The sequence below is a fragment of the Gymnodraco acuticeps genome, unplaced genomic scaffold (assembly GCF_902827175.1).
Source record: "Gymnodraco acuticeps unplaced genomic scaffold, fGymAcu1.1, whole genome shotgun sequence".
In the NCBI taxonomy this organism is placed as follows: domain Eukaryota; kingdom Metazoa; phylum Chordata; class Actinopteri; order Perciformes; family Bathydraconidae; genus Gymnodraco; species Gymnodraco acuticeps.
This window is the reverse complement of record NW_022991152.1, coordinates 5,001-121,956: the sequence shown is the minus strand read 5'-3', so window position 1 is coordinate 121,956 and position 116,956 is coordinate 5,001. Positions and strand designations below refer to the sequence as shown.

General features: G+C 40.8%; 3 protein-coding genes across 4 annotated transcripts; 2 read left to right on the top strand and 1 right to left on the bottom strand.

Moving 5' to 3' along the window:
* Window positions 1-11,768: 11,768 nt before the first annotated feature.
* Window positions 11,769-27,984, bottom strand: LOC117560445 (zinc transporter 6-like; the record flags this gene model as incomplete). Its single annotated transcript, XM_034237292.1, has 4 exons — window positions 27,700-27,984; window positions 23,421-23,467; window positions 22,008-22,094; window positions 11,769-11,853 (listed from the first exon to the last, which is right to left on the bottom strand). Coding segments are annotated over exons 1-4 (403 nt in total), but the record flags the coding sequence as incomplete, so codon positions are not given.
* Window positions 27,985-36,238: 8,254 nt separating this feature from the next.
* On the top strand, window positions 36,239-65,964 carry sult6b1 (sulfotransferase family, cytosolic, 6b, member 1). 2 transcript variants are annotated; one of them, XM_034237289.1, is made up of 7 exons: window positions 36,242-36,619; window positions 45,116-45,228; window positions 59,752-59,841; window positions 60,382-60,505; window positions 61,902-61,996; window positions 63,876-64,032; window positions 64,626-65,964. In XM_034237289.1, the coding sequence occupies exons 1-7, from the start codon at window positions 36,424-36,426 to the stop codon at window positions 64,751-64,753; spliced, it is 903 nt and encodes a 300-aa protein (XP_034093180.1). In that variant the 5' UTR covers window positions 36,242-36,423; the 3' UTR covers window positions 64,754-65,964. The 2 variants fall into 2 exon arrangements, with proteins under 2 accessions (XP_034093181.1, XP_034093180.1); XM_034237290.1 differs by lacking the exon at window positions 45,116-45,228 and having other exon boundaries at window positions 36,239-36,619.
* A 2,129-nt stretch (window positions 65,965-68,093) lies between these two features.
* znf365 (zinc finger protein 365) lies at window positions 68,094-80,508 on the top strand. The gene is made up of 7 exons (XM_034237291.1): window positions 68,094-68,207; window positions 70,872-71,210; window positions 74,863-75,167; window positions 75,873-76,182; window positions 76,894-77,061; window positions 77,311-77,357; window positions 80,080-80,508. Exons 2-7 carry the CDS (start codon window positions 70,882-70,884, stop codon window positions 80,355-80,357), a joined length of 1,437 nt encoding a protein of 478 aa, XP_034093182.1. The 5' UTR covers window positions 68,094-68,207; window positions 70,872-70,881; the 3' UTR covers window positions 80,358-80,508.
* Window positions 80,509-116,956: the final 36,448 nt, after the last annotated feature.

Sequence of the window (116,956 nt, the reverse complement as noted above, 5' to 3'; positions counted from 1 at the left end):
GGAACACGAGGTCCTGGGGACAACACACACACACACACACACATATATATACACACACAGTCACACACATGTATACACACACACACGGCTCAGATCGCATATGCACATTCAACCATGAGATGAGAAACAAACAAACAAACTAATGGATATGCACACAAACACTGCATCGATGCACAACACAACAACACGTCTCTGTGTTCTTATATACTCACCGATGTACTCACAGTTTGCAATACGTGTGTTTTTATGATGTTTACTGTGATGTTTTCAAGACAAACAAGTTGTGTAGTCCTTGCTGTCCATCGTCTATTCTTATGTCCCAAGAAAAGAGACGTGTGTTTCTATTATTTTGTCCCCTTCATTCAAAGCAGTGAGTGAACACACACATGTCCTGCTCCTACAGCAACACACACATGTCCTGCTCCTACAGCAACACACACATGTCTCTGCTCCTACAACAACACACACATGTCCCTGCTCCTACAGCAACACACACATGTCCTGCTCCTACAGCAACACACACATGTCCTGCTCCTACAGCAACACACACATGTCTCTGCTCCTACAGCAACACACACATGTCTCTGCTCCTACAACAACACACACATGTCCCTGCTCCTACAGCAACACACACGTGTCCCTGCTCCTACAGCAACACACACATGTCCCTGCTCCTACAGCAACACACACATGTCCCTGCTCCTACAGCAACACACACATGTCCCTGCTCCTACAGCAACACACACATGTCTCTGCTCCTACAACAACACACACATGTCTCTGCTCCTACAGCAACACACACATGTCCCTGCTCCTACAGCATCACACACGTGTCCTGCTCCTACAGCAACACACACATGTCCCTGCTCCTACAGCAACACACACATGTCCCTGCTCCTACAGCATCACACACGTGTCCTGCTCCTACAGCAACACACACATGTCCCTGCTCCTACAACAACACACACATGTCTCTGCTCCTACAGCAACACACACATGTCCCTGCTCCTACAGCAACACACACATGTCCCTGCTCCTACAGCAACACACACATGTCCCTGCTCCTACAGCAACACACACATGTCCCTGCTCCTACAGCAACACACACGTGTCCCTGCTCCTACAGCAACACACACATGTCCTGCTCCTACAGCAACACACACGTGTCCCTGCTCCTACAGCAACACACACGTGTCCCTGTTCCTACAGCAACACACACGTGTCCCTGCTCCTACAGCAACACACACGTGTCCCTGCTCCTACAGCAACACACACATGTCCTGCTCCTACAGCAACACACACATGTCTCTGCTCCTACAGCAACACACACATGTCTCTGCTCCTACAGCAACACACACATGTCCCTGCTCCTACAGCAACACACACATGTCCCTGCTCCTACAGCAACACACACATGTCCCTGCTCCTACAGCAACACACACATGTCCCTGCTCCTACAGCAACACACACGTGTCCCTGCTCCTACAGCAACACACACGTGTCCCTGCTCCTACAGCAACACACACGTGTCCCTGCTCCTACAGCAACACACACATGTCCCTGCTCCTACAACAACACACACGTGTCCCTGCTCCTACAACAACACACACGTGTCCCTGCTCCTACAGCAACACACACATGTCCCTGCTCCTACAACAACACACACGTGTCCCTGCTCCTACAGCAACACACACATGTCTCTGCTCCTACAGCAACACACACATGTCCTGCTCCTACAGCAACACACACGTGTCCCTGCTCCTACAGCAACACACACATGTCTCTGCTCCTACAGCAACACACACATGTCACTGCTCCTACAGCAACACACACGTGTCCCTGCTCCTACAGCAACACACACGTGTCCCTGCTCCTACAGCAACACACACATGTCCCTGCTCCTACAGCAACACACACATGTCTCTGCTCCTACAGCAACACACACATGTCACTGCTCCTACAGCAACACACACATGTCACTGCTCCTACAGCAACACACACATGTCACTGCTCCTACAGCAACACACACGTGTCCCTGCTCCTACAGCAACACACACATGTCTCTGCTCCTACAGCAACACACACATGTCACTGCTCCTACAGCAACACACACGTGTCCCTGCTCTACAGCAACACACACGTGTCCCTGCTCCTACAGCAACCACACACATGTCCCTGCTCCTACAGCAACCACACACATGTCCCTGCTCCTACAGCAACACACACATGTCCCTGCTCCTACAGCAACACACACATGTCCCTGCTCCTACAACAACACACACATGTCTCTGCTCCTACAGCAACACACACATGTCCTGCTCCTACAGCAACACACACATGTCCCTGCTCCTACAGCAACACACACATGTCCCTGCTCCTACAACAACACACACATGTCCCTGCTCCTACAGCAACACACACATGTCCCTGCTCCTACAGCAACACACACATGTCCCTGCTCCTACAGCAACACACACATGTCCCTGCTCCTACAACAACACACACATGTCCCTGCTCCTACAGCAACACACACATGTCCCTGCTCCTACAGCAACACACACATGTCCCTGCTCCTACAGCAACACACACATGTCCCTGCTCCTACAGCAACACACACATGTCCCTGCTCCTACAGCAACACACACGTGTCTCTGCTCCTACAGCAACACACACGTGTCCCTGCTCCTACAGCAACACACACTCTTTCTCTTATCAGTGGTTCTATCATATCTGATGAGGAGGAGGAGGAGGAGGAGGAGGAGGAGGAGGAGGAGGAGGAGGAGGAGGAGGAGGAGGAGGAGGAGAGTTTATTCGTCTGTGGAGCAGACACTTGACCTGGTTTCTCAGTGATAACAGCTGGAGACACACACACACACACACACACACACACACACACACACAATCATACATAAACACACATACACAAACAAACAGGCCAATGGATAAGCACATTACACAATCACACATTTATTTTTGATGACGAATTGAAAGTACGTATTGCCTGAGATCTCATGTTGTTTTATTAAATGTGCCAAGTGCTAGGACTGTCTTAGGGAAGAAAGCTTTTAGTTGAGCAGCTCCACTAACATGGAACAGTCTGCAAACATGTTTAAAGCTGAGCACTTTGGTTCCCCTGCATCACTTTGAAACTCAGCTGGGTGACATGCTGTTTGATACTCAGGTACCTGTCTCTGTAAATAGAGTTTGTAAACTGTACCCTGTACATTATGTTGTTTGTCATCCTTATTGTTGTTCTGTTGTTTTTATGTTACATGTGTAACTAATGTCCTGCAGGTCACCCTTGAAAAAGAGATCTTTTGATCTCAAGGGGCTTCACCTGGTTAAATAAAGGCTACACACAAACTATGTTTTTTATTAAAGTAACAAGGATTGTTAAGTAGTGTCTCTTTATGTTTCTCCCGTATTTATTACCAGTCAAAAGCCCACTGTGTAAAAGGACACACACACACACACACACACACACACACACACACACACACACACGGGGCAGAGTCGTTACAACAGATGTGAGGAGTGGAGGCAACAGGAGGGGGGACAGACAGAGGTGAGAGTCAAGAGACTGAGTGAGGTGAGCTGAGGTGAATGACAGAGTGGAGGTGTGTGTGTGTGTGTGTGTGTGTGTGTGTGTGTGTGTGTGTGTGTGTGTGTGTGTGTGTGTGTGTGAAGACAAAGAGGAAGAGATATGTAGAAACAATAGATGCTTAAGTGCTACAGAGCATGTGTGTGTGAACGTGTGTGTGCGCGTGCGTGTGTATGTGTGTGTGTTAGGCCTGGTGAGACAAAAAGCTGATGTCTTTACTTTGTAAAAGGCTGAAAGCTGATCCAGTTGTCCACTGCACAATTTGATACCTTTTTAGGACCTGCACGACTGCAAACACACACAACCACACACTTCAGTGGAATCATCATTAGCTTATGTTTCAGCAAAAGTGCAACAACGACTGCTTCACAACACACACACAACAACACACACACACACACACACACACACACACACACACACACACACACACACACACACACACACACACACACACACACACACACACACACACACACACACACACACACACACACACACACACACACACACACACACACACACACACACACACACACACACACACACACACACACACACACACACACACACACACACACACACACACACACACACACACACACACACACACACACACACACACACACACACACACACACACACACACACACACACACAGTACTCTAGTTGATCAGGATTAATAGGAAAAGTCCACTGATACACGTGAAAGGGCCTGAGACTGTACTGTGTGCCAAAAGAACTCTAAAAGAACATTGGAGAATTCAAAAATGCCTAAAGTATGGAATCAAGATCAAGAACAACTTCACTGGTTTTGAAATAGCGACACCTAACCTAAGAATCGTTACAGTGAGCGCTGTATCGGGAAAAAGGTCCCACCACTGACGGGAGTGAAAGAAAAGGTACGATCTTTGACAATAAATCTAAAAATATTATTGTAAATGTTCAATACAATTATCTTGCATAAACATTGCAGGTCTGAAATCTGCCAACAATTTGTATAATAAAAAGAGAATCTTATAGGTCCACTGTTGATCCTCTTTGTCACTGAACTAATGCGTGGATCTTAGAAAACATGTATAGATACCAAGTTCCTCCACATTCAGTGAGCTGGAAAATCTAAATCCACATTCACACACAATCTGGTGCCATGTTCCACACACACACATCAGGTACAGTGGGTCTGGATCAGCTGCCCTCTGAACTCTTCTTTCTGCAGCTTCGCAGGTCGACTAATGGCTAACCGCCTCACTGCACCAGCATGCATGGAGTCTATACCGCTGTATGTGTGTGTATTTATATGTTTGTTAAGCCGTTAGTCATGAGCCAATGGGGCCAGAGCTGTGTGTGTGTGTGTGTTCTGTCATGCATGTGTTCCTTCCTACGTACATACGAGGCTCTGGAACATGGTATTAGACTTGCGGGGGGGGGTCAGTGGGGAAATGTGTATGTGTGGGAACAACCTTCTATGTAGGTTACGCTTCATTTAGAGTCAAGGCAGAAATGCACTGGAGGCGCTGGATGTACATACAGTCCAACAGATACATACAGAGAGCTGCACTGGGAATATAAGTGTACACACAGCGGGGGGGCCACCCTGTGCAGACGTCAGGGTGAGGCGCTGATGGCTCTCAGTGAATGAGAATAATGAGAGTGGGGTCAATTACAGAGCAGACAAGTCAGACCATCTCAAGAAACATACAGAACACACGGCTGCTGATATGATGGTATTTACGTTGAGACAACAGGGGTCCTAAAGCTGGAAAAAGAGTCTTCCTGCCACTTCCTGTTACCTCGTCTGGAAGTCAATGCGTTTTTGATAGGAGCTTTGGTTTTGGTTTAGGAGCTTGAAATAAGGTATACGGCTGACACAATCTGAAGGGATTGAAAAGGCTGATATCTACATCATAAAACTACGTCAGTAAAGGGTAAATGGATTTCATTTGAGTAGCGCTTTATGCAAGGTGCCCCCTGCTCAAGGAAGTTAACACACCGTTGGCAATCTGGAGCAACTTGGGGTTAAGTATCTTGCCCAAGGACACAGCGACATAGACTCTGTTGGGGATAGGATAGAACCACAGCTTTCTGATTGAAACCCGACCGCACTATCTTACAGCCTCAATCAAACATTTTCTAGGAGTTTTTAGGCTTCCTCTATTACATTCATTTATATTCACTGTTGTAAGTCTTGTTTTTGTAACAAACGAGCTGAAAGTAAAAGGAAACTTGTCCCGACTGTACCCTTCAGGGTGTACAGCAAACACCTGCAATGATTTGAGGGCACTCAAATATAAAATGTAGCTAATATTACCACCACCGCAACGCATGAGTATGAAACCTGTGTGACCATCATAAAATCTGAACTCCATCCATGAATCATCAGGTAAAAGTAATATGGACTGGCGAGTGTGCTGATGCTGTGATTGGAGGAGGCTGTAAACCTGAGCAGGAGTCTGACTGACAGAACTGAGCCGCTGTCTGCTCCTGTAGTTCTCCTCATGGCCGAGTATCGACGGCGGTGTCGCCTTCCCCCCGTTTGTTCGATACCTCTGTCCTCCGCTTCCTGTCTGCACGACACCCGACGCCACCACCGTGTGTATGTGTGTGTGAGTCTTATGCTGCAGTATTTGCAGGCAGAGCTGGGGTAAGGTTGCGTGTTGTTCTTTTCGTGGCAGCATTTTCCTGAGTGATGGAATCCCTGAGAGGATTTAATGTTGGTGGCAGACACGAGCCTCGCTGACCATAAACACTGCGTCTCACTGCCCAATGTCTCACTGTACATCTGTATGCAAACAGTAATGGCGCATTTCCACTGCAGGGCCTCGCTCGGCTTAGTACGGTATAGTTAGGCCTTGGGAGGCCAGGCTCACTTAATGCTGCGTTTCCATTACAGTTTAGGAACTGGGGCAGTTACTATAGTAACGCATTATAGGCAGAGCTGTGACGTCATCTTCAATGCGAACCACAGAAAACCAACATCAGCCGTTAGCTGTTAGCACTCAGAGCTCACGGCTCCTCATATCTGTTTCAGGAACTAGGCAAAAGTTAAACAAGTACAAACCACAGACTGTCTGTGTCATGGCGAATACAGTCGCTGGTGTATTTATGTCTGTAGGCCGTTGTTGTGAGTGTGGACGGTCGGAGCATATACTGCGTTAGCTTAGCCGATCTCCATTCAGAAAACATTTTAAAAGTTTTTTCGCCTGCCGTTTGTCTGCAGACTTGTCAAAGCATTAATTCATGGTTTTTACTAACCGGTATCAGTATGTTGTTACGTCGGCATCATTTTGAAACGTGTTACAATTAAATCACGGTCAAATATGTTCATTTTGTTGTAGTTGTAGCCCCCTTGCCAGCGATTCTCTCACTAGTTTAGCATACTCAGCCTGGTTGTTGGCCCGGAAAGAACCATGTTTTTGGAGAGCCAGAAAACTGTGAAAAAGTACCCGTTAGCCGGAACTACCCCTCGTGGAAACTAGGGATATCGAAAATCGGACAGCCCTGGGGAATAATAATTGATTATTCGACACCCCTTCTCCCCCTGCCGGTTATACCACAAGGTGAGTTCCTTTTTACTTCCTGCTTCTTCACACACATGCTCTCCAGTACAGGTTAGCTCTGAGTGTTAGCGATGCTAATGTAAACACCGACCATATTACGTCCAAAACAGTCGGGCATTGTTTCTGATAGCAACGTTTCTGATTGGGCCGTGGGTCCACATTTCAGATATTACGTCATATCGGACGCAAATCTGGATCAGCTCCGTTGTTCCCCGTTTTTAGAGATTTGGGTACGGAGGAAAAGAGAGAGGGTTTTATTTTCTGACGCTGCGTGAGTTCGACGACACACCGGGGACTAGTGTTGTCACGATACCAACATTTTGGTTTCGATACCGATACCAAGTCAAGAATTGCGATTCCGATTCTTTTTCGATACTTTTCTTAAAAAAAGGGAAACAGTCTTAAATGTAATTATTGTGCTTTATTTCACACCAGAACCATAACACAAACTTTTAAACAATGAGAACAATAAACAAAATAAATGACAAGAATTCGTATTAAATAAAATTAAGCATCATCTCAAACAACTTTTTTGTTTTATAAAATATAATTTTTTTTATATTTTATTAACATGTACAGTAATATAAATAATTATTGACAAAATGTATATTGCAGATGTTAGCCACATTGGTAAGTTAGCTAAAAAGATAGCCATATTAGACCCTCCAGAAAAACGCGATTCTGCGATCACAGAATTTACCGCATAATCAGCAAAATGGCGCAGATTTTTTAAAAGGCCGCATATTTATCAAAAGGCCGCATATTTATCAAAAGGCCGCATAATCCCCGCATTTTTCCACACAAAGTTGAGAAGAAAAAAAAGTTAACTCGTCTTGACGTGAAGTGATGATGATGATGACGGGACGTCATCAGCTCGTGCATCACAGAAGGTAAACAACAGCGTAGAGTGAACGTGTGGAGCTCACACGAGAGAGAAAACACCAAGATGAAAAAATCTAATCCATCTCATTTACCGACGAACATTTCTGCTAAAGACCGGGCAAAGCAGTTCCCCGATGTCTTGCACGAAAGTGGGGGGAAACTATTCTGCACCCCGTGCAACTGTGTGTTGGAGCATAAGAGAACATCGACGGTGACGACCCACTTTGATTCATTCAAACATTCGAACATGCTTTCTGCTGCTGCGGACAAGAAAGCCAAACAACTCACGTTCACCGAGGCATCGACCTCCAAAACCCTTTCGAGGGCTACAAGAAACGAGGTGAGAAGCCTACAAGATTGAAGCTGGTCAGATAACGAACATGAAATGAAATGAAAACAGAATGAGGCGGAGAAGTGTGTGTGTGTGTGTGTGTGCGTGAGAGAGAGAGAAGAGAGAGAGAGAGGAGAGAGAGAGAGAGAGAGAGAGAGAGAGAGAGAGAGAGAGAGAGAGAGAGAGAGTGTGATTAAAATAGCCCAATTGCTTTTACAATAAATAAACATTGAATGTGTTTAATTGTATAGTAAAGGGGTTTAACGTTAGTGGCAGGTTGTGTGTGAGAGAGAATAAATAAATAAGACATCCCAATATTTATTTTTTCCGCATATTTCGCAACTTTCCGCATAATTCACGGCATAAAATCACATAAAACCCCGCATGTTTGATCGCATAATCAAGGATTTTTGCCCGCGTTTTTCTGGAGGGTCTAATTAATTGCCTCGTCAAACTACGAAAACGTTCGTTTGCCACAAAATAAATGATACTTGTTTGACTTAGATGTGAGGGCATGGGCTTGAGCATGATGTAATTATGTTATCTATCACATTCGCTAACCTGTCTGTCTTTAAATTCTTTAAACAGCTCTGGATGCCAGTCGGTGAGGTGCTTAGCCAAGTCTGATGTGTTGGCTCCCTTGGTTTGCAGGGATCTAAAACATTTCTCACAGACAGGCCTCGTGGTGTCCGTAGGCTTGCCCTCACTGTCAGAGATATCGCTCAAATACTTCCAAATTTCGCTTCTGGCGTCTTTTTTGTCAACAAGCCGAGGCGCAGCGGCAGTTGCACTCCCACTTGCAGCCATGCTTCTCGTTTTCTCAAATGCTCTGGCAGGCCAGCTAGTGCGTGGAGTACTTTTCCCCGTCATTCTTAAAGTACCGATACTAATGAAACGGAGGAATCGTACCGTTTTTAACGGCAGGGTATCGCGGTACCTTTCAAGTATCGGTACACCGTGCAACACTACCGGGGACACACATTTATGTATAAAAGACATCAAAACGTGCATTTTGCATGATAGGTCCCTTAAGTAACCTCCATACTTTTACTGTATGAAGTCTGTTGAAGTTAACTCTCTAAACCTCCACCTGGAACACCCTAGCCTCATCCCAATACCCCTCCTCGACTCCTCTCTTCCCCTCCTCCGGGACTTGACCCGGAAATCGATCAAGACACGCCATTTTGAAGGACGTCCCAATAGCTGAAAGGCACACGGAGGAGTGGAGGAGGGGTGAGGGAGGAGGGGTGCGGGAGGAGACGAAAGGGAGGATACACGCGAGCAGACTACGCGGAAGTGTTTTCACTACTCGCGTATAAAAGCCCCGCCCCCACCTTCACAGCTGGTCGATTTCAACAGAGGAAAACGGAGAACTGGAAGATGAGTGGGAAAGCGTTCACAGCTCCGTGAGAATTATTATGTGCAATTAATTTCTAAAAGGCTTTCACATTACTATAATTATATTTTTATTTAAATCTAGGCTACATTTTACACCAAAACGGAACACAAAAGCAGGACCAACCATCATACATTGAATTCCTTGATTAACAAGAGAAAGATTCATTCATTTAAATAAATATTTAACAATGAATGGGCCGGTTCTAAAGGGTTATTCAGTTAAGCCCGATGAGAGGGGATACAGCTGTGCACATGTCATCATTAACAGACGTCGTTTAAAAGTGACGTTTGAGTGAACGAGGACATCCCAATTAATACCTGAGGACTCCTCCGTCCTCGCGTCACCTCCTCGTGTCTCTCGCTCGCATCTTACGGAGGCGGAGCTAAGACGCAAGGAAGGGAAGCGAGTGAGGGAAAGGAGGAGTCGAGGAGGGGTATTGGGATGAGGCTACTGTATTTCTTAATCTAAGACACCATGTGTTCCGCACAATTCCCAAAAAAAACCTGATTCCTGTTTTAACCTTTTGCAGTTCTCACGATGCCGTGCAGACCTATAGTCACTGTTTCCTGAATGCATGTTTAAATATGGATGTGTGTGTGAGTGTGTGTTTTAGCGTCCTAAATATAAGCTTGTCACATTGTCCAGAGTAGCGCTTGTGGACAGCTCAGCTGAAGCAGAGAAATGGTTTTAAGTGCTGCTGCTGCTGCTCACTCAGACCCCCGATAACACAACAAAACCAACACTGATAGTTTCGAGAGTCACTACAAACATTACGTCATGCAATGTAATTACAATATTTAAAAACAAAACTCTCAATGCCTTAATGTTCTAAAACTGTTTCACAGGACACTAAAACTCTCCATCAGCTATAGCACATTAATAGTCAACATGAATGAATGTATATACAGTATGTGTTTATTGACTGTTATATGTATGACGCTTCTCGTTCATGAGTTTTCATTCCTGTCATTTTGCTCTTGGACCGCCTTGATAATATGTACTGTTAATATTTGATCCTTTGCTCCCGTAGGCATGTCTATGGTAAAGACTGTATGTAAGTCGCTTTGGATAAAAGTGTCAGAACAATAATGTAACAATGTAATAACAACACCGTGCACAACAATTCTCAAGTGAGATAAAAAGTGCAAGAAATAAAAAATGATTTAATTAAAAGAGGATTTGAATATAATCTTAAATCCTAATTATGATCATCAGTAATAATAACATTGAACTCACCAAGTTAATATCTTGAATTAAGCGATGAATTTAAGAACAATATTGTTATTACTGATAGAAATAAAGTGCAAAACTTCAAGACTAATATCAGAGTTGTTGATGATCCATCTTTAAATGTTCCAGATGTGGCTGTATATAGTTGGGGAGAGGAAACGAGCCTTTCAATATGACAGATGTGTTCTCTGTTGTAGAGCCAGAGGGTGAAAACAGACGCTGTGAAGGACTCCGTTTCTTCAACATGCCCTTTAAAGTGCCATATTTTGACTGATGTGACCCCCCCTCAAACACACACACACACACACACACACACACCATCAGCAGGATCTGTCTGGACCCCTGTGGTGAGACAACACTGCTAACACACTTCCTAAAGAGTTCAGTGTGCCCAAAGCTCACACACACACACACACACCATCAGCAGCAGGATCCGTGCTGCGATCACACACACACTCGTGCTTCAGTGTGCACGTGTTGAAGTGTGTAACTGTCAATCTGTGATGGCTGTGTGTAGACAGGTATCTCCGCCTGTTAATGTCTGAGTCCGAGACTAAAAGTGTGGTTTTTTTCTGTCTCTGTGTCAGTTTGCATGTGTCTATCTGCATCTCCCTCTGTCACTGTGTTTGGTTATAATGTGTGTGTGTGTGTGTGTGTGTGTGTGTGTGTGTGTGTGTGTGTGTGTGTGTGTGTGTGTGTGTGTGTGTGTGTGTGTGTGTGTGTGTGTGTGTGTGTGTGTGTGTGTGTGTGTGTGTGTTTGCTCACCCATGCTGTTGGTGGAGCTGCACCACATCAGCAGACAGCCAGTACACAGCAGGTTGAGAACCCCGAACAGCAGGATCCTCCACGACTGCAAAACGACAACAAGCAAACAAACAAACACAATGTTAAAAGAGGACAACGAAGAAGAAGAAGAAGAAGAAAAAGAAGACAACAAAAAACAAGATAACAAAGAACAAGAAGATAGTTTGACAAATTGATTGTTTTGGTCATTTTTAAACCAAAAAGTAGTGAAACAATTCTAAAATACTTTGATCCTCCAAGAGGATTTCCTGCTTTTCTTCGTCATACATTATTGTAAACTTTTACTAATAATATTTGTGGGTATCTGTACATACGATAAAACAAAACAGGACATGTGAGGAGGTCACGTTTGGCTCTGTGACGTTCTGATGCCGATAATGAAAATATAATTAATTGCACCACTAGTCCCCAGTATGGGCCAAGCTCCAAAAACACTGGATCCTACACTTCCCATAATGCATCTCAACAGCATCTTTACTTTGACCCGTATTTAAACTGCAGTGTGTAATGCTGTTAAATTTGTCCACCAGTCCAAACATAGCGGGACACACTGGCAGGAGACCAGCCGCCTCTAATCTCAATCTGAATCTAAACCTACAAATAGAGCAGAGCTGCGGAGAGTTTCCTGCCCTGTGGCCGACCTACTGTGCCGAGGGGGGGTGAATACTCTGACTGATGGAGTCACTACAGTCTGAATCAGTTCCTCACAGAAACACCAGCTCAGGGGAAGGTCACCACCAGAGGAGCACAACAGGCTGATCCAGGAACTGAAAACACTGACGAGTAAAGAGCGTACCGTTAAATCCTTCCCATGGTCTTTTGTGCAAATGTATAAGAAGATATAAACAAACATTTCCCATATTGGGATCAATAAAGTACCTATCTAACTAACTAACTATCCATCTATCTATCTATCTATATATATATATATATATATCTCCATCTATCTATCCAGCTATCTAACTAACTATCTCTCTCTCTATCTAACTATCTATCTATCCATCCATCCATCTATCTAACTATCCATCCATCCATCCATCCATCTATCTAACTATCTATCCATCCATCTATCTATCCATCCATCCATCTATCTATCTATCTATCCATCCATCCATCCATCCATCTATCTATCCATCCATCCATCCATCCATCCATCTATCTAACTATCTATCTATCTATACATCTATCCATCTATCCATCCATCCATCTATCTATCTATCCATCCATCCATCTATCTATCCATCCATCCATCCATCCATCTATCTATCCATCCATCCATCCATCCATCCATCTATCTAACTATCTATCTATCTATCTATCTATCTATCCATCCATCCATCCATCCATCCATCTATCTAACTATCTATCTATCTATACATCTATCCATCCATCCATCCATCTATCTATCTATCTATCTATCTATCTATCTATCTATCTATCTATCTATCTATCTATACATCCATCCATCTATCCATCCATCCATCTATCTATCTATTAGGGGTGTAACGGTATACGTACCCGTACCGAAATAATTCGGTACGGGCCCTTTGGTTCGGTACAGGTGTGTACCGAAGTGTACCGAACGAATATAACGTTAAACGTAAAAAATTGAGAACGTGAACAACTTGTTGGAAGTAATCTCAGGTGCTGCGTCGCAGCATTCAGAGTAATTTGCTCACATTGGGTTCAACGCGTCATAGAGCGAGCAAGTCATTTCATTGGATGAGAGGCATACTATGAGAGCTGGTCAGAGGGATGCGTTCAAATGTAGTCAGTAATTTGAGGAACTGTCGAAAATTAATGGCGAACGCAGATAAAGTTGAGCTCGAAAATCCTCCAGCATCATTGAGGTCTCCGGTCTGGGAACATTTTGGTTTCGCAGTTACGTACAAGGATGACGGACAAAGACAGGTGGACCGAACCAAAGCTGTTTGTCGGCATTGTTCAACTAATATTGGTTACGCGGCTGGCAATACATCAAACTTGCACACTCTTGAAAAGGCATCACCCGAACGTGAATATCACCGGTACCAAAAGAAAAAAGACTGAAGTGCAAACCCAACTCCCACTAGCATGTAAGCCTCCACCACTCGCAGAGAGTTCAGACCGAGCCAAAGCTATTACAAACACCAAATATCCTTATGTTGCCATGTTAGCAAAGCGCTACCTGGCTGTACCTGCTACCTCTGTCCCTAGAGAGGGTGTTCTCCACAGCAGGAGACATTGTTAGTGCCAGCAGATCTGCCCTTTCGGCAAGCAATGTGGACAAGTTAATTTTTCTTTAAAAAAACATAAAAATACAATGACAAGCAAGTCCTAATGTCAAACTGGCTGCTTAGGTGCTAGTACAGTACAGTTCAAATACAGATTATTTCAGTTCATCGAAAAGCTGCACCTTAATGTTTATTTTATTTTATTTTGTATTTTTTTGAGTGAAGATTCACAGTTTAATAAAAAATAAAAAACCCAAAACTAATAGTTTATGTTTTGTGAGTACTAGTAGCCTACAGTAAAGTTCAAATACAGATTATTTCAGTTCATCGAAATGCTGCACCTTAATATTTATTTTATTATATTTTGTATTTATTTGAGTGAATACATTATTCACAGTTTAATAATAATTAAAAAAAATATATATATATATGTTTTGTTTTGGGGAAAAAAAATTCTGCTGTACCGAAAACGTACCGAACCGAACCGTGACCAAAAAACCGAGGTACGTACCGAACCGAAATGTTTGTGAACCGTTACACCCCTACTATCTATCCATCTATCTATCTATCTATACATCCATCCATCCATCCATCCATCCATCTATCCATCTATCTATACATCTATCCATCCATCCATCCATCCATCCATCTATCTATCTATCTATCTATCTATCCATCCATCTATCTATCTATGAAGCTTTGACATTTCTAACTATTCCGGCAGCCCTAGTTAAGGTTTGGAGAAGATGCAGCCGTGGTTAAAAGAAACCATCATTGACTGTTGGTAGGAAACAGGAAGTGAACTGTGGTCTCGGTCCACCACAAACACCTTCCTGAGAGGCTTTGTGGAACACTAGATCAAGGTCTCTTTACTTCCTCTATTGCTTCTAAAAGACAGCAGTCCTCACACACAACAACCACACGTTTAAATGTAGGTGTATAAATATAGGTTGTCTGAGAGATTGGACAAAGGACCAATAAGAGACAACCAAAATGACTTTAATTATTCTCCATTCAATCTGTATGTAAGCCCATTCAATGCTGTTCTCACTTCCTCCGCCTGGATGTCAATTCAGCAACATTTTGAATGAACAACATTTAAAAAGACTTGAGTCTAAACTCGCCCTCTGAGCAAAAAGAGTGCGGTTGTGTGTCAGATGGACGACGCGTACCAAGAAATGGAACAAGGGATCGTGTGTGCGTGTGTGTGTGTCCTGGCCTGTCACTTCGTGTTGGAGTCATAAGCCGTGGTGGGGAGCGCCGAGTGCTGTGAAATCTACAATTACTGTGGTGTGCTGTGTTATGACAGCGCTTGGGCGTCTGGTGACAGCACTAGCCAACGACAGGCATGGGAGACCCTGTGTGTGTGTGTGTGTGTGTGTGTGTGTGTGTGTGTGTGTGTGTGTGTGTGTGTGTGTGTGTGTGTGTGTGTGTCCGTGTGTGTGTCCGTGTGTGTGTCCGTGTGTGTGTCCGTGTGTGTGTCCGTGTGTGTGTCCGTGTGTGCAAACAGAGAGACAGCATTGGCCCAAAACATGCCCAACCCCCCCTGCACGTACACAGACACTCGTCGCCTGGAGGGGAGAGTCAGTGTTTTTAAACCCCGGCGCTGTGCTGCCCCCGTCCGTCCGTCTGCGGCGGCGCCCGGCTGTCCCGCGGCAGAACGGCGTGCCAACATGTCAAAGTTACATGTGACATTGGAGTGACAGAGCGGCAGCGCCTCAGTCACCAGGTACTGTACTGTAAATAAGGAGCCAGGCCGGATTACATCATAGTGGAGCGCCGTGCCACGCGGCCGCATCATTTGGCAGCGCCAGAGAAATGTGTGTCACGGTGGTGAGCAGAGGCGTGACTCATGTGAAAAGTGGAGCAAGAAGGAGAGGTCAGTTTTTTCATAACAGGCTGGGGTTGTGTTTAACAGTCTTTGTCTTTTAGGAAGGTTCGTAACGGAGTAAAATAAACCGGAAGTAGTGGGTCAGCCATGATAAGAGCTGTTCGGATCGCTATATGATAAGGAAAGGAGCTGTAATGCTTCCTTTGTTATCACATTTTGCATAGGGTAAACCGGAGCATCCTTCACAAGAAGAAAGGAGATAATTATGTCCCACAATTCCTTGCAGCCGACAAACACAGATCATGTAATTAAGGCTGCCTAATAAATATTGTATCACTTATGCCGTAAGCCGCTGATGTGCTTATATGTTGGGAACAATATGTTAAAGCAAAAAGCGTTAAGCTAATTAGTATAAGATGATCAAATTGTCCCATATATAGCCCACATGAAACAACACGATAAGAGCCACATGGCAAAGTATCTACGGTTTTTAGTAGTTCATCTCGAGAAATGTTCCCACAGCAGACTGACATCAATAACATCCACTGGTGCATCGTAAATAAATGGCCCTGTGTAACTGCAGTCAGGTTCCCATATCCTGATAAATTGTCCTATAAAAACACATAGAAGCTCTAGGTGCAGGGGGGGGGGTTTGCCCAAAGTGAATCCTGCACGTCTCTCTTTTCAGTTCCAAAAAAACACAAAAACACCCTCCTCAGTTTGTAGTCTGTGTCTCCAGGGTGGTGGCGTTGCCTTCTCAAAATAAACCCACTTGCATAATGAATCGGCGGCCTGTTCACGCGGACAGAGGAGTTTTCCGACTGCTGCATCAAGACGAGATGACGCCTCTCACTCACTCTGCCCCGCGGACATGTCTTTCCTCTGCTGCTTCATCAGAACATTTTGTTACTGTGGCCGATGAGCTCAAGCACAAATGCCCACTACTATAAACACGTGCTATGACAGCCATGCTGAATGAAGCACATTGTGATTCTCAGTGCTGTTTTGGAAATGTGTTTTTCCACAGTATCTGACAACCGATTAGAGAGGCCCGATTAGGCTTTTGGGATGTCCCTTTCCTGTAGTGTGTGAAAAATGATTTGTGAATGTAAATACAAAATATCTTTGTTTCCTCCAGAGGGAGTTTCTCTCCCACACACTCCTCGCTTGCTTGAAACACCTCCATTGGACTCCTGTGTTTACATCTGCAACATAATGACATCACTATGTATCAATCGCACTTCTATTGGCTAGCGCTCCAACACATTGTAAGTGTTTGGCTAAGGAGCGGGACATCTCAAAGTGGTTGACCAATCACAACAGAGCCGACCAGCTAACCAATCAGAGCAGACTGGGCTCTTTAAAGTAGAGACACTACATACTGATATACACCTGAACATCAGCAGGAGAGGACTCTTTAAAGTAGAGACACTACACACTGATATACACCTGAACATCAGCAGGAGAGGACTCTTTAAAGTAGAGACACTACATACTGATATACACCTGAACATCAGCAGGAGAGGACTCTTTAAAGTAGAGACACTACATACTGATATACACCTGAACATCAGCAGGAGAGGACTCTTTAAAGTAGAGACACTACACACTGATATACACCTGAACATCAGCAGGAGAGGACTCTTTAAAGTAGAGACACTACATACTGATATACACCTGAACATCAGCAGGAGAGGACTCTTTAAAGTAGAGACACTACATACTGATATACACCTGAACATCAGCAGGAGAGGACTCTTTAAAGTAGAGACACTACATACTGATATACACCTGAACATCAGCAGAAGAGGACTCTTTAAAGTAGAGACACTACATACTGATATACACCTGAACATCAGCAGGAGAGGACTCTTTAAAGTAGAGACACTACATACTGATATACACCTGAACATCAGCAGGAGAGGACTCTTTAAAGTAGAGACACTGCATACTGATATACACCTGAACATCAGCAGGAGAGGACTCTTTAAAGTAGAGACACTACATACTGATATACACCTGAACATCAGCAGGAGAGGACTCTTTAAAGTAGAGACACTACATACTGATATACACCTGAACATCAGCAGGAGAGGACTCTTTAAACTAGAGACACTACATACTGATATACACCTGAACATCAGCAGGAGAGGACTCTTTAAAGTAGAGACACTACATACTGATATACACCTGAACATCAGCAGGAGAGGACTCTTTAAAGTAGAGACAATACATACTGATATACACCTGAACATCAGCAGGAGAGGACTCTTTAAAGTAGAGACACTACATACTGATATACACCTGAACATCAGCAGGAGAGGACTCTTTAAAGTAGAGACACTACATACTGATATACACCTGAACATCAGCAGGAGAGGACTCTTTAAAGTAGAGACACTACATACTGATATACACCTGAACATCAGCAGGAGAGGACTCTTTAAAGTAGAGACACTACATACTGATATACACCTGAACATCAGCAGGAGAGGACTCTTTAAACTAGAGACACTACATACTGATATACACCTGAACATCAGCAGGAGAGGACTCTTTAAAGTAGAGACACTACATACTGATATACACCTGAACATCAGCAGGAGAGGACTCTTTAAACTAGAGACACTACATACTGATATACACCTGAACATCAGCAGGAGAGAACTCTTTAAAGTAGAGACACTACATACTGATATACACCTGCACATCAGCAGGAGAGAACTCTTTAAAGTAGAGACACTACATACTGATATACACCTGAACATCAGCAGGAGAGGACTCTTTAAAGTAGAGACAGTACATACTGATATACACCTGAACATCAGCAGGAGAGGACTCTTTAAAGTAGAGATAGTACATACTGATATACACCTGACAATGAGTTTAAAGACATAAAAAGATCAGCGTTTCTTGGAAAGTTTGAAAAGGAAAATGTTAATCATAAATTCATGCAATGAATTCAAGCTGAGATACATCTTAGCCACTTTAAGGCATGAACAGATTTCTAATAACGTAATTTTGATGAACAGAGGTGAGTGTTAGGGTTTTATCAATGCAAGCAGAGGAACTTTAGACCATCGAAGGAATCAGTATGCCTCAAAATAAATAGGTCATACAATGTGTAGTCAGACCACATTTTAAAAAGTGTTCATTCATGGTGTTGCAAAGCCGGTTCTCACTTCCACATCAGACCAGTGAATACTCTAATTATCAGTTTGTCAGATTTCACTACAATCAACACTTTGTCTGGGGTTTAGTGAGGCCTCTGATATCTCATAATAGTTTAATCTAAGAGAAAACACTGACTACATCTGACATGAAACAGCCAGATTCAAAGATTTCAGCATGAAGTATCATCTATCAGCGACGGTAGTGTTACACTAAGCTGCTGTATCAGCCTGTAAAAACTCCTGTATCAGTCAAATTGTACCTGGTGTGGACAGGACTGTGATTTATTTCCCAACACTAAAGGTAAGAGGAGACGAGGCGCTGAGGAAGCACGTCTCAACTTTTGCCGGTTTGAACTATGTTTGGTACGGAGCAGCCAGCAGGGGGGGGGTCTGCAGGAGAAGTAGGACACGTATGACACCGTGTAATCCAATCCAAGGCTCTAAGGAGAGGCAAGACCCGCATGTGCTCAAAGTGTTGACACACACACACACATTTTTGGCCCGACTTTGTTGTTGTTTCTTGTTTTCATTGCAGTGAGTGTGAGTAGATTATTTAATGTATTTAGAAGTATCTGTATTTGACTGCGGAGAAGAACTTTGAATTGTTCACATTTCCAACTACCGTAAAAAGGAATGCTATTTTGACTTGACTAAATGTTTTAAACATGATTTTAGCCGTTTTCTTTCAGATGAAAGTATCTCTACATAGACAAGAATTACATGGAAACTTTTTAAGATTTAGGAATACAATTTTGTGTGTTGCATTTTCAAGGGAAAACACATTTACTTTACGTTGCTGAGCCACACTTTCTCCATTAAATGAGTCCATGTCGAGCACCCTTTCACCCAAAACTGCTATCAAATCATAAATAAACTCTCTAATTTCACAACAAGATCGGATGTCTGCCGCACTCTAAATAATGACTGACCCAGAAATGATTGTAGTTTTATAAATTGAGAAAAACAAAAATATCAGATGTCAGCAAAACTTTCTATGGAGGTCTTGTGTTCTTTTACCAGTAACTGGAATACAATACATGAACCCAAGAGGAGCAGAGCTGATGTTGGATTAACAAAACTGTCTACATTTGAGAGGAGAATTACGTTAACGCAACATTATGGATCATACGTTTAGAGAAGATGTTTCATGTTTTTTTCATCTGATGTCCTCTGGCTGCTCTGCCTCAACTCTCATTGCATGGGGAGTGTTGGGAACATACTGAATGTTCCTTCTGTATCAGAGTAGCCCATGATAACAGAGGCGTGTGTGCGTAGCCGGATGTATGACTACATGGATGACGCTCATGAGACACTGTGTTGAAGTTATGATAGCTATGTTCCTAAGACTGGCATGATGACACAGCATCTAGAGGGATAGACATATGACTGCCCTAGCTAAACTTAACTAATGTCAGAATACTGCTTTGAACCGGTATTCTTGCATTTTGTTGACTGTAACACCCTCTCTTGTATATAAGCATCTGAAAGACACTGTTCTGGGAACTATTTGTCCCATGCAGCCTCTGTGTGTGATGACTACTTCCATTCTTGCAAGGATCATAAATACATGTATCCTGATATTGAAGATCAAGCCGGTGATGAGTGTGGGGGAAACTTCTGAAGCAATTGGAGTCAGGACTCAAATGCCCCTTTCACACCAACACGTTTTCAGCTCCGGCTCGGAGCTGGAGCTGAAAAGTACCGTTTTTTTCCTGTTCACACCGCAGAGGCGCCGCCTCTTAGCTCCGGAATCCAGTTCACTTCCAGCTCCAAAGAATTGTCGGTCTAGAGGCAAGAGCTTCGGAGCTAAGAGGCGGCGTCGCTTACGTCTCTCTTACGTCGAGGCGGGGGCAGGGGCAGATTCGTCGTTGAAGTAGATGCTGAAGACCACAAAGAAGTCTTGTATTTCGCATGTGATGTTTGTAAAGTTCCAAGTAAAGTCGTCCCTTGTAAAGTCGTCCCTTGTAAAGTCGCCCGATGCCTTCCATTTCGTTTCGTAAGAGGATAACCAAAGCGAACAGCGCTTCAATACAATCGGCCGTTGTTGTTGTTGTCGATGTGAGGGATTTCCGCGCGGTTTGGAATTTATGAAGCAGGCACGTAAACGGTGACGTCATGACGCAGCAGCGGCAGCTCTGGGCGGTGTGAACAGAGCGGGAGCAGAAAAGGGAAACCGGAGCTGAACCAGAAAAGCTCCCGCTCGGAGCTAGAAAGGGAAAAGCGCTGATGTGAAAGCCGCAAAAGAGAGACACGATGGAGAGCTGGAGCTTTGACGGCAAACACTGACGGTTTATTTGGAGCTTCGGCCGGAGAATTCACAAGACATGTCTCGGGCCACGGTTTGACCACACGGTTGAGATGCCACAATCAATTCTGAAGAACTCTACCCCAGACCCGTGTATTTAGCTAGTTCTGAGAGAATAATCAATATTGTGGATAACAAGATAGAATCCTAACACCTCTATCAGCTGACGCCAACAGGCAGGAACAGGGAGACAAAACACTGAGAGCACAGCAGCCCAGGTTACAGGTGTGCTGAGTCAGGACAGCATGAACTGATCAACTGGGTCAAAGTTATGGGCCTTGGAAAATATTTCCCCAACAACGAGTGATATTTTTCTAACAGGGAGTTTACCGATTGACAGGAAGCCTAACTTGTTGCTAAAGTAGCTCAAAGCTAAAATGCAGATTATTCAGAAATAAAGAGTATAGCTCATGGCTGATGGTGTTTTACTGTGAGGGCGTTCACTGGAACCTGGTGACCTGATAGCGAAACAGGATTACAGGAGGTGTTTGGGTCTGACTGTGTGTGTGAGCTTAGAGCACAATGGGATTATAAAGTGCAGACTCTCCAGACGCTCACTACGGCAGAGTGAAATATGAGGGTTTTTTGATAATAATAACCAGGCAGATCTGGTTGGTTACTTATATAAAAAATGTGAATTTAGAATTTCACAATGCATTTAATCACACACACACTTACCCGTCTGTCTGAAGTCACCAGTCTGAATTCTTGCTGGAGTTTTGCACAGATGGATCTGTGCGTCTTCCTGAATGGATGAATGGTGCCCTGCAAATGAAAACAAAATGAGTATGAAATATTTAAACAAACTTTGTATTGTGATTTGATAAAGCTATAGTGTGCAGACAAATAAAAGGTTGGCTAAAATAATTGTACGGTTGTACCATTTAAATGAGTACAATCAAGTTGGTTGAACTGTGAAAGTAAAGCAGAGGAGCTAAAGAGTGAGCTGCACTGCCACCATGTGGTGAGTCACTGTATAAAACTTTTCCACAAATGTTTTATGGAACTTCCAAAGTCACTCAAATGTGGTTTTATATTTCTCACACACAATCAGGGTTTAAAAAGAACTTTATTGTCCGCTACACAAATGTTTTGCGAATATACAATTTTACCCGCCACTCCATTTTGTTATTTTACATAGTTTATTGGATGGTAAATGGTGCTTATTTTGAAGCCTGTGCACAATATTAACATTTGTCAAGATGTGTTATTATCTTGAGTTACAATCACTTTAAAAACAGTGGTGTCAAACTCAAATACACAGTGGGCCAACATTAAAAAAATGGGTACTAGTGGAGGGCAGGACTGGTTCAATGTTTATTGCAAAACTTATTGCACATATTAAACCTGGAACTAACAAAGCTTAAATTATTGCCTATAAAAACAACATTAAACATTAAATAATCAGTTGCATTCATTTCTTATGGCTCTATCTGCAGCTTTTCAGAGTCATTTCTTATGAGTACATTTTTCCACAGGCCAACAACAGCTTCAACAAAACTATTTCCCTCCAAGAACAAACCAAACATGCCCTGTTGTCGTGAGAGAGAAAGTGCAGAAGGAAGCATCCATTAAACTCAGTGTGCTGCTCTGTGATGCTAGCTCAGATACTTGGCATCTCATCTTGGGTGCAAGGTCATCAATGTTTGGGCTCAGGCTCTGAGCGGAGGAGACCCTCAGGATGGAGTGAAGGTGTGCGTGCAATATACCGGCGGGCCAGATCTAATTGTAATAAGAAATTATCCTGCGGGCCGAAATTAAATCCACCAAGGGCCTGATTTGGCCCCCGGGCCTTGAGTTTGACACATGTGGTTTAATACAAATACAACTTTTATATTATTGATAAAAGTACTACGACTAGTTTGAGAAAGTTGTATTTTTTTTTAGAACTGCTCAAACTTGTTTACTAAATGTTAAAGACAATAAAAGACCCAGAATCATGAGGTGTTCCCATGTCGAACACTCGAATACCAACATGTTTAACATTTAACTAAAGCAACCTGGTTACAAAAGCGACACTAAACCTTCATCATAGATTTTGAATCGTATGTGTTTGCATAAGAGGTGAAGATATAAATCAGACACACTCACCAAGACGTATGTGTCGTGTTCGTGCTTCTTCCTGTGCATGTGAACATCTGTGGAAGAAAACAGAAAATACCGTCAACATATTAAACAATCATTATGATTCTCAGATTGTGTTTTTGTTGTCAGACTCTCTGACTATGAACTCATGTTTCTGTGTTTTGGAGCAGACAAATCGCCTTTCCTTACGCAACGTTAGTGTTTCAAGGTAGGGTATGCCATTTTGGAGAAACCAGCTCGAGTGCGCTAGAATTTGAAAGTATTTCAAATTCCTCCTCCAACACACACGAACGAACATGACCAATGAGGGACGAGATAAGTTTGTGCACAGATGGAAGGCTGACAGGCAGGTCGGCCATCCAGTTACTTTAGCCGGCTCAGACGATTGGTCGTGCTTTTTACAGCGCCACGGCTTCCACAGATGACATGTTTTAATGTATTTATTGTCAAAGCATTTAATTTATTCATTGCTATCGGGATGTTAAGAGCATTCCATGGAATATAGCAAGTGTTTCTGGAGTAAATGACATACCCCACCTTTAATACAGTTTGAAAGACAAAATGTTTCTTGTTATTTCTGCACCGAACTGAATAGATAACTTTAGTTACTGTGCAAACTTGGATTATTATTATATCATCTTAAACACTAAAGAGATGAACACATTTATGCATCGAAAATGATAATACAAATATAAAGAATATATTATTCTGAAGTTTTATTTGTGATCCAATCCAACTTTATTTATATAGCACATTTAAAAACGACGAGTTGACCAAAGTGCTGTCCATCAGTAAATATATGAAAAGCAGCATAAATACATTTAGACAAAACCGATAGGTCATCAAAACAAAACACAAGACAATAGAACCATACTTAAAGACACAGACTGAAAACTCTTATACATGATGTAAAAACAATATACAACACCAGAAAATAAAAACCCCAATTTTAAAGCACAGACTAAGTCGTATACGTCGTCTGCAAAAGCACGGGAGAATAAGTGGGTCTTTAAAACAAGATTTTTAGCAGCTACAGCAAAGCAAGGAGGAATCTGTCAGCAGACCTCAGTGACCGTGAGGAGGAGGAGGAGGAGGAGGTATATGGTTGAGTTCTGCCAGGTAAGGGGAGGCCAAACCATTGAAGGCTTTGAAGGCAAACAATACCATTATCAAATCGATTCTAAACTTTATCAGAAGCCAGTGTAGAGATGCGAGTAAAGGTGTAATGTGCTCGTGCTGGCGTGCTCAAGGAGGCGTGCAGCAGCATTGATGGTCATTTGACTTCATTTAGATCAGGGGTCGGCAACCTGCGGCTCTTTAAGCCCTCTGCTCTGGCTCCCTTGAGCTTAGACTAAAATAAGAAGGAAATAAAGTATTTGTAGGACTATTTATATTTTGTTGCACGGTTGAAAATGATTTGTATCTTGTATTTTGAGGTGATACTATGACACATACAAAAAAACGGTTTTAATTAGGTCAACTAAAATATGCGTCACATCCTGCTACGGTCCCGCGCCAGCGCCTTTCCTTGCAGGCGAATAACCTGACCCCCGGATCGATGAGCGAACTATGGATACATCAAAGAAAATAAAAGTATCGGAGGAACACAGAGGGTTTAATTCTGCGTGGGTAGAGTTATATGCTTTCACAGCAAACGATGCTGGCTCACCGCTATGTTTGATATGTGGAGAGAAGTTGTCAAAGGAGCTGCAGCCTTTACGTATCGAGGAAAAACACGGAAGAGGAAGACAGCTGACGATCTGCAGTCATAATTCAATCAGTTAACTCTTTTTAGGGTGCAGCTATATGTTTTATTTATTTCAAAGTGGGCCCATTTTAATTATATTTATTTTCTTCAAATGTGCAGAGGACTCCCCAAGTGCCGTGTTTAATTTATTTTAAAGTAGGCCTGTGTATTGTTTTGTAATTCTCCTCATAAGAGTTCTTTGTTTATTATTAGGTAATAAATAATAAATGCAAAAAAACTGTCGTCTATGATGTAAGAATATATACAACGTTATAGGCTATCAAGCAATCAAATATGTTTTGCGGCTCCAGACAAAAAGCATTGGTGGAAAAGGGGGCAAAGTGGCTCTTTTGGTGAAAAAGGTTCGAGGCTTGTATTTTAACGTTACTTTTCAATGCAAGGCGTTCACTTGTAGCATAATATTGCTTCACTTTGGTAGAACTATTTTTTCTGAAGTCAAAGGTCTGAATGCTTTTTCCACCAGTGAGTAAAACCTGTCGTGAGTGGTAAGGAAGTTAGGTAAGTAAGGAAGATGTGTTGCTTGCTAGTAAAGTACTTTGTTACAAGTAAAAAGCCTGCATTCAAAATAAAAAGTATACAATTATCTGCATCGATAGTACGAAAAGTCAAAGTACTCCTGCACAAAGGCCCATTTCTGAATCGTATAATGATTGTGGAGTAGATGCCAACCATAGATGCCAACACTTTTCTAAAGAAACATTTTTGAATGCATGACTTTTACTTGTAACAGAGTATACCTACACTCTAGAACAGGGGTGCCCAACCAGTCGATCGCGAGATGTGTCTAAAAATAGAACAACAATATTCTGTTTTATCGTTAATGTCCTGTAACATAATCTTCCTGTGCCAGAATAATGCACTTGAACGCATCAAGGCTTTGTGATTGGCCGGCGTGACCCCATGTGTCGGGGCGTGGCTGGTGGGCAGTGGGCACTATTTCGCTGACGTTGTCCGTGTCAACAGGAGTGACAGTCCGCACACACACAAGACCGCAATTATGGCAGAAGCAAAAAAGCCCAGCAACATATATGATTTTCACTCCGAGTGGGAGGATGATTATTTTTGTATTCATTCCAATTCAAAGTCCATCTGTCTCATCTGCAATGCGAGCGTGGCTTTATCGAAGAAGGGTCATTTAGGAGCGGCATTTCAAAACAGTGCACAAACGCTCCGAGACGGAATTCCCTCCTAATTCTGCCCTACGCTCCAAAAGGGGAGGGGCCTGAAAGGACAGCTAAATGCAGCACAGCAGTCCATTTTCACCAGGCCCAACAACAAGAGCAAGGCTGCTACCAGAGCATCTTATCGTGTCAGTCACGTTCTTGAGAAACACATGAAGTCTTTCAAAGACGGCGAAGTTGTGAAAGAAGCTTTCCTGGAGGCTGCCGACGCGTAATAAAAATAACAGAAGCATTTCAACAGGTTTTTGATATAATAAAAACTCAAGTTAGATACCATTATTAATCAGCTGTAAGTTTTGGTTTGTTTGAACTTATTCATTATAATTATTGTACAAAATGGTATAAGAATGCAAACTTAAATTGATTATGGTCTATTATCAATTCAGGTTAAGAAACTAGTGTTGCTTGCATCCTATTTTAAAGGCATTTCTTTTTATAATCTACTAAAATGCAACAAAAAAAGGGTTTGATTCTATTAATTTTGTCTTTTTTATTGCACTTTGGCAGCAGATTCCTGTGTAGCTTCAGATCTGAGTTGTCTTATTAGTAAGCCTCATTTATACTTTTGTAGCAACACTATTTTTATATAATGGCAAAGAAAGGGTTCAGAGTCTTTCCTTTTTTCCTGTGTCATATGTGGCAGCACTGTTCAATGTTTCTTGAAAACATTACCCACTGTAGTGACGTGTGAATAAACTCCAACTCTGTATCAACAACACTGTTGTGTAACTTCAGTTAAATACTTGTATGTGTGTAGATTAGAAAGAGGTAAGATAAAGGATCTGCAGTATTTTATGAAGTATTAATCATACAAAGGTCAGTTTTATACAAGTAGAAGTGTGTATTTACCTGGTAGTAGGCTGTCAGTAATGGCTACGCCTCTCTATTTGGACTGGTAGATCTCGGCAGACTGGCAACTTTAAAAGTAGCTCTCGGTTCAAAAAAGGTTGGGCACCCCTGCTCTAGAACTTCTACTTTAGCTTGAGTACAATATCTGAGTACTTTTTGTAACGCTTCTGTCCATCACTGACTGTCATTCAAACGTTTCAGTAAAATAACCGTTTTAAACGTTAAACCGGTTGACAGTTCCATGCTAGCCGGATTAGCTAACCGTTAACGTCAACAAACAAGAACCACGGGCCCGAAAAGGACATATGGGATACTTAACTGGATCACACTGACCAGTAAAAACACGTTTAATGTATGAAATGTATTTATAACCACCTAAAGAAAGAATAAACTAAAAAACGTTCCCAGCTAAACCCAGAATCAGCTGTTAGCAAAGCTGCCTGTTTGACTACGTGTTGTTAGCCGTTCGCCTGTTAGCATAACAAACCTGAATCCGTGACGTTGATGACATCCACCGACACCATGTCAGGTTTGTCCAGTGGACCCACTTTCCGCTCGGTTACCCCCGACGGAACCACGTCCGGCTTTGGGCCGAACTTTCTAGGGTAATAGTCCCCGGCATTCTGGTAAGAGAGACCCGAGGACGTGGACATCATTCCGTCCATCGCCATTTTGGACTTCCCGTACCCGTCGGCCTGTTCGATTTGGCTGAACCGCGCATGCGTCAGTTCACAGATTTACAAATCACCACCAAGTGAAATTATTAGCAGTGAGCCCATCCATGTGATAGACAGATCTGAGGTTTCTTTTTACTATTCAGATCTAAAGTTCCGGCTATGAAGACCATTTCCGAAAGAAAAAATAAAATAAAATGTTAGGAATGAATTAAATGAATTACAATTATTCAACAAGAGAAAAGGGAAAAATGTCTCCATATATGATTTGTTTTACCAATAAACTGTCAAGTTAACCACAAGTTAATATGTATTTAATCGGATGTATTTAATTTAATTTAAAACGGATTAAATCCGTGTATCTACCGTCCAATTGTTTTTCTTTACTAAACAAGTAAACGGAAGAGCGTCTGAGAGGCGATGTTGCTTTTTGTTTTTTACCTTACTAAATGGTCTAATGGTCATTGGAGCGGGGGGCGGGGCGAAACTCACGGAAGTGATTTCAAAACAAAAGCACTCGTTTTCTTGGAACGGTGATAATATTATAATTATAAACAAGGGGAAACAAGGTGAATTTAGCGATCACAACGAAAACGGGTAAAGACACATATTGAGCCCAGAAAATGAATGTTATTACGGGCTGTAAATATAATAAGCCTGTGTCTAAAATTGACAACTTTTACGGTGTACTTTGTAAATAATCCTCTGTCAGAGTCCCCTCCATGCTACATAATGCATGTTTTCTGCTATCTTTGATGAGTGATAAAAAGACAATTTTACCATTAGTTCTTAATGATATTGATACTGCTGGACTCAGTAGTCTTACACCTACTACCACAATAATGAAGTACTTCTAGTGTGTTGTTTAACAAATCCTCTGTCAATGTCCCCTCCTGAGAACAAAATCAAGCCACTTCTGCTAAGTTTGATGAGGGGAAAAAAGATGTTTGCCATTAGTTCTTCGTGAGATTGACACTGTTGGACTCAGTACTAGTTAAACTACTCCCACAAGTACTATGAAGTACTTTTACTGTGTACTTTTTGAGTAATCCTCTGTCCATGTCCCCTCCTGAGTACAAGAATGCATGTTTCTCTGCTATTTTGAATAGTTAAAAAAACAAAACGTTAAAACACCTTTCTTCATGAGACTGATATTGTTGGACAGAGTATTTTAAGAGGATATGACATATCAGCAATACTTCCAGTCAGTACTCCGGCGGCAGCATTTTTACCCCTTGGAAAGTCTAGACTGGCCTTCAGCAAAGTGACAAACCCTTGTGACTCTTGTTGGCCTCTTATGACAATGCTGTCTTTTAAATAGGACTATTTATCTACTCCTAGTTCATTCCTCGCAGATTCTTCCATCAGTCCCAGTCATTGCATGTCAGTCAATAGAGATTCAAAAAATGTGTCCAATTCAACAACATGTTTTTTTGTGAGTGAAGGCCAGAGCTACATTATAGAGTGTTTGATTGTGTAATTACAAGGTGAGAGAAAACAATTCCACATCCTCATATGAAACGTATTTTATTTCCTTCTCCATGTTATACTTATACTTACTTGTAATAGAACATTTGCATGTTGAACTGCTGGATCACTTCCCCAGCCTCAAGGAAACACAATAAAATAAATGGATTCAACATTATTTTTAAATGATAAAAATTTATAAATTAATAATGTGCAAACATTTCAAATTTAAATATATAATGAAAACAAAGTTTAGTTTCAAATGATTTCTCACAAAAACCTTTCTAAATTATAGTAAATTGTAAAAAAAAGTTTTAGTAAATATATACGTTTTTCTGCCTAAAATAGTTGAAATTCAACGTAAACTATATCAAACACCACATGGCAACTAACCCATTTGGCCCACTATTTAAATTGACTTTGGTTGAAGTTAATAATATTGATATTATATAGATATATAGATATATAGCATATCATTGATGCAGTCTTTCTGAACACTTGTAAAATAAAATACTGCAAATTAAGAATATTTGTAATGTTCTTCACAGATAGTGCCCTAACTTGAATTTGAAAACACGTGGCAACTTTATTAATACAGCAGATGAAAAGATTTGTGGAAGGATACATTCTCCATGGGCTTCAATGGCTCTCTAGATAAAGGGCGTTTTATGGTTGCTTGTATTATCCTCAGATAGTGGTTTGTTTAAATAACTAGAGACATTTCAATAAATATTGAAAAAAAGGGTAGATACACGGATTGTATTTTTACTTTATGTTGCAACTGCTAAAGGTTAAGCTCCTTTTAGAAACTGCTGTGTAGCTTTAGCAAACATATTACATTATATCTTTATCCATTAATGATATGTTTTATAAATAATCTGGACATGCAAAACAACATAATACAAATTGGCAGATAAATGTACTTAACCAAAGATTTAAGTACGATTGTATCCAGTGCCTTATAGGTTCATGTCAGCTAACTTTCCCAAACACAAGCAAGTGTAACTATACAAAAGTAATGCAGGTTCTTACTGGTATATGTGTCCAGTGAGCATTCAGACTGTTCCAACAGAAAGAAGAGAGAAAGAAGAGGAAGCGTGACAGATTCAAGCGTGGAAATGTGTGTTTTATGATTGGGGCCCCAAGGCACTGTGTGTGTTCATGAGAGTTTTGGTCAAAGTTGAGTGTGTGTGTGTGTGTGTGTGTGTGTGTGTGTGTGTGTGTGTGTGTGTGTGTGTGTGTGTGTGTGTGTGTGTGTGTGTGTGTGTGTGTGTGTGTGTGTGTGTGTGTGTGTGTGTGTGCGTGTGTGTGTGTGTGTGTGTGTGTGTGTGTGTGTGTGTGTAGAATGTATAGTTGCTCATTTGTATGAGATTTTTATATTCAGCAGTTTGTCAAAGTGACATCGAGAGGCCCCCGAGCAACCAACACTGAAATGTAAAGAGAAAGGATGAAGGAGATAGGATTAGGGAAAGAGGACAAAGTTACTAAGAGTGCAGAAACAAAGGAAGTAGTGGAGAAATTGATTCTTTATGTTGGTTAACTACAAATAACTGTTGATTTGGAACTTTAGTTATTAAAATACTACAAGTCAAAGTCAGGTAAACTGCAAAGTATTGCATTTAGTAAAAGTATTGATTGTGCAGGAAAAATATAGGTAACAAACAAATGTAAAACTTATTCCTGTTGCAGTAATGTGTTTGTTGCATAACAAATATATACAAATATAGAACTTAATGGAAACGAAATGGAGTCTTAATAAAACGTATTGTCGCCCAAATTCACCAACCATGTAAATGTTTTTATTCCAACCCTCAAAACAAAGATCTAAAACTGTAAACTTTACTATGAAATAGCAAAAGACATACAAAATCAGAGTCGTTTTTTCCCCATCTGGCATGAAGCAGTCAGCAGACACTGGATCTGTTTCCTGCCACATGTGTTAGCCCTCAGATAAATACAGCATTGACATGTAGGCCTACAATAATACTGCACATAATTACTGTCCAGAACAGAGTGCATGAAGAAAAGACGTGCAGCTCTCAAATCCGCCATAACATCTGGCTCCGTCAAGGACTCGCTGTATATAAGTTCAAGTGTCAGATAATAATGATTATAATAATACGTAAAGTGCCGTATTCATAAACAAAGAGGCGCATTGTGGTGTGTCAGTTCATCCCGGCAGAAATGGTTTTCATCAGACTGAGACGGAGGTTTCTGGAAATACTTCCAGTGGCAGAACCACAAGAGCTCATTCACAGAAAGATTAAATTGCATGATGTCTCATTTGCATATTTAAACAGCATTTCACAACCTTGTTATACGATTTAATTTATTTAATGTAAGTAATGAGTTGGGGAAGTTGCATGGAGCTATCTATTATCTACCCTATTCACGTGTACATCGTTTTTCTCCTCCTCTCTCGACAGAAATCTCCACTTCACTATCACTCACACACACCAAGCTTTCCAGTTTAATTCCTTTCTATATTCTGAAGCTTTTACAAAGGGCTTTGTTCACACAGCATTCACAGCCTGATTTATAGAGCATTCAATAACTAGAAACAGGCAGCAGATGCCTATTTCATAGGGCTGTTGACAGGATTTTCTGATTTATGGAGTGAAACAAAAGGATATCTTAAATCACCACAGTTCACCACATTGACTCTGTCACGTCAACACAACGAAACAATAATTCATCCAATGTTCAAATTTCTGTTGTGCAAAACAGTCAGTATTTAATTACATAATGAGTCATTTGAATATTTCACATAACATTTTTTTATCAGTACTATTTTGTCGCCTATATTAATCGTCTGAATTTTACAAAACACATGTACCTCATATTCAATATGTACTTTGACGACAATCAATACTTTTACTATACAGCTACTGATAATAGTGTTTTCTTTTACTTGAATGCAGGACTTTTTCTTTGGTGTTTGTACTTTTACTGCTGCAAACAATCCGGTATCTTCTTCAACCCTTGATGTGTTGAATAAACAAAAAATGACCCCATTTTAGTCATGGGAAATGTAGGATCCAGTGTTTTTGGTGCTTGACCTTTCAGATGTTGTTGGAGCAGAAATTAAAGAGTTTTACAATTTTTTACGCTTTGGTAATTTTTAGGGAAATGTTGTAATATTGCAACGTTGGCCTTAGGTGGGAGCATCATTTCTGTATTTCTACTCACATTGTCTGAATATATTGAACAACTAAGGGTTAATTTGCAGGATTGATTGCTTACTTAGTCCTATATCAGTATATACAGCATGAATAATAATCACACATCAGTCATATATGTTATGAATAGTCATTTATTAAATAGTAATGCAATGGTAGTCCCAAAAACAGTTCCTGTCATCGGAAAAGCACAGACGGACGTCACACTTGCTGCATTGCGTGTTTGTGTGCCTGTAAATGACATCCTCTGTGGTATCTGGACCAGAACAATCAGTATTGGGACTGATCAAATCTTTTTTCAGCCAGCGATACCTGTCACAGGTTTATTTGGTTGGGGCTCTATGTCATAATCACTGACTGGGCGGTCATTGGGTTGTTGGTTTTCTTTGTCCACTTGTCCACAGGCATCTTCATCTGCCTGTTCTTCACTTATAGCAGTGTCACTGTCCTCTGATTCCATCTCAAAATCACTTTCTCCTTTTTGGATGGCATCACATCCTGCACACTGACTCGAGGACCTCTCTTTGCTGGTGGCATTCTGAAATGGAAAAAGTCATTAATAAATATGTATCAATAATACATATGCTTATTGCATTGTAATAGATTACCTAAATGAATAGATAGGGTGGTGGGACAAGTGTTCATTCTGTCTGGCTTAGCCTATTATCATACTAAAAGGAATGCATGCACCACCCCCCCTTCCAGGTGTCCCGATGCAACAAGTACCTGAATCCTATTTACATTCTACACTTGAGTCACACAATACTACCTGGCTTAGCCTATTATCATAATAAAAGGAATACCTACACCCACACATGCAGGTAAACCAATGCAACAAGTCACACAATGCTGTCTGGCTAATGATAACAGGCTAATTATCATACTAAAAGGGATACACCCAAGTGTCCCGAAACATTTCAGAAAGAACTGTTTCTGCCAGAACCAGAGAAGAGTTAAATGTATTTGTGTAACTAATTAACTGATAAGATACAAGTAGAGTTTAAATAATTCAATAATGTATTAATTTATTCAATTCTGGTCTTGATTCTAAATCTTAACAGAGGACACATTTAGAACGTAGTTATAGTGAATTATCAAAGACATTATATTTCTATTAGTGTTTTATATCCATATGTAAATCTCCATGACAGGTGCACGTGCTATTTTAACCACACTGACCCAGTGTCGTAATATTACAACAAAGACATAAGCTGCTCAAAATCAAATGTGATGAATATATTTCACAATAACTGAATATGTACATGTTCTAATCTAGACATTGTAATAATGACAACAAATATATATTTGTGTTTGACTGTACCTGTGTCTGTTTTTCTTTTGAACGACTTATCTCAGCTGCCGGCTACTGGGTACCAGAAAAGACCTCTCTGTCTATGCTGGCCTTACGGCTGCCAAGAAATTGGTTGTTATGAGGTGGAAACAACCCGACAAGCTATCAGTGACCTGCCGGTTACTGACGTTTCTTGACGTAGTCTACATGGAACTGTCCACTGTACCTGTGATTGGAGTTAAGGAGACCAATATCGGTTTATGGGTGTCGCCAGCTGAAAAATGGAATGAGCGGATCTAACAATCTTAACTGATATAGTTGTTTGCAGTCATTGATCCTGAGAGGTCCTGGGATTGGGGGTGGGAGGGTTTATTTTCCTTAGTTTTGTCCTCTTGTCTGATTGTTGGTATTGTTTATATTTTTTGTAATTTGTGTTGTGATTGTACATTGTATTTTTCTAAATGTGTGTGAATAAAAACATTCGATAAAAAAATATATATATATATTTGAGGCATTTTACTTTCTTGAAACTGACATCCAGTCCAATAAAACATGCTCGTTTGAAGATTTGGAAGTTGTGTGAGAGTATGGCCAGAGGGCAGGACCTTTAAACACATTTAATACCCAATAGCATTGTGAGGCTGAACAAAAGGACCCTTTAAATAGGTAAATGTAGTCTTTTTAAAAAAAAAATCATTTACTGACTTTTTTAGGATAGCTTCAAGTAATGTTGTAAAATTACAACCTGTTTCTGGAAGAGCTCAAAAACTAAGATAAAAACCTCATTGAGCGAGGTAAGTGTATTCTCTGAACCTTGTTAGCAAGTAGATAAGAAAGCACTGAAGGAACAAAGATCAACTTTCTCCAGTTAAACACCTCCAAGACTGAAGCCATTCTTATTGGCACTCCACATCAGGTCCGTTCATCCGCCATCACCAGCATCACCTTCTCCGGTCAGAACATTCCACGCTCATCAACTGTTACCCATCTGGGAGTTAAAATGGATCCTCACCTGACCTTTGAGGCCCACATCAAGCAAATATGCAAGACCTCTTTCTACCACCTGAGAAATATTGCGAAACTCCGCCCCACACTCAGTCTGCCAGATGCTGAAAAGCTTGTCCACGCCTTTGTCTCCTCCAGGCTGGACTACTGTAACGCACTTCTCATTGGGATTCCTAGCAAGAACATCCAGAAGCTGCAATACATCCAAAACACCGCTGCTAGGATCCTGATGAGAGTGCGGAAGTACGAACACATCACACCCATCCTCAAATCACTGCACTGGCTCCTGGTCTCACTCAGGATTGACTACAAAATCACCCTCTTCACTCATCAGTGCATATAGGGAAATGCTCCCTCCTACATCAAGGAATTGCTCACTCCACAAACCTCCACGAGGAACCTACGTTCAGTAAAAGCAAACCTCCTCATCCCACCAAGGACAAAACTGAAGACCATGGGAGACCGAGCCTTCTGCTCCGCTGCTCCGAGACTGTCGCCCTCCCAAACCAGCTGAGGACACCACAGACTGTGGAGGCGTTCAAAAAAGGCCTAAAAACGCATCTTTTTAGAATAGCCTTTAACTAGATTTTTAAATCCCCCACATTATGCCATGCCGGCATGAATGTCACAGCTTTTATTATGTTGTTTTAATTGTTTTTAAATTGTTTTTTTTATTGTTTTTGTTGTTTTGATTCACCCTTTTTAATTTTTAATTTTGTAGCACTTTGAGTTTTGTTTACGCAAATGAAAAGTGCGCTTATAAATCAAATATATTATTATTATTATTATCTTTTAGTCACTTGTCTCTGCAACCCCCAACCGTCTGAGGAAGTTGAAGAATTCCTCTCCCGGGGTTTCCTCCTGCTCTTTTTGTGTTATGGGGGGAGGTTATACTTGACTTACCTAGATTTGGGGGTTTTATGGTTGTTCGGGGTCTGGTTGTTGCTGTGCAGTCCAATGAGCTGTGAGTCTGGTTCTGAGCTGCACAAAAAAAGCGATCACAATCTGTGTGTGTGTGTGTGTGTGTGTGTGTGTGTGTGTGTGTGTGTGTGTGTGTGTGTGTGTGTGTGTGTGTGTGTGTGTGTGTCTGTGTGTGTGTGTGTGTGTGTGTGTGTATGTGTGTGTGAGTGTGTGTGTGTCCCTCCCATTACAGGGATCTCTCACCACTTTCACACACGTCAACATAGTTGTGTGTGTGTGTGTGTGTGTGTGTGTGCGTGTGTGTGTGTGTGTGTGTGTGTGTGTGTGTGTGCGTGTGTGTGTGTGTGTGTGTGTGTGTGTGTGTGTGTGTGTGTGTGTGCGTGTCTGTCTAGTAAAAGAAGGTGGTTCCTGGTGCCTCCCCCTCTTACTACACACATATCCACACATCCACACACACACACACACACACACACACACACACACACACACACACACACACACACACACACACCCACACACACACCCTTCCTCACTCTCAGTGTTACTTGCTCACAGGGCAGCTGTAGATGGACGCTGAGCTGCACAGAAATCAGCGTTTCTCCTTTTTCCTGCTTTTTCTTTGTGGGTTATTTTTGAAGTTTAATTGATTATTTTCCACACTGTACTGAATCAGGATGAACACCAACGACTTCAAATCCAACGTGCAGTCCAGTCTGCAGAGGGCAAAGGACGTGAGCGATGAGGAGAAGCTGTACAGATACAAAGGGGTGCTGTACCCGCAGCTTCTCTCCCCCGAGGAGAACCTCAAGGCTCTGGAGAACTTCAAGGCCCGAGAGGAGGATATCATGCTGGTGGCATACCCCAAGTGTGGTGAGTGACTCTACAAGGGAATAGGGGGAACACATTATTAATATATATCGTTAGGAAACTTCCCTAGTTCATTCATTACGTTGAGAGAAATATTTTTTGTATGACAAGTTTTCTGAAATCTTATGTTTAAATATGCAAATGCAGCATTTTGTTGTTAAAATTGTGCTCATTTGATAAAATTCCTGTATAGAAATGTGAACATTGGATAAAGTCGCGTTCAAAGTTCTTGTTTTGTCCACATGACTCCAACCTGTTTACAGTTTTTGGATATGTCTTCATATTACTCTATAAATCAGAATAATTCAGAATATACTGTCATGAGCCATGAAACATGCATTTTCAGCCTGTTTTTAGTCATAGAAATGCTCTATAAATCAGGCTTTGAATGACATGTGAGCAAAGCCCGTTGTTAAAAGCTTCAGAATATAGAGAGGAATTACACTGAAAGTTTGGTGTTTGTAAGTCTTACCGAAGTGGAGACTTCTGCTGAGAGAGGAGGAGAAAACACTTCTTTTTTTTTGTTAAACGGCCTTTAAAGGTATTATTGCAAAGTTCATACATGTTGTACACACTACAGGTGAATAGGGTAACTATACCTGTATATCACCATGGAAACCTCCCCAGTTTGTAACTTACATTAACACAATTATTTTATGTATTATAACCTTTCTGAAATGTTTAGTTTAGATATGCAATGTGTGATCATTTTAGTACAAATTTGAACATTGTATAAAGCCAATTTTTTACATATTAAAGAGGCGATTCCATATTTCTCTTTTACTCCATGACGTCAAAACAATTTTGTAATTCAGGAAAAAATCTGGACTCATTTGGGTGAAGTTCTCTCATTGGCTCATTGATGAATCTCTTACTTCTGCAAAAACAGAAAATCAACATTTTTGAATCTCATGTTTTTATTAACCTGTAAGTATACAATACAAAATAAACTGAGGTTTGCAGCCCTGTAAGACTTTAACATCCACGTATATCCAAGTCAAACCATAGAGTGGTGAGAGTCTTTTTGATTTTGCAAGTACATTATTTAGGTATTTAAATTGTTTAATGAACTGTGCTTTGAAAATGTAATTCAACATTTTTGCTAAATACATTTATTGGATCAGATAGATTTAAACTTCATGTCGGTCAGGATGCAGTTATCATTAAGACTAGCTGGGGGAACCTGGCTCTGCCTAAACTCTCTCTGATGAATGATCCCTTTGTTTAATCTGCAAACAAACAGATCATTAAAATCTGTTTTAGTGGGGGTTGTGTCGGTGTGCGGTTGCCACAATAAAATCCGAGCAGGTTTTTTACTTAAGGAAATAGACTGTTGTGTAATGTCGAGATCAACAGGAAGCTGTGGTTAAAAGGAAAAAAGTCCTGTGTGTCCTCCTTTACACTTGAGTTGATGAGTTGTTACACATACCTACATCTCACCAAGCAAGATGAACAGGACAACCCGTCAGGGCAGTTTTAGTGCAGAGAAAAGTAGTGAAGCTAAGCTATGATCCTTACGGATTTACACCCCATAAATCCCCTTGTACCTCGGAAGCTGCTCGGATTTCCATCCTCATTTTATTGGCGGCAACAAGGACAAATAGGCTGCAACACCCCGAATACATTCTTAAGGAGAAATGCGCTTCAGTGGCGAAGTCAAATAAAAAACACATCAGGAAATCCCCCCTTAAATACTATAAATGAAAAACTGTTCTGCAGAAAGTCAAAAGAAAAACACCTCGGAGAGCGGGAGCGCTTGATTTATGAATCAAAGAAGTAGACTTTCCAAGAGAGTGTTTGTTTTTATAAAGGGAAGTACATTTGGTCTTTTATAAAAGATTTGAGTTGACTGGACATGCAGGGTTTTTGGTTTCTGTATGTCCAGATTTCTTGCTAGAAATCTTTCTGTTTAGTCTTGCACGTTTCTTCACAGCAGTTTCATTCCATAGCTATGCCTGTTTTTGTTTTTATAAATTTGGAGTCTGCAGCACATTTCTCCCAATGGAAATATGTTGCCGTTGTTGGCCACTATATTTGAAATTAAAATCAACTTGTAAATTGAGTTAGCATGGCAGTGGACAGCTGGGACTGTTTTGAAACACTTGTTGGTGCATTCAAGGAGGCAAGGCCATTTTATTTATAGCAGCTTTCAGCACGCGACAATTCAAAGTGCTTTACAAAATAAAAACAAAAGACATTTAAAGGTGGGGCAGGTAATTCTGGAGAAACCAGCTTGAGTGAGCTAGAATTTGAAAATACACAGCCGGAAAAAATCTGCCACTTCCTTACAGAGCCCCTCCTCCAACACACACGAACGCGCACATGACCAATGAGGGCACGAGATAAGTTTGTGCACAGATGGAAGGCTGACAGGCAGGTAGGCCATCCAGTTATTTTAGCCGGGCCGGCTCAGATGATTGGTCGAGCTTTTTACAGTACCACATCTTCCACAGATGACGTTTTTTGTCAAAGCACTTCAGATATTCATTGCTATCGGGATGTTAAGAGCATTCCATGGAATATAACAACAAGTGTATCTCGAGCCGGTTTCTCAAACTTACCTACCCCACCTTTAAGAATAAATACAGCATAAACACATTATTAAATGGCATTTAAAAACAGGCATAAAAAAGCAAAGATAATGAAATAAATAAATAAACACAGCAGGTACAGAATACATGAATAAAAGGCATCCTGCAGTGTGAGTATGAACTCAATTAAAAGCAGCGGCAAATAGATATGTTTTTAGTCTGGATTTGAAAATAGGAAGTGTTTCAGCGGACGTGCACGATTCGGGCAGTTTGTTCCAGATTGTCGGGGCATAATAGCTCACCGCTAAAGGACACACAGACATTTCAGAGATTAGGCTGGAAAAGGTTTTATATACCTGATTTATGATGTCTACAATGAGACAAGGCCTACAGTCAATCTTCTTTATTGTATACTTTTAAAGTCTATCACCATATGTTAAAACATATCATGGTAAAAAGACACCCAGAGCATTTCATTATAGGATTGCAAAGGAGATGATCCAGTTTAGTTTTACAACCCTTTAAAATGTAAAAACGCACTCGTTGCAAAACATGCAAGAACATGAACCCGAAAAAAGTCCAAAAGGTGACGAAAGTTCATTTCCTGTTCCTGTTTCAGCTTTCTGTAAAATCACTGCAGCCTATCAAGAAATAATCGTCCACATTATATCCTGATTAAACAGGAAACATTCAATGTGTCACCAAGAGAAGTAATATACATTTAAAGTAAAATGTCACTACTGTATATCCCAGTTTTCTAGCACTAAAAGATGCTTTTAAATCAGATGTACTTCACACATTTCTCTATGTTTTTTAACTGTAATTCTTATTTCCCGTATATACATTTTTCTTGCAAACTTTTGACTTTTAATTAAAATTAGTTTCTACAGTAGTTTTTATAGTATTTTTATATCTGCTCTAATTCATTTCGTATTCCTCTTACATTACATGTCACTTGTTAGACGCTTTTATCCAAAGCGACTTACATACTCAATACTGTGGACAATCCCCACAGGAGCAATTTGGGTTGAAGTGTCTCAGGGACACAACCACATGCTGACTGCAGTGGGGTTTGAACCTGTGACCCGCTGATCAGAACACCAACGGACAACCCACTGCACCACACACCTCTTACTGTGTTTTATGTATGCACCATGCACCAAAGCAAATTCCTTGTCTGTGCAAACCGACATGGTTTCAAACATTGAATACATTAAATGCTTTGACAATAAATACATACAAAAATGTCATCTGTGGAAGCCGTGGCGCTGTAAAAAGCACGACCAATAATAATAATACTTTTCATTTGCGTAAACAAAACTCAAAGTGCTACACAATTAAAAAGGGTGAAACAAAAACAACAAAAACAATAAAAACAATAAAAAACAATTTAAAAACAATTAAAACAACATAATAAAAGCTGTGACATTCATGCCGGCATGGCATAATGTGGGGGATTTAAAAATCTAGTTAAAGCTAAAAAGACGCGTTTTTAGGCCTTTTTTGAATCATCTGAGCCGGCCCGGCTAAAGTAACTGGATGGCCTACCTGCCTGTCAGCCTGCCATCTAGGCACAAACTTATCTCGTGCCCTCATTGGTCATGTTCGTGTGTGTTGGAGGAGGGGCTGTAAGGAAGTCTGAAGGGGCAGATTTTTTCCAGCTGTGTATTTTAGCACACTCGAGCTGGTTTCTCCATTCTTACCTACCACCTTTAACCTCTAAAAAGCTACTTCATTGTCTCTCTGCAGCAGCTCTGGGTTCTGCGGTGTATCTACAACACCTGAGTGAATGTGCCGATGATGTATTGAGATTTAAAAGCACCTCATCTATCTCCTTCTCCTGAAGTCACAAAGTGCTCACAGAAGAAAAGCGTTGTCACATTCCTGCTGTCGCCGCGCTGCCTTCCAGGAATGTGACGTGATTTCTTTCAGGGATTTGTGTTTACTTTCGAGAGACTTTTTTTTGCACACTAAAACAGATGAGTTAATTGCCGTTTGGGGGAATGTTAGATTGAACACACACTGATCACACATGCATTTATAGGGGCCCATTTGGTCTGGGGCCCGCACGGGGAGAGCGGCTATTCATCGGCTCTTTTTATGTGTCCCCTTTTGATGCTACAGGCATTTAAATTACGCAGCAGATAATGGCTTCCTGATGTCTCGCTGATATACGGCGGCAGATAGAGGAGGATTTACCTCGCCTCCACATGCTCATATTTACGGGCTGCTGTCGTTTATAGGCCTGTTATATTTTTCACTGCTTCTCATTCTGCCCCATGTGGCTCTAAAAAGCGTGTTTTATCCAGCCTGTCCTCCTACAAAAAACGACCATATAGGTCGATTGTTCAGCAGCTAAATACGACCCAGAGTCACGTTTTAAAGTGTAGCACCTCTAGTGGTCGTGTAAGAAACAACATGTTCATGTCGATTGCAAACGCTCCGGAGGGTCGTTTATTCACAAATAACCCTCTCTGGAAAATCCTAAATTGTGGAATAGTTTGGCCATTAAAATGCTTTTTTATTAGATTTATAGCGAGAAGTGTACTGGAGAACGTGTACTGTATATGGGGCAGCTTCCATGTAAAGTTAGCGTGGGTGAAAACAGTATTTCCGGTCTCGAAGTTTTCATAATAAAACCGGAAGTATTCCCCACACTGTCAAATGATTACACAGTGATATTTCCATTACTCATCCACTAAAAAACATCAGTTTATTCTTGTTAATTACACAATATTGATTGGTTTAAATTGTGTACAATGCTTTTGTGTTTTTAACCTTCGATTCGGAGAAACAAATTGTTTTTTCGGAGTTTAGACACTACAGAGTGTCCGAAGACACTACACTACCCAGAATCCCCAGCTATCGTTTGGGACTACAACATCCGCCTTGCTTTACAAACCCCGTGATTAGCCCTCAAGCTCTGTGATTGGATGTTGGAGTGGCAGTGCGACAAGGTTACGCCGAGTGTCAAACAGCTCTTTGAAATGGAATGGAACCACGCCAGACTAGCCAAAACTGGATTTGGACGGGTCCAGCCCAGCCCTCCCCTCCCAGAATTACACATGCTGGCTATTGTATGTTTCGCAACATGTTCTATGCACGTCTCTACTGGGAATTGTAGTTTTAAGTTTTTGTATTTCTCACAATTAGAAGTTGCCAGTATTAAACTGTATACATCCCTGGAGGTTTAGGGGATACGAAACACATTGGTGCTATCAAATTTAAAACATATAATTAATACATGGGTGAAAATAGCTTGTGTCCATAATGGGCAGCATTAATATACCCACATGACAGCTAAGGTCAGAAGAGCTTTATTTAACAGCTGGTCTTATGTCTGTGACCCCTCCTGTTGTTCATTGATAAGCCTGAAACATGCACTTGTCAAGGTTCAGGGGCACATTTAGCAAATATGGCAGTAGCCTTCGATCATCTTAAGATAAGATACTTTATTGATCCCAAGTTGGGAAATGTTTTTGTTACAGCAGCATGTACTACTTTGTTCTACTCCACTACAATTCAGAGGTTAACCTGGTATTTTTACTCCACTACATTTATTTTTGTTACTTTGCAGATTCTGATTAATGATGTGAAATATAAACAACCCTTAAATCAGACTTTAGTTACACCTGAGTCAAATTCAGCCTTATCAGTTTGTCTGTTTTGCACATCCTCCTGTTAATATCTTTGGACGTCCTGCACTAAACTGTTTTATTGTAGAGATCACTACAGTATCTTCTTGATATTTTCTATTCTATATTTTTATCATTGACCCCTATTTTGTATGTAGGTTACTCTTAATATGTAAATGTTTTCATCAAATATAACTTATTCAACAACTAAATTCAATAACGTGCTTTTTTTTAAGGTGCGGTTTAAAAAAACAGTGGTCTAGTTAATAAAACATAATAATATCAAACATAATATGACTATTAACTTAAAATTGAAATTAAAACAGAACGGTAAAGGAAAATACAGTTTCAGTCTCTCGATGTGAAGCTTATGCATTGTACCATGAACTTGTATAGACCTGTAACAGTCAACTGCATGACGAGTTGGAAAGGTAGTTCAGAAAATCAGTAATATCTTTAAAAACTACAAAAAAATCCCTTTCTATCAGCTGTGCACCGTTATGGTGTAAATACAGACTATCTACTAATTGGATCAAATATAAAAGTCAGCCGAATTAGTGTTGATACTGCAAGGAGACGTATTGTGTGAAAAGAAATGGAAGATGTTGTTTAATTGTTGATATGTTATGGTCCACGTCACGTATTCAGTTTTGGCGGCATCTCTTCCAGTTTGTCAAAAGGTCTTCTGATCAGGGCTCTATAAATACATATCTACGGCAGATATGTAATATGTAATGCAGCCGAACCGTGTATTACAATGCCGTTATGTGATGACTTTCAAAGAGAAAAGCAAGAACACTCGGAATAAAGTGTTATTTTATTTTTTTAAAATGTTTTCCGATTTCATATCACATAAACACCATATCCCGACGTGCATTGCGGCGTGATTTTAGCCTATCAAAACCTCTGAAAAAATAAATGTGTCTCTCAGAATCGAAAGAGAAAAACCTATGGGAAAAACACAAAAGCATTGTACACAATTTAAACCAATTAATGTCGTATAATTAACGAGGATAAACTGATGTTTTTTAGTGGATGAGTACTGCAGATATCACTGTTAAATCATTTGATCATTGGTTTTATTATGAAAACGTCGAGACCGGAAATACTGTTTTCAACCCGTAACTTTACATGGAGGCTGCCGCATATACACGTTCTCCTGACGAAACCTCAAATCATCTTCGTAATAGCTATCAAACTATAGATCCTACATATCGACTGGACGTGGATTCTAAAAGTACAATATATATTTCTCGCTAGAAATCTAATCAAAAAGCGTTTTAATGGCCAAACAATCCTACAATTTAGGATTTTACAGAGAGGGTTATTTGTGAATAAACGACCCTCTGTAACGTTTGCATTCAACGGGAGCACTAGAGGCCGACAACTTTAAAACTTAATTATAGGTCGTATTAAGCGCTTGAACAATCGACCCATTTGGTCGTATGAGTTGGAGGACTTGTTGGTTTTATCATCACTTTCTGTCCCTGCCAGATAACAAAGACATGAAATACCTCTACTTTAAACCTTTTTGGACTTTAACTGATTCAGACTACTCAATAAACTTTTTTTTTTTCTAAAAGTCAGCTCTTTGAGCGCCATAATGCAAATTCTTGGGTTGTATTTGTTAGTGTGTGTCAGCAAAGATTACAGAAAAGCTACTGTTCATATTATAATGAAACACGTGGCTGTATGAAATACTTAGATGTGGATGTATTTAAGACACCTTTAAAAATCAATATCCGTTGAAGTGTAAGCTATATGTTTTATCCACCTTTAAACTTTCTTTACTTCAAATTCACAAAAGCAGCAATTTGACCTAGCAGGACGCAGGAGATTCTGGTTTGTTTATTATGTTTTCTACTTATGTAAACAGTGTGTGTGTGTGTGTGTGTGTGTGTGTGTGTGTGTGTGTGTGTGTGTGTGTGTGTGTGTGTGTGTGTGTGTGTTCCTGTGTGTGTGTGTGTGTGTCTGTCTGTGTCTGTGTGTCTGTGTCTGTGTGTGTGTGTGTGGCGTAGCATTACTATACTTGTGGGGACCTAAATCTGTTTACACAGTCACGTGTGGGGACTCGCCTCCCTTATGGGGACAAATTGGAGGTCCCCATGAGGGGAATCACTAATTTTAGGGTGAAGACTTGGTTAAGTTTAGGCATGTGTTGCTTAAGGTTAGGATAAGTCTCCAGGAAATGCATGTAAGTCAATGAAATGTCCCTTGAAGTGATGTATACATGGTGTGTGTGTGTGTGTGTGTGTGTGTGTGTGTGTGTGTGTGTGTGTGTGTGTGTGTGTGTGTGTGTGTGTGTGTGTGTGTGTGTGTGTGTGTGCGTGTAGGTTTTAACTGGATGGTGGGGGTGGTGAGGAAGATTATCGCGGAGGTCACGGGGGTGAAAACGGAAGCCAGGATGCCGCCGCTGATAGAGTTTTTTGGACCAGAAATGTTAAAGGTATGTGTGTGTGTGTGTGTGTGTGTGTGTGTGTGTGTGTGTGTGTGTTTGTATGTGTGTGTTAATTTGATTATTATTTTCTCATGCCAAGTTCTACTTTCACTCCACAACATGTTTCTGACAGCTGCAGTTACTAAACTAATCACGATTTTTGTCAAAGTTTATAAAATGTCAGCTGGAAAATATTAGTTATAATGTTGATGTAATATATACCTGTACTTTAGTCTGGGACATTTTTAACTCCTGATAACACTTTTACTGGAGGAACATTTTCAATGAAGAAGTTTTACTTGCAACAGGGTATATATATATATTATATATGTATAGTGTTAGTACTTTTAATGCAGCAGCAGGAAGATTGTGTTTATGTTTTAGAGTCGTGCAGAGAGAGGAGATAAAGTCTGTCTGTGTTTCTGTGGAGTCTCCACTATCAGATGTTATCTAACAGAGCCCTCGGGCTGCCTCGCTGGCCGTCCGAGGCCGTGGCGCATTTCCATTAGGACCTGGGGTAGCAACTCAGTGTAGGCAGGGCGATCGGCTTTTTGGCGGGCTTTTTGGGTGGAGCGACGCTGGGTAAAACTGCAGTGGCGTCATCTTCAATGCGACACAACTCACAAAACTATCCCTTGCCAAGCTGGCTCTTAAAACCCTTCCCAGCCACTGGACGGCTGACAGCAGAACATGTGGTATACAACAAGAACATTTGCAGCGCACGGGTAGTGGTTGAAAACGCATTTGGTAGACTGAAGGGAAGGTGGCGTTGCCTCATGAAAAGAAATGACTGTGATGTGAAACTTGCGAAATCCATGGTGCTGACATGCTGTGCGAGAGTCATGGAGAGGACTATGATGATGGGTGGAATGCACCAGCAGCAGCAGAGCCTGGGGTAGCAGTGGCTCAAGGTGCAGAGGAGGAGGGCACTGACATCAGAGAGGGTTTGATGCGCTACCTGAATACCTAAATATGCATTGTATTGTATTCATTGTATTGAACATAAATCAATCTTTTTTTTTTCATATACATGTGTTTGTCAAATGTTTCAAACAAATGTTATCTGAATTGAATATTTAGTAAATATTTGAATTTCAAGCACCAGTATGTGCCCCATAATAAGAACATTTGAGGAAATATCAGATCATGAAAAGAAAATCTTTCTAATAAATTAAGCGAATATCAAAGCTAACTATAAACATAAATACTAAAGTGTAAAACACAGCAAAACTATATTCATAAATGCAAGTGTAAAATAGTGTGGACAATTGTAAACATGGATGGAGGCTAAAGTATCCACAACATAAAATAATATATTAAAATATAACCTCAATCTTTCTTCTAGACATGTTAAAAGCTTGCTTGAATGGGTTATAGGTTTCTTTTGTTCTCTCGTCTTTGAAATATATAAGGAATGTGTTGTTTGAATCTAGTAGAACTAGGGTATTACAATTGAGCAATTTCTACATATATTATGTATTTATCATGTATTCTTAATACTATTACAAAATAAACATGTAATAATGTTTTAGAGGAGGACCTCAAGCTAGCAAACTCCATTTCTTGCTTTAAATCTCTTAAAACTAAGGGGCTTTTTCCTAACTGATGGTGTTTGTTATTGCTTTATAAATTCATGTATGTTTATATCTTCTCTAAATCAAGATTATGTGAATCTGATTTTTTTCTGTTGGGTGCAATTCATTATCAACAAGAGATAAGATAAGTAAAATAAGTACTTTATTGATGGCAGTATAAAAATACAAAAAAAATGTTGTATCAAAAAGGCATGCCATTAAACAATACAAATAAAAAAAAATGTAAAACTGTATCGCAGCCAGCATAAATATACATGGCATTGTAAAAATAAATATAAAATGAACATTTGAAAGAAAATAAACAAGTAAGTACAAATGTTGCATTTCAAAATTAACTAGATAAAAAATATATAATATGTACAATAACTATTAAGGTTATTTTAAGTATCACGGAGGAGACGGGCCACGTCGGCTGCCCAGTCCCCCTAGCACCTTGCCAAGAGTGCGCAGGAAGGCTAGGTTGAAGGTCTCTGCTTGAGCGGCCTCCTCCCTTCTCAAGACGGCCTCCTCCCTTTTCAAGGCCGCATCCAACTCCCATCTCCGCTCAGCAGACGCTTTGGCCCAGTCCAAGTGCCGTTCCTGCTGGGCCATGTGCTGTTCATGGTGCCGTTCCTGCTGGGCCCGATCCTCTCCTCCTCGTTTCCTCTTGCCTGGGTGACAATAAGATAATAATTAGCAATAAGGAAAAAACACAGGACAGGTACAGGTCACACAAGGATATAAGAATAACATGTATAAACAGAACAACAGTAAGGTGAACTAAAGAAAGTTCTGGCCCTAGATGTTTACAATGATTGTGAAAGTGAATTACATTATGTCCAGCCTGTTGATAATGAATATATGTATATGTATATGATAGGATGTCACACACAACTGTACTAGCTGCTTACTAGCTAAGACTTTACTTGTAACAGAGCATTTCCACACAGTGGTATAGCTTATTTTAATTACTGACGATGGATGATCCAAGGTTTAAAAAAACAAAACACAATTCCAGTCGTTTTGCCATTTCTATTTCTTACCTAGAACCACACGCTGCGGTGTCGTGATGGCACTCGGCGTTGGTGGTTGAGTTGGTGTCGGTTCTTCGGCTGGTGTCTGTGGTTCGATGACGATGTTGTGGACGGAACACTGCCATCACCCGTTGTTCGGGAATGTTCCTCCTCACGAGTCCCAATGTAATCATCTAGAACAGCAAAATGACTTGTTAATTCCACAAACTACTGCAGCACAATACTAAATAGCAACAACAACTATAGAAAAGAAAAACTGAATGTAAACAATGGAATATATGGTGTTAGCAAACAATAGCTCTAGCTAAGGCTATCTGCCTTAGCTAGCTATGTAGCTCTTCGGGGCTCCATAAAAGCATGGGTTGTCGAACATTAATGTAAGGATAAAATAGACTTCTTTGTTAGAAGTGAGCGTACCTTGCAGGGACTCCAGTAAAGCCGTTGCAGAGTCCAGGCCTCCCTCCCTCCCAACGTTGGCCGGTAAATCTGGTCCAACAAGTCGAACCACTTCCATTGTTTCCTACCCGCACCCAGGGGCGGACTGGCCATTGGGAATACCGGGAGTTCCCCGGTGGGCCGGCGCTGTGTGTGGGCCGGAGGGCCTAAATCCTACAGGGCCACATTTGGAAGTGTTCCGGCCACTCCCTTTTTTTTTTTTTGCTTACCTAAATCCTACCGGCCCACATTTGTAAGTGTTCCGGCCCAGCCCAGCCCAGTGGGGTGTGGCCAGGGTTGGGTTGTAACGGAATACATGTAACGAAATACATGTAACAGCGTTACGTAATCAGAATACAAAAATCAAGTAACTGTATTCAGCTCGCGTTACATTTGAAAAACTAGTAATCTGATTACAGTTACTTTTGTAAACCTGAAGTGAATACATTTTGGATTACTTATTGGAATTATTGGTGGAAAGATTTCCTCACAACATTTACACCCATGGCCAAAATGTCCTTAAAATGAAGTCCGAGTTCGACATTTTAATTAATGTCCTGCCAACACTGGCAGGACAGAAGGCGACACGCCCTTTCTAAGCCATGTCCTCACATCCCAAGCCGCATGTCCGGTGCCTTGCTCAAGGGCACCACGGCAGGGCAGGAGGTGAACTGGGACCTCTCCAAGTAGAAGTCCACACTCCAAATAGGTCTGGTCGGGGACTTGAACCGGCGACCCTACGGCTCACAGTCCAAGCCCCTACTGACTGCCATAGATTTAGTCCCTAATTTTGCTCTCAAAATGGACCAGATTGATTAATTTAACTTCAACATTTAAAAAAAAATCTTCCCGGGGGAGCTTGCCCCCGGACCCCCCTAGAGGAGGTGAGGTCCACCCAAGCGGCAAACTCTGGGGAACAGCCGGGACGCCAATACGGAAGTGCCACATACTGCAGTTCATACATGGGCCGCTAGGGACTGGCTGCAGAAAGGAGCAATTTCCATAGACCCCCATGTTAAAATGCCCAACTTTACAGCAGAAAAAAACATGTTTCTACCCATGGATACAATCAATATTATTATCGATATAGTTAGATTTCACCTTCATGATTATGAATCTGTGAGTGAATTGTTTTCTAACACGACCCTTTTATTTATATTAGGTCTTAAAGTTGTTGCATAAATTAGGGCGTGGTCACTTTGATGGACATGTATATGCCTCACTGTCAGCTAACAGCAACTTGTCCACTCTGCTAGGCTACAACCATAGAGGCTACAACGTTAGTTAGTCATAGTAGGCTACTGTACTTGACCCTTTAGCTTTAGCCGTGTTCGTGGTGATTGTGCCTTTTCGGGAATATTGTTACAAATACCAGACAATTAAAATGTCGTGCTGTGCGCTTGAATGTACTAACAGAACATCCAAGAAGTCTAAAATGATAATATTATACATGTTAACCCCGTTCGCAGGTGTCTGTGTGCTTGGTAGCTTAGCTTGCTACTCATTAGCCAGCTAAGGACGTAACCCTTTATGCATACAATATACATTTGAGTTTATGATTCAGCCTTGGGTAATACTTTTATAGTCTATCTATGATGCCCATAATGCTAAACGGGAGCAAATGTTAATAGGGGACCCAATTATCCCAGTGGTGGCCGCCGGAGCTAACGGAGCAGCAGGGGGCTAGCTCCAGCCGGCGTCCCGGAGCTAGCCCACTGCGGCTCCGTTAGGTCCGGGCGGTGGAGTCCGTCTTTTCTCAACGTGTGAATGACAAGCATTAAGAATAACAAAATATAGCTAATTCTCTTGCAGATTGTCTCATTTGATTATGAATGTAACGTTTATATAGGGGAACTACACTGTTAGCAGTAACTTGGTATGCATGTATTTCATGTTAGCTTAGCTTCTTAGCCTGAGCTAGCTCTGTTTACTTCCAGTTCGGAGGCAGCAGGTCCCGCCTCGGCTCCGCCTCTTTGCCCTTATTTGGAGCAGGCGGGATTAGACTCTGACGTTGCTGTCGAGCCGTTAGTGGCCGACTCCGCCTACTAAGGGCTTCACGGCAACTCTGCAGAATTCTATGGGTGACGTCACGGACACTACGTCCATTTATATATACAGTCTATGGGTCCACCACCTGCCCACACCCCCTGTTAAATTGTCTCACCCACATTGATGTTGCTTCCTACACCCATGTTTTATTCCATGTGTCAAGTCAGGCAAATTGGGTCAAAATGTTATTGCATCAATGATCTGTTAACATTAAAATCACTAAATATATGCCGTAACTATTTTGCTCTAGGCAACTCAAGGGCTCAGGTAATGTGATTACTATATGAATAATTGTCCAAAATAACATTAAATGCATAGGGTTTTTTGTTAAGTAACATACTTTCGTCGCCGGCCGGCCGATACATGTCGCGCATTAAGTGGGCCTGTCTGTCAATTAATCCCCGGGCCACTTTTCCCCCCCAGTCCGCCCCTGCCCGCACCACTCGTGTTATTGTTGTCCTTTACTTGGCGATATTCACTCTTCATCTTTTTGAGTTTTTCCCTACACTGCAGGAAAGTCCTCGAAAATCCGCGTTCGGACATCTGTGCAGAGACATCCTGGAACACTTTCACATTTCGCGTTGTTCCGTCGAGCTCCCGCTGGATTTTATCATCCCCAATGAGATGTCGGAATGTCATCACCTCCTCGGTCGACCACGGTGTGCTTTTCTTCGACGTTGCCATGTTTGTAGCTCCTCCGTTTACAAAATGCTGTTTATAAAAATGCTGCAAGCTTGCTTCTAAATATATATGCGACGCTAGGGATGATCTCCCGCGCGATCTTGTGACGATTCTCTCTGACCAATCAGCAGTCGAGAGTGTTGACGTCACTAGTTCAGCCCTGGCCCTGGTCTGATAGAACCACGATTTTATGGGGCCGGAAAAAGAGGGAAAAAGTACCCGCTTGCCGGTGCTAGGCTATATGGAAAAGCCACCAAAAACTGGCCTGGCCGCTTGAGGACGGTTAAGGACGCTTAAACGGGGCTACCCGCTGCAGTGGAAATGCGCCATAATATTATTAAAGGTGGTTTTGTTAGGTGTTTTTTAAAAAGTATATATTTGAAGCAATGTTGGGCTTCAAATAACCAGTAAGTGATTTCCTAATACATTGCTTTTTGCTTGGTGACACAGTTTAGTTGAATACTCAATTCTGATTGGTCAAATTCCATAGGTTGTTAATTCTTGCTAACAGACCGTTGCTAAGGAGAACAGACTGTTGCTAAGGAGGATCAAGGGACTATGTGCATTTAATGCCGAAACCCGCAAAATAAAGCAAAAGTCGAGACAACTTGAAAGGATATGGCGTTCTACTAAACTTGAAGAATCTCGTTTAATTTGGCATATTACTCTCAATGAATATAAGAAAGCATTGCGTAAAGCGAGAGCAGCTTACTACTCTTCATTAATAGATGAGAATAAGAATAATGCAAGATTTCTTTTCAGCACTGTAGCCAGGCTGACAGAAAGCCACAGCTCGATTGAGCCTTCTATTCCCATAGCACTCAGTAGTAATGATTTTATGTGCTTTTTTAACGATAAAATTGTTACTCTTAGAAACAAAATTAATGACCTCTTGCCTTTGACCAGTATAGTGTTATCAACAGCTCCCGGAAACGTAAGTTCTAATATTACACTAGATAGTAAACTAGAATGCTTTTCAGCCATAAACCTTGAACAATTAAATTCAATGTTTCTCTCTTCTAAACCATCAACGTGCATGTTAGACCCAATTCCAACTAAGCTGTTGAAGGAAGTTTTTCCATTAATTAGCACTTATTTATTAAATATTATGAATATGTCTTTATTATCAGGCTATGTTCCACAATCATTCAAAGTAGCAGTGATAAAACCGCTTCTTAAAAAGCACAACCTCGATCCAGAGGTTTTAGCCAACTATAGACCTATTTCTAATCTTCCGTTCCTCTCAAAAATTCTTGAGAAAGCGGTCGCAAAACAGCTGTGTGATTACTTAAAAAACAATGATTTATTTGAAGATTTTCAGTCTGGCTTTAGAACACATCATAGCACAGAGACAGCTCTGGTTAAAGTCACAAATGACATTCTAATAGCCTCTGACAAGGGACGTGTCTCTATTCTTGTTTTGCTCGATCTCAGTGCTGCATTTGATACTATCGACCATGATATCTTATTGCAAAGACTAGAGCACTTAGTTGGCATACAGGGAACTGCTTTAGACTGGTTTAGGTCCTATCTATCTGAACGCTCTCAGTTTGTACGTGTCAATGATGAATCTTCCACGCAAACCAAAGTTAGCCATGGAGTGCCACAGGGCTCAGTGCTCGGACCTATTTTGTTCACATTATATATGCTTCCGTTAGGCAATATTATAAGGAATCATTCTGTAAACTTTCATTGTTATGCGGATGATACTCAACTATATTTATCAATCAAGCCTGATGAAATTAATCATCTAAATAAAATTCAAGACTGCCTTAAGGACTTAAAAACGTGGATGACCTTAAACTTTTTGATGTTAAACACGACCAAAACTGAAGTTATTGTACTTGGCCCGAAGAATCTACGAAACAAATTATCTAAGGATATACTAACTATGGATGGCATTAATTTGGCCTCCAGTGAGACTGTAAGGAATCTTGGTGTTATATTTGATCAGGATTTATCCTTTAACGCCCACATAAAATCAATTTCAAGGACCGCCTACTTCCATCTACGTAACATTGCAAAAATCAGGCATATCTTGCCTCAAAACGATGCAGAGAAACTAGTCCATGCATTTGTTACTTCAAGGCTGGATTATTGTAACTCTTTATTATCAGGGTGTACCAAGAAGTCAGTCAAGTCGCTTCAGCTGATTCAAAATGCTGCGGCTCGTGTACTAACCAGAGTTAGGAAAAGGGACCACATTACTCCTGTTCTGGCTGCCTTACACTGGCTCCCTATAGAACACAGGATAGAATTTAAATTCTTCTTCTCGCCTACAAAGCCCTTAATGGGCAGGCGCCATCTTACCTTAAAGAACTCATTATACCCTACTGTCCTACTAGGGCATTGCGTTCCAAGAATGCAGGGTTGTTGGTTGTTCCTAGAGTCTCTAAAAGTACAATGGGAGCCAGAGCCTTTTCTTATCAAGCTCCACATTTGTGGAATCAGCTTCCAGTTTGTGTTCGGGCGGCAGACACCCTATCCGTTTTTAAGAGTGCGCTTAAGACCTTCCTTTTTGATAAAGCTTATAGTTAGGGCTGATTAGATCCAGCCCCTAGTTTTGCTGATATAGGCTTAGTTTGTCGGGGGACATCTTACTTCTTCCTTCTCTCTGTCTATACCTGTGTACTCTCATGTTCCGATTAACCCAGCTTCCCCAAATGTCTTTCTTTTTGGTGTCTATATACGCCGGGATCCGGAGTCATGGATGATCCTGCGCTCCTCTGTCCTGGATCGCGAGCCCTGGATCTTGAGTCGTGGCTGTGGTCCTGGATCATAGGCCCTGGATGGATATCCTCGTGGATTCATCTTCCTATTATACACACATGCATTTCCAAACATTTGGACTACCTATGTTGCAAATGTATTATCTTTTCAATTTACACACGGCATCTATTGCACGTCTGTCCGTCCTGGAGAGGGATCCCTCCTCTGTTGCTCTCCCTGAGGTTTCTCCCATTTTTCCCTTTAAACTGTGGGTTTTCTCCGGAAGTTTTTCCTTGTACGATGTGAGGGTCTAAGGACAGAGGGTGTCGTATTGTCATACTGATATTTTGTACAAACTGTAAAGTCCACTGAGACAAATGTAACATTTGTGATATTGGGCTATATAAATAAACATTGATTGATTGATTGATTGATTATATTAATCTCGAATCATTTTGTGACCACGGTACAAGTTTAAACAGGTTGTGTTGACACAGTGTAAATAGCGCCTACTCTTAGTGTGTGTGTAATATTGCACTCCTTTATTATAATCCTTTCTTCTTCCACAAACACACACCAAACCTCATTAAGTAATTAAGTAAACACATGTTGAGGGTGTCGGCCTGTGGGTGTTTAAAAGTAAAATCTGTGGATTGTTAAAGTCAGAAAATGTCTTGTGTGTGTGTGTGTGTGTGTGTGTGTGTGTGTGTGTGTGTGTGTGTGTGTGTGAGAGTGAGTGTGTGGCCTAGCATTACCATACTTGTGGGGACCTAAATCTGTTTTCTCCCTTATGGGGACATAATGGAGGTCCCCAAGTGGGGAATCATTCATTTTAGGGTGAAGACTTGGTTAGGGTAAGGGTCAGGGTTAGGCATGTGTTGGTTATGGTTAAGGTTAGGATAAGTCTCCAGGAAATGCATATAATTCAATGTAATGTCCCCTGAAGTGATGTATACATGGTGTATATATGTGTGTGTGTGCACACACACACACACATGTGTGTGTGTTTGCTGATGTATAATTAATTAATCAAGGAACATATAGTCTTTCTGTGCGCGAGCTACATGAGAAGATTGACTTTACACTCCCCTCATTTGTCTTTCTAGTATTACCTCAGAGTTTGGGATTGGGAACAAAAAATCAGCTAAACAGTTTGTAACCTGAACAAGACCAAATCCCACGACCATGTGTCTGAAATTGCTCCAGTAATCTGCATTTTCCTTAAAGCATAAAATGTGGAAGCAGTTTAGTTGTATGGGAATGCTACGTTACGTTCTGTCTACAAGTATTCAACAACAATCAACATACAAACATACAGCATTGGACAAATACCCTGCTCTTATACTTCAGTATAAAAAGACTCTGTTACAAGCAAAGTCCTGCTTTCAAAATCTTACTGAATTAAAAGAATTAGCAATGGCCCATTTCATAATAAAACAGGCTATATTATCTAATATTATTGAATTATAATTCTTTATTTATAAGGAATTATTACCTTTGATGTGTGTTCATTTGAATGTTAAAACATACAGAAGCCAGAGGAATTTAAGAGCAATAATATTCTGTAAAATGTAAAAACAAGTTAAAGGTTCAAAGTGAAATACGCCTGGCAGCTCATTCCAGGTTTGCAGGGCGTGAAAGGAAAGGCAGATCCCCAATCACCCGAACAGAGGGTGATTTAGGGACATCACGAGGAGAAAACTCTCTGATCAAAGAGTTAGATTACATGTCAGTAAACTGGATATATATGTACTGCAGTAACATGTCAGTACACTGGATATGTACTGCAGTAACATGCCAGTAAACTGGATATGTACTGCAGTAACATGTCAGTACACTGGATATGTACTGCAGTAACATGCCAGTAAACTGGATATGTACTGCAGTAACATGTCAGTACACTGGATATGTACTGCAGTAACATGCCAGTACACTGGATATGTACTGCAGTAACATGTCAGTACACTGGATATGTACTGCAGTAACATGTCAGTACACTGGATATGTACTGCAGTAACACGTCAGTACACTGGATATGTACTGCAGTAACATGTCAGTAAACTGGATATATATGTACTGCAGTAACATGTCAGTACACTGAATATGTACTGCAGTAACACGTCAGTACACTGGATATGTACTGCAGTAACACGTCAGTACACTGGATATGTACTGCAGTAACATGCCAGTAAACTGGATATGTACTGCAGTAACACGTCAGTACACTGGATATGTACTGCAGTAACATGTCAGTACACTGGATATGTACTGCAGTAACATGTCAGTACACTGGATATGTACTGCAGTAACATGTCAGTACACTGGATATGTACTGCAGTAACATGTCAGTACACTGGATATGTACTGCAGTAACATGTCCAGTACACTGGATATGTACTGCAGTAAACATGTCAGTACACTGGATATGTACTGCAGTAACATGTCAGTACACTGGATATGTACTGCAGTAACATGTCAGTACACTGGATATGTACTGCAGTAACATGTCAGTACACTGGATATGTACTGCAGTAACATGTCAGTACACTGGATATGTACTGCAGTAACATGTCAGTACACTGGATATGTACTGCAGTAACATGTTCAGTACACTGGATATGTACTGCAGTAACATGTTCAGTAAACTGGATAGGTACTGCAGTAACATGTCAGTACACTGGATATGTACTGCAGTAACATGTCAGTACACTGGATATTGTACTGCAGTAACATGTCAGTACACTGGATATGTACTGCCAGTAACATGTCAGTAAACTGGATATGTACTGCAGTAACATGTCAGTAAACTCGATATGTACTGCAGTAACATGTCAGTAAACTGGATATGTACTGCAGTAACATGTCAGTAAACTCGATATGTACTGCAGTAACATGTCAGTACACTGGATATGTACTGCAGTAACATGTCAGTAAACTGGATATGTACTGCAGTAACATGTCAGTAAACTCGATATGTACTGCAGTAACATGTCAGTAAACTGGATATATACTGCAGTAACATGTCAGTACACTGGATATGTACTGCAGTAACATGTCAGTACACTGGATATGTACTGCAGTAACATGTCAGTAAACTCGATATGTACTGCAGTAACATGTCAGTACACTGGATATATACTGCAGTAACATGTCAGTACACTGGATATGTACTGCAGTAACATGTCAGTACACTGGATATGTACTGCAGTAACATGTCAGTAAACTGGATATGTACTGCAGTAACATGTCAGTAAACTGGATATGTACTGCAGTAACATGTCAGTAAACTGGATATGTACTGCAGTAACATGTCAGTAAACTGGATATGTACTGCAGTAACACGTCAGTACACTGGATATGTACTGCAGTAACATGTCAGTAAACTGGATATGTACTGCAGTAACATGTCAGTACACTGGATATGTACTGCAGTAACATGTCAGTAAACTGGATATGTACTGCAGTAACATGTTAGTAAACTGGATATGTACTGCAGTAACATGTCAGTAAACTGGATATGTACTGCAGTAACATGTCAGTAAACTGGATATGTACTGCAGTAACACGTCAGTACACTGGATATGTACTGCAGTAACATGTTAGTAAACTGGATATGTACTGCAGTAACATGTCAGTACACTGGATATGTACTGCAGTAACATGTCAGTAAACTGGATATGTACTGCAGTAACATGTCAGTAAACTGGATATGTACTGCAGTAACATGTCAGTACACTGGATATGTACTGCAGTAACATGTCAGTAAACTGGATATGTACTGCAGTAACATGTCAGTAAACTGGATATATACTGCAGTAACATGTCAGTACACTGGATATGTACTGCAGTAACATGTCAGTAAACTGGATATGTACTGCAGTAACATGTCAGTACACTGGATATGTACTGCAGTAACATGTCAGTAAACTGGATATGTACTGCAGTAACATGTCAGTACACTGGATATGTACTGCAGTAACATGTCAGTACACTGGATATGTACTGCAGTAACATGTCAGTAAACTGGATATGTACTGCAGTAACATGCCAGTACACTGGATATGTACTGCAGTAACATGTCAGTACACTGTGTCAATTGGCACACAATATTGTGAGTGACCTGAGGCACCCTCTTGCCTCTTACTTTGAACTGTTGCCATCCGGGCGGAGATATCGTCCCCCTCTGTTCAAAAAGAACAGATCTCGGCTGTCTTTCGTCCCACAAGCCATCAAACTCCTAAATAAATGATGGCTAGGACGCACTGTTTACCCAGCTGGTCTGGCCCTGTCCCCCCTATTTCGCAAATGAGGGCCTATTCAATTCAATTCAATTCAAAACCTTTATTTATCCAGGTAAAATCCCATTGAGATCAATGATCTCTTTTTCAAGGGAGACCTGCAGCAGTAGGTTCCACAAGAAGACATAAACAACAGAACAACAAAAGGACATCATACAGCAAAATGTACAGGGATTACAATTTACATATTTAACCACATGTACAGGTACCAACAGCATCTGATTTTGTAGCATCCAACCGAGCTTTAAAAACATGTAGTGGTACTAGCTTAGTAATTTTCCATTCTTTTTGCAGACTGTTCCATGTTAGTGGAGCTGCACATCTAAAAGCTTTCTTCCCTAAGACAGTCCTAGCACTTGGCACATTTAATAAAACCACAGCATGCGATCTCAGGCAATAAGTACTTTCAATTCGCAGAGATGCCTATAGGCCCCTTTGTCATGTCTGCCGATATCTGGTTTTCTTATGTCTGTTTGTTTTAATCTGTGTCTATGTTGTTGTCAGTGACGTATTGTCTTATCTTTTTAAATGCCTTTGTGATGTGCTGCAACCCATTTTCCCCTCGGGGACAAATAAAACGAATACTACTAATGTCAGTAAACTTCATATATATGTACTGCAGTAACATGTCAGTAAACTTCATATATATGTACTGCAGTAACATGTCAGTAAACTTCATATATATGTACTGCTTTACCCAGGAAAGCTGTTGCTATAAAATGTTGTAGATGGATTTTTCTTTTTAAACACAAGAAGTCACAATGATGGCCGAGGTACTTTACACAGGTTTCAAATTGGAGAACGAGAGACTTTATTCGTAAGAGATGAACATGCATGTATAAATGACAGTTAAATTATTAAAAATATAGTTAACAGTTTCTAAAACTACAGGACGTAATATTGCGTGACTTTTGGTTGCATGTTAAGGGTAAATTAACAATAAAAATGGTGGGACTCTGACAACCTTTGTTTGAATCCTGTTTCCCACCATCAGTAAATATTTCTTTCTTAATCTTCCCTTAACCTCGAACAAAGAGAATATTTACCAAGATTTAACCAAATAGTTTACAGAGATCAGTCATTCATTCTTTATTCAATAGTCATTTTAGGCCTGGCCCGATTGAAGGAGAATGACAAGTGATCAGTCATGGCAGACGTACTCAGATGTTGTATTTGAGTAAGATTAGCTACACGTTATTGGGAAAATACTAACAATGGAAAAGTCCTGTATTCAAAATCTTTCTAAAGTAAAAGGACAAAAGAATTAGCATCAAAATATACTTGAAGTACCAAAAGTAAAAGTAATCATAATGAGTTAAGGCCTATTCAAGAATCATATGTTTTAAATGATTGTGTTATAGTTATTGATCCATTCATGTGTTCATCACTTCAATGTTCAGCTCGGTAAAGGTGGGGTTTATTTGAATACCGCTGGATGGCTATATTTATAACCAAATATTATACATTATTATTGAACTAGCTAGAACCTTAAGAAGTTGGATACATGTAGTAAAGTAAAAAGTACTACAATAGTTGTCTCAAATATAATGGAGGATAAGTATAAAGCTTCATAAAGTGTGAAAAAAATACTCAAGAGAAGTCAAAGTGTACTTCAAATGTGACTTTAACTACAGAACCATAGTACATGTATTTAGATGCATTTCAAATGATATCTCATTCTGTCTACCAGCATGCATATAAAAGGTGTTTTTGTAAGTATGTAATAATGTTTTTGTCCCGCTCTGTCCTCAGGAGGTGGAGGCGGCTCCCTCTCGGAGGTTTCTGGGGACTCACCTTCATCCCGACAACATCCCCGCCTCCTTCAATGAAAAGAAAACTAAAGTAAGTTTTAAAAAGTCTGCAGGCACACAAATAGAAACTCTAAAAGGAAAACAGTGAAAGAGAGAGAGGTTACTTCAATCCTCAAAGGGGAAACACATGAAGACGTGATGGATGTAGAAGTGGCTTTCAAAATACATCGCTATTCTTCCTCAGGTTATCCTTCTTGCAATGAATTAACTTAAAATACAAAATCTATTTATTTTGAATTCACAAAAGGTTCTGTTTTATAATTATCTTTTTGATAGTTATGATATTTTTCAAATAGGAAACACCGCTTGATTGAGTTTGAATGAAATAAAAACGTATGACTATTAAAATAGAAAATAGAATATAATTAAAATCACTATTTTGCCTTTTTAGAAATATCCCAAAGATAGAAGAAAATCAATCATTACTATCCTTTTCAATTCCAATTATATTCATCTCTCCTTTTTGACATCATGATTGATTGATTTCCTCCTTTTTCATTGACTTATTATGAATAGATTGCAGTGAAATGAGCTAAAATGTTTGTTTTAAATGGTGTTGTGTGTGTTACAGATACTGGTGATCTTCAGGAACCCTAAAGACACGCTGGTCTCGTTTTATCATTTCTCCAACAACAACCCGGTGCTGCCCTCAGAGTCCTGGGACTCCTTCTACTCCAACTTCATGAGCGGAGACGGTGAGAAAACACATGCATGACTTGACTGAGAAAAACATTTATAGATAATCATTTGCTGAACAAGCACTCCTACTTAAAATCCATTAGACCACATGGGATTACATTTCAGCCATGATACAAAGAGGTTGCTGAGTGCAAGAGGTCAAGTCATCATTAAACACTTAACCTGCAACATGGGGCTAAAGCAGGGGTGTCAAACTCAATTTAATCACGGGCCTCGTAGGAATTATGGTTGCACTCAAAGGGCCGGTTGTAACTTTAAGACTATATAAAAATACATATATAAATATTGAATATATATAAAATAATGTATTATTGCATTATTGCCTCTGCTTTGGATTATTATCTGATAGGGTAATAACTTCATAATTAACTACGTCTGAAAGCAGAAGTATAGGGCAAGTAATTGCAAGTCTCTTCAGTGAAAATGTCACAAAATGATTTAAAAAGAAAAGCGAAATTCTGGGGGGAAAAAGTGACATTTTGAAAAAAGTGACATTTTGAACAAAAAAAGTGACATTTTGAAAAAAGTGACATTTTGAAAAAAGTGACATTTTGAACAAAAAAACGGACAAAAAAATAAAAGTTCTGAGAAAAGGGGACATTCTAAGAAAAAGGCATATTTTGAAGAAAAAAAGTCAAATTCTGAGAAAAAAGTCAAGAAAAAAAAGTGAAGTTTTGAAGAAAAAAAGTGACATTTTGGGGGAAAGGTGACATTTTGAAGAAAAAAAACGGACAAAAAAATGCTTCTCACGCCTTCACAGGTCAAAGGAGGGCAGCTTATCAGAACGTGCACTGATAACATAACGTCTTAAAACCTAGGGTGCAAAAGTACCAATTTAAAAGTTATCAATTACAGGAGAAAGGTCAAACATATTGGACATTCATTGACATCACAATCATGACATCTAGTTATTATTAAATAGGTTACATGCAAGCCTAATTTCCTGCACAACATGTGTATACTAACATATAATGAGTGCTGCAGAAATGCTGTGTCACTGGAAAATGACTGTGCTCTTAAACGATGAATCACTGTCACCGCCCACAGATTACAGGGCTGTGCAGAGGTGAACCTTCTACTTTCTTTGTCATCTCAATGCCAGTTACTAACAGATCATTGCAAAACGTGTGTCTCTGACATGTGCCACACTTCCAGTCATTTGTCTTCCACTCCTAAAACACACCTACTCAATCAGCTGTGTCAAATATTTACCCAATTGTATTTATATATTCCCTGTCAGATTCTCTATCGTCCCTGAGTCTGGCTTTTTGTTACCGTGTGCTTTCTAATTTGTGTGTGTGTGTGTGTGTGTGTGTGTGTGTGTGTGTGTGTGTGTGTGTGTGTGTGTGTGTGTGTGTGTGTGTGTGTGCGTGTGTGTGTGTGTGTGTGTAGTTGCCTGGGGGTCATACTTTGACCACGCTCTGGCCTGGGAGAAGAGGATGGTCGACCCAAACGTGATGATCGTCACCTACGAGGAGCTGAAACAGGTAGATCACACACTCATCGATGTAAAAACACATTGACTTGTTCTTTCTTATAGTTGCTTCATCATTTCTTCCCTCAATGGATGCAGCCCATTCTTTCAGTTCATTTATTAAAAATCCCAGCCTGCAGATACTTGAGTTAGCTGCAGAGTCACTCATTAAAGGTCCCCTGTTATACGGTTTTTCATCAATATATTACAGGTCTCAGATATATACAGAGCCTTTCTCTGATTGGCTGAAACACCAAACAGATCATTGCAGCATTACCCATAATCCCCTCTGTTTCAGCCCTGTTTCAAAAGTGCTGATTCTCTGTCTGTTACTTTAGATGAAAATAAGGAGCCCCTCCCCACGCCCCTCTGAGAGAGATTTGGTTAAAAAGAACTCAATGGTGCTCTAGGAGGAGATTCAGGTGATAAGGTGTGGGGGGGGGGGGGGGGGGGGGGTTACCTTGGTTGCTGATTGGCTAATGGCTACACAAGACAAAACATCGTTATGACATCATAAAGTGGCCAAAATCTGATCAGCTCATTTTCAGACAGGTTTTTATAGAAATGGATCAAAAAGAGAGAGAATCTTTGTTCCTGAAACTTTCAGAGTCTCTTTCCACAGAGGGGACACATGTTGATGTAGAAGAGACATGAAGAAGAGGGGACACATGTTGATGTAGAAGAGACATGAAGAAGAGGGGACACATGTTGATGTAGAAGAGACATGAAGAAGAGGGGACACATGTTGATGTAGAAGAGACATGAAGAAGAGGGGACACATGTTGATGTAGAAGAAGAGACATGAAGAAGAGGGGACACATGTTGATGTAGAAGAGACATGAAGAAGAGGGGACACATGTTGATGTAGAAGAGACATGAAGAAGAGGGGACACATGTTGATGTAGAAGAGACATGAAGAAGAGGGGACACATGTTGATGTAGAAGAGACATGAAGAAGAGGGGACACATGTTGATGTAGAAGAGACATGAAGAAGAGGGGACACATGTTGATGTAGAGAGACATGAAGAAGAGGGGACACATGTTGATGAAGAAGAGACATGAAGAAGAGGGAACACATGTTTGATGTAGAAGAGACATGAAGAAGAGGGGACACATGTTGATGTAGAAGAGACATGAAGAAGAGGGGACACATGTTGATGTAGAAGAGACATGAAGAAGAGGGGACACATGTTGATGAAGAAGAGACATGAAGAAGAGGGGGACACATGTTGATGTAGAAGAGACATGAAGAAGAGGGGACACATGTTGATGTAGAAGAGACATGAAGAAGAGGGGACACATGTTGATGTAGAAGAGACATGAAGAAGAGGGGACACATGTTGATGAAGAAGAGACATGAAGAAGAGGGGACACATGTTGATGTAGAAGAGACATGAAGAAGAGGGGACACATGTTGATGTAGAAGAGACATGAAGAAGAGGGGACACATGTTGATGTAGAAGAGACATGAAGAAGAGGGGACACATGTTGATGTAGAAGAGACATGGAGAAGAGGGGACACATGTTGATGTAGAAGAGACCTGAAGAAGAGGGGACACATGTTGATGTAGAAGAGACATGAAGAAGAGGGGACACATGTTGATGAAGAAGAGACCTGAAGAAGAGGGACACATGTTGATGTAGAAGAGACATGAAGAAGAGGGGACACATGTTGATGTAGAAGAGACATGGAGAAGAGGGGACACATGTTGATGTAGAAGAGACCTGAAGAAGAGGGGACACATGTTGATGTAGAAGAGACATGAAGAAGAGGGGACACATGTTGATGAAGAAGAGACCTGAAGAAGAGGGACACATGTTGATGTAGAAGAGACATGAAGAAGAGGATTTTGCATAATAGGTGACCTGTAATGTGTTTCCTGTCCTGCAGGACCTGAGCGATGGCATCCGTCAGATCTCCTCCTTCTTCGGCTACACTCTGACGGAGGCTCAGGTGCTTCAGATCTCAGACGGCAGCACCTTCTCCGCCATGAAACAGAGCTCCGCTAACTCCCATGAGGCTTTGGGGGACGTCATCTTCAGAAAAGGTGCCTTGCATACGGTCTCTTTATCAGTCATTATGAAGCAACAATAGCCACAGACGGCTTAAAGTTGCCTCCTCTTCCCGCTTAGTAAATCCATTATGGAACACAACTTCTACAATACATTTCAATAAATTAGTGATGGAAGAAGTGCTCAGATCCTTTGCTTGAGTAGAAATGGTAACACAACCTTAAAAATACTCAATTACAAGTTAAAGTGCTGTTTTAAAAATGTTACATAAATAAAAGTACCGAAGTAACATCAGCTAAATGTACTTCAAAATGTACTTAAGGTTGCAAATACTTAATGTGCAGAATCGCTCAAAACGTTTTGTATTAATACAAATATGATATCATTTGTTTTTTAACATAAACAAATGAGGTTTTTTCGAGACAGAGTGAATAAGCATATTTCCCGAAATGTTCAACTGTTTAAATTATGTTTAAATGCTCAACGAAATGAGGTCTGATATTCCACTATTAATATACAAGAACTTCAGTGTTGCAGATAAAGAATACTTCTTAATTATTTTTAAGCAAATTAACGAGAAATCGGTGAAATCAGAGGTTTTAACTGTGAGATATTTGTGTCCCTGCAGGCGAGGTGGGCGACTGGAAGAACCACTTCACCCCCGAACAGAGCCGAGAGATGGACGCCGCCTTCAACAAACAGCTGGCAGGAACCAGGCTGGGAGCCAAACTCAACTACCAACGCCACTGCCAGTAGGGAGCAAGGGAGCAAGGGGGGAAGGAAAGAAGGAGGAAACAAGTGCATTATGAATGGCTGTTTTATTTACTCCACTCCAAACTTTGGTTGAAAAGTTTCAAATCTTGCAGCTCACAAAACGGGCAAATTGTTGTTTTATGGATACTTTTTCTTTGTGCTAAGCTAACTTCGCTATATAATAAGAGTTTATATTTTCTAATCTTACTCTCCACCAGAAACCAGTCCTTGCAACACCTTAGGAGCGGCAACATTTGGGTTCACTTGAAGTTAATCTGTGCACTAAACACAAACATCTGTGAATAAAAAAAAACACAGCTCATCGACACAGGAAACATACAAGAAATATATCTTCTGTGGGGAATAATGAACATGCATTCAGATGCTTTTACACACATACAAATAGATTTGAACATCAGAAAGTTCACCTGAACATCAACAGAGTTTGGGGTTTGTGTGCAGCTATACTTCATATTGATATGAAATGCTAATCTGTGCAGCACATTTCAAAGCAATACAAACAAGCTATATAAAAAGTAAAAAATGGCACAATACGAAACAAATAAGACCATTTAAAGATAAGGAATTACAATTTGATCCAGCAAAACATTATCATAGTGAAGTGTTAAGGTATTAAAAACACACTTTGATTCACCTTAATGCTTTTAGGATTTAACACGTGTTGCACCCAGAATAAAAAAATGAAAGAGACATACAGCAATACCATTTAAAAATGAACATATCATTTAAAAATCAAACATGATTGTCACACAATGAAAGTGGACCGAGGTAATACAATCCTGATGGTGTTTTCTGAAACGTGTGTGCATCTACAGGTGTATTTGTTTTCAGCCCATTCCTGTTGGCTCTGATTCAGGTCTGTATTCAGTCACATCAGAGATGATCAGATATACTGGGTGTGATTGTATTCAGCAGCTAAAATCAGGAGCACATTAATGTTACTTCTCAGGTTGTTTGACTATGTTTAAAAAACACATTTAACATTTGAATTATTGTCAAACTGGCAGCTACCTGTCTGAACTCGTGGGAAAACGCACGTCATTCTGGTTTTTGAAATTGTGGCTTTTATACAACTTTGTGAATACGGGCTTTTATACATTTGCACAATCACTGTTTATTCTGTATGGTTATTACATGCAGTGCATCACTGTACATGATCACGATTAAAATAACACCCTTTTCCAGACCACTTACTTCATCTCCATTTCTTTGACTCCATCTCACATAAGTGGAACGCAGGAATACGAGGATGTGTATCCTTCTTTTATAACTAGTTTGCTATGCCCTAATGCAGGGGTCTCAAACTCTTGGTCCGGGGGCCAAATCCGGCCCGTCACTTCATTGTATGTGGCCCACAAGAGCTTGCAAAAAGTATACTACGTTTATTATAAGGTTACGTGCTGCTTTACAGGATCACGTTGCCCATAAACTACATGTCCCACAATGCATTTCATTTTGTGAGATGGCACTGAAGAGACTTGCAATTACTTGCAATTATTTGCCCTAGACTTCTGCTTTTAGACATAGTTAATTATGAAGTTATTAACCTATCCGATAATAATCCAATGCAGAGGAAATATTGTAAAATAATACATTTATTTTATACATATTATATATATTTAATTTATCCATGTATATTTATATAGTCATAGAGGCTACTACAGTGGACAGCTTTTCAAAAGGTGTTTTCTTGTATATGCATGGGTTTTGATTGCATAGTTGCACCGTCAGCCACTACATAGGACCCTATTGCATCATCCACACTGCCACTCAGTGGAAAGTCAGTGTAAGTGCATGATACATTTCTCTAAAACCAAGAGGAACGACAGAAAGCCAGATGGACCAAGTCACCTGCCGATATCCTGCCAATAATCCTTTTATGGAAAGCGCCCCCTGCAGGTATAAAACATTTGGTGACATCAAGTAACAACTAATGAATCATATAATTCATAAATTGTCAAAGTATTGATTTGATGTTCGCAGGAAATTATGATTATTCACCTGTCCACTAAAGTGGACGTCATGCATCACTGGCTATATTTACTACAATTCATACTGTTACTGCTACTGTTCTTCTTGAAAATACTTCATCTGCAATATCTTTTTGGGCCTTAAATCATTATACTTATGTTATTATAATTTAATTTTAAGTTTGCAAATCTTTATTTCTCATTTTTTCCAAATTTACAAGTTTTCAGTTCAGACTTTAACGACTTAAATAAAATCCTGAGTGAGGCTTTCTCAATTCATGCATGCAATTGTTAAAGTTACCACCGGCCCTTTGAGAGCAACCATCATTCAAATGTGGCCCACGATGAAATTGAGTTTGACACCCCTGCCCTAATGTGTTATATAGACCAGTACCACTAAGAACTTTATGTATGTTTAGATAAATATAATGATGCTATTGCTGAAAGATAATTCAAAAGTGTTTAATTTCAGTAAAAATAAATGCAAAGTATGTAAACACACTCATGATACTTTAACCCTATATTTCACCATTACACTGCCGATTTAAGACGTGTTTTTTTTTACAGACAATACAATTACATATTCTAATTGTATGATATTATGATTGTTCAGGTGCAATCAAACACTCCCAATTAGTCATTATTATAGTGTAGGTAATATAGTATTGTTAAGGTTATTATAAATATACAATATAACTAAGGGAACAATACTAACACAAGATTTGACAACACCTCCTTTATCGAGTAGAACCTAAAAGATTACAAAAACTCAAATAAATCTTTAAATTCAATGAAAATTCAAACCGGAAGTGCTTCATACTACTTAGAGCAGGGTTGTCAAACTCAATTTCTTCACGGGCCACATTAGCATTATGGTTGCACTCAAAGGGCCGGTTATAACTTTAAGACTATATAAATATTTAATATATATAAAATAATGTATTATATCACATTATTGCCTCTGCATTGGATTATTATCGGATAGGGTAATAACTTCATAATTAACTACGTCTGAAAGCAGAAGTCTAGGGCAAATCATTGCAAGTCTCTTCAGTGAGAATGTCACAAAATTATTTAAAAAAAATCTAATTCTGAGAAAAAAGGAATATTTTGAAGAAAAAGTCAAATTCTGAGAAAAAAAGTCAAATTGAGATGCATTGTGGGACATGTAGTTTATGGGCAACGTGCTTCTGTAAATTGACATGTAACCTTATAATAAACATATTATATTCTTTGCAAGCTCTTGTGGGGCCGCATTAAATGAAGTCGCCGGCCGGATTTGGCCCCCGGGCCTTGAGTTTGACACCCCTGATTTAGAGTAAATATCATATGTTTTCCTCTGAAAGGGCTGACCGGAAGTAGTTGATGTGATGCTAACTTAACGGCTGGTCCACCGTGAGTCTCGTGAATGAATGACATCATGCTGTCGGTCTCCATCTGCGACATGACACCTGCAGACACTAACGGTGAGACGTTATTATTTACAACCTGCCGTTAAACCGGTAAGAGCGACGCGTTCACGGTTTTCGATTTACATAATGATTCACAGAAGGGTTTCTGTTAGCTAGCATGCTAACGTTAGCCTCAGTGAAAGCACCCAGGTAGAGCTAGTGCTGCTAAAGATGCTAAAGATGGAGGTGAGAGGAATTCACCTGTTAGTCTTATTAAAATGGGAATTTTCCTTTTTTGAGGAGGAGCATCCATGTTGGGAACATTTCCAAATCAATGTAATGCTACATGATGGTACATTGATTTAATTAAATGAATTGTGTTATCAACTAATTAATGCCACTTCTGGTCACATGTGCATCTTTTTTTTTACTACAGGCTATTTCAACACCTACATTTGAATGCATGAGTGTTATTGATCTAATGATGTTATATAATAGTGTAACAATCACAGGGGACACGGCCTACTGTAACACGAGACAGTACAGTATAGTTATGGCAATGAATATCTTCAGTGCCAGTCTCCTTCAACAATGCAACATACATATATATATTAACATAAAATAATGCAAGAAGATTTTGCTTGCAAGTCACCTATGTGCAGGTAATGCAGGAGAAGTAGATAGAATAAGATGAGCTAAATACAGAATATTACATTACAAATACTCTACAAGGATAACATATTGGTTATTGTAGTAATGAATAAATATGTGAAGTGCAAACAGGTCAGGCCGATTGTCGAACCTCAGATTGAGGAGGAACAATGCGGATTCCGTCCTGGTCGTGGAACGACGGATCAGCTTTTTACTCTCGCAAGGATCCTGGAGGGGGCCTGGGAGTACGCTTATCCGGTCTACATGTGTTTTGTAGACTTGGAGAAGGCGTATGACCGAGTTCCCAGGGAGTTACTGTGGGAGGTGCTGCGGGAGTATGGGGTGAGGGGGTCTCTACTCAGGGCCATCCAATCTCTGTACTCCCAAAGCGAGAGCTGTGTCCGGGTCCTCGGCAGTAAGTCGGACCCATTTCCGGTGAGGGTTGGCCTCCGCCAGGGCTGCGCTTTGTCACCAATCCTGTTTGTAATATACATGGATCGGATTTCGAGGCGTAGTCATGGGGGGAGGGGGTCTGCAGTTCGGTGGACTAAGGATTGCACCACTGCTTTTTGCAGATGATGTGGTTCTGATGGCTTCATCGGTCTGCGACCTTCAGCACTCACTGGATCGGTTCGCAACCGAGTGTGAAGCGGCTGGGATGAGGATCAGCACCTCCAAATCTGAGGCCATGGTTCTCAGCAGGAAACCGATGGACTGTCCACTCCAGGTAGGGAATGAGTCCTTACCCCAAGTGAAGGAGTTCAAGTATCTCGGGGTCTTGTTCTCGAGTGAGGGAACAATGGAGCGTGAGATGAGCCGGAGAATCGGAGCAGCGGGAGCGGTACTGCAGTTGCTTTACCGCACCGTTGTGACGAAAAGGGAGCTGAGCCAGAAGGCAAAGCTCTCGGTCTTCCGGGCCATTTTCGTTCCTACCCTCACCTATGGTCATGAAGGATGGGTCATGACCGAAAGAACGAGATCGCGGATACAAGCGGCCGAGATGGGTTTTTCTCCGCAGGGTGGCTGGTGTCTCCCTTAGGGATAAGGTGAGAAGTTCGGTCATCAGGGAGGGACTCGGAGTTGAGCCGCTCCTCCTTCGCGTCGAAAGGAGCCAGTTGAGGTGGTTCGGGCACCTAGTTAGGATGCCACCTGGGCGCCTCCCTAGGGAGGTGTTCCAGGCACGTCCAGCTGGGAAGAGACCAAGGGGTAGACCTAGGACCAGGTGGAGGGATTATATCTCTTCGCTGGCCTGGGAGCGCCTTGGGATCCCCCAGTCAGAGCTGGTTGATGTCGCCAGGGAAAAGAAAGTTTGGGGCTCTCTGCTGGAACTGCTACCCCCGCGACCCGACCACGGATAAGCGGGAGAAGATGGATGGATGGATGGAAGTGCAAACAGATGGACACTTAACGTTAAGACACTTCACAGATCCCAGGAGTTTAGCAGTCTAATGGCCAGTGGGATAAAACTGCCCCTTATTTGAAGCAACGTTGACTTTTTCTTGTAAACACAGGCTTTCACTTCGGGACCATCAATACATGTTACCTTTGAATTGCACAACACCAACTTTCAGTATCTGCCTTCTAACGTTTTTGTATAGGCAAAAACTATGCCAAACAAGTTCAATTAAATGTTTAATATTTTTCAGTAGTTTCCATGAGAACCAGTAACTCCAAATAAAGTAGAATTGTCTGACTATACTCAACTACCGGGACACACCCACTTTTTATTGGATTTTACTCCCATTTCTTTCTTATATCGACATATTTATTTTAATTGAACACTCTTGGATTATTTCAATAGCTCCAATATTACGTGACCTAATGACCCTAAATCCCACTGGACAATTAGGACATCCCTCTTTGAGTTGTGGGCCGACACAACTTAATATTATTTACATTTTTGTTCTGACAGCCGTTCAGCTACATGTATGTTGGTGGTTTTGTTTGCACTGATAGCAAACACGTTCCTCTGGTCAGGAGCCCCTCCTGTGTTTTTGTTTGATGGTTGTGGGCCAAAATACAGATTTTCTGTCCCAGTCCAGCCCTGATTGAGTCCCTCTCTTGAGTAACTTCCTCTCTGTGTTGCAGGTGCAGAGTGATGCAGCAGAAGTTGTGCTCCAGAGGTTCTGGTTCTTTCCTCTCGGAGAGGAACGGCCAGGCCTGCGGCGCCTCCCCCTCCTCCCTCCCGTTCCGCTGCCCCCGCTGTGGAGAGCGGGAGCGTTTCCGCAGCCTGGCCTCGCTCAGAGCGCACCTGGAGTACCGCCACTCGTACTGCTCGCCGGACGTGACCAGCGGCGGCTTCAGCATCACCGGGAAGCTCCCCGACCCGTTAACGGCATCGATCCCGTGGCACGACATGAGCCTCCCGACCCGCAGGGGGCAGCAGAGACCCCCGCATGTTCGCTCCCTCAGCGACAGCAGAGACAGGTATATATTTATTTGTATTTGCACGTTGTTGGCATATACACAGAGATGTCAAAAGTACACACATCCTTTACTCAAGTAGAAGTACAGATACTTGTGTTTAAAAATACTCTGGTAAAAGTAGAAGTACTGACTAAACTTCTTTACCCAAGTCAAAGTAAAGAGGCTTTGAAATGTACTTCAGTAAAAAGTACCCATAACTAGCAGCTGTTTTAAAGAGTACCTGACCTCCCTTTATATTCATAGAACAATAATGTCATTGTTAGCTAATGAATGTTTCCATGCTGAACAACGGCAACATGACAACGTTTCCATTGGTCCCTCTTCTTTAGAGAAGACCAGGAAATGATGGATACACGGATCGTGTTCAAATCAATAGGCACGCAATGACTCTAAATAATAATGATCACGCACCAAACACACATTCAGACTAAAGGAACCAGCTGTTTGGAAAATGAGAGAAGTAGAAAGTACAGGTATTTGAGTTCAACATGTAAGAAGTAGAAAGTACAGGTATTTGTGTTCAACATGTAAGAAGTAGAAAGTACAGGTATTTGTGTTCAACATGTAAGAAGTAGAAAGTACAGGTATTTGTGTTCAACATGTAAGAAGTAGAAAGTACAGGTATTAGTGTTCAACATGTAAGAAGTAGAAAGTACAGGTATTTGGGTTCAACATGTAAGAAGTAGAAAGTATAGGTATTTGTGTTCAACATGTAAGAAGTAGAAAGTACAGGTATTTGTGTTCAACATGTAAGAAGTAGAAAGTACAGGTATTTGTGTTCAACATGTAAGAAGTAGAAAGTACAGGTATTTGGGTTCAACATGTAGAAAGTACAGGTATTTGTGTTCAACATGTAAGAAGTAGAAAGTATAGGTATTTGTGTTCAACATGTAAGAAGTAGAAATTACAGGTATTTGGGTTCAACATGTAGAAAGTACAGGTATTTGTGTTCAACATGTAAGAAGTAGAAAGTATAGGTATTTGTGTTCAACATGTAAGAAGTAGAAAGTATAGGTATTTGTGTTCAACATGTAAGAAGTAGAAAGTACAGGTATTTGTGTTCAACATGTAAGAAGTAGAAAGTACAGGTATTTGTGTTCAACATGTGAGAAGTAGAAAGTACAAGGTATTTGTGTTCAACATGTAAGAAGTACAGGTATTTGAGTTCAACATGTAAGAAGTAGGAAGTACAGGTATTTGAGTTCAACATGTAAGAAGTAGAAAGTACAGGTATTTGAGTTCAACATGTAAAGAAGTAGAAGTAAGGTATTTGAGTTTCAACATGTAAGAAGAGAAGTACAGGTATTGAGTTCAACATGTAAGAAGTAGAAAGTACGGTATTTGTGTTCAACATGTAAGAAGTAGAAAAGTACAGGTTATTTGGGTTCAACATGTAAGAAGTAGGAAAGTACAGGTATTTGTGTTCAACATGTAAGAAGTAGAAAGTACAGGTATTTGAGTTCAACATGTAAGAAGTAGAAAGTACAGGTGTTTTGTGTTCAACATGTAAGAGTAGAAAGTACAGGTATTTGTGTTCAACATGTAAGAAGTAGAAGTACAGGTATTTGAGTTCAACATGTAAGAAGTAGAAAGTACAGGTATTTGTGTTCAACATGTAAGAAGTAGAAAGTACAGGTATTTGAGTTCAACATGTAAGAAGTAGAAAGTACAGGTATTTGGGTTCAACATGTAAGAAGTAGAAAGTACAGGTATTTGAGTTCAACATGTAAGAAGTAGAAAGTACAGGTATTTGTGTTTCAACATGTAAGAAGTAGAAAGTACAGGTATTTGTGTTCAACATGTAAGAAGTAGAAGTACAGGTTATTTGTGTTCAACATGTAAGAAGTAGGAAGTACAGGTATTTGAGTTCAACATGTAAGAAGTAGAAAGTACAGGTATTGAGTTCAACATGTAAGAAGTAGAAAGTACAGGTGTTTGTGTTCAACATGTAAGAAGTAGGAAAGTACAGGTATTTGTGTTCAACATGTAGAAGTAGAAAGTACAGGTATTTGTGTTCAACATGTGAGAAGTAGAAGTACAGGTATTTGAGTTCAACATGTAAGAAGTAGAAGTACAGGTATTTGTGTTCAACATGTAAGAAGTAGAAAGTACAGGTATTTGAGTTCAACATGTAAGAAGTAGAAAGTACAGGTATTTGAGTTCAACATGTAAGAAGTAGAAAGTACAGGTATTTGAGTTCAACATGTAAGAAGTAGAAAGTACAGGTATTTGTGTTCAACATGTAAGAAGTAGAAAGTACAGGTATTTGAGTTCAACATGTAAGAAGTAGAAAGTACAGGTATTTGTGTTCAACATGTAAGAAGTAGAAAGTACAGGTTATTTGAGTTTCAACATGTAAGAAGTAGAAAGTACAGGTATTTGTGTTCAACATGTAAGAAGTAGAAAGTACAGGTATTTGAGTTCAACATGTAAGAAGTAGAAAGTACAGGTATTTGAGTTCAACATGTAAGAAGTAGAAAGTACAGGTATTTGTGTTCAACATGTAAGAAGTAGAAAGTACAGGTATTTGAGTTCAACATGTAGAAAAGTACAGGTATTTGAGTTCAACATGTAAGAAGTAGAAAGTACAGGTATTTGTGTTCAACATGTAAGAAGTAGAAAGTACAGGTATTTGAGTTCAACATGTAAGAAGTAGAAAGTACAGGTATTTGTGTTCAACATGTAAGAAGTAGAAAGTACAGGTATTTGAGTTCAACATGTAAGAAGTAGAAAGTACAGGTATTTGGGTTTCAACATGTAAGAAGGTAGAAAGTACAGGTATTTGTGTTCAACATGTAAGAAGTAGAAAGTACAGGTATTTGAGTTCAACATGTAAGAAGTAGAAAGTACCAGGTATTTGGGTTCAACATGTGAGAAGTAGAAAGTACAGGTATTTGAGTTCAACATGTAAGAAGTAGAAAGTACAGGTATTTGGGTTCACATGTAAGAAGTAGAAAGTACAGGTATTTGTGTTCAACATGTAAGAAGTAGAAAGTACAGGTATTTGGGTTCACATGTGAGAAGTAGAAAGTACAGGTATTTGTGTTCAACATGTAAGAAGTAGAAAGTACAGGTATTTGAGTTCAACATGTAAGAAGTAGAAAGTACAGGTATTTGAGTTCAACATGTAAGAAGTAGAAAGTACAGGTATTTGTGTTCACATGTAAGAAGTAGAAAGTACAGGTCTTTGTGTTCAACATGTAAGAAGTAGAAAGTACAGGTATTTGGGTTCAACATGTAAGAAGTAGAAAGTACAGGTATTTGTGTTCAACATGGAAGAAGTAGAAAGTACAGGTATTTGAGTTCAAGGTATTTGAGTTCAACATGTAGAAAGTACAGGTATTTGAGTTCAACATGTAGAAAGTACAGGTATTTGAGTTCAACATGTAAGAAGTAGAAAGTACAGGTATTTGTGTTCAACATGTAAGAAGTAGAAAGTAAAGGTATTTGGGGTTCAAAATGTAAGAAGTAAAAGAAAAAAGTCGTCAGAAAAATAAGTAGTGGAGTAAAGTACTGATACCAGAAAAATGTGTACTTCCCACCTCTGAACATACAGTTTGTTTTTGTTCTGTTATAACACCTTGTGTGGAATGCTTTGGCAATACTATGTTTAAAATGTGGCCATGCCAATAAAGCCCCTCTGTATTGACAGCGGGTTCCTCCCCTCCTACGGCTCTGTGAGGAGGAGAACCCAAAGCGTGGGGGTTGGGACGCAGGCCGAAGAGGAAGAGGAGGATGATGATGAGGAGGATGATGAAGAGGAGTTTGGGTCAGATGACGACGATGTGGGAGATGATGATGAGGACGAAGGTGAAGAGAAAAATGGAGGTAGAAATGACGGAGATGTTAAAAAGTCAGACACTTGCCCCCACCGCCTGAACCACCATCTGTTCCACCCTCCTGCTCCCCTCGCCCCCCCGCCGTACCCCAACCTGGACCTGGACCTGGAGCTGGTCGGTGCGTTCAGCTTTTGTTTTTGGAGCAAAGTTTTGTTTGTTGATCCAAGGATTTAAGGGAATAACATATTTTATAGTACAATCACAGCGGCTGTAGTTGGAAATTGAAATAATTTAAAACAAATTAGCCATGTAAACAGCTTTTAAGGAATAATAGTTTTTGTCCTGCACATTGTGAAAAATTATAATCGACAGAAGTTTCTCAAATGGCTGAAAAATGCTTTGATTTGTATTTTTGACGACCTTTAACATAGTACACTCTCCTGTCTCCTCTCCTCTCTCCTGTCTCCTATCCTGTCACCTCTCCTGTCTCCTCTCCTCTATCCTGTCACCTCTCTGTCTCCTCTCCTCTCTCCTGTCTCCTCTCCTGTCTCCTATCCTGTCACCCTCTCCTGTCTCCTCTCCTGTCACCTATCCTGTCTCCTCTCCTGTCTCCTCTCCTGTCTCCTATCCTGTCACCTCTCCTGTCTCCTCTCCTGTCACCTATCCTGTCTCCTCTCCTGTCACCTTTCCTGTCTCCTCTCCTGTCACCTATCCTGTCTCCTCTCCTCTCTACTCTCTCCTGTCTCCTCTCCCCTCTCCTCTCCTGTCTCCTCTCTCCTCTCCTGTCTCCTGTCTCCTATCCTGTCTCCTCTCTCCTCTCCTGTCTCCTCTCCTGTCTCCTCTTCTCTCTCCTCTCCTGTCTCCTCTCCTGTCTCCTTTCCAGATCAGAACCAGTACTCCGGTCTGCAGACGGCAGCAGCCTCAGCGGCGGTGCGTCGTCGCCTGGCAAGTCTCCTTCGCGCCGCCGACAGCACGATGCAGCGTCGCCTCGCCAAGGTGAGCACGGAGCTGGCTCAGACGGACACGCAGCTGCTGTGTGAGCGCGCCCACTCGCAGCACCTCGCCCAGGAGAGGCAGGAGGTGGCCGACAGAGAGCGGTCGCTGAGCCGACAGGTGGACGTGGCCGTTATGGTGATCGCAGCGCTGAGGGAGCAGCTGAACGCCTCGGAGAACGAACTGGAGCGACAGGAGAGGTAAACGTGATCGTGATATATATATCCTTTATTTAACCAGGTAAAGACTCATTGAGATTAAAATGTCTTTTCCAAGAGCGACCTGGCCAAGAAGGGCAGCATGAACAAAGTTACAACAGATAAAACGCAGACGAATACAGCTGTAAAACACAAATAAAATGGCACATTAGCCAGTCAATATGCAAATAAAAGAAACTATGAAAAATCATTAAAAGCTGGCAAAATTATAAACGACTTCAATTTTGGGATATACGCATATTCAAGTGAAAGTCTTAATTGTCATACGCACAGCAACAGTGTCAAAGTCAACTTTATTGTCAATCTTTCAGTTTGTGTGTACAGACAGAGAGATCGAAATACTGTTTCCCAAATCAAATCAACATTTATCACAGCCCCAAATCACAAGGAATGCCTCAAAGGGCTGTTCAAAGCAAAGACAAAAACAAAATACAAACGTCATAGCATAACGATTATTAAAACTTGGATAAGTTAACGTAAAATGTGCTATTTTTCTACAATCTATATCAACAACTGTGTGAAAATATTTACTTTACAATATATACTAGTGTATTAAAGATATTATTGATATTACTAGTATTTCATTAGATTTCTGATTTCCATGTGTGCAGTCCACTTTATTTTTCCCTTGTGCTCCACATGAAACTGCTCACTGACCCAGTGCTGTATTTGGATATAATTTCTGTTTTCCAGAGAGGTGATAACGATCCAGAAGTTCCTGGAAGCGGCGGCTCGACAGGAGACGTGCGGTAAAGTCCGGATCCAGCACTTCATCGAGAATCTGCTGAGACGCATCGCTCTGGCCGAGAGGCTGGTGGAGTATTACAGGAGAACAGCCCGCAGCAGTGCAGCCACTACAAGGTACAGCAGGGCGGAGGAGAAATACATACTTCATAGGGTCCTTTTCTGGGTAATAAGCACTTTTGATACAAATTATCAAATTGTCCCGATAATAATAAAACCGTTATTATTTTTAAAATAATGACACTGTATTTTTATTTTGTGTTAATCCTAAATGTAACGGCGTATTTTCTGTTTGTATTTAGTTTGTCTTGTATCTGGTTGTGTTAACAAAAATTAACCTTTGACCTTTGTCTGTGTCCTCATCAGTACCAGCATCCCAGTGAACACACACCTCACAGGATCACTAAAAGCAGGTGAGAAACTCCACACTGATGCTGTCATCCCTCAAACTCAAACTGAATGAGTTTAAAATCTCCAGAAGTAAAAAGCTAATGGTAGGCTATAAAGGAACTACAGCAGGGTCACATGACTTCACGTCACCACCGCTAAGCTAAAGGAGGCTAATGTTGGGCTATAAAGGAACTACAGCACGGTCACATGACTTCACGTCACCACCGCTAAGCTAAAGGAGGCTAATGTTGGGCTATAAAGGAACTACAGCACGGTCACATGACTTCACGTCCACCACCGCTAAGCTAAAGGAGGCTAATGTTGGGCTATAAAGGAACTACAGCACGGTCACATGACTTCACGTCACCACCGCTAAGCTAAAGGAGGCTAATGTTGGGCTATAAAGGAACTACAGCACGGTCACATGACTTCACGTCCCCACCGCTAAGCTAAAGTGGCTAATGTTGGGCTATAAAGGAACTACAGCAGGGTCACATGACTTCACGTCCCCACCGCTAAGCTAAAGGAGGCTAATGTTGGGCTATAAAGGAACTACAGCAGGGTCACATGACTTCACATCACCACCGCTAAGCTAAAGGCGGCTAATGTTGGGCTATAAAGGAACTACAGCTCGGTCACATGACTTCACATCACCACCGCTAAGCTAAAGGCGGCTAATGTTGGGCTATAAAGGAACTACAGCTCGGTCACATGACTTCACGTCACCACCGCTAAGCTAAAGGAGGCTAATGTTGGGCTATAAAGGAACTACAGCTCGGTCACATGACTTCACGTCACCACCGCTAAACTAAAGGAGGCAGACAACCAAAACACATTAAAAAAAAACATTGACTTCAAGATTAAAGAACAAAATGTGCTAAAATGCTGACTCATTTCCGGGTTTTATCACTCATTCCTGCATCGCTCTATAGCAGGGGTGCCCAACCAGTCGATCGCGATCGACCGGTCGATCGCGGGGAGATTCCCAGTCGATCGCGAGATGTGTCTAAAAATAGAACAACAATATTCTGTTTTGTCGTTAATGTCCTATAACATAATCTTCCCGTGCCAGAATAATGCACTTGAACGCACCAAAGCTTTGTGATTGGCCGGCGTGACCCCATGTGTGGGGGCATGGCTGGTGGGCAGTGGGCATTATTTCGCTGACTTTGTCCGTGTCAACAGGAGTGACAGTCCGCACACACACAAGACCGTAATTATGGCAGAAGCAAAAAAGCCCAAAATATATAATTTTCACTCCGAGTGGGAGGATGATTATTTTTGTATCTATATTCCAATTCAAAGTCCATCTGTCTCATCTGCAATGCGAGCGTAGCTTTATCGAAGAAGGGTAATTTAGGAGCGACATTTCAAAACAGTGCACAAACGCTACGAGACGGAACTCCCTCCTAATTCTGCCCTACGCTCCAAAAGGGGAGGGGCCTGAAAGGACAGCTAAATGCACAGCAGTCCATTTTCACCAGGCCCAACAACAAGAGCAAGGCTGCTACCAGAGCATCTTATCGTGGCAGTCACGTTCTTGAGAAACACATGAAGTCTTTCAAAGACGGCGAAGTTGTGAAAGAAGCTTTCCTGGAGGCTGCCGATGCGCTTTTTGGGGACAGTAAAAATAACAGTAGCATTTCAACAGGTTTTTGATATAATAAAAACTCAAGTTGGATACCGTTATTAATCAGCTGTAAGTTTGAGTTTGTTTGAACTTATTCATTATAATTATTGTACAAAATGGTATAAGAATGCAAACTTAAATTGATTATATCAATTCAGGTTAAGAAACTAGTGTTGTTTGCATCCTATTTTAAAGGCATTTCCTTTTATACTCGACTAAAATTCAACAAAAAAAGGGTTTGATTCTATTAATTTTGTCTTTTTTATTGCACTTCAGCAGCAGATTCCTGTGTAGCTTCAGATCTGAGTTGTCTTATTAGTAAGCCTCATTTATACTTTTGTAGCAACACTATTTTTATATAAGGACAAAGAAAGGGTTCAGAGTCTTTTCTTTTTTTCCTGTGTCATATGTGGCAGCACTGTTCAATGTTTCTTGAATACATTACCCACTGTAGTAAGTGACGTGTGAATAAACTCCAACTCTGTATCAACAACACTGTTGTGTAACTTCAGTTAGATACTTGTATGTGTGTAGATTAGAAAGCGGTAAGATAAAGGATCTGCAGTATTTTATGAAGTATTAATCATACAAAGGTCAGTTTTATACAAGTAGAAGTGTGTATTTACCTGGTAGTAGGCTGTCAGTAATGGCTACGCCTCTCTATTTGGACTGGTAGATCTCGGCAGACTGGCAACTTTAAAAGTAGCTCTCGGTTAAAAAAAGGTTGGGCACCCCTGCTCTATAGGTTATTATCAGAAGTATCTTCAGGGTCCCAGCAGATCCTTAAAAAGTCTTAAAACTCTTACATTTATTTTTGATATTCAAGGTCTAAAAAGGTCTGACATTTTAGGAGGGGAGGTGTTACATTTGATCTTGGGCAGAATGAATGCATTTGTTTGTTAATGTGAAGGCAGTCATGTTGGGTTGGCAGTTGGCACTGAATATGTCCCGTTATTCAAATGCAATAAAACGGTTTATACTGTTTTCTAGTTCATCGATTTTTTTGTATTGGTATTATTATTTCCCTGTTAGAGGGGTCTTAAAAGTCATTCAATTTGTACTTAAAAAATGTGCAGATACCCTGATGTTAATTGAAATAAATCTGACATTTGCAGGTCAGCGGGGGGTCAGCTGTCCTCCTCCGGTCTCCACGAACACAGGACCCACTCCCACTCGTCCTCCTCGCAGTTTGGGGGCCGTCCTCTGTTCTCCCGAGCGGGGGGGGCGGCGGAACGGGAGCACCGGGAGCGTCTGGCTCAGTCGTCCCGGCTCTTCTGCCGACCCGAGCACCGAGACGACATCTGGAACCACCAGCGGCGCCGCTCGGCCGGGTACGAGGCGTAGAACTGTAGAGCAGCGGTTCCCAGCCTTTTTCAACTCGGGGCCCACTTAAGTTTTCGCGGCCCACATTCAACCATAAACAATAGAGTGGTGCAGTGACGCGTCCTAAAACCCCGGAAGTGAGTGAGCATTTTAGCACTTCCTGTTCCCTGGTCTCAGAGCCAATGGGATTTCTCCATAGGATTTAGGAAAATAGCTGAAATAAGGTCTGTGGTTGAGACACATTGAAGAGACGGATCACGTTTTGTTCTACGACATTAAATCCATCAGCAGTGACCCCACTGGTGATTTCTGAAGAGTTTACGTGTCTGAAAAACGATGGTTGTTACCAAGTGGCTGAATAGGACTACAGAAGTTGTGGAAGCCGTTGTACGTCATTACGCCGAACACGTAAACACTCCTCTAAGTTAGTTTGCCCTGTTCTGCTTGAAAGCAAGTACCTGCCTCCTGCAGACTGTTCAAACAAACGCTTCAACTTATACACTTTTGAATCTGTGTGTTTGAATATGGATCTAAAGTTGGCGTGACGTTGAAGTCGTGCTGCTGTACTCAGCTGTAGTTCCTTTATAGCATAACGTTAGCATTTTGCTTCTGGCGACTAGATGATTCGAACATTATAAAAGTAGGGTAGACATGTGGAGATTATCCGGCTGAACAAAACGTGCATTTATCAAACAAGTTCGTTTTCCACAGACCATATTTTTTACAATATTCCAAAATCCTATGGAGAAATCCGGTTGCTTTTTTGTCGAGGGAACCAGCAGCTTACTTCCGGGTAAATACATCATCCCTGCACCGCTCTATACGGAGGCTAAATAAAGTTCTGATTGGTCAATTCAGAACACGTGTCCCGTTGTAAATCCAGTAGAACAGACCGCTGTCAAGGACTGTAATGACCGTTGCTAAGGAGGACCGAGAAAGAGAAAGGAGTTTCTAATATAACAAAATCTTAATAATGAAAATGTTTCCACACAAATCATAATGTTTTTCAAATTATTTGGCGGCCCACTTGCAATGCGTTGGGAACCGCTGCTATAGAGGAACACAGGGTGGGGGGCCTCCAGGCGGTAAAACTTTATTTAACAACGACTCTATTCCAGCGTGGTAACCTATGGAAAAGTACATCAAAATCACACCAAGCTGATTTTTACTTCAGTGGGATTCTTGATTCAAAACAATCCATTATTTATAATCTAATAACATCTGGACTCATGCTCTCAATCAGCTTCTGAGTGCAGACAATCATTTATGTTTCATTCACTTTTAGTTTAAACTAGAATAATCTCAAACCTGGCATAAACAAAGCTTTGAAACGGCATTTAAAAATGTTTAAGAAGGACAGCGGAAACACAAAATAAAGTAGCTCTCTTGTAAGTCCTATGTTGACTTGAAATAATGGCAAATTCCAAAAAAATGTGCACGACTTACCTTCAAAGATTATACTAGATTTGTTGATCTACGGAGAAATGATCTTTAAAAACATTGATAATATGTAAATCATAAGGTTATTGTTCTTGGGCAGCTGCATCAAAAACTACATGGCGTTACAGTTATTGGTATAAGAATAGAAAAATAAAAAAAGCGTTTAAAAATAAGGTACAATATGTATAGTCAAATGTTTTCAAACTGATCTGAAAATAAGAATTTCTTGTACTTAACTTCACAGATTATTTGACATACATGTGTGTATTTGATCACTCTCAGGGCAACTGTGACCGGTTGCTTGCCAAATAGTGAGCCCACATGTATCTGTACTGCTAAGCCTTATTAGAAATGGTAGTAACTCATTAATACATGGTCATAAAGAGAGGCCAAGAAACATCAAGATGGATGGGGGGGAATCAACTCGGTGAGCAACAGATACCAAGGATGCTGGCTGATGAAGAAGACGAAGTAAGCTAGGTAGCCAATATAAGGCTTAGCAGTACAGATACATGTATCTAGGTACATTTCTTTTTTTTATGAAGGAAAATCCAAATACATTAAAATCATAATTTGACAAGAAAAAGACGGGTTCCTAAAAACATCTTTAGAAGACGAAGCATACTGAAGAACACACACACCAAACACACACGCACACTCTCACAAACACATACAAACACACGCACACTCTCACAAACACATACAAACACACGCACACTCTCACAAACACACAGAGAGAGACAAACACACACACACACAGAGAGAGACAAACACACACACACACACACACTCAAGATTGTAGGAGACTATGTGGGTTTCTGATGTAACATAACAGTTGGTACCACTTTACCATAAGACTACCCTTATAAAGGGTTTACGAATAGTTTGTAATTAATTTATTAATTAGGTTGTGAACACTTTATAAATCATTAATAAGCTTTTATAAGACATGAGATAAACAGGGCAACTGTGACCGGTTGCTTGCCAAATAGTGAGCCCACATGTATCTGTACTGCTAAGCCTTATATTGGCTACCTAGCTTACTTCGTGTTCTTCATCAGCCAGCGTCCTTGGTATCTGTTGCTCACTGAGTTGATTCTCGCTAAGTAGCCAATAGAAGGCTTAGTCATCTTGCCAAATAGTGAGCCTGTGTTGATGTATGCAAACTATGTTTGAACTGGTTTATAATTAATGATTCATAAAGTGTTTACAACCTAATTAATAACCTAATTATGAACCCTTTATAAGGGTAGTCTTATTGTAAAGTGGTACCCAATAAATTACTCTTATGAAAGCTGCTTGGCTTCAGGCTGCGTTACAGGGTCTAAGAACATAATGCAATAAGAGATATTCCTGCAAGGCAACATAACGAGCACATATTAGTAACTGCAGATGTTCTATTGCTGTCTTATTACTTACTTACCTTTCCATAGATTATTAAACTGAAATACTGTCAGGTTTTACACCGGGTGCTTTTTCAGCGGGATGTAAGAGTCAGCTTCTCGTCTCATTTGTCAGCACAACAAAATCTCATATTCAGTACAATTTAATGATCTCAGTCGTTAGTGATACTTACATTCTCAATCCTCTCCTCCCGTATGTTAGAAAACTTCAGGTAAAAACGTGCTTTTGTATTCATCTCCTGATTTAATTATAGTTATTGAATGGAAACGAGATGATGGAGCGTCCTCCTCTGATTCAAACTCTACGACGACACATCCACAGCAGACCTGGGATCAATAAACATTTAACTCAAATGGAAGATGGGTGGTGTTCGCTACATCACGACCAATTCTGATTATTGTACAAAGAGAGAAAAGTTGAATATGTCGGCTTGTAAAATACTTTATTGTGATTTATTTTCTGGTCCTGTGTAGCGAATCACACCCATCTATTTGTATCGGATCTAGACTTATACACCGTCCGCCCGCCACAAATACTCACCACAGCCCCAATTCTGGATTAATCCGCTGCTGAAAGTAGTCCCTTGAAATCTTAATTATTCAACATTGTTCAAATCCGAAATATTAAATGGTCAAAAGAAATTGGACCGCAATCAACAATACTAGTTCAAATGATCATAGAATACCTAGAATATAAGTATTTTTTAATCAAAATGATGGAGAAGTGAAATGCATTACATTACATTACATTTAGCTGATGCTTTTGTCCAAAGCGACTTACAATAAGTACATTCGACCAAGAAGATACAAACTTGAAGAAGACAGAATCATATAAGTACATCAGGTTTCATAGAGCCAAACATTTCAAGTGCTACTCAACTGGCTTTAGAAAAGCCAGTCCTTTATTAGTATATAAGTGCTTTGTTAATAGTTCTATCGCTCGAAGTGGAGTCGAAAGAGATGAGTTTTCAGTCTGCGCCGGAAGATGTGTAAGTTATCTGCCGTCCTGATGTCAATGGGGAGCTCATTCCACCATTTAGGAGCCAGGACAGCAAACCCACGTGTTTTTGCTGATGGGAACTTGGGTCCCCCTCGCAGTGCGGGTGCAGCGAGTCGTGTGGCTGATGCAGAGCGTAGTGCACGTGCTGGGGTGTACAGTTTAACCATGTCCTGGATGTAGGAAGGGCCAGATCCATTCGCAGCATGGTACGCAAGTACCAGTGTCTTGAAGTGGATTCGAGCAGTTACTGGAAGCCAGGGGCAGACTGGGACTAAAAATCAGCCCGGGAAACTCGACCGGCCCAACTCGGTACCGGCCCACCGGGAAAACTCTCGGTATTCCCAATGGCCAGTCCGCCCCTGCTGGAAGCCAGTGAAGGGAGCGGAGGAGCGGTGTGGTGTGGGAACATTTAGGACGGTTTAGGACTAGTTAGTTTGAACTACTTAGGGTTATAATAACATTTTTGAATCCTAAACGATATCTATGGAGGTCAGAGAGAAACTATTGGTTTTGGTATTTTTATGGGATTTGTTGACAATAACAAACATATATAACAAAATCAGGCTTTATCAAAGTACAGCATGCCACTAAATCATGTCCGGAAAGTGTTTTTTGTCACTTTACGCAGAGCTGTTTATGCATATTTGTCCACCCAAAAAGCAGTGTGTGCATGCAGGTTTATTTGTCCCAGGTCTGCAGGGCGCCACACACAAACGAATGTACTCCTGAGTGAATGTTTAGCTCTGAAGAGACGCCGAGCTTTAGGCGCTCGCTCACACACAAACGGGTGGAGATTCTCCGATCACAAATGAATGACGTCGTATCAACGCTTTCATCCAAAGTGACTTACAGTGCCGTGAAAAACGCCTACAGTTACATTTGCAGTAATCTCTCGTTCAATAGTCATTCCTCTCGGTTTCTTTTGCACTCATCCAATGATAAGAATGAAAATGTAAAAGACGGTATTCGGTGTCAAATGTATCCTTGCTGTCGTTGGTTTAGGTTTTGTCGTTAATGGATATTTTGTATACAAAGCTATTATGTGTCGTCAAGTGGAAGTAGTAGTCCTAAAGTATTCTAACCTGGCACAGTATTCATACCACCGATATTTCCCCCTCTGCTTTTATTTGTATTATTTCTTATATTTTTATAATGGACAGGAATGACGTCATAAAAAGTCATTAAATCTGAGAGAGACCTGACTGTCATTTATCATTTTCTCCAAAATGTGTAGGGTTGCTATAAAAATGTAAGCCAAATGTGTGTAGTCCATTTAGAGAACCAAGTCAGACGATATATTATTTAATATGTTATTTGATAACTACTTAAAAAAAACATTAACCATTATTTTTTATTTGCTCTAGTTTGGCCAGATTGACTCTCTACTGCTTCTTTGAACCTTATCTGGAAACATTTGGACCTAATAATATTACAGAGATCCATCGCACTTTGTGAATTGAGGCACTGCTGATGGAAGGCCAAGTGTTACTGCTGCTGTCCATTTTAAAACCCTGACATATTGCACAAAGAAAGAGTCGTCATCAAACCGCTCTGCTGTTACCGCAGACTTTAGTCATGCACCGTGACTACATGGAAAAAGACCAGCAGGGAAATATACAACGGATTAAGTTACAAATTACATTTGCAAATAAAGTGTTGGGAGAGAGGTGTAATATTCAGAGAAACACTCAGAATTATATGAATTAATGAAGTGAATTTACATTAAAAAACCTTTTCAATTTGCACTAAAAGAAGATGGAATTTCGTGGAAAAAACATGATTATTTTTTTTTTCTTTTGTACATTTCTAAACTATTCCTTGTAATTGTAGGACTTTGCAATTTCTGAGAAGTTTTTTCTTATGATTCACATTTCTTTCTCATAGATTTACCAATTTAATCGAAGGGGAACATTTCATTTTCTTGTCAATTTCTGACTTATCTCGAAAGAATCTTGGATTTTTTTCCACAAAATGGTTGAAAAAAAGAAATCTTGAAATGTTACCATACTCTAGACCAGGGCTACTCAATTAGTTTGGAATGGGGCCGGTTGATGAAAATGATCCAAAGCAAGGGGCCAGGAAAAAGATGGCTTGAAATATGAGCAATCATATGAAGAGCTTCAGATACAGTAAATACTCCAACAGCATAGTGGAGTGCATGCATTGTGTTTAATTCAATCAAACAACATAGCCCCAAGGCCTTTAGAGATCTAAATGGCTCAGAACTCAGTAGGCCTACATGTGAAGCTCATTTAACCGTCAACATAATTTCATTTAGGTGAAATTATCTAATCATTCACGCAGAGATGCAATCAATGACAGGAGGTGTCACTACAGTAGCTAGTAGGTGGGTTCGAAACCCGAGCCCGCAGAAGTTTTCAGGCAATGTCTTCCCCTCTATCTCAATGTAACACCCTCTCTGGAATAAAGGCACTCTGGCCCAAAACAAATCTTTAAAAAAAAAGAAAAAGTAGATTACTTTTGAACATTATACTCAAAGGGCCAGTAAATATCACCCCGGGGCCGGATTTGGCCCGCGGGCCGCCAATTGAATAGCCCTGCTCTATACGCTCCGTAATAAAAAAAATCTACAATATCCCTAATACTACTGATTAGAAATTGGCCTTCCCCAGGTGTCTTTCATCGTGCACTGAAATTCAGGAAACTATGTTACTGATTTAAACATGTTTCTCTTTTTATGTTAGCTGCAGAAAGTTTAAATTAATTTAGCAGCACATGCACTTCCCCCTCCCTGACTGCAGATGCTATGGGTTTCTCTGCAGACAGCAGCATAACTCTTATGTGTGTGTGTGGAGGAGTGTGTGATTTCTGTCACTCGGTTATAGGTAAGATGGTTGAAGATGCATGAGGAAGCCCTACTACTACTACTACTACTACATATGTAGCTGTTGTGTTACTGTGAAAGCATGCTTCTTATGTAGCAAAAAAAGCAAAGTACTTATACTGTTATCTTGTACTACTATGTGTACTTTTGTAGCAGAGCGAGGTCTATTTGAATGGTACAGTATTTGAAGGGAAGTTGCACTAAACCGACAAATAGCACTTGAGCTGTTGGATTTTAATAAGAAGGGAGAGTCGCAAAAATCATCGTGTTCCTGCTCAGCGTTTGGAGGGAATCGAGCTCTGAGGAAGCAGCTGGAGACGTGGGAGAAAACATAACCGAACAAGTGTTATACCTGCAGTTTGATTATGACACTACTACCTTTCTGGCCGTGAGTCGGTAGAGATTAAAGTTAGTTTTTATGTTGTGTAAAAAAATGTTTCCGCGCCACGTTTGAATATCCTCGAGTTCATCATGTTTGTCCGTAGGGATTTCGTTTTGCAGAAGTGATCTCTAGTTTTGTGCCTTCACTGAGAAACTCTGTCGTCTGTATAACACTGTGCAAAATGCAATACTGTGAAGAACTGGAAAACTTTTTATGTTGAAACTTGTCGGTCTGTGAAATCCATCGAAGATTAAAGAACATGACACCAAGATTATTACTGTGGTTTGTTTTTATTGCCAAGTTATCACTAAAATAATGTTACATTACGCATGTTTTAACATTGCATTTCATTACATGTCACTTGTTAGACGCGTTTATCCAAAGCGACTTACATACTCAATACTGTGGGCAATCCCCACACGAGCAATTTGGGGTGAAGGGTCTCAGGGACACAACGACATGCTGACTGCAGTGGGGTTTGAACCTGTTTTTTGGGGTTTTGAACCCTGATCCGAACACCAACATTGCACTGGCTCCTAATTACTTTGAAGAGAGAAAATTAAATAATCTCTATAAGTTTAAGCGTTAATTTGTTATGTGATTATTTATATATCATTTATTTATTTTTCAACGTCCTTTATTATTTTGTTGCAGTCAACTGAGTTATGAATGTTTAATAAAATATGTGGTTTATTGATCTTACATTTAAATATTGTTCTTTAAAGGGGACCTATCATGCAAAATGCACGTTTTGATGTCTTTTATACATCAACATGTGTCCCTGGTGTGTCAGGGAACTCACGCAGCGTCAGAAAATAAAACCATCTCTCTTTTCCTCCGTACCCAAATCTCTAACAACGGAGCTGATCCAGATTTGAGTCCGATATGACGTAATATCTGAAATGTGGACCCACGGCCCAATCAGAAACGTTGCTATCAGAAACAATGCCCGACTGTTTTGGACGTAATATGGTCGGTGTTTACATTAGCATCGCTAACACTCAGAGCTAACCTGTACTGGAGAGCATGTGTGTGAAGAAGCAGGAAGTAAAAAGGAACTCACCTTGTGGTATAACCGGCAAGAGAGAAAGCCTTTGAGCTCCAAACTGTTTCAGAGAGAATCCTTGATAATCCATGATAAGGCGTTTCATCACGGCAGCATTTAGTTTAGACAGTAGCTGCCGGGTCCCGCATGAGCTCAGACCCCTCCTCTTTTATGTTGTATACATTTTTTTTTTTTAAAGCTTTATCCCCAAATCAGCACTTTTGAAACAGGAAGTGAAATAGAGGGATATGAGGCATGGCTAGAATGGGTGATCTGATTGGTATTTTGAGCAAAACACTTCATAGACATGTTTTTTATATATTTTTATATATCTGAGACCTATGCTATTGCCTAAAAATAGCACGATAGGTGACCTTTAAGTTATTATAGTGTTATACTTTTAGGTAATGTGCATGACTGATATTTATTTTATTACATTTTTTTAAATCTCTTAAAGAATTTGGATTAATTGGCTTTTTTTGCCTCATCTTGAATATAAATTAGAATGGTTGTGTTGCAGTAATCACAAATGGCCACTAGAGGTCACTCTCCTAGTACAGGACGTCGGGGGGATGCTTCTTCTGCTTCTTCTTTTTCAGTGGTTGAGTTACTACAATTCCCAGAATGCCCTTTATGAACTCATATCTTCTAATCCTACACATGGAGGCTTTAACTGCAACTGGTAGTTTTCTGTATTTCCATTTGTTGTGATTTTTTGGGAATTATGTTGACCCCTTACCAGTGAGATTACTGATAGTATTACTTTAGTAAAGTAGTAATACCAGAGTCTAGGATTAGTCCATTGCAAATAAAGTCCTGAGTTCAAAGTATGAAAAGTAAAAGTATTTATTGTGCAGAATGGCTCTTTATCTGTATATGTATATTAAATCATAATGGCTTGGCTTACAAATTGAATGTTCTTTGTTAATGTGGAGCATTTTGGATAATACTTCTTGAACTACCAAGTAGATAATATTTTATATCATAAAAACACATCATGTCATGTTTGTATCTATGTGTTTAGTAACAAATATCAACAAACTAAAATATTTGAAGTCGTCCTCAAATGTATTGGTTGCTTTTTCTTTATTTACCACATATTGTATCCTCATATATTGTGTGTGTGTGTGTGTGTGTGTGGTGTGTGTGTGTGTGTGTGTGTGTGTCTGTGTGTGTGCGCGTGTGTGAGTGTTTGTGTTTGTGCATGTGTTACATGATGTCGGTGCAGGCGATGCAGGGCACGCTCCTAATGTTAGTCATGATAAGGTCCAGGGCCACAGAGAGGTCGTCGGAGGAGGACGGGTGGGACGCACACTTCATATAGAACTCCTGCACACACACGACAAACAGTGGATAAACTACATCTCCCAGAATGCTCTGGTGGCTTTATAAAATATTAGCTCCGCCCCCTCTTACTGCTTCGTTGCCGTGACAACCGTCTGATTGACACACACCATGGATACGGCCTCGGAGGAGAACGTCATCCCAGCAGGACGGACCCTGAGAGGTAGCATTTAATAAAACATGAGTCAACATTTAATAAAACATCAGTTGCACATATAGGACTTACTCCCACCTCCTTCCCCCTGACATGAGTCAGCATTATGAGTCCTTCCCCCTGACATGAGTCAGCATTATGAGTCCTAAACCCTGACATGAGTCAGCATTATGAGTCCTTCCCCCTGACATGAGTCAGTATTATGAGTCCTAAACCCTGACATGAGTCAGCATTATGAGTCCTTCCCCCTGACATGAGTCAGCATTTTGAGTCCTTCCCCCTGACATGAGTCAGCATTATGAGTCCTTCCCCCTGACATGAGTCAGCATTATGAGTCCTAAACCCTGACATGAGTCAGCATTATGAGTCCTTCCCCCTGACATGAGTCAGCATTATGAGTCCTTCCCCCTGACATGAGTCAGCATTATGAATCCTTCCCCCTGACATGAGTCAGTATTATGAGTCCTAAACCCTGACATGAGTCAGCATTATGAGTCCTTCCCCCTGACATGAGTCAGCATTATGAGTCCTTCCCCCTGACATGAGTCAGCATTATGAGTCCTTCCCCCTGACATGAGTCAGTATTATGAATCCTTCCCCCTGACATGAGTCAGCATTATGAGTCCTTCCCCCTGACATGAGTCAGCATTATGAGTCCTTCCCCTTGACATGAGTCAGCATTATGAGTCCTAAACCCTGACATGAGTCAGCATTATGAGTCCTTCCCCTGACATGAGTCAGCATTATGAGTCCTTCCCCCTGACATGAGTCAGCATTATGAGTCCTTCCCCCTGACATGAGTCAGCATTATGAGTCCTTCCCCCTGACATGAGTCAGCATTATGAGTCCTTCCCCTGACATGAGTCAGCATTATGAGTCCTTCCCCCTGACATGAGTCAGCATTATGAGTCCTTCCCCTGACATGAGTCAGCATTATGAGTCCTTCCCCTGACATGAGTCAGCATTATGAGTCCTAAACCCTGACATGAGTCAGCATTATGAGTCCTTCCCCTGACATGAGTCAGCATTATGAGTCCTTCCCCTGACATGAGTCAGCATTATGAGTCCTAAACCCTGACATGAGTCAGCATTATGAGTCCTTCCCCTGACATGAGTCAGCATTATGAGTCCTTCCCCTGACATGAGTCAGCATTATGAGTCCTTCCCCCTGACATGAGTCAGCATTATGAGTCCTTCCCCCTGACATGAGTCAGCATTATGAGTCCTAAACCCTGACATGAGTCAGCATTATGAGTCCTTCCCCTGACATGAGTCAGCATTATGAGTCCTAAACCCTGACATGAGTCAGCATTACGAGTCCTCCCCCTGAGTCTCTCACCCTGCTGAGAGTCAGCGTTGTGTTCCTGCAGGTCTTGCAGCGGACCCTCAGCTTCCCCGGCTGCACCGACCTGCAGCTCTTACAGAACACAAAGAAAGAACTGCAGGAACCTGTAGAGAACAGAGAATATCACGGTCTGCTAATGTGTAGACCTGCACATAAGATTAAGATGCACGGATACAGCTCCGTTAATTAAGTGTATTCTTATATATATATATATATATATATATATATATATATATATATATATATATATATATATATATTAGGGCCGGGACTTTAACGCGTTAATTAAGATTAATTAATTACACAAAAATTAACGCGTTAAAAAAATTAACGCATTTTAATCGCACTTATTTTTGCACCGCGGAACGTTTCTCACTGGATGAGTTTCAGGCGTACCGATTATACTGGAGCACCAACTAACGTTCATGACTTCAGACAACAACAAACCACAGTGAACAACAGTGGGAAATGTTGTTTTAAAAAACGTACGGATGGAAGCGTCGATAAGAGCACGGTTGTGTACAAATTATGCAAAAAGGAATTCGCATATCACCGCAGCACATCAAGCCTCAAGTATCACCTCAATGCAAAACATATAGCAGCTAGCGTGGACGTTAGCCTCTTTTATCGCGTTCACACCAAAAAGAGCTGGAACTAAAATTAGTTCATGAGAACCTTTTTACCCCCACGAAAGTCCCTGCTAGAGAGCAGAGAGCTGCTAGAGAGCAGGGACTTTCGTACGGCTCTCTTGTGAGAAAAGAGCTATATTTCTGATTGGCTGGGCGGATTGCAAACCACGCCCCGTAAAACTCCCAAAAAGTTTTGTGAAGCCGCCATTTTATTATCCTCGCATTAGCATTATTAGCATTAGCATTAGCCCAGCGCAGAAACGCAGAGACTAACTTATGGCAACACAAAATAAAACATGGGAGCGGTGGAGATGAGGAGGTGTCGGCGTTCTGGCAATTTACTCGGAAGGCTTCAGTAGAAGCTGCTGGGACTCCCAGCCAGGGGCGGACTGGGACTAAAATTCAGCCCTGGAAACTGACCCAGTCCGGCCACATGAAATGTCAAATGTTAGAAATCCGCTGTTTATTATTTAAAGTTTTATGTCCGATTCGCTCCTTTTTTCCTCTCTGTACACAGCTCCAGTTTGATCATTGGCCTGTCATCAGATTTCATTTTTAGTTGCTGCTGTAGCGGAAGTTTAGTACAATTATTTTTGATGAAATACTCAATCTCTACCCTCCATAATTGCACTTGCTTCAGTTGCTTGCTACTTTTTAAGGGCGGTGATGACAGTTACAGTATGAACTGAAGTTGATGCGATTTGATTGGATTGTGAGGCATGACGTGAGCCTCATCTGATTGGTCAATCCCTCAAAAATTTTTCACCAAGGGAAGCCAATTTCGGCTGGCCTCCTCTCACAACAGAGAGTGCAATCTACTGTTTCACCATAACATCTAGAGGGGCGCTGTTTCACTCTTTGTAAAATACTCAAAGAGAATGGGGGAGAGACGGGCCGGCAGAATAATTACCGAAACTAAACAAAGTGTTTTTATTTATTTATTAAAATTATAACTACAATCCTAAATTCAGGGGAAGCCTGGCTTCCCTTGGCCTCCAGGAGAAAACGCCACTGAGTTCAAGGGATAATTCTCACCCACCTCTTGCTCTTACCCTGTACTTGTATGAGTTGAGCTGGTTCTTCCACCAGCTCAACTCTGTCCCTCATCATGAACGCAGGAGGCTGGCTGTATATCTGAACTCGTGCCCTCATCATTCTCTTCATCATCTTGCACTAAGCTGCTGCTGATAGTGCTTGTAGCAGCGCTGCTGCCAAAAAGGTCTGTCAATTTGCGACATTTATATGCTTCGCCTGCGAGTGACTTCACCTTTTTTTCTCTGGCCTTCTCGGCCCCACCTTTTTCTTTTAGTTTCCTTTGATTTGTATCCATGTGTTTTCATTCTCCCTGTCTGCCGCGGCGTCTAATCCCTTCTCTTCGTGTGGCCGGTCTTTTTTCTTCTTTGTGTGTTATTATTTGACAGATAAGAACCACACAACTGCATTAGCGGCCGCTGTCGCCCTCTGTCGGCCGTCAGCGCAACTTAAATGATGACGTTAAACTATTTTTCTTTAAAGGGCCGGCCGGCCGTCAAGGGCCCTTGACGACCGGCCGTTCTGTGGTTCTCCAGATTCTACAGATGGCCAGTCCGCCCCTGCTCCCAGCAGCTTCTACTGAAGCCAGTCCCCAACTCCGGGGACTTCGGGCGGCAGTATACGCCGTGAAGTGGTTTGCGGCCTGCCAGTAAACCCAAAGCAGAAGAAGAAGAAGTGACGTCAGCGGCTTCATTTGCCTAATCCTCCCCCAGGTTCAAAGAGTTCTCATGAACCTTTGTGGGAAAAGTACTGCGGTGTGAATGCGCCTAATGGTATACTAAAATCCATGTGAAAAAAATTGCTTCTCACTGTTCTCAGGTCAAATATTTATATGTGATTAAAATTGCGATTAATTTCGATTAATTAATTACAAAGCCTCTAATTAATTAGATTAATTTTTTTAATCGAGTCCCGGCCCTAATATATATATATATATATATATATATATATATATATATATATATATATATATATAAGTTGTAAGGACTGAAGAATACTTCCCTCTGTTTTCAGAGCAGGCAGCCAAAGAGGTATGTTGTTGTGTTTGTATTACTTTTACGTTAATTACTTTGCTAGTCATCTCACATGCTGTGCATGCTATTGTGTGTCTAACACGATACTGTATTTGTCATTTATACTGTTTGTTGGTGTAGTTTTCACGGTGGATTCAAAGAGGAATAAACCCGTAATGAGAAAGCCACTTGTGTCTGCCTGTGCTTCGAGGGAATTACAGTGAAAACTCTACTGTCCATCGACGCGAGTGTGTCTTAATTGACGAAGCGGCAACTTCAGAGGGCTGTCATCAAATGGCCGACGGAGGAGGAGAAACTACGCATGCACACACAGAAGTGGACGACGCGCGCAGTTTTAAAAGTCAACGCTTACGTTCAAGACAGAGCCATAAAGAACTTGGACACTAAGAAATCAAGTGTGATCTGAGAAGAGGGCTTCTGTAAAGGTTTGCTAAACTGTCATTACTGTGAGTGCCAACTATAGTAGTGTGTGTTTTATTAAGGCTTGTTAATTAAGGCGTAAAGTTAAAGGGAAAATCTGCCCTAACCCTAAGTGTTTTTATTTCCAATTTCTAATTCAAAGTGTGTTTTTTGGAAATAATAAGTGAAAGTTATTTCATTGAAGTTCTGAAGTCTTATTTTTGAGTATATTTTTGAAAGGTTTAAAGTTCAATTAAGCTGTTTTTTGCACATTTTCTATTTTAAGTCCATTTCTACCTCTATTGAAACAAGTTTAAGTCTTATAGGGTACATTTAAGTCACACTTACATTTGAGTAAGTGTTAAAGGGTTTGCATTTAGCTGTTTATAAAAGTGAGTCACTTTAAAGTAGTGATTACTAATGTCTAAGTCTAGTGAGCCTACAATGCAGGTTAGGGAAAGTGCAGAGTCCCAAGACGAAGCTGTGGATAACACTGAAGCACAGCAGCTAAGAAGAATCAAAGAACTAAAACTCCTACATAAAAGGGTAGAGAAATGCAAGAAGAACAAATGAAAACGCTCCTACAAAAGTTCAACTACAATTATGAAAAATAGAGAACACAAGTGAAAACAGCTAAGCGGCCATTATCTCAAACAACAGAGTCTTTATCTGAAGATTTGCTTAATGACATAATTCATGATGTCACAAGTTTGTCGGAAGATGTTTTTATGAGGGTCTGCGTACAATCTTAACTCCAGACCAGGACACGCGTCGAAGAGTGGATCTGTGTGCGGAGATTTCTAAGTTTGTCATCATCAGAGCCTCAAGTCTCCTGGATGGAAAGGTTCCAGAAGGAGAAAAGAAAGATTGGCCTGAAGCAGGTTCTCTCTTTGACTCAAGCACCTACACTTCTTCTTCGAAAAGCAACTCCAAGCAATCGAACCAGTCTTCTGTGAAACGACAAGAAGCTGCTGCTGAGGCTGCTGCAAGCCAAGCTGTTCTGAAAGTGTTCCAAGAACAAGAAAGAGAACATTTGGAAATTCAGCGCCTGGAGGCAGAAGCTAAAAGAAAGATAGCTGATCAAGAGACTGCAGCCATGAGGCGTCGTTTAGAAAGAGAAGCAGAAGAGTTAAGACATCGTTCAGAAAGAGAATCAGAAGAGTTAAGAAATCGTTCAGAAAGAGAATCAGAAGAGTTAAGACATCGTTCAGAAAGAGAATCAGAAGAGTTAAGACATCGTTCAGAAAGAGAATCAGAAGAGTTAAGACATCGTTCAGAAAGAGAATCAGAAGAGTTAAGACATCGTTCAGAAAGCGAGGAAGAGGAAGCTAAAATGAAAGCTCATCTAGAAGAAGAGCATATAGCTCTACAACAGACTCTGGATGACAAACGGAGAAAAATACAGCATTTGGAAGCAGTAAAAGGTTTCAATGCAGCACGAGCAAGAATGCAAGTGTATGACCAAGAAGAGTCCATTAAAGAAGAATGGAAAGACGTGCTAGAGAGGGATCTGGTAAGTAGCCCAGTGCCTGCTCCCACAAGTCCTCAACGACAGGTTGTCACTACTTCCTCAAGTGAAAGTACAGCAGAGCTTGTTAAGATGCTAGCTGGTGCCTTAGCTGCCAACAGAATTCCAGTTCCTGAACCTTCAGTATTCAGTGGGGATGCATTGAAATACAAGATTAAGATGGACTTTTATTAATCCCTCGTGGGGAAATTGTTTCTCTGCATTTGACCCATCCTAGTGTTAGGAGCAGTGTGCTGCCATTTTGAACGGCGCCCGGGGAGCAGTGTGGGGAACGGTGCCTTGCTCAGGGACACCTCGGTAGCACTTGGTCTTGCCGGGACTTGAACTAGTGACCTTCCAGTTGCCAAGCCAAGTCCCCTATCGACTTCGCCACCACCGCCCTGTGGTGACTGGAAACTCTCATTTGAAATACTGATTGACCAGAAGAACATCCAAGACAAAGAAAAAATATACTACTTAAGGTGATATGTCGGTGGACAAGCTAAGAAAGCACTTGATGGTTATTTTCTGCTCGGAACCAAATCTGCCTATGTTGCAGCATGGGAGATTTTGGAGGAGAGATAAGGGAATCCATTTACAATGGCAAAAGCCTATAGAGACAAGCTTCAATCGTGGCCCAATATAGGATCTAAGGACAGCTTTGAGCTCAGAGATTTAGCAGACTTTCTCCGTAGTTGCGAGGCTGCCATGGTCCACATCAAGGCATTAGAAACCTTGAATGACTGTAATGAAAACAGGCAAATACTTTCAAAATGACCAGATTGGCTAACTGCAAGCTGGAATCGGAAGGTTACTGAAGTCCAAGAAGACAGTAAACAATTTCCCTCCTTCAGCCAATTTGTAAAGTTTTTGACAAGAGAAGCAAAGATTGCCTGTAACCCTGTCACATCATTGCAATCACTGAAGCAAGGTGAAGCTGAAAACACCAAATCTCAAAGACAACAAAGCTTTCAGCAAAGCCACTGACCACAAGTTCAGACGAAAACACCGTCTTAACATGTATTCTGTGTAAGAAGAATTGGCATTCCTTGCACAATTGCAGGAAGTTCATGGAGCAAGCTGTCCCAGACAGAATCAAGTACATTCAAGCTCAGAAGCTATGCTTTGGATGTCTCGAGACGGGCCATCAGTCAAGGAGCTGCCACAGTAGGAGTGTATGTGAAGTGTGCAAGAAGCAACATCCTACCTGTCTGCATGAAGAGCGTACAAATCAAGAACGATACAAAGAAAGACCTCAACCAACACAACAAGAAGAAAGAACCACAGCGGCTACTTCCAACAGAGTAATACTTGGTGAAGGTAACACACAAACAGCTGCTATAATTCCAGTCTGGCTTTCATCCACATATCAACCAGCAGAAGAAATCCTTGTATACGCTCTGTTGGATTCTCAAAGTGACACAACATTTGTGCTAGGTGAAGTAGCTGAGGCTTTGGAAGCAAGTAAAGTCAAGCTCAAGCTATCTACTATGACCTCAAGAACCACAGTTGTAAGCACTCAAAGAGTGAACAACCTACAAGTCAGAGGCTTTTACTCCGGTCAAAAGATTCCCTTACTACCAGTCTATACATGTGACTTAATTCCAGCCAACAGAACTCACATACCAACAGATGAAACTGCAAAAGCTTGGTCTCATCTAGAGCACCTCCAAGGAGAGATTGCACCTCTGCAAGACTGTGAAGTGGGTCTGCTCATAGGGTACAACTGCTCACAAGCTTTACTTCCAAGAGAAGTTGTGTCTGGCAAAGAAAATCAACCTTACGCACAACATACAGACCTTGGATGGAGTATTGTTGGAAACATGAATCCCTGCCTAGATTATGGAGACGCCATTGGCGTTAGCCATCGCATAGTAGTAAGACAAGTGACACCAGGTGTAGAACCTTCTCTCAGTCTCAAAACTGAAGTACACTATGTGAGCCGAACCAAAGTCAAAGACAATCCAGCAGATCATGCCTCTCAAGGTTTAACTGCAGAGCAACTGAAGACTTCAAACTGGTTCACAGGACCAACGTTTCTTTGGCAAAAGGACCTACCTGTAAGAGAATGCAAGGTGGGAGAAATCAATGAGGATGATCCTGAAATTCGCAAGGCTATTGTGTGCAACACAAAGGCAAAAGAAGACAGGTCATTATTGGATCGCTTACAGAAATTCTCTGATTGGTCAAGGGTAGTAAGAGCAGTTGCAAGACTGAAACGACATGTTAAAGAACACCAAGGTGTGAAACAAAGAACCAATGAATGTACAACCATTCAAAGGCGAAAGACCAAAGTTACCTGACAACAAGACGTGTGCAGTACACCGCCTAAATTGTCTTGAAAGATAACTAAAAAATCACAGAAGTCTTTTCAGGGTCAGATAGTAGGGTCAGAAAACTTAGATTACTGGTTAGTCAAACCACATTTGACAAAAAGGGGAAACCCACAATTAGGACTGTGTTCCTTGAAAGACCTGTACACAAGGTTGTTACTCTGCTTGAGGCAGATGCTTGATGCTTAAGTGTAGCCTTTACATGTTCATAATTTAACAGAACGGAAATGACGTCGCGAGCAGCATCGGGCCTGGACTGTATTTAAGAATTTTAATAAACTTGTTTTCATTTTTTCTTTGTGTGTCTCTGTGAGCTTCAACCGGGACTTAACAGTAGTATAATCGGTAGATCTCCGCAGTATTCCCGGGAGTTACCGGGAGGTATCGCGTCCTGATGGAGGAGATCAGGCCGGAGAGCAGCGGACTCCCGGCGGCACCGCGGTGAGAAGCGGAGGAACGCTGCAGTGCACTACACTTTATATATATATATATATATATATATATTGTGGTGACCACCTATTAATACACTGGGTTACATAATTCATACATGGAACTACAGTTGGGGGTATTGTTCCCACACGGACATGTTATGTGTTGTCTATATATGTTGTGTGCCCTCCTGACTTCACTCTCTTCTTCCCGGACTGCAACCGGACAACATGACCTTAGCTGCTCTTAAATAAAGTACCCTTTTGCACCTCCATTGCACCGCCTCCGACTCCCTATCTCTCGGCACTACAATATGTCAAATATAATATGCACAGTCTATATAGGCTATATATATATATATATGTGTGTGTGTGTGATATATATATGTGTGTGTGTGTGCGTGCGTGTGTGTTAATGAGATTGTGTGTGTGAGTGTTAATGAAAGTGTGTGTGAGTGTGAGGGCCGTCCCTGGCCAAACTTGGGGCCCCAAGCGACATTGTGAGGAAAAAATGCTCCATGTTTTTTAGGCTGTAAACTTTAACTGTTATGTCAGCCAACTAGACAGACAGTTTATCACTCTTCCTCCTGTACATTAGCAGATAAAAGGCATAACATCGTCCTATTCGATGGCGTTAGAGCTAGCTGTTGTTAGCCTCTGCATGCGCCAAGCTCAAAATACCCAGCTTTGCAGCATTAATTACTATGGTATAACATTAAAACTGATGCCCCCGCCTCCGACGTAAGCGTGACGAATGCGGTGCTTGCTTTCTAGACCGACAACTTTTTGGTGCTTGAAACGAACCGGATTCCGGAGCTTAGAGGGGGGCTCCGCTGCAGTGTGAACAGGAAAAAATGGTGCTTTTCAAGCTCCAGCTCCGAACCGGCCCTGGAACCGGGTTGGTGTGAAAGGGGTATAAGACGGTTCAGCTTGAACACTGCAGTGTCTGTTACGGGTATTTTTTAACCCCATGTCATGCTTTTCCGGTTATTATCCATCCCCTTGTGTGTTATGAAGGTTTTTATGCAGTCAAAACCCTCAAAGTACACCCTGTAGCGAGTAGGGATGCCAGAAACTGACCATGATCAAAATCGAAAATCGGACAGCCCTGGCGAATAATAATCAATTATTCGACGCCCCCCCCCCCCTTGAAACTAAGCCAGAAAAAAAAAAAACATAAATAATAATAAAAATATATATAAATAAAATCGAATTTTAAAAATAATTTTCGATTATGGAGACTGTAACGAATATTCGAATAATCGAATAATCGCTGGCATCCCTAGTAGCGAGTAAAACTCTAACACAGAAAATACCTCCTCAAAACGCCTCGTTGGAGATACGTCATTATCCATTTGATTCTTCCGAATCAACAAAATGGACCAATCCGTGGAGCCGTTATGTTACGTCCGCGGAGCCGTTACGTTAAGCCTCCGCTGATTGGTCCAAATTGACCAATCCGCAGACTTCCTCACACACTCAGTGCAGGCAGCTCAGCTGATTTCTCCTCCATGGCTGCAGGCTGATAACAGACAGTTGGGATCGCGGCGAAATTCTCTCTGCAGACCCATTCTCCCTGCAGACCCATTCTCACTGCAGACCCATTCTCACAGCGTTTATCAACCTTTTTCTTACTCAATATCAAGCCACACTTATTGTTTTTACTTCGGCTGTGACTTTGTGTGTGCTCAGGATGAGTTTGGCTGTGTTTCGATGTGTATCGCTAAACAAGGAAACCACACCTCCACGGAGCTCAGCGCGATTCACAACGGCCCGACCAATCAGAGCACACTGTGTTCACAGGGAGGGTGGGGGCTGGAGCTATTGGAGCTACAACGAGCCGTTAAAGGCAGAGAGTGAAATTCAGTGAATACACGTAGTTTACAGAGATGCTGTATGAGAAACCAATGTGAGTTTGGGAAATTGCACAATATAAATCTATTCTAGTAGACCTCAACAATGGAATTATGATCAGTGGAAATGGCCATGACATGGGACCTTTAAAATCGGTCCGCTCACATGATGCTTTGGAAAACAAACAGGAAACACCAAGAAAAGCCTGAAGTCATTCTTGTTCTGAAAGCAGTGCCCAACAAAAGCCCCTTTGACACAAATAAAATGATGGATAACATCATCTCCAGTGACGTGTTCTCTCTCCTCATCAGGATGACAGATGGATACAAAGATACCTGCAGATACCTATAAAGCACCAGCAGATGGCGCTGCAGCCCCACTGCGCTCACACACATTTATATTAGTGTCCATATGAGTGTCCATCAGTGGGAACTTGGCACACACTCGGAGCAGAAACCCTCCGGTGTCCTTCAGCCAAGTGAGTCGGTGTAGAAGGAGCGAGTCAATTACCCGGTGATGGATAGATTACAGCCATCACTCTGGGAGCTAGCTTCCCGATGTGAGCTGAATCTCAAAGTCCATTTATTAGCGCTCCCTGAGAGGTCAATCTAATTCCAGACATTTGGCTGTGATGACATCGGTAATTTATGTGGCGAGGCGTTCAAGTGATGGAGAAAAGGTCCTCGGGTTTATGTGAAGGCATTAGGCTGAACTCGCACTGCCGGATCGACACAAATGTGCGGAGATAGTGGCCGTTTTATTACCTGAATGACTTTTTATTTTATATGAGATTAAATCATCCGTATTAATGCAAACACAATTTCATCTAATGATGTGTTGTTGAGCCGGTGAACGGGAGTCAGAATGGACTTCCACACTTTATTATCCATTCAACCAGACAAGGTAAGTACATTTACTGCTACTGCATGTCAAGCTAGCAGGAATGACAACAACCCCGTACCCTCACTAACGGGTCCGAGTTTTGTTTTGGAGAATCATTCCATTGAATCTGGCGGCGCCCTCTGCTAGCCACCCCCCCTCCCCCTCCCCCTCCCCCTCCTGGCTGTCGGACTCAGGGTTGAAGTGGGTCTCGTGATTTGGAGCTGTTGGGAGAAATTAGGAAAAATTTGGAAAAAGGGAAATTAATGTTACTAACAATTTCTAACTTTCAGGAATCAAACTTAATTCGGTAACTCCAACTAGAGCTGTCCATATATCAGATTTTCACAACACGATTATTGTTGTCAAAATGATTCGCAATGACGATCTCAGAGTTCCTAAAGCTTAAGGCATTTAGGAGCACAATGCCACAGCACTGAAATCATATTTTACATTCGCCTTTATGGATCAGTGGGATGTTAATATGAGAGGTATTTGGTAAGTAATAAAAACAGATGTTAATAATTATTTATTTTTAGGTTTTTACAATGCAACATAGGAAAATAAAAATAAACCTGTGTTATACTTTTTCAGACTTTAGAAAGGTTTATTTAATTATTTAAATACCAATACCTTTTTAAAGAATCCATGTGAACCATGGATAGTGTAGCTTTCAGTCAGATTGTTCTTTATGTTTGGTTATTGTAGGTTTCAGCCCCATTTCTGACAAATTAATTACACTAATGTGTGTGGGGTTAATGAGACAAGGTGAACCCAAAAACATTCATTATTTAACAAACACTGATTATTTATTTGTTTTTTCAAATTACGTTATCAGCAGTAAATGGCGACGTTTTTTACTCAACAGAATAAAACTTTTATGAACAAAATACACAGTTCATAAGACAGAGTTATTGCCTCTATGTTGTACCTGTGCAGCTGTGGGGGGGGGGGGTCTGTTGAGCAGTTGGAGTTGGGGGATGCTCTGCGATGGGACTCAGCTTGGGTTTTTTGAAGAAGCGGTCCAGGTCTCTGCTCCGCTGCAGAGTCGCTACCTGAGGAGACAAGATGTACTGTGAGGGGGGGGGGGGGCTGACATGCCATCTCAGTAGGTACCAGAACATTTTTTTTATTGAGGCAAATGTATGGTGTTCCTCTTCTGTAACAGTATTATTGTGATTAAATGTATACTTATTCAAGACAAGGCCTTAAAGATCTCCTATCATGCTATTTTTAGGCATATATTATTGGTCTCAGATATATACAAATATATTAAAAACATGTCTATGATGTGTTTTGCTCAAAATACCAAACATCCCTCTATTTCAGCCCTGTTAGAGAACTGCTGATTCTGGGTCCTTAGCCAAAAAAGAAGGAGGCGGTGAATGCCTGCTCAGAATTCTACCGAGAGATTCTCAGCTAAATGCTGCTGTGATGAAATGCCATATCATGTTCCAAACCACATCAAGGATTCTCTCTGAAACCGTATGGAGCTCAAATGCTTTTTCTCTCTCGGGTATACCACAAGGTGAGTGTTTCTGCCTCTCATCCTAGGATGGATAGTTAACCATTTGATGTGTTGATTATAATAAATCCTATGGATTTAATCATTTTAAAGGTGTCGGGGTGGGGGGCGTAACAAATGGGGGCTCGTCTGGGATTTGAACCCGGGACCTCTCGCAGGACAGAGGTCCCGGGTTCAAATCCCGGACGACCCCCCCATTTGTTACGTAAAGATAATCGTTTTTAATAATCGTGATATCAATTATTGACCCAAATAATCGAGATTATGATTTTTGCCATAATCGAGCTGCCCTACTGCATGATACTGGCTGGCTGTCAGGAGAGAGAGAGAGAGCGCTCCGTTTATTGTTCCTGTGTTATTATAAGTTACTGTACACTTTTGAATAATGTAGTTAATCTACTATAATTAGTTTGTTTAATATCGAATCATATCAATTTGTTTTAAAGCTCAATACATAAAAAAGAAGACCTTTGACCGGCACTTTTTTAATTTTGTCCGGAAGATTTAAACTTTAACGGGAACTCTGAGTCCTAGTATGTTATGTTTGCAGCTGAGAGCGATCGTGATTATCCAGGTAATTAACTGCACATTTGAATGTTTTTTTACGTCATGTATAGATCAGTATAACACTATGCTAGCATCACAGAAGCGTCTACCCATCTTAAAGGTCCCCTATTATACTGTTTCTCATCAATATATCACAGGTCTCAGATATATCCAGAGCCTGTCTCTGATTGGCTGAAACACCAAACAGATCATTGCAGTATTACCCATAATCCCCTCTGTTTCAGCCCTGTTTCAAAAGTGCTGATTCTCCGTCTGTTACTTTAGATGAAAACAAGGAGGCCCTCCCCACGCCCCTTTGAGAGATATTTGGTTACAAAGAACACAATGGTGCTCTAGGAGGAGATTCAGGTGATAAGGTGGAGGTGGGGTGGGTTACCTTGGTTGCTGATTTGCTAATGGTTACACAAGACAAAACATCGTTATGACATAAAGTGGCCAAAATCTGATCAGCTCATTTTCAGACAAGTTTTTATTTTTATATAAATGGATCAGGACAAAAAGAGAGAGAATCTTTGTTCCTGAAACTTTCAGAGTCTTTTTCCACAGAGGGGACACATGTTGATGTAGAAGAGACATGAAGAAGAGGGGACACATGTTGATGTAGAAGAGACATGTAGAAGAGGGGACACATGTTGATGTAGAAGAGACATGAAGAAGAGGGGACACATGTTGATGTAGAAGAGACATGAAGAAGAGGGGACACATGTTGATGTAGAAGAGACATGTAGAAGAGGGGACACATGTTGATGTAGAAGAGACATGAAGAAGAGGGGACACATGTTGATATAGAAGAGGCATGAAGAAGAGGGGACACATGTTGATGTAGAAGAGACATGAAGAAGAGGGGACACATGTTGATGTAGAAGAGACATGAAGAAGAGGGGACACATGTTGATGTAAGAGAAATGAAGAAGTGGATTCTTCACAATAGGTGACCTTTAACTTGGGTTTTCAACAAAGAAAGGAAGAAATAACAGTTTCACTTTCAGAAAAACCTCAGGAGCATCGGCCAAATGTTCCACTCAGATGAGGAGTCTTTTTCGCAACAAAATCAAGGACTGCAAGGTGTATCATAATGGCAAATGTAATGAGCATATTTTATTTTATTTATGTTGTTTAGCATATATCTGAAGGTGACTGACACAGCAATTTTGAAACATACAGTAATGTCTTATAGGAGATTTTTTGTGCATATTACAAGTGTAGGAGCCATTTAGGGGTGTTGTTGTTATGTCAGTTTACTTTATTTATATTTATACTACACTACTATTTTGTATAAAAGCAGTCACAGATGACAGGAAATGACGTGGACACAGGAGGTAGAGCATACCGATTCCACCAGCACAGCAAGAACTGAACGGCAGAACGGCACCAGCCCAGCAGATGCTATTGCTCATACCACAACCTTTGACACAGCATAATTAAACCTTGGTATGTAAAGCTAAATAAACATCATTCTAAACTGCAGCAAAAGACCGGAAATCCCATCTGTTCGTGTCTGTGTCAGGATCACTCTGAAAATCTCCTGTGTAAAGTAATGGCAAATATATAGGACATTGGAACAAGGAAATTGCCATTACAACAAGTAAGAGTCAAATTAACTTTTTGTTGGCAACCAATTGTTGCCAGTTTGAAATGCTATGGACGTTAGGTTTCAGGTTTATTGACATATTGGACAGCGATTGGGTGTTTTAAAATTGTGACATTCAGTTTATGAAAAGTCCACAGACATCTCCACCTTTAGCAGAGAAATGTTGAAACACTCTAGCGACAAACTACATGGATACACAAGTCAGAATCGTCAAGTTCATTCATTTTAGGGGACATAAACATAATAAAAACATGTTAAGTGGAGGAAGGGTTTAAGTATGAGGTTTTGTGTACAAAAAACTGATTAATCTTATCATCTAACTCTTGGTTTCCTTTACATCTCTATACTATAATATTTAAAACTGATCCACAATCAAAAACATGTCGTAAGATCTTGTCTGTAAACAGATTGTTTTTAGCAACAGCTGTCAGCACTGACCTAAGTGACAAAAGCTTGATTTGACTGCTAGCTAAAAAGAGCCTGTTAAAAATGTTTGTCGAGGCAGAAATAGCACGGAAATGGTAAGTTAGCATTAGCGCCATCAAATTCTGTAGTAAAGTGGATCGGTAAACAGAGGCTTTCATGTCTTAGAACAGGGGTTCTCAAGCTTTGCCATGCCAAGGACCCCCATATAGCATTATCCTCTGGTGGGGACCCCCCTGTTGCCATTTTTTTAAAATGACTTTATGATGGAAAATATGACAAATTAATCATACAGCTTATATATTTGTATTAATAATCAGTTATTCTTCTAAACATTTTTTGTATTTATCTTTTGTTTGTCATTCATTACATTGATTGTGTCTTCTGTTATAAACATTCTTAACACAATATTAAACAGTAATATCAACAGTAAACATATTTTTAAAGCATTTTTAAAGTGATTTCTGTCTTTATAATATTATATAATTTTGAACAGTAACATGAACAATTAACATATATTTTTTGCATTTTTTAAAGCTATTTATACCTTTTTAATATTAAATATAATATTCAACAGTAATATTAACAATAAACATATTTATATTCATATATATAAACAACAGTCCTTGTCATTTCACTATGTGTGTCTCTTTGTGTATACCTGTTCCCTCACTAGTGGGAGGGGTGGGCTTGGTGGCTCCTACACAGTTTATCAATCCTGGGTTTTAGGTTTGTCATTGTCCACTTGCAAACGTCCTCTGTGCTTTGTTTTCAATACCTTCAATGTAGAAAAGCCAGACTCGCTGAGGTATGTGGTAGCAAATGGAAGAAAGGATTTGAGAGCCCTCTCAGCCAGTGCGGGATAGCCTTTTTTGACATACAGCCAGTACTGAGGGAGTGAAACAGTATGCAAGTTTCCGGAGCCATGAGGCATCTGAAAAACGGCCAGCCAGTTGATGATTTTCAGAAGAGAGGAATTCACTGATCTCCCTTCGCAGTTCAAAAACACAATTCAGCACCGCCCCACGGGAAAGCTAGCGTACGTTGGAGTGGAGCAGTAACCCCTCAAACTTTGCGCCCATCTCGTTACACAAAATACGCTTAGCAACAAGTTCCTCGCGATGGAGCATGCAGTGCATTTCCACTACATTTGGGGCCTTCCTCCTGATCAAAGCTGTCACTCCGCTTTTTTTGCCGGTCATTGCCCCACTGCCCCATCTGAACACACGAGACCAGTCAAGTCCATTTGAGATGATGTACTCATCTAAAACTTGGAAAATGTCTCTTCCAGTGCTTTGCAAAATAATATTTCCTCAACAAAGTTGTCTTCTGATATAAATCTGATGTATGCAAGCAATTCTGCGACATTTGCTACATCCGTGCTCTCATTCAGCTGCAGAGCGAAATATTCACTTCCAAAAGCTGAGCAGATACTCAGTGTCACTCTCAATAGCGGCAGCTTGATTCTGATTGGCTTGAAGGGCAGTCGTGTGATTCAAAAACAAAAAATATTAAAAGATTAGCATCAAAGGAAACATAGATGGATAGATATGCAGTTATAAGTAACATCAACAAACAAAAACAAAAATGTAACTTAAAAAAAAAGAAAAATAATTCCCCTTTCCCTTAAACTTTGCCCGACCCCCCTGGTGCCCCCTGGCGGCCCCCCGGGGGGTCGGGGCCCCCGCTTTGAAAAACACTGTCTTAGAAAATGAAAGCAGAACACAAGGACAAGCGGAAACATTATCTTAACCAGTTAAACCCCACGGCCCTGCGGGCGGGAGCAAAACGCAACATCTTGCAAGAAACAGTGTCTGAGGGCTTCTTAACATTTAATAAACTATGAATGTGTCATACTCACTTAACGGGAAGGAATTCAGCTATCAGACAATATTAACCATTTTTAGCTAAATGAAACAAAAGGGTAATAACAAAGGCTCTGAATTAGCCCAGAGCGAAAAAATGCTAACGCACTGAGCACAGAACTCCCGTTACTTATTATATGTTATAGTTTATATGTAATAGTATCTCTGATCCCATCATTCAAGGGCGGTTTTCACTATAAGTATGGGTTATTTTGGACAGACACTATAATTTACAGTTTTTTTTACTATTTTCAATCTGAATTTACTTTAAAATACATTTTTTTTTAAACGATATTGATTCTGACTTTTCTACATCCAACTCACAGGTGTATCATTGCTTTGAGAAAAAAGATTATTAATGTAACCCTTTTAGAAGATATGGTCATTTGTTCTGGGAATGTCATTTTCGATCCTGAGACCTGAAAAACAGGCTCGGGCTCAACTGGTTTTTAAGCAATGAGTTAGCTAGTGTATAACTCTCCTTAATGATGTTGTCGTATGGACTTCAGCTTAACACATGTTATGCTAAATTAAGAAGCTTTTAGTATGTCTCAAATGATCATAACTGTGAACATATGCTGATGTTAACCAACTTTTTAACAGCAGAAATAATCCATAAAAAAGGTAGAATCAGATGTTGTCTTTGTTAGTTTAACAAAAATATGTTTTTAAACAACTTTAGCATATTTTGGTTGGGACATAATGACAATATGGACAGCTGAGAAGTGGGTTATGAGGTAGAAATGTCTTTAAAACTGTAATTTGATGTTTATTTTATTTGTTTTAATGGCATAGAGACATGTTACTGTTATATTATACTGTGTCTGAACAATAACTGGTCATATCCACTCTCAGGCCTAAAGGGTGCAAGTCTTTGATTATTAAATATTGGGTGAGGTATCACTTTTATGAGCTCTCTATTCGGCGGTTACTTTATAAGTATGGAAACCTTGCGAGTCCTGGCGAAGATAGGCAGCAGCACAGTTACAGAACACAAATAACAACAATAACAGAGAACATATATGGTCACACTCAGAGCATCATCATAAAAGGCATCTACAGACAGAGCTGCTGCTTCTCGGTCATTAGGAAGTACTTTAAACTTGTTTAGAGGGACCAGCTCCCTGAGATTCAGTTAGTGTTGCAGCTGGTTCCAAGCAAACGGAGCAGCTTTATTTAAAAGCATTTGCTAGTTCAAACAATTCATCAATTTCTGCTCTGTTGATTGCCTGCTTTCAACTAATATCAGTCAACACAGGGGGAAACACTTATCTCACTGTATGCTAATGAAAAATTAATGTGTGTATTTGGTACCAGATCAAAATAAGCTAATCTTACATAAACTCATCTGAAGTCTCCTTTTGAAGCTGGAGGGAAATGGCCTGAAAGAAAGTTATTTAACAGAGTGCACATACAGCCAGTGGCGACTGGGCATTAGGGGCAGGTGGGGCACAGCCCCACCTAGTGTCAGCAGAAAGTATTAAAATAATGATTACAACTAAATGCAAACAATTTTTTTTTTTTTAAATTAAATATATTTTAAGATCATGTTTAATCATCTGATTCGTCTGTACGTTGCTGTTTTAGTCTGTGTTCTTCTAATTAGTGTCTACAGTGTGTGCCTATTGAGCTGTTTAGAGCCATGTGGGACAAAACCCGATCATGCCCCTCCCTCTCACTGTCTAAGTGAACGGTGACTGTAAAAACTACACTGCGCATGCTCAGAGTATTGTCCTATTTAATGTGTGTGGCAAAAAAATAATAGATACTTTTGAAACTACAAGAACATAAGGAGGACTTTTACAAAAAAGTAATAGAGATTTTTGTCCAGAGGGATAGGCAAATGGACTTCATCTTCAAGTCAAGGTAAGACCGCAATTTTATTGAAAATGGGATCTTACTAAGAGAGAACAATTCAATATTTAAATAATAAAATTACATTTTTTGGGTATCCTTTTGTTGAACTGTCTGTTTAAAATTAATCGAAGCATCAGACAAAAAAAGCTTTTAAAAATAATATAATATTTTTATTTAGGTCAAAATATAATATTTGTAAACCTGAAGAGTCAGAGCCTCACCAGCCATGAACCTCATGGGGGGGGGGGGGGGGGGGTGGGTACAGGTACTGCATAAAGCTCAGCAGACTCTTCACGCTAACGAAGGATCACTTCTAGGCAGGGTTGGGAGGGTTACTTTGTAAATGTATTCAGTTACTGATTACTGAATACATGCTCTGAAAGTAATCAGAATACAGTTACAGTTACGTGTCTTAAAAAAGTAACGTGTTCAGGTTACTTTTAGAATACTTTTGGAATACTTTCTTTTTCCATAACAGATGGGTATGTTTTGGTGAGCAGGAGACACTTGTTTTACTGTTTTAATGGCTTATCAAGAACTCAAACACAACATCTTGGTGTCATTCTGGACAGCTCTCTCATCTGCACCACACATACAAAACATCACCCAGACTGCATTCTCCTACTGTAAACCTTTCCTTAGAATATGTTATGAATTGTAAGGTGTCCTTGGGTGCTTTGAAAGGCGCCCCTAAATAGAATGAATTATCATTATTATGTATTATTATTATCTGAAACGATGTAATAACTTTTAAAACTTGTTCCAGTCAATTGCCCCATGCATTCAGCAGCAGCAGGCCATTCACTTTGATCCCATTATAAATGTCATCATTTCGACAATAAAGAAATGCTACATCAACGTTATCTTGCACATTTTATCTAACCATCTCCGTTTCTAACTTTCAATATATTTAAAAAGAGATCTCTCTCTCATCTGCGTGCGGAGGCGGGCCTCACCTTTATATATACAGTCTATGGGCCTCACAGACACGCTGCATCTCTCTCTCGCTCACAGACATGCTGCAGCGCCGTGCAGTGTGCACACAGTTCTGCCGGTAATGAATATTACATTTTGTGAGGAAACTTTTCCACCAATAATTCCAATAAGTATTCACTTCAGGTTTACGAAAGTAACTGTAATCAGATTACTCGTTTTTCAAATGTAACGCCAGCTGAATACAGTTAGCCTACTTGATTTTTGTATTCTGATTACGTAACGCCGTTACATATATTCCGTTACAACCTTACAACCCAACCCTGCTTCTAGGCTACTGTCCCGCAGCTCCTGCCTCTCTGTTGGACTCTGTCGCAGCGGGGCTGCTGCTGTGGTGCGGACCGCATTAACCAGACTCTTCACAACGAAGGATCACTTATTCTTCTTCAAGGAAGGGAAGGTTTCGCAGTACGCAGTCTACTGTCCCGCAGCTGCTGCCTCTCTGTTGGACTCCGGTACTGCACCTTACTCACGAGACGTTGTAAAAAAAAAATGGGTGGGGGGCGAACGCCACAGTCACCCCCGTCGTGCGGGCCGGATGAGAATGTCTGGCGGGCCGGATGTGGCCCGCGGGCCGCCAGTTGGTGGTCACTGGCATACAGCATATGCATATTTACTGTGGATGTGCAATACTGCTATTTGTGTAAAACTATTAGTAGTAATGGCAGTGAGGCCAGTCTTTGTATGCATCTGATAGGGGTGTAACGGTTCACAAACATTTCGGTTCGGTACGTACCTCGGTTTTTAGGTCACGGTTCGGTTCGTTTTTGGTACAGCAGAAAAAATTATCACAAAACACAAAATATATATATATATTTTTTCAATTATTATTAAACTGTGAATAATGTATTCACTCAAATAAATACAAAATATAATAAAATAAACATTAAGGTGCAGCATTTCTATGAACTGAAATAATCTGTATTTGAATTGTACTGTACTAGCACCTAAGCAGCCAGTTTGACATTATGACTTGCTTGTCATTGTATTTTCATGTTTTTTTAAAGAAAAATGTACTTGTCCACATTGCTTGCTGAAAGGGCAGATCTGCTGGCACTAACAATGTCTCCTGCTGTGGAGAACACCCTCTCTAGGGACAGAGGTAGCAGATACAGCCAGGTAGCGCTTTGCTAACATGGCAACATAAGGATATTTGGCGTTTGTAATAGCTTTGGCTCGGTCTGAACTCTCTGCGAGTGGTGGAGGCTTACATGCTAGTGGCCGTTGGGTTTGCACTTCAGTCTTTTTTCTTTTGGTACCGGTGATATTCACGTTCGGGTGATGCCTTTTCATATGAGTGTGCAAGTTTGATGTATTGCCAGCCGCGTAACCAATTTCAGTTGAACAATGCCGACAAACAGCTTTGGTTCGGTCCACCTGTCTTTGTCCGTCATCCTTGTACGTAACTCGAAACCAAAATGTTCCCAAACCGGAGACTTCAATGATGCTGGAGGATTTACGAGCTCAACTTTATCTGCGTTCGCCATTTCCTCAAATTACTGACTACATTTGCACGCATCCCTGTGACCAGCTCTCATAGTATGCCTCTCGTCCAATGAAATGACTTGCTCGCTCTATGACGCGTTGAACCCAATGTGAGCAAATTACTCTGAATGCTGCGACGCAGCACCTGAGATTACTTCCAAAAAGTTGTTCACGCTGTCAATGTTTTACGTTTAACGTTATATTCGTTCGGTACAACTTCGGTACATACGTGTACCGAACCGAAGTATACCGTTACACCCCTAGCAGAAGTATACCGTTACACCCCTAGCATCTGATGATGAAAAAAACTATACAGACGCCACACGGGCACATCATCAGTAATAGATGTCGGTTTCAATATTTGATCACAGAGAGCCCATCAAACGCCTGGCTGCAATCTGAACATTGCCTCACACTCCAATATGATGTGGCAGCAGGGGTGCAATATTTTCTCATCTGCACCCTGAGAAAGATCTCACCTCTGGAGTTCTGGAGCCTGGTGCAGGCGTCCTCGTCAGCTGTGCCCTGAAGCGGATCAGGGAGTTGGTCTCTGGGGAGCCTCGGGCACCAACCGAGGACCTCCGCCTAGCCTTGATTTGGGCCAGATGAGACTTATCTATAGAAGAGTGGAAAGAATGACACTTCAGTAAAAATCAATAGTTGCAGTACGCAGGAAATACAAAATTCCCCTTGATGTTTCTTTGCCTCTGATTGAACGCCTCAGTGGTGCTGTATAGTGCTGAATTTGGTTGTTAGTATGTGTATTTTTGGAAGATGTACATACAAATATTATTATTATATTATGATTATAAAAAGACCTACAGTAAATGTAAAAATGTATAGTTTCTGACAGTTGTGTGTCTGATATATACAAAGTAAACACGCATGTAAACAAGCAGATTGACATAAAATAAAGACCAGTGCTCTCACCTTTGAGCTTTGGCGCTGGTGTCAAGCTCTGGACAGAGATGGCATCAATGCTATTTTCCAAGGTAGCCATCTGCATAGACAATTTAAAAACAGCTTAATTACACCATGAGCAAATGTAACATTGGTTGTCAATAGTATCGACAAGGGGAAATGTAACAGGGTTAACAGGTGGCTAAAGTCATCTGTATCTTCTACAGAGGAGGACAAATAACTGAACTTAAAAGTAGAACTACCAGGGTGTAGGAATACTCTGGTAGTAAAAGTCCTGTAATGAAAATGTTACTCAAGTTAAAGTACAAAAGTATTAGCATTAAAATATACTTTAAGTCCCAACAGTAAAAGTATTCATTATGCAGATTGGCCATTATTACAGAATAATGTATATAGTATTATATATTGATGCATTAACTTGTTTATCAAGGATGGTTACAGTGCAGCTAGTTTTAATTACTTTGTATACTGCAGGGTAGCTAGTTAACATTACTCCAGGTTTAACTAAAGTATTATTTAAGTGTTGATTAAATGTCACATTATTGATCAACAAAAGAAATCCACATATTAAATAAATGTAGTGGGGGACAAGGACATGATTTACCTCTGAACTGTAGTGGAGTAGAAGTACTAAGTAGCAGACAATTGGAATACTCAAGTAAAGTACAAGTAACTCAAAACTGTGCTTAAGTAAATGTACTTTACATCACTGATTTTCTTAATATTTAGAAAATATTTACAATCAGGCTCATGCTTGTACTGTAGGTCATAACAGTTAACAGTTGTGTGAATTAAACATTTATGTGAGAATCACTTCATGATAAAGTCCATAATGTTTAAAAAATAGTAATGTTTCAATTACTTTTCCCAGCATGCTACTTATAAAGTAAGCTAGCATGCTGCTAACATTAACAAACTCTAACACTTAGCAACCATTGACTAGCTCAAAAATACCCAGCGTGTTCTTCACAATAAATGAACGAGTATTGAATGTGTGGCGGGGTGGTCGTTTTTAAAGGCAGAGCCACCCAAATACCAAACTGCCTGACAACGCCACCTGGGGAGTTTCCCCCCAGGAGATATTTAATTTACACCTCAGAACTAAGAAGGCTCTACAAGTTCGTGACTGACACAAGACAGAGACGTGGTTCAGTTATAATGAAACAGTTTATTTCATTATGTCAATCACATGTATTTGTTTATTCTTGGTAAAAACACTTTATATAGAAAATAACTAAAATCAATGAGGAAAAAAGGGGAGTGGGCAGATGACAGCCAGGGGGAGGCAGTCTAAGGCCCCGGCCACACAAGGACGATAACGGTCATTTCCGTTACCGTTTAGTGTCATATAGACCATTCGGCCACACTAGGACGACAGAATACGGCACTAAACGACTACGGTAACGATAACGGGTCCCAAGGTTGATAGAACGGCATACGCAACGCTCTGGGGGGTCCAACGGCTCCGTGTGTACGCCCCGTACGCCCTATACGATAATTTTCTGATAATGATGAGGCAATAGCCCCGCCTCTCCCCACCTCTGCTGCTCACCCCCGCGTCAAAGTGAACTGCACACTGAATTCAGATTATTTATCTTTCTCTTGATATGGACCTAAACGCGAGTGAAGTCTAATCTGACAGGACGGAGACACGCAGCTCTGCTCACCTGCAGCTCCTCCCGCTGTGATGCGGCGGTGAACGGAGCAAAACACACACTTCAAGTCAGATCATCACCCTTAGCTATTTTAATTACCTCTCAAACTACCTAAACTAGTTATAAATATGTTTATTTTTACTGTCGGCCGGGTCACTCATTACTGGATCAGCTGCTGCATGAGACAGACACGGGCCGTTTCTCAATCGCGAGGATGCTGGCTTGGTAGTCGCGTACTTCCAAGTCACTTCCTTCAGAAACGAAGCCAGTATACTTCCAAGCCACGGCTTCGGAAAACGAAGAAGAATGGATCAGACTAACAAGTGTGCCACTCTCTCTAACGGTTTCTCTAACGGTCCGTGCGCAAAGCATTGTGGGGATTTTAAGGACGCGAAGTCTACCCATGTGCAGCCTTGAAATTACCCCCAAACCAAGGACGCGGCCTCGGTGGAATTCCAAGTATACTGGAGATTAGAACAGTCCTTCAGCGGCACTCGATGACGTAGCATCCTTGAAATATTGGCTTGGAAGCCAGTTTCCTCGAGATTGAGAAACGGCCTCTGATGCTTTCAGAAGAGAGGGAGGAAAAAGAGAGGCTCCGTTATTTTATTATTATATTATATAGCGTCGTTATTCATTTGGTTTAAAGCTCAATAAATAACAAAGAAGACCTTTGACCGGCACTTTTATAATTTTGTCCGGAAGATTTAAACTTTAACACACGTTGACTGGCGAAAAACTCTGCCCGGTTCCCTCGGCCCCCACGCGGAGAATAAACAGAAGGGCAACCATGACTTTGTGGAGGAAGTTACAGCGCCACGTACAGGCTCGGCATATGTACTGCAGCTTCTCCAACGGTTGGAGCTAAACGGAGCTGTCTCGTGTGGACAGAAAACTTTCCGGTGTCTATTGCGTGTGGACGGAAGCCTTTTTTGCGATTGCGTTTTGACCGTTATTGTCCTCGTGTGGCCGGGGCCTAACAGGGCTGTGTCCCACTTACCCACCACCGGTGCTCACTGCAAACCAAAACTCACTGCAAATCAAAACTCACTACAAACTGTGTCCCAGTGTTCCTACCACTACAAGCCGTGAAGGGAATCAGACTGTGTGCCTAGCCTCCTCCACTAGCTGGCTCCAACTCCACCACAAGGGGCAAATAAACAACAAATGAGTATAAAGCAGAAGAAACAATTATCCAGTTGGTCCAAACGAGCAAACAGTAAAATACACTAAAATCCTAAATATAAGACAGCAAAACTAAATTGAAACAAAAACCTAATTCAAGCCAAACCTATAGCAAAACAGCAGCTGATACCACCTAGTAGGAAGACCACATTGTACATTAGATTACAATACAACAGTACACATTTAAATATTTTAACTTAGGTAATTGTAAACTTACCACTACTCAGTATGATTAATACTAAAGTACTAAGGACCAACACACATCCCTCCAGGTTAACAGGACTTCAGGCATCACATTTGGCCAAAGGAACACCAGGTGGACCAGGATACAAGCTGACAGTAGGCTAATATGGGCCGTTTCTCAATCTCGAGGACGCTGGCTTGGTAGTTGCGTACTTCCAAGTCACTTCCTTCAGAAACGAAGCAAGTATACTTCCAAGCCACGGCTTCGGAAAACGAAGAAGAATGGAACAGGCTAACGGTCTAACGGTTTCAACATAAACTGTATCGAAAATAAATACCTCGCGATGTCTATCTAATTATGAACTTGCAATACTTTCACAGAACACATTTTTGGTGATAACAAATGTAACAAAGTAACATATTTACCAACAGATGTTCTACGCCGCTACATAATCATAGAGTGGCTCATTTTTTACCTCAAGGGACACATTATCTATCGTCATTTTGTTGACAATGTTTGAGCATCTTCCTGACATATTTCCTCTGCATGGTAGAAGAGATGAAGCAGCAGATTGAACTCTACGCTTGGTCTTGGTCTTAACCTCCAACTTTCCCATTGTTTCACGACAACGTTTCTCATGTTTCCATCGTTTTTGTTTTTTTTATAGAATGCAAAACACAAAATGTCTGGCAAATATTCATCTGCATGTGCAGGTTCTGATGGTTGTCTGTAAGTTACAATTTCACCCTGTCCAGTTTCCAATACCTCAATGTTGTGGTGAAAATTGCCCTTCCTTCGAAGTCCCACGTTTTTTTGGATGATGGAGAATGACACTTGGCTATGGCAACTTCTTGTTCAGAGCTATGTTTCCACAGTAGATGCCAGGCCATTTTACTCTGTGGCTTCTTGCAGTACACACAGAAATGTCTTTTGTCCCACTTTCTTTTTCCCTTTAGGCAGGTTTTAACTTTAACCTCCAACCTACATCCAACGGGGTAGTGGTGGTCCAATGGGTAGTGAGGTGGGCTGAAGATCGGAAGGTTGTGAGTTCAAATCCCGCCTGAAACCCTCAGTTACTTCAGGGAGAATGTCCCTGTAATTAGTGTGAATGCTATAGTACTTCAAATCTTTATTCTTCCCCTTATCTCCATAACTTCAGATTATTTTTAGCTACAGAAACCATTCAAATATTAAACTATTCAGCCAGTTCAGGAATCGATGGAAAACCTTCAACTTTTTCAAAATATTTTATACTTTTTGAAATATTCAGCTTTTTAAACTCTTTTTTTAACATTGAAGTCAATGGGAGATGCCTTCAAATCCTGTTTTCCTACACTTTGCGCCAAATGCTTCTCCTTCCACATA

Excerpts from the sequence above, each read along its gene's own strand:
- sult6b1 (XM_034237289.1), top strand. The coding sequence starts at position 36,424 with ATGAACACCAACGACTTCAAATCCAACGTGCAGTCCAGTCTGCAGAGG. Across the intron at positions 59,842-60,381 it reads TCAATGAAAAGAAAACTAAA|ATACTGGTGATCTTCAGGAA; the intron begins GTAAGTTTTAAA and ends TGTGTGTTACAG. Across the intron at positions 61,997-63,875 it reads CCTACGAGGAGCTGAAACAG|GACCTGAGCGATGGCATCCG; the intron begins GTAGATCACACA and ends CCTGTCCTGCAG.
- znf365 (XM_034237291.1), top strand. The coding sequence starts at position 70,882 with ATGCAGCAGAAGTTGTGCTCCAGAGGTTCTGGTTCTTTCCTCTCGGAG. Across the intron at positions 75,168-75,872 it reads CCTGGACCTGGAGCTGGTCG|ATCAGAACCAGTACTCCGGT; the intron begins GTGCGTTCAGCT and ends TCTCCTTTCCAG. Across the intron at positions 77,062-77,310 it reads AGCAGTGCAGCCACTACAAG|TACCAGCATCCCAGTGAACA; the intron begins GTACAGCAGGGC and ends TGTCCTCATCAG.